The 133182-nt window shown below is 46.5% G+C and overlaps 4 protein-coding genes across 5 annotated transcripts; all 4 read right to left on the bottom strand.

Annotated features, from left to right (window-relative positions):
* Positions 1-11941: 11941 nt before the first annotated feature.
* DHX35 (DEAH-box helicase 35) lies at positions 11942-40368 on the bottom strand. Of its 2 annotated transcripts, none has more exons than XM_079321921.1 (22): positions 40295-40368; positions 38699-38832; positions 38240-38332; positions 38016-38093; positions 36389-36493; positions 35476-35537; positions 34776-34845; positions 34095-34154; positions 32078-32190; positions 31835-31931; positions 30602-30760; positions 29141-29351; positions 26948-27072; positions 26438-26492; positions 21509-21604; positions 21078-21172; positions 20403-20480; positions 19143-19272; positions 18370-18451; positions 17755-17826; positions 16080-16218; positions 11942-13682 (listed from the first exon to the last, which is right to left on the bottom strand). In XM_079321921.1, exons 1-22 carry the CDS (start codon positions 40332-40334, stop codon positions 13638-13640), a joined length of 2139 nt encoding a protein of 712 aa, XP_079178047.1. In that variant the 5' UTR covers positions 40335-40368; the 3' UTR covers positions 11942-13637. The 2 variants fall into 2 exon arrangements, with proteins under 2 accessions (XP_079178047.1, XP_079178048.1); XM_079321922.1 differs by having other exon boundaries at positions 16107-16218.
* Positions 40369-43626: 3258 nt separating this feature from the next.
* On the bottom strand, positions 43627-46854 carry LOC306809941 (protein FAM83D-B-like). The gene is made up of 4 exons (XM_079321916.1): positions 46278-46854; positions 45242-45409; positions 44526-44650; positions 43627-44278 (listed from the first exon to the last, which is right to left on the bottom strand). Exons 1-4 carry the CDS (start codon positions 46725-46727, stop codon positions 43888-43890), a joined length of 1134 nt encoding a protein of 377 aa, XP_079178042.1. The 5' UTR covers positions 46728-46854; the 3' UTR covers positions 43627-43887.
* A 1007-nt stretch (positions 46855-47861) lies between these two features.
* On the bottom strand, positions 47862-54025 carry LOC306809704 (protein FAM83D-A-like). The gene is made up of 4 exons (XM_079321453.1): positions 53461-54025; positions 50812-50979; positions 49982-50106; positions 47862-49626 (listed from the first exon to the last, which is right to left on the bottom strand). Exons 1-4 carry the CDS (start codon positions 53908-53910, stop codon positions 48669-48671), a joined length of 1701 nt encoding a protein of 566 aa, XP_079177579.1. The 5' UTR covers positions 53911-54025; the 3' UTR covers positions 47862-48668.
* Positions 54026-56847: 2822 nt separating this feature from the next.
* PPP1R16B (protein phosphatase 1 regulatory subunit 16B) lies at positions 56848-111721 on the bottom strand. Its single transcript, XM_079321491.1, has 11 exons — positions 111592-111721; positions 94333-94733; positions 68304-68374; positions 66302-66447; positions 65090-65193; positions 64687-64811; positions 62830-62955; positions 62397-62472; positions 61910-62039; positions 61015-61183; positions 56848-60475 (listed from the first exon to the last, which is right to left on the bottom strand). Exons 2-11 carry the CDS (start codon positions 94577-94579, stop codon positions 59954-59956), a joined length of 1716 nt encoding a protein of 571 aa, XP_079177617.1. The 5' UTR covers positions 94580-94733; positions 111592-111721; the 3' UTR covers positions 56848-59953.
* Positions 111722-133182: the final 21461 nt, after the last annotated feature.

Raw genomic sequence — 133182 nt, 5'->3', positions numbered from 1 at the left:
AGGAGGGGAGTGGGACAGTCCCTTCACCTGGCTGACTCCTGGCACACCCTGCTTGTGCTGGGAGTGATGCTCTGTGCCTGTCACAGGGTGCAGAATTTAATCCTAAATGCACATCCCAAATGGAGAATTGCTCATCCCTTGTCTAACAGTGAGCTGGCACAGGAGCCAGCCTCAGCTGAGTTGGGTCAGCAACCACCTGTGGAGAGCAGGAGATGTGGGAGCAGAGAGGGCAGGTCACCTCCTGCAGGAGGCACAGGGCACATGGCTGGGCCATCTGCAGCTGTAAAACTTCATGTGAAAGTAAAAATGACAATAAAACATGAGTGTGCCCACTCCCATTGTATACAGCTGAAGCTTTTAAATTCTGCCCAGATACCCATCTTGTTCTAAATCTGAGTTGGAAGGGTCTGCCTCACCTTGCTGAGCACAGCTCTGATCAACAGAGGAAGACTCTCAGTCAAAACAGCCCCAGAGGGCAATATAAGCATGAAATTCTCTATAATCACAGGTTAGAGCATGATATGAGCTCGTGCAGATGTCAAGAAACCTCTTCTTGGGAATCAGGTGTCAAAAAAATAGGTAGATAAATAAAAGCACAGTGGTCCCAGATAAATTTGGCAAACATTTCCATTGGTAACCCTATCCATTAAAACAAACAAGACTAGTCTTCTGGGTTTAGGATCTTCAAACAGGAATTTCAGGTGCACTTGTTTCTACTATCACAGAAACCTGATGAATCCAGCAATTCCTTTAACCTCTCTTCCCTACAGCTGAGCCACATAAATCCCTTCTCCTCTGTCAGCTTCCTTTGTGGACTCTTCCCCAAAAACACCTCCTCTGGGGGAGCTGCCAGTTCCTGTGCTGGAGTTATTCACAGCCCAGATGCTTTTAGGGCACTACATCACCACCACTACAGGGATCTCACGTCCACCTGCACTTAGCAAGTCAGTATTTATTTCATTTTTCTTTCCTGCTTTGCTCCACAAGGGAGAGAGGCAAAAGCCAGAGGAAAGACAGGAGCCAGGGGAAGTTATCTTTCATAAAAAAACTAACAAAAGGGTGGAGTTTTTCCTTTTCTTTCCCAAGTAGCTCTGTTTCCCCAGTATTCAACCACAATAAAGGCAGGTAAAAGTGCACCAAGATAACAGTTCATGTGAACAGATAATGGTGCAAATGCTGAGATAACTAAAATAGCTCAAGAAAATAACCTAAACAGACCCTCTCTATTGTTTCTGACTGGCTCTGGGACACTGCCTTTCCTAGACACACTAAGAACTGGAATAAAAGGGCATTTCAGCATTGAAGAGGTCAGGCAGAGCATTTCGTTCCCAACTCACCTATTTCTAAAGTGTGTGAAACAGCAAAGATTTTGCTAGAAGATAAGAGCAGTAAACAAAAGGAGCTATTTTAATTTACTGGGTTTTCATTGCACAGATGCAGATATCTAAGAATGATTCACTCAAAATCCACATACCTGCAAGGGACTAGCTGGAGCTGTGTCAAAACTTTAGATTAGGTATTTCCCAGCAGAGAACAACCACTCAGGAGCTTCACCCATGAAAAACAGGGGAAGTGAAAAGACTTTACTGATCCCTTCAATTCCAAGAAGAGAGAAGAGGATGGGGGGTTCTTCTTATTTAATATACAACATTGAAAATAAAATTATTCTATTCCCCCCTGTAGCCAGCCACACAGACTCATTTATCTCTTCTAGTGCCTTATCCAGGCAATACTTTTAAACACATTTGCTCTCTTTATAACTATTTACCTCTCTCCTTTCACACTGTCCTGTCACCATAAAAAAGTCTTTTTGACTTGGTGTTGGAACATTTGGACAGTTCCCAGCACACAGCAGTGCCCAAACACCCTCTCATTCAGCTCTGGGGAAAGTTTTCATCCATGGGATGGTCGAGGATAGCAGCAGGTTGTGCCCACACCAGCACAACAAGCTGACCTGAGCCTCTTTCAAACAGGAAAGGAGAGCATCAAATCCTCCAGGCACAATTTCAATGGGGAGGAGGCAGGGAATAAACTTCTGTTGGTTTAGTTATTGTTCCTGTTTGAAGTGCCTGTGTCCTGGCAGAGGTGTGTCCTCACCTGCCTCCCTCAGCCACGGGCAGTCAGAGAAAAGCAAGGGGCACAAATCACCTGAACTCCCCTGAGAGAGTGATTCAAGGCTGTGCTCTGAGGGGTGTTGAGGCAGATTGCACAGGTGTCACCACAGGTGACCAGACTGACCCATTCAGGGTTTGGGCCACGACCCAAAGCTCAGGTGGCTTCTGCAGGTGTCCTGGCTGAGCTGCTGTCCCTCCCCAGCATCACAGGCTCCTTTTTTTTCTCTCTGTACAAAATCCACTCAGTTTTCAAATAACACAGCAACCTCATGCTTCTCCTCTGTGCCTCCCAACAAAGCTGCTTTGTCTCCTTTGCACTTAACAAGACAAAGAAGATGGTTAACAAGAACTTTTGCAGATATGTTTTATTTTTATTTTCAAGACCTTCGGAAGCCAACTCATCTGCTCTCATGGGCTTCTTGCAGATATGTCTCACTTTATTAGTGGCTTTGGCCTTGAGTGTCTCAGCTGTTTGATCAATACTGCAGGGGGTCAGTGATATTTTCTCACTTTTAGTGTCTCGCTGCCTTTAACTTTGTCACCTGATGAACAGCACTACCCCTGGAACGCTTATCTCATATCGATTTTCTCCAGGCTCCTGCTGCATTTCCAGCTGTCCCACCATTTCCCTCCCTGTCACCACATGCCCATTTAATGTTAACTTATCCCCTTTCTCCTAGGCTTTTCATTCCTACAGGGTCTTTTGCCTCCCCCTCCTTGCCCAACAGCAGATTGTCAAAAAAACAATTTCCTTTTTCCACCTGACTCATTGTTATCCTTCAGCCGTTCATTGTTTGTCAGCGGGTGCCTTGGCTGGGCTCAGGGAGGGCTGAGCTGAAGCAGATGTTTGAAAGGTCTCTGCTCCCAGCCACACCACCCAGCCTGGGCTGGAGATCACATTTACCACAGAAAGTTTCTCTCCATCACCAACAGAACTTTTCCTCTCAGCGCAGAAAGGAAAACAAAATTATTTTTGCCTGGCAAGTAGAACAAACAGCACTGTTTAGTACCTTCTAAATATAAATTTAAATATAAATAAAGATATCAATTTAAAGACCAAAGCTGGTTTTGGGGGGCACTGGAAAGCAGAGCCCTCCTTAGGGCAGGAGGTTCAGTTTAATTCCACTGTACCTGCCCACAGGATGGAGAAGCCTCTCCAGCCACACCTCTGGGAGCTGGGAACTGTTTTCAAAACCATCAAGGTGCTGCCTGAAAAAAATCCACTCATTCTCAACACCTGAAAAATTTACCCACTATGAACCACTCCTGCAAATAGACTTTCTGCCCTGTGCACTTCACATTTGGTAAGGGCAGAGTATTGTTCATATCTTAAGATGAGACTAAGAGAATCATTTCTAGTGAGAACCTTAGAAATGTGCCTCATTTTAAAAATACCTAAAAGCAAACCAAAATAACTCATCTAGAATTAAAAGCAGTAAAATAAATCATAAGATCTAAACCAGAATTCCTGATTTTGCCTTCCAACAGAAAAGTAAAAAGTAAAATAAATTTCCTGATACTTAACATGTGAAAGTTCAGTTTATGAAGGAAGAAGAAAAAGAAGCAGTGATTTACATTGTTCTGTTTTCAGTCACATAGGTGGGAGTACATTGGTTTCAGCAGAGCAGATCTAACAGGTTTCTATGTTGTTTCCCTGTTACCAACTCTGATTTTTAGCCTTTCAAAATCCTAAGCTCAGGGCTGGAGAGATGGTGAAAGACAATTGCTTACCTTGTTCTACTTTTAATATATGTCATTGGCTTGAACTGCTCCATTTTTAGGTGAATAGTACAGTAAATCTCAGGAAAACTATTCCACTACCTGAATTAACATAAAGACTTTCCTCTTCAGTACTCAGCCCAACATTTTCCTGATTTACATCTTTTGAAATGAATATTTTCAATGAACACACCACCCTTTAACAGTTGAGTATCTTACCACAGGTTCAAATGCTGCCAAGGAAATCTGGGGCACTGAGCAGTGGGTGGGGTTGGATCATCCCCACATCCAAGAATTAACCACAAGGGAGAATTTATTTTAGGCCACCCAGGTGAGCCATCACTAGGTGAGCTGGGGGTGAGGTGGAGGAGGTGCTCACCACCATGCAGATGAAGCAGCAGGACTGCCCAGAGCCCACAGGAGAGCCAGGGAACAATTTTTACCCGTAGAAGTTTGCCCAGAAGCTTGTTTCCCCACTGAGACTGTGGGAAAGGAGTCACAGGCACACAGCACACCCTGACCAGCAGGACAGACAGGATCTCGTGGAATAGAACAGGAGTGTAGTTGTCATTGTCACCACCTCCCACCAGAGCAAAGATGCTCCACAGAACCCCCCAGCTCCCTTCTTCAGAAACCACACAGTCCCAAAGGAAGTTATGGACAGGTCTCACTCTCTCCTTTTCTGCTGTGGTGGGTGAGAGCAGCACACCCACTCAGGACTGTGGGCAGCTTGTCCCTGTCCTGCCCATGAGAAGCTTTCAAACCCCTGGGGTCTCCCTGTGCCTCCCTCTGAGCATCCCAGAGGATGGAGCTGCATGGCTGAAGGGCCACTGCAGGTCCCTGTCCAACACTGAGCCCTTCCCTGAGCAGCTTTACCCCCTGCTCAGCCCTCTCAGTCCCTGCCATTAGACCCTGATTTAATGTCCACGTGCTCTTTTACTCACCTAACAAGTTTATTCCTTTGTCAGGTGCAGCCTCAGGTCGGAGCGCTGCGCTGGGACAGGCACAGTGGGATTTATGTGCTAACAGGTTAATTCCTGCAGCAGCTATTCATTTCTGCAGCCTCCCCTCTGGCTGGCTGCCCTGTCCCTGTGCAGGGTGAGGCAGGAGGCTGTGCTCAGAGCGAGCCTGCATTGCCCTCCTGCGGCCAGCACCCCGCTCAGAGCCGCACATTAATCATAGCAGCAGGAGTGTAAAATTCAATTTTACCTCTCCATTCATTCTGAGATGAGTTGAAGGCCAGCCTTGTACATATAAACCACACTTTACTTCATCAGAGCCCTGGTAACAAATGGAGTGTCTTCTTCGGGGAGTTTAACCATCAAAAAACACCGCGCCATTTAATTCCACGCGTGCCGAGGGTCAGAGCAGGAGCTCTTGGCATCAGCAAATGCTTCAGCCCTCAGCTGTGCAGTAAACTATGTTTTAGAGATTGTTCCTCAATACGAAATGATCAGTCCATTTATCTGCTAAAGCAGCCTGTCTCTTTGTTCAGTCGCCCAATATTTTTTCCGCTGACCTGATCTGGACAATAAACCAAAGTCATCTTAAGATATTCACCGTTCAATTTGTTACTTGAGTGCCTCTGGGCCCTGCTGTCAGCATCCCAGCTCCCCAGCCTTCCCCACCAACCCCAGTGCCTGTGCCAGGCACCCCCAGCTCATGGGGGTGGGCTCCAGTCCCAGCTCCTGCCCTGCCCCAAACCCCAGCCAGGTGTGCTGCCAGTATCCCTGTCACAGCAAACACACCACAGCACTGGCAGAAGGATTGACCCCAGCCAGATGTGCTGCCCAGCATCCCTGTCACACCAAACTCACCACAGCACCAACAGAAGGATTTGGGGCTCTCTATGAAGCTGCTTTTTGCACAGCTGCAGCCACAGGGTGATATGATGCTGGGTCCCTGTTACAAGGGGAGCTGATGTGTGCTCAGGGGATGCCCAGGTCCCCTCCTTGCACCCTCTCCTGGAGTTGGTGAGTGCTACTACTTGCAACTGAAGAGGGCTTAGAAGTCCCACCATAGTTTGAGTGAATTCATTTGAGCCAAAATGCATGCAGGAATTTATCACTAATCTGCTGTAGCTGGGCTTGTACCTGTTTTGCAGCAGTGTGCTGCAGGAACTCACCATCCTTACACTTCTCTGCACACTTCCTAGCAAAGGCCAATGAAATGGACTGAGTCCCTCTCCCTCAGAGGGGGATGTAACTCGTGCACAGACAGATCAGTGCTGGCCTTCAGCATCTCACTGGTGTCTGAGCTCTGGGATTTCAGCTTTAGAACTGGATCACCTCTCTCTACATCACTTTATGGGAGGCTTTTAGAAACTCAGCTCCACAGAGGTTTCCCAGTACCTCAAAGAGCTGAGCTTGCACTGGCACTGCCACCTCAAACTCACTTTTCCCTGGCTATCTCAGGTATCTCAGCCAGCAAACTGGGTGCCATGCACCTTATCCTTTGGCATCAGCAGTCCCTTGGCACTGCATGGAAGATCAGACACCCACACAAGGCTGTGGTGCCCACTGCAGGAGCCAGACACCCAAAGTCAGCCCTCACAGCTCCCTGACTCACTCCCAGGGCCCTTTCATGCAGGTAGCTGTAAATAACTAATGCAAGTTTACACTACAGTGATGAGGGATTTAATCTTTAAAGATGTTAAAAGAGCTTCCAAACCACCAAACCATCATGGCTGCACAGACAAGACACAGCCTGGAAAAGTGCTTCTCATAACATTAATTTTGATTCACTTGCCATCTTTCCTGATGTGTTGCTCCATGAGGAGCTCCATATCATCTGCTCAGCATCACATAAGCAGCAAGATTTCACCAGCAGCCTGCTGACTGCAGCTTTCTCAGTGCTTCCCTCCTTGGCTGTGCCACACCAGCCCTTCAGCCAAAACAACACCAGCCTGTAAAGGCAAATGAGATGCTGGAAGTCTCCAGAAGGACATTTTCATTTCTCTGCAAAAGCCCAGTGAGCTGGACTGTTGTGTGTGTGTGTGCAAAGCCTGAGCAGCTGGGCACTGGCAGACACTGCCATAATTCCTGTTTTCTTCACTGAAAACTTTCATTTAAAATCTTGTTTTTATGGTTTTTTCCCAAGGAAGATTGTAACTCTTTATCCAAGTTTCACCCTGCTTCTTTCACAGGTTTTTGAACAGAAAGGGAGGAGAAACAAGTTTCCTTTGCAGCTCTGCATCTTTCTGCAGTAGAAAAGCACAGCAAGGAAAGGGATGTGGCAAAATACTTTCTGCCACTCAGCCAGAGAGAGTGAAGTGAGGAAAAAAGTGCAACTGAAATCAAGCACAGCATTTAAAGATCAGTCAGCACTGAGAAATATCAGATGTCAGCAATCTGCTCCTTCCAGTTTTAGAAAGAAGAGTTTTCTCTCAAACCATCTCAGCCAGTTTTGGTGACAAAATTCCAAACATGCAAACCCACTTGCCAAAACCATTTTTGCCTTCCAGAAAGCTTTGTGTTTGTGGGTGTCAATAAATCTGACAGACACTGCAGTCTCTTACTGCTGTAGGAGATAAAATTTCACCCATATTTACACTTCAATAAAATGAACTACGAGTGGATTTACCCAGAGAGAGACAAAGTCAACAGCAAAATGCACATGTTCCAGTAGCTTTCTTCCAGCCAAAAAGTTATTCCAGAATGAAATTCTGGAGGGAGGAGGTGCATATTCAATGTTTATCTACTAACTTTGGTAAAAATACACAAAGCAGCCTGCTCCAAAAATGTTCCATAGTGCCTCTGGAATCCTTCAAGGTGTTTCTCCCTGGAGAACCCATCTCAGGAAGAGCTGTGATGGTGGCAGGCACTGTGCAAAGGGGCAAAGCTCTGTCAGGCTCTGTCCACTCTCACTGCACCTGATGCAGGAATTCTGGCAAAGCCTAAAACTCCTGTCTTGCCAGAAGTTATTGCTTGCTTAGGTACAAGGGCTCCTGGAAATTTTCCAAACCCTAATGGGAACTTCACTCAAATGAATGAGTAGTGGGTTTCCACATATTTCAGCCTCCCCAGCCCCTGACATTTCCTTCTGCAATACATCCTCCCTCTGTGTTCCACTCCTCACACTCACAAGACAGCCCTTAAATGGACTCAAGAGGACTTTGTGACAAAGGGACAAGAGTTAGGAGGTGCCTGTGAAAAGCTTTTGGGTGGAGAGCAGCAGGAGGATATGGAGCAGATCCAGAGCAGCAGCTGCTCTTCCCAACATTTACCAATTCCCTGTTCAATGATGGGTGTTTCCCACTTGGATCTCCTCACTCATCTTCACAAGCCTCCCTTGTGGCACAGCACATCCTCAGGAGGCCTCCAGAAGGTGCTGAAATTGAAAGGTGCAATGATGAATCCCACCAAGGGCACAAATACCCACAGAGTACCCGGCACAGAGTGGGTTACACACTGCCTGCAAAATGGCACCAGAGGGGACATCCTGAGCAGGGGGTCATGAGGTTTGAATAGGGCCATCTGCCCTGTAGCATTCACTTAAAATTAGCCTTTTACTTATATATTTTGGGGACAGAATGAGAGAACATAACATGAGACTTGACAGTTGCTTGGAAAATCAGTGCTAGGGGATGTGGACACTTCACAGACATCACCATGTGGGGACCCGTGGCCAGACAAAGGGGCAGTGGCAGCCTGTTCCTCTCAGCACTGCAAGAGAGATGTGCCCAGCAAGAACACACACAGCATCAGAAATGTGTCCTTCTCTCCAAGGTGAGCCCTGCAAGGCACACCATGTGTCCAAACCCTGCACTGACCCCTTGCCATGTGGGTGCTCAGACAGCTGAGGGCAGGTTTGGAAACAGAGCCAGGAATCACCTCCTGTGGAAATGCTCCAGAGCAGCAAGTGCCCTGCACACAGCTGCAGGAGGAATCACTTTCTGCTTCTCCATCTAAACCAAGATAAAGGCTCCTCTGATCCATCCCTCATCACTTAACATGCTGCTTTCCCACCCATGAGATGCAAAGGGTTAAATCAGCCTCAGCTGCAATTTCCAAAATGACAGATTTTGAGTACAACAAGACTTGTCCAGCAATGCTGCAGCTCTGACACAAGGCCCTCCATGTGCCAGGCTGCCCAGCATCCCCAGGGAGCCACAAAGAGCCTTCCTGGTGTCCTGGCTGCTCTGACAGCTCCTAATGGCCATCAGTATTTCACACTGTCCCTCCTGTATTTACACCCACAGCTGTCCCTGTGATGGATGCCTCCCAGCAGCACTGCCCCAGCCTGTGCCAGCACAGCAGCAGGGCCAGGCAGATCCTGCTCCCTGTGGCAGGACTGAACATGATCCTGGCTCCTCCAGGACCCAGAACATCCCAGAGAGTCCCTTCCCTGCCCTGGCTGCAGCAGGATCTTTGCACAGCTTATGAAACCCTGGTATCTCCCGAGACAACAAAGAGAGAAGCAGCAGGAGTTCCATAAAACCTGGCTCATGGAAGATGTTTCCTGACACCAAAACATTCCTGTCTGATGGGATCCTTTCTCTGCCAACAGGCATCTGCAATAAACAATCTATTTCTTGGCTGAAGGGAACCAAGATGCTGTTGTGATTTGTTGCTCTGTCCTGCTCTCTCTCCTGTAAAGTTTGACTTTTCCAAGCAAAGCAGTACAGGATGGAAAGTCTGGTGGTGATCCCTGCTCAGCTGGGAGACCTTGAAGGGAGCCTTGCAGGCAGAGGCTGAGCAAGCAAAGCAGGATGCACTGCAGGGACACCCAGCCACTTCCAGGCATCAGGAACACCCCAAAGACAGGAAATGCCCTCCTCTGACTGCTTCCACCTCAGCTTTCCACTCCTTCTGCCCCTGCCAGCAGCACCCAGCCTGGGAGGAGAGCACAGGGAGCAGCCTTGGACCTGGGAAAAGAAGGAAACAGCGAGGGTGGGATGTGCAGCTGCAGCCACCCCCCACCCCACAGTGAACCCAGCACCAGGGATTCCCTTGAGTGCAGCCCCTGGGGCTCTGTGCACTCCAGGAACTGTAAGGGAGGGTTCAAATAAATCTGAAAGACAAGTCAAATGCATTTAGTTATTTTAAATTCTACCTATTATTCTAGAAAGAGAAGAGTTTTGTTTTTTTCCCTGACAATTTTTCATTGCTCATAATTGTCAACACAGCCAAATACAATCCCTGCATCTCAAAGCCTTGCACATCCACAGCCCTGCAAAAGCCAATTTTGGAATGGAGCAGGAAGATATTCCTGCATCCCCTGAGACAAATCACATCTGCCATGATGCCACAAACAAAACAGGGGGATTTTTTTTGTTTGGTTTGAGGTTTGGGGCTTTTTTGCACTGAACTGTTAATTTTGTTTATTACAGTAGTGGCTAGAATCCAACACAGCTCAAAGATTCCTTTGTAGTGAATATGAAGTATGGACAAACTGCCATTTTTTATGACTCAGGGTGTAAGTGAAAGAACCACTACAGAATGTCCTGGTTGGGAATTTGGGGGGTTTTTTAGGGCATTTTGTTTGTTTGCTTTTAAACCAGTAGGACATTCATCCCTCTGGGCTTTTCACCAACCTCTGCACCTCAAATAGTGCCTTTATCCCACAGACACCAACAGCTTTTTCCTTTACCCTTTCTCATCCCACTTATCATTAAAGTAATTCAATGTTAAAACTGAAGAATAAGGGAAACTTTTGAAGAATTGGCCAAGTAGTTTTTCCCCAAGATACTTCTTGAAACCAGTGCCTGCCATCTACTGGCACTTCTCTCAAAATGCAGCCAGTTTTAAGCCAAAAACTGGATATCAGAACATTTTTCCACAAGCTACTTACATTCATCTTGCAGTCACTTACTCTAAATGATGAGTTGTGGTGTCGACTTCCTTTGCCAATTGTTGATTGTATGATCACTTGATAGAGATTAACATTATGAAATTAGAGTAACAAACCTGTTTCCAAGCTGCTTTCAGTAAAATTGCCTGAGCCCAGTGACAGGATGGGCACAGTTACCCATGACACTGATGCTCCCAAAATAAGGGATTTTGAAAGGCTCCCCTCTTCGCTACAACCAAGGCTCCCAACTTTTAATTACTTGTCTTTCTTCAGATTAACCAGAAAGGAGAGTGACTCTTTTCCCATTAGTTTATCAGGATTACTTTTAATCCACAGGATGGGAAATATATTTCAATTAATATTTTCTTAGCTGAATATTTATTCCAGTTTAACTTCATTTTCTTCTAGAGCTGGCAATACTGAAGTCCTGAGTAGAAACACTGACAGCACTTTCTGAGGGGCTTGAGGAGTGCACCTTTTCTTTTTACCCCCCAGTTATTTGATGCCAGTGGGTAGTAAATTCCCTTTTTAAAATATCTGTCTCCTTGCCAGCAGTGGAATGACTTCTATTCCAAGCAGTATTTTGATTCAACAGGCTGACATTTTAACCTCATTCTCTAAAAGCCAGGGTTCAAATCCTTAAATGTTTCCTAAACTCCTGACAACCATCTTCAAATGGCTCCAAGCTCTCCCACCAGAGCCTGTTAATGCAGCAAAGAGCCCCCACCAAGGCAGTGAGACCCTCCTTACACAAAGCTGTTTAAAGCAGAATGCTCTGCACTAATCCAGCAGGGAGCTGGAGGCCAAAGCTTTACTAAATAAATATTTTCAGGGTTTTTTAAAGTTTTCTGTCTTCCAACACCTTCCAAGGGCCCACATATCTGATGTAGCAGTGTTTTTTCTCTAAAGGTGACCTTAGTTTGGATTCTAGTAACACTTGTTATTTACCTGTATCCCTAGTGCAAGGGCTGCCTGTTCTGGGTGTGGTGATACCTCAATAGTTTATAAAACTGCTAAAAAGACAAGTCTCAATTCCTTTCTTTATAAAGACCTGCTGCACTCATTCTTACATGGTTTGAAAAGTGACAAAGCTTGCTCACCCCTGGGTTCTGACCTCAGCAGCAATCACAGTCATTCCCAGAGGAAATTTAGCAGCTGTGCAGTCAGGTAAAAGAACATCTTGTACCTAAACATCCAGAACAAAGTTCTCAGAGCTGGGAAATGCAGTGGCCACCCACTGCCAGCCCAGCCCAACACACCCACCCAGCACCCTGGGGAAGCACACCCTGCTCAGGCCAAAGTGATGCATTCCCAAGCTTCCTCAATTCAACAGTTTTATTTTTCTTAAGAACACTTCCAGAGGACAGAGAAACACAGACAATTGACAAGTCTTCATATTCAGTTCTTTCTCCAATCCTTTAAGAGAAAAAAAACCTGCAAATTGAATCTTTTTTGTGAGTTCCAACACTGCTCTCAGCTCTGGCTAGGAGACAGTCCCTGCCCCAAGGAGCTTCCAGTCTAAGAGAGTGATACAAAGGTGAGGGTCACAGGGACAACAAGGAGAAGGTGACACAGTTTTGAAGCTGCTGGTGCCATTCCTGGAGACTGGTACATGTGTTTGTGCTGGCAGTCAGGACAGACACACTGAGGAGACCACACAGGGCACATGGCACAATGTGCTCTCTCTGCAGGTACTTGGAAGGGACAAGGTAAAGAAGCTCTCAAGAAAGTTTTCAAGGCAGTCCTGTGATGAGGAAGGCATTTGTTCTATGTAGAAATTTTTGCCTATTTACATCCTTTTTTTAAAGAAGAAAATAAAACAGTTAATATGCCAAAAAACACATTCATCAAAGCAGTTGAATTACAAAAATAAAATTTTCAAGCAATGTCTTTTTAAAATAAATATCTAGGTAAAAATGGAAATAAATAAGTACATGTATCCAAGCTGTCTTGTTAAAACAGAAACATGCATAACTCCTCACTGAAAAGTAGCCATGGAATCCTGACTAAAGCAGCAACTGTTCAGAGCATCCTTCTCCTCAGTAACAGAGGAAAATGAGTCCCAAGCAGTAAAGAACAGATTTGTAACAAAAGAAATATAAAGGACTGTGTTCCTTATAGGAAAGTATAGAACATTTCCTTCTTTGCTGATCAACACAGGCCAAAAAACAGAGTTCCATGATACTCCCCAGATGAAATTTACTGGTACTTCCAACCAGTGGAAGGTTAACATTTTTTCTCTCATAGGATGAAAAAGAAAAGCCCTGTGTCTGTGAACTTGATTGATTGTGAACACACATCTTTAGTCCCCTGATTAAGCAGAAAAATAATCCATCTTAAAAACACTGAGCTGCTCTCTCTCCCCCTCCCCAAACAGCAAGTCCCATGTGCAGAACCCAGAGATTTCAGTACCCAGGGACTGCTCAGCACAGTGAGCTGGGCCAGCCCAGCCTCAGGCAGGACACTTCAACTGCTTGGGAGCACAAGCTGCACCAGTTTGGGATGGTCCAACACACATCAATGTTTCCATGGCAGCACCTTGCATTTCAAGGGGTAGTTAGTTGATTGCCCTGAGCTCCTGCTGGCAGGAGCCAGGCTCAGTTTGGCCAGTGTAAGTCACAGTGCTCTGGGTGACAGGAGGCAGGGTACCCTACTCCCCACACTCATAAGGCAGTACCACTCCAGGAAATCTGTTTCTTTCTTGAAGGTTGCAGTTTTTTGTGGTCCTGTATGTCCTCTCACTTTTTAAGTTGTTTTTCTATCTATTTAAAAGGAGCAACATGCCCAGATTAATGACAGAGGTCAAGTAGGCAAAGATTAAAATGTCCACAATGCAAGCTCTAGGTTTACAATGTACTGGTCATGCATAAACCCCTACAGATCCTGGCAGGCATTTAAACGTTTAGCTTGATGGAAGATCAAATTGCTAATGAACTGACTGCTGAATGGACTGTAGCCAGCTTGAAATCACTGGTAAGTTCTGCTTCTGATGTCACAACAGCTGAAGTCATGTCAGTGGTCATCTACTTTAGCCCTTTTTGCTTTCAAGGAAAGATGCTGCAAGAAAAGAAAAGAAAAAAAAAATGCTTAGCAGATAGACCAAAATTAGAAAATAAATCAGGTACAATGCTTTCTATCCTTAACCACAATTAAAATAAATTCTAACACAAATACCCACACTCACCCAAGCTCTGCTTGTTACTGACACAACTGAAGTAAACCCATTAAATAAAAACAAACAGGTACCCCAAAATGATATTCTGGTGATTGTAATCAAATAGCATCTACTTCTTCTGTACTAGCTGCAAGCATAGGAACAATTTCCCACTGGAAGCAACTTTCCAGGTGTAAAAATGCACAGCAAGATGTACTCCCAACAATACACCTGCAAAAAGCACCAGGAGAATGTACACAAAGGACAAGATTTTAACAACTGTATTAATCCTGAAGTTGCACTGGGGTTTTGGCACCTCTGTGCCCTTAAAGACCTACAAATGTGGAATGAAATATGAAGAGTTCTGTAAAACCTGGAATGAGAAATAACTGACCAAGATCAAGCTGTAGAAGAACATTTTTTAACAGAGAGTCCTATTCAGTGGTAATTTGTTTTTAACTTGACAAAGGAATAAAATCTTTCCTTCCTAGCACAAAGATGTATCCTTCAGTAGAAAAATAGTCTGAATATCTATAAATTGAATTATCTATAAAGTAACATAAATCTGTGTGATTTGCAACAGTTCACTTACTCAAATTTTACATGTATGACTCAAAGTTTCACACAAGAGAAATATTTCTAATTTTCAAATATTTTACAAGGACACACAAGATTTTGCTGATATGGATAACTGACCAGGCTGGAAGAGAGAATTTTCCTCAAAACCAGAACCATCCTTGAGAGTTACCATTTATTTTAGGATGAAAGCAGTGATTAGGTCATACTGCAAATGGACTTCACTTGATCAAATCAAAAGGATGGCAATGGTAAAAATTAGGTTTTGATAATTTCAAAGAATATCTACTGCAGTAATAGAACTACCCTGAAAAACATGTAAAAAAAATTACCACAGTCAGGTAGGCAGCATAATTGAAGACAAGTCCTCTTTGTTACCACCTGCCTAAAGTACAACCTCATCCCAGACTTCAGCCCATGGAGAGGTCACAACAGGAGTTTGTGTGGGTGTGGGCTGCTAAATGTAAATTATGTGACAACTGTAAATATGTGAGTCAAGGGAATAATCACTGCAGGAACAGATTTGACACAATATTGACTCAGCTCCTTTTTACACCATGTCTGCAGATCATCTCCCAGCAGGTTCTGCCCCACAGGGGTCATCACTGCCTTTGGCAAATGTCTTATAGGAAAAAGGCAGGAAATACTCAGCTACTTAGTAAGTTCATTTATAAATGAGAATTGTCTGGATAATTGAGATGAATTATCCAGGATAAGCATAAAGAATCCCTCTCTCAAGTCAATCACATGAACAGATGCCAAACTGTTGGGAACTGTAACCACAGAGGTGTCCTAAGGTGCTCCATGTACCACAGGCTTCTCAGTTTTGACAAAACCTCAAGGAAGTGAAAGAAAACAAATATCACATTCTCCAGGAAGTCAAATAGTGAAGCAGATGTAAAAATTAGGAAAAGATCACCTTTTCCATAGGTGTGACATGCAAATGCATTTTTTCACTCATATTTTTGAAATATTTCATTAATTTAAAATATAAACTCAGCAGATATTAATGTCTCATGGGAAATTCAAATACAAGCTCAATTTGGTAACCTGTACAGTATTTATAAGCTATGTGGTACCAAAGCTTCAGCTGAACTGACATTAAATAATACTTCATACCAATTCAGTTCTCAGAATGACCAGTGAATAAATCTCAATTGACAGCCAATAAAGGCTGGTGACAACTATTAAAAGGTACTTATAAATAAAAGGTATCTGCATCACACACAGCAATTTGCAATAAGGGTTTGCACAAACAGCAGCTGTTCTTTGCCATTTCACATTTGAACAGATCAGAACCGATTTTTCTTCAGTAAACATAATTAAATAATAATGTTTAAAAAAAGGCTCAGGATTTTCACAAACATTTACAAAGCATGCAAAGGCTCTCCTAAAATTATTATGCAAGGTGTGACCACTGCCTACCCACAGTGCTGCTCAGGGAAGTGCCTACACTGAAGTGTAGAATGGCTGAAGGCTTCATTTCCCAAAGTGCTATGATGGGAAATGCAACTTTACCAGCAAATGGAACTCATTTTGTAACTCTGAGATCCACTGGCTTCATAAGAGGGAAAAACATTTCATGCATTAACTTATTACCCTCTTCCTTTATATTAAAACCACTGCAATGAAGAGAGGCAAGTTCATTTCTGTCCCATGAGACCAGAGCCCAAGACAACCCTCAGAAAGTTCAGACACAAGAGCTGCTGGTGCAGCAGTGGTACCGTTTGGCCTTTATGGCGATTCCGTACCGTTCCTTGCTGGTAGAAGTGGGGTGCCAGCTCCAGCAGCCACGAGGACTCAACAGCTGTCACATCTCTCATGTAGTATTTAGCAGTCTGTATGACCTCATTGTAGACTACCCTGGGAGAAAGGAGACAAAAATGAGGAGTGTTTGCTGTCAAGCAAGGAGGGAGAGCTGATTAACAGCATATTTAGACAGTTTCATGTATATGCTGCCAGAGGTGGCACTTACAGAGTGACAAGGGAGTCTTTAAGCTGTAATTCAGCCTCTTGCCTCTTTCTCTCTGGTTGGTCAGAGCTCTCCACATTAAGAAAATCTTTAGATTGCCATGAAAACAACCTCACGTACTACCAGACCATATGGATGCAAGGTATATATTAAAGAATGTTTCTCATAATAGGGTCAAGGGGGACTCAAAACTGATGCTTTGGAAGACAGAATATGAATTACTCTGTGATACCCTAAGGGAAGATGTCCAAAGCACAAAAACCCACAACAAGGAGGGCTCAAACCCCAGCAGGACTATCCCTGGCGCCAGTCTGCAGACAAGTGAGATAAGCATCAGAGGAAGAAATCAGCTTTAACTCCTGCCAGAACATCTTCTGGGAAGAGATGTAGGAACATCCAACCATGTGGACTCATCCCCACTGCCAGCACAGTCAGGTTGCCAGCATGGGTAATCTGTTTCTGAGGTCATCTTCAGTAGGTAAGGTCATTTTCCCCAAGGAACTGCAAACTCTTCCACTGAAGGAGCAGCTACCAAATCTTTCAGTCACTATCTGCCTTCTACACAAAGTAGAGCTGGAAACACCTGAGGTTTGTGGTTTCTCATTAATTGGTATTTAGCTCTAAAAAGCAAAGAGGAAAGAGTCCAAAATTCTCTTTGCCAAATGCTTCCTGAGACATGGCAACTAACACAACTAAAAATAAATCAGGAAAACAAACCAGAATGAAAACACTTTTCCTATACATCTGTAGCAGAGAGAACTGAAGCCCTCAATAGAGGATGGTTGAGCAGGCTGCAGTAGCAGTGAAATTTAGGTTGCTAAATTAAACTCCTATGTGAACAAGATGCCATGACACCAGGGCTTCCAAGTCCCAGCAGCAGGCAGTGAAGGATCAAAGTCCAAATACTTCAGTTTGATCATGCTGACCTCAGAGTCGGACACACATTTCTGTTTATAATATGAGGACCTTTGACCTGTAAATGGAATTATCAGATCCCAACTAATGGCAAGTACAGCCAGTTCTTCCCTCAACCTGCTGCCCTAAATTTTCACATTGTGCATTTTATGTATAAGCCCTTTCCCTGCAACATATTTGCCATTTCTGCATCACCTGTTTGACAGGATATTTCCTTAACAGGCTACATAAAAGTAAATTAACCCTAGCTCTGTTTAGCTACAGAAACTACTTGGAAAACAATCTGCAGTGCCCACTAAACAGGGTCACCTGGCTCTGCTTCCCAGCTTTCTTCAACAGTTAAACATCACTTTATTTCCCTCATTTATTTGGATACTACCTACAAAATGTTCCAAAGGAAATTACTATGACCTTCTACATCTATTCCTCACTGATGGGGAGAAGCAACTCAACATGGATGCTGCAAATCCTCTAAAAAAATCCCCAAAGAAGAGAAAGCAGCTCCAACTTACCAGCGTGGAGGTTTCTCTGCATACAGCACTGAGCTGGGGTGGATATGAAGCTCGTGGTCATCACGGATAGTCCTTGAAAACAAGATACTATTTCAGACTCTGCCTCTCTTTATTGCTTAACATTTGGTTCCTTTTAGCCCCACTATGAATGTTTAATAACAGCAAGAATGAAAGGGCTGGAGTAAATTAACAACATTTGCATTTAATGAACAGAAACCAGGCTTAAATGCTGGTCAAAGGAACAATCGATAATTTGATATTCGAAAAGAATTTTATCTACATGGAATGAAAAAGTAGCATTTCAGGCTTTTACTCAGTGCTCTGGGAGTGCTACAACACTACTGCACTACAACTGCACTTGCTTAACTTAAAGTAATCTAATGACTACTAGTAGCAACTTGCCACTATTAATAATTTTAGTTATATTTGCCAAAGAGAAGAGATAAACACTGAGGCAGTCTGCAAATACAGAACTTCAAATATTTAGTGTATTGATTGCCAAACATTCCTAATTGCAAATTAGGAGAAACATCTGCTTGTTGATTAAACTTAGATTCATTCATCAGAGGAGTTCTGCAACCAAGCACCAGTTGTAGGGAAACTGTTTATAGTCACCTGTAAGCTCCTGTGGAGTGGAATTTAGCTGCATTAGCAAAGAATCCAGACACTATGCACCTCAAAACAGGATCTGGATCACCTGGAAAGAAGAATTTTTCGGTAAGATGAGTCAATGGAATGGCAAAAATCCCTAAAATACCACTTAATCATCTCAAACAACTTTTCAGAGTGCATCAGGCTTTGATAGCAAAAGCAGGAGAGCAGACAAACCCTGCAATTCCTTTTGACTTCAATTTCACAGCAAAGTAAAAACTGCTGTAAAAAATGAATGTTGCCACTTGTGTCTCCATGAAGAGTTTGACAGTTCCCAAAGCAGCACAGTGTGACAGCTGAGCACTGAAGGCTGATTTGTCAGAGCAGGTAGAGACAAGTGCTAAAAACCAGTCCTGGCACCCGTGCACACACAGCACAGCAGGAAATCCCATCCCACAGACTGAACAGCACTTTGAACAAAAATGGCCTTTTTGAAACAGGGAACAGTGTGACCTATTTATGAGTCTTTTGGAAAATCTGTCCATTAAATAGATAATCAGTGGTTATAACTTTTGCTGGAAATCTCGACTAATGAAGATTGGACTAAAATTTAATCATACAAATAGGCTAAAGTGCTCTTCTGCAGTCATTTTTAGGACAAAAATCTGGTCTAAATTAACATTATTTTGAGGCCAGGATAAAAATACTCCAAATGTTACAAAAAAAGCAGGAAGCAGAGTGACAGCTTGGAAACTACCTTCACTATGTATTGGACAAGAGCTTAAAAAAAAAATCACCTTCACTGGACTTCTTTGGCACTTTAAAGCGGACGAGAAGTTTTTTCAGCTGCTCTCTTACAACAGAAGCTCTCACAAGCCCTTTGTAATTCAGAAAGTGTTCCTGACACCACTGGGAGCTCTTGCTGTGCTGTACAATGAGAAGAGAAAAAAAAAAATCTCAAAAAGATACCATCAGCAAAGCAAACTCAATCTCTTCTGGATAGCCTTGTTCTGTTTTAACTCTGGTCTCCTACAACACATTTATTGTGGTTTCCCCTGAAGATTACCTACTTACAGAACAACTAATAAGAGTATGTACTAATAACTAAAAAGCATATCTCAAACAACTCATAAATAGCAGCAGATCAAATGCTAGGGGGTATTTTCAAACAGATGTGCTTCATTTCTTCATATGTGGTGAAAGAGAAGAGCATCAGTCACTCCATTTAATTCTCTCAGATCATAAACTTGTCTGTTTTCAACCTCAAAATATAAACAACCTTTTCAGTGCTGTTTTCATTGGTCTTCTCTCTGCAAAGAGTTGTTTCTCTAGAAACCAGCACTCCCTTCAAGAGCTTTTGCTGTTTCTAGGAGAATTACACAGATACAAAATGTGAAGGGCAAAATTTCAGTTGGTGCCTGCCTGGCTGCTCTGTGGCTGTGGAAAAAAAGTCATATTTAAACACGTGGGTGGTTATACTGCTTCAACTCAGCACTGCTGCAAGTATTTTACTACAACAAAATATTTATACCAGCAAAATATACTTCTCTCAAATAGTTGTACCAGCTTCAAAACTATTAAATAAACCTCAGCTTACAGAGCAGTACTAAGGCTGTGTTAGACATCAGGGTAAAAACATAAGCTCAATGAAAAATGGTATGATGGTTAATGAGTTAATTCAACACCACTAGAAAGACTGCTAGATCTAAATGCAGATTATCATCAGTAAAACATGAGAAAATATTAATTTCATTGGAAATTTGGACATTTGTTTTCTCCAAGCCCCAAGATAAAACCCTTTCCCCTTGAAAACACAGTTGTCTACCCATAAGATTTCCATGCTATACCCCAACAAAATTCTCTTCTACTCCCTGTTCAGGGGAAATGTGGAAGGTCTGTGGCAAACTGTAACCAGAGAGTCTTTCAATGTAGAATTAGCACTTGATAGACTTGGGAAATCCTTAACTTTGAGGACTTTTTGAATTCAGAGCTTTCAGATTTAGAAGTGAGAACCTCAAATTCCTCCCATTCCTGCAAATCCACCTGAACTGACTTACTTTGACAAAGGCTTCATAAACATTCAGCATGGTCAGATGATCACCTTCCTCCACAGCAAACTTTCTATGTTGCCTGGCCTGCAGAACAAGAAATATAATTTTATAGGCAGATTGATTTTTGCTGAAATCATGTCTGACATGCCCAGCTCCCTTCAGCCTAATATTTCCTGAGCACTGTTAAAATTCTTACTATCTAGGGCAGCTCCTCTGGGCAACAGCAATACTTTACTAGCCCCCCTATACTCAGGAGCACTTCTAAAACTGAAATTAGAAAAATGAACAGATAAAGAATCCCCATTCATTAAAATTAGGCTCCTAATTCTTGCTGTCTATTAAGAATTTGCTACATCCTTCCTGTTTTGTTCATCTCAAAAGGAAGTGGTGTGTGGGAAGGTTTTGGGGGATTTTTTTGCAAACCTTTACACTGACCAATATTGGTTTATAACCTTTCGTGTTTCTGGCCCTCAGAAGGAGGTTTTTAGCAATACTAAAAGATTCCAAGGTTCCTCTATTTTTTTTTTTATTTTTATTTTATCTACAACAAACACATACCATTCCAAACCTTATTTTATTTTCACACAAAATTGAAGTTTGTAATAGGCACCAGTAAAATACTTGTCAGAAGTCCAAAAACGTGAAAGCAACAAACAGAAAAGGAGACAGAACTGAACTTACAGCTTGGTTTTTTTGATTTGGAGGGATCACAAAGATGTTTTGAATCTGCATCATGGCAGCAATTGTCAAAATCTCTTGGGAGCAGCCAAAATTTCCTGAAGAGCAAATGGAGAAATTCAATAAAAGAAATCTTCAATTCAACTTACCCCCATAGAGAATTAAATTAAAAAGAAGCAGAATATGGTTTTATAGTTTTTAAAATAAAAGATACATAACCTCCTGCATTGTTTTTGTGTAAGAGTGAATGTTTTCAGTGAAAAATTTAAGAGGCAAACATTAGACTTATTAGACTGTAAAATGTCTTAGACTAATTATTTAATAGAGATTTTAACTAGTTCCTTTCAATGCAGACCAAACCAAGATGAAGTATAATTTGAGTTTAGCAAATGTCTAGCAATACATTGCAATTACATGACTGATTTTTCTCTTACCTGATTCCAGAAGCATCTTTGCAAACATAGGATTGAGAGGAAACTCAGCTATCCTCATTCCTAGAGGCTCTGTTAATCGGCAGTGCATATCCAAACCTGCAGCACAATAAGAAATGGAGCTGGGACACAGGCAAAATAGCACAGCAAGGCTTTGTTCAGAATTAAACTGTACTAAAGAGCAGATTGACAAGAAAATCAAAATATAGCAAATGCACCTCAGAGTTGCTGAATGTATATTACAATAACCTTAAAGGCAACCCATCATATACATTTACTCTCCCATGGCTCACCAGACTTTTTTTTTCAAAAAACATGTTTTTTAATTATGATCAGTTTTCACTGTCCATGTCAATAATTTGACAAAGCCATGGCCAGATGGGATATTAGCTGTTAGACCTCTGATCCCTTTTTTAAATATTTAGTAACATCTTTGTTCATGGGGATGTAAAGCAGATGAGCATGAAAATGGGGATAAACATGGAACAGGCATTATTGCAGAAACAGGAAGCTCTGCTGATAGTGGGATGTCATTTTTCTAAGCACATCTACTTAGGTCATGGAGAAAAAGAATTTATTATTATCTAAACAAGAGATGCACAGCTGATGAAGGTTTTCTACAGTTTAGTTTTGTGTATCACCACTCAACTGCCAGTCCTGTTCCAGCTGCAGCCTTTTCCCTGGAGGTGGCACAGGAGGAAGGCCTGACAGCTTCATCTGTGATGCCCAGTTCTCCCTGAGCAATCCTGCACATTTACCATTTCAGAGCTTTGGCTCCCTCCAGCCAAACCCCTGCAGCAAGGGTGACCCATGCAAAGCACCAGCTAACAGTCTAATTCTGAGCTTCATGCTGAGATTTCAGGGAAAGATTTAAATGGAAAAGCTTTTCCTTTGCAAGAGGATGTAGAATTTTAAAAATATAATACACAGGGTACAATAACAAGAAAAAAACAGCTTGTTAAGAAAGGCAGCAATGGGTAAAAATTAAAAGAGAAAACTTCAAGAGGCCAAGTTGTATGAGGTATGACAAAGAGGTAAAGCACAAGAGAAAGGCTACAGAGGCAGGAGTGAGTGAGAGCCAAGAACAGGATTTTGGGGCACTGCAGATTGCACAAGCACCCACAGCAAAGGGACCTGAGGAAACACAGCCATGGCTCTCCCATTACATAAACACACTGCTTGTCAGACTGTGTGGTGGTAACAAAGCCACAGCTGCACTGCAGCTCTGTTTCACAGACAAAAGCAAAACCACAAATCAGGTCAAGGAATGAGATCTCCTGTAACTCATGTCAGTATATCTGAATCCACAGACCCCTGCACCAGCATTTATTATTTGATATGCTATCAACTCATGACAATGCAGTAATTCACTCACACACCCTATACTGTTCAAAAAAACCTACCAGGCTTTTCACATAATGTCACAGTGTTTTCCTCAGAAATAGGTACCAAAGGCAGCTTTTGTGCAATAGTGAACTCATATATTTAAACACAAAGTCACAAAGCACCTGTCAAAATTAAGGTATGATAGCTTTCATTTGACTAGTGCCATATGAAAAGTTTTAGTTCTACCACAACTAATAGCTTAGATAGTTTTCATCTACAAAAGAAAACTACATCCCTAAGCAGGAATAAAGAAATGTTCATATATTTATGCATCACTTTCTACAGGTGCATCAAGCCAAAATCCTTTGGCTTCTGTTGCATCCTACAAATGTCAATACAATTTTGTATGATCTAGATATGAGTTGTGCACAGATCTATTTGTAATAAGCTTGAATATAGCCTGCAATGGATACTAGTTTGGAATAGGTGACTGTTTCCTTCAAATAATCCTGGAAGCAACCACTGAATCCACATAAACACAGGAAATTAAAGATCTTAGAAAAAGAAATTACAAGGATTTGAATTAAACGTGCTCAGGAGAGATTATTCAAGTACCATGGCATTAAAATGTTTCAAGTAACAACTACTTGTGTGTGACAGACTGAGGGATTAAAACTATCCTTTTTAAACTCAGGTACAATAGTTGTTTCTGATAGGTGACAATTCAAAACAAATCTTCAACAAAGACCTGAAAAAACACTAAAAATAAAGCCACTTTCTGTCTGCTTATTTACCTCTTAAATTATGCTTAAAACCAATAAACTCCAACTGACAACTCAGACTCTCAAAAGAGCACCAAAGGAGAAGGCTGAGGAGAGACACTCCTGATGTAATCAGTCTGCAACACTGTAAAAATAAAGCTACAAACAGTGCTGTGTTTATTCAACACAGCTATCAGCCTCAGGAGCATCTGCCCTGCACGAGCTGGCACCACACAGGCACAGCAGGGCCTGACCCCAAACTGCCTTTCTGCATGGGACTGCAATGCCAGTGATGAAATCCAAGTTCCTACTTGCATAAGAGAAATTCAATCCTCACTGTACCTGCAAATGCTTGGGCAGCTTCACCACTGTACCTTATATAAAATCTTTGCAATAAATCACCTAAAACTCAACTTCACCTTAAACTTCAGCAAAAACTGAAGTGGGAATCCATGTATCACACACATGCACACATATTTCTTTCTATCTGAAACACCAAGATCAGCACTTCTCTGTTCTGCTACAAAGCTGTGCAGCCAAGAGACTAAGAGCTCTTTGAAGCTACATGAGCAGAACACTTCTGCCAAAACATCACCCAGCTAATCAGTGAGTTTATTGAACTTGCCTCTCCGTTTCCCTAAGGTGGTTTTGGCTGTGAATTCATCCTTGCAAACACGTTCCTGAGCCACTGTGAAGGTTCTTGTTCCAAGCTCTCAGAGGTTGCCAAGAACCAAATGCCTTAAATGAAACCCTCCTTTGCAAGATGGAACCAAACCAGCACAGGGCAAAATCCTGGCCAAGCAGAGTTACAGCTCCATGAGAATAAAAAATAGCAGACTACCACAAGTTACAGCACAGCATCTGTGAGTGGTCTAAAAACAGCCACAAACCTCTGGAAGCTTCTAAAACTTACACAATCTCCTTTATGCTGCCTCATGTTTATGTTATGGTGCAAATATTGTCAACTCTGAATTAGCACAAACAAGGAGCTAAAGTCAAGCAGAGCACAGTTTTGATTACTTGGCCTCACATCAAGTTTCTGTTTTGTTTAGTTTGTTGCATTCAAAAAGATTAAATAGCTGTCAAAAGACTCAACAATATAACAGTTCTTCCTATAAACAAAATTAGGCAGCAGGCATCCCACTCACCACACAAAAAGGAATTGAAAACTGTGTATAAAAACATATTACTACAGTGTGAACTGAGTGTTAAAAGTATCCAACAGCAGCATAATGAATAAAACCAGAATGAACAGACTTAGAATCAAAGACTATCTCAAATTGGAAGGGACCCACCCACAAGGCTCAAGTCCAAATTCCTGCTCCTCACAGAACCACGTAAAACTAAACCATATGCCAGCAGTGTTGTTCAGACTCCAGCATTGGAGAATAAGATGTGATTAGTAACACAAACAGCAGAATTTTTAAAAAGACCCTCTTTTAAGTAGCTAAAGAGTAGAAAGGTACTTTGAATTATGCTCTCAAGATCTGTCAGACCAATCTTTACTTTTCATTACTAGTTTGTGTGTGTCTGTTGACTTGTCCATAATTGGTGAGTTCAATATTAAAACTAGAGCAGAGTCTTTGCAAGTGGCATGCATTTAAAAGCAGGGAAAGCCAGCAAGCTGTGCACTGAAACATACACACTGCCTTGAGAAAGAGTTCCAGTCATCCAGGAGAAAATGTGCTGGTTTTAGGGATGATGAGGGGTTTTTATTAGTGGCTGTATCCTGTAATCACAGCTAACAGAATCAGAACAGTTTGATTTGCTGTGGGTTTGAATTTTGTCTCAGCTGCAGGACAAACAGCACAAATGTTGAAAAGCATTACACTACAGCAGGTGTAGCCTTCCAGCCACAGCCCATCCTGCATCCAGAGCAGAGAACAGACTGGAATGCATTTTAAAAATGATAATTAAATTAGCTCTTAATAACTTTTGTCAGTCCAGCCTTCAAAACCATAGCAAAGAGGCAGTTTGAAAACTACCACACTCCCTGTGGGGTTTCATGCACAGCCTCCAGGGACTGAGCTCTCCCAAATTCAGGCATCACATTTGACTCACAATGCTTAGGCAGAGTTCCAGCACACACACAGCAAGAACAGATAATGACTGCAACGTGTTAACAGGAAAATTTACAATAGACACACTATGCTTTTTAAAGTCCCATTAAAGAACAAAGTTGCAATTCTATCAGCCTTGATAAGTCCTGAATTATTACAGTCAAACCTCTGCTTACAACATTTTGTTTATACCTGAAAATTACATGTTCCCATCACTGCCACAGTAACATGAAATAAAAGACCACCATACCAATTCTTAGGTATGTAACAATTTATCTAACTGGATGCAGGTAAAGTTAGTGTCTAACTCCTCTACTGGTATAATTAGTGTCCAAATCCCATTTTTTATCTTCATACAATTCTGGCTGAAGGAATACAAAGAGGATCTGCCAGGGAACAAACACCCTCATCAGCTCAAAGCACTGTTCCTAGCAAGGATTTCCTCTCATGAAATTGCAAGGAAATACAGATAAGATAGCTATAAAATATTAATTTACCCAATCTAAACATTTAAATTCTAGTTTAAACTATATTGCTGTTGTTTGCTTGCTTACCAGTCTGAAATAAGCAAAAGAAAAGAAAGTAAATCCAGAAGAGATTGAGGTACACTCTAAAAGCCCACCAACAAAAAGTTTCCACAGCCACAGCTGTGTTTCTCTTTCTCAAACCATAGTTGTCAAATGCAAATTTTAGTAATGTCCATCCAATCACCAAATACAAATTAATTTTTTTTTTCACAACTCCTATAATAGAGCTACAAATCAAGTAAAGCATTAAAATCTCACCTCCTAAAGCATACAGCAACTCTAAAGCTTGCACCATTGACTGTGCAGGGGGTGGCTGTGAAAAGAAAATGTGCATTGATTGAAGTTACCAGCATAGATCATGAGTTCAGCATAGAACATGAATTCATAGTTCTTCTTTTACAAAATCCTTAACTACCTATTCTCTGCTGCTCAAATGAACAAAGAGCTGTCACACTCTTCCTTCTTCATAAATTCAGTGCAAAGGGACTGCAGTTACAATTCTACAGAACCTCACAGTTTGTCTTTAAGACTTTCCTGACTTCTCAACAATTTTAACATCAAACTCTGGAATATAAATGGTTGTTTCTAAGTGGTCACACACAGTTTTTGCACTGTTGGCTCCCAGGAACACACTTTGCTGCCTGACAGGGGACAAAGCTTTCCCAACCAGCAGGGCACTGGTGAATGGTTTTTTGGGCTACCACCAAGTCACCTGCTGATGTCCCTTCATCCCAAGGAAAGGTGACAGGCTTTAGAGCTGGGACTCACTGAGAGGAAGGGGAACCTGAGCACGTTGTCAATCCCCAGGGCCTTGAGCTGCAGGATGACAGGGGCCAGGTTACTGCGCTGCATCTCCGGCACCGTGGACTTGGGCAGCTTCTCAAAGTCCTCCTCTGTGGGGAGAGAGAAACACAACTGGCACTGAGCTTCAACTCCCACTCTGTGCATCACCACGACACAATCACACCCATTTCAAGTTTAAATTATCACATATGGATCCTTAACAGGTGTTGAAAGATGAGCTCTAATCCAAAGATGATCTTTCTCCAATTGCTGTATTTGACATTTAAATAGGAATTCAATGGTTTTGGCTACAGTGCTGGTTTTTGTAGTTCATCCACCCACATTTTAATTTGAAATGTTATAATTTGTGCACAGAAATCTGGAAATGTTTTGTTTCTCTTCTGTTTAACATTTTTGTCAGAAAATAAAAGGCAAGGTGCAATACTACAAAAAAGCATTTTTTAAAAGAGACATGGAGAAGTTCCAAAGCAGCATGCTTTCAGTACAAGAACACTATTTTTGTAACTACTCAAACAAATGGAGTTTTAAAATATATATTTTAAATAAAGATTAAGGATGGAAAAAAAATTTATTTATCAATGCCTTTTTAAAATCACATTCACTATAAAGTCCAAGCCTGGAAAAATACTCCATGTAAGAATAAAACCTTTATAATCTTCCACTAGCCAACTGTTCTGCAATTAAAAAAAAGGCATATTATTTTCAGCCAAACTATTTTCATTTCTATAGAATCCTTTTCTACCTCAAACCTTCCCTAGGACAAAGACAGTGCTGTTTCTCTGTTATTGTTCACTCTCTGCACTGTTGTGCCCTTTCTTCTTTTCTTTATTTTTCCCTCCTTTAAAACACTTCTTAAAGGACTCCCTAGACCAGCTCTTGAGCACACAAAAATATCTTCAGTGTAGTCATGGTTTCTCCAGTAAAACACTCACAAAGTAGGTAAACTTTGGATATTGTGTAGCACATATTTTCTCCTGATTCTTACTGGATACATATAAATACACAGTATAAATCAGGCTTGGTTTAATGTGGCAACTGCTGGCAAGGACACGCACAATTTAAAGGAAATGCTTCATCTCCAAAATCTCAGAGCTCCAGTAAAACTAGAGAGGACCTCAAGCCCATCAGCAATGGGAGTGTTCAGTTGCAAAGCCTTTTCCCATTAAGCAGCTGGGAACAGACACTTTGATTGCAGCTTTCTGCACAGTGAGAGGTGGCCAACAGATTTTACTTTTGTGCACTGCCATGGCCATCGATTCAAGGGAAGAATTTGGGGTTGGCAGCTATAGCTAGGAAAATAGAGACACAAAGTTTTCTCTGAGTTATCTAAAGGATTTTGTATGCAAGGTCTGCAACAGCTCAGAAACTAAAACCCTTCAAGAACCAACTTCTCAATAAAGCTCATCACATTTCATGTCTGCAACAGCTGCCTCTGCCCGATTTCTCACAAACATTCTGTTTCTAGCAGCCAGCACATAGAAACGAGGCAGAGGAAGAGTAGAGGGAGAAGGAGCAGCTAGCAGGGAGCGGCGGCAGGGAGCGGCCAGCAGGGAGCGGCAGGCAGGGATTGGCAGGCAGGGATTGGCAGGCAGGGATTGGCAGGCGGGGAGCGGCCGGCAGGGATTGGCAGGGAGCGGCCGGCAGGGATTGGCAGGGAGCGGCCGGCAGGGAGCGGCCGGCAGGGATTGGCAGGGAGCGGCGGCAGGGAGCGGCCGGCAGGGAGCGGCCGGCAGGGATTGGCAGGCAGGGAGCGGCCGGCAGGGAGCGGCCGGCAGGGAGCGGCCGGGAGCGGCAGGGATTGGCAGGGAGCGGCGGCAGGGAGCGGCAGGGATTGGCAGGCAGGGAGCGGCAGGGAGCGGCGGCAGGGAGCGGCAGGCAGGGAGCGGCAGGCAGGGAGCGGCCGGCAGGGAGCGGCCGGCAGGGAGCGGCAGGGATTGGCAGGGAGCGGCCGGCAGGGATTGGCAGGGAGCGGCGGCAGGGAGCGGCAGGGATTGGCAGGGAGCGGCAGGCAGGGATTGGCAGGGAGCGGCGGCAGGGAGCGGCCGGCGGGGAGCGGCCGGCAGGGATTGGCAGGGAGGCCGGCAGGGAGGGATTGGCAGGGAGCGGCGGCAGGGATTGGCAGGCAGGGAGCGGCGGCAGGGCCCGGCAGCTGCTGACCTGTGTAGAGGCGGTAGCACTTGCCCGAGCGGCTGCGGCCGGCGCGCCCCGCCCGCTGGCGGGCCGAGGCCTGGGACACGGGCACCAGCAGCAGGCACTCGATGGCCGTGCTGGGGTTGTAGGCGCGCAGCTTGACGAAGCCGCAGTCGATGACGAAGGCGATGCCCTGCACGGTGATGGACGTCTCGGCGATGTTGGTGGCCACGATCACCTGCGGGCACGGGCAGAGAGCATCCTGTGAGCCCGCCAGCCTCGGTGACCCCACCAGCCACACACCAGCCAGTGAGAGCTGTGACACGCCCAGCACACACTCAGGAGCACTAAAACAAGCAGTAGCAGGAGCTGTCAACTTGAAATAACCCTGCTCTCACTGCTTCACTTTCTTATTCAAATTTATTCTCGCTTCGTAAAAGAGGAGCTTGGCAGTGTTTGCAGAGAAAATCATTGGCAGTGTTTGCAAAGAAAAATATTAACTGACTGTAAATCAAGTGTTCTTATGTAGCAAACTAAGAATATTTTCTTTCTGCTTCCCAATTATACTGAACTGTTGTTTGTACACCAGAATGAGGTGGGGGATAGGAGGGGAACAGAGCAGATCAAGAGTTTCACATTCAGCATTCCTGCAAGGATTCACTTATATAGGTAAGTCCTAAAATATAAAAAAATAATTGTTCCTAGACAACAGTAGGAAATATAATGCTTATTTCACCTGAAATTAAAAAGAATATTTTGATAGTTAACTGACTAATGTCATATCCCAGAGAGAAGTATTTATATGAAATGTTCTTCAATGCCAGATGAACAATTTCACTTGTCAAATTCCAGCAGGTACAGGAATTACAAGTCACTTTGGTGTAGTTTTGTCAGTGTATTTCAGCCCCAACACAGGCTCTGCATAAGCAGAAGGCACTAATCACATCCAATTATATACTTCTCTGACACTAAATGTCTAAACAAGACTTGCAGAAGTCAAAACAAAGCTTTTCCTCCCATTAAAATCAAGTAAGTTTGAACTTGTTCCTTAGATGAAAATACTGCACTTACCCACCTGTCACTCATTTCTCTACTACTGGCAGAAAACAGCCATGGACTTTTAGATCACAAAAATAAAGAAAAAGGTAAAAGTAGAGAAATTCAGAGTGTAAGAAGCTGAAGTTTCTTACAATAAGCAACTGAATGAAGACAAATACAAAGTTGCATGGGGACACAAATTGCAGAGCTGATGAGGCAGACAGGAGAGTTGGAACTGACATGTCTAGAAAGGATCAAGATGAAAAGGGAAGGCAGGGAACAAATTCTTGGTTCCCAGTTTGAAAGCTGACAGACACTGATGGGAGATGCAGAAAGCCTCCCTCAAAGCAGCATTTGCAACAGACCCACAATGTGAACCTGACAAATGCAACCTGTGTGCTGCAGACTCCCTTCTGGGTGGTGGGAATTGAGACACACACAAGAGCTCACCTTCCTGACAGTGTGAGGGACTCTCTCAAACACTTTCAGCTGCTCAGCAGAAGGCAGCCCAGCATACATGGGGAGAACACGGAGGTGCTTTTTCATCCCGGTGCGAGCGAGGGCCCGAGCCTGCTCTATGAGCATGGAAACAACAGTCTCCACTTCCTCCTGGAGCAGAGCAGCACAGGGCACACAGTGAGAGGCTGCACTTCAACAGCACATTTCTGTCCCCCTGATACAAAATCTGCACCAAGTGATACCATTGTAATTGCCCAAATGCCAGGACTTTGACTAGATCACTCCATGCTGTAATATTCTTAATATAAATTGCTATTAATAATAAATAAAGCTTTATATACATGTTTGTGTTCACTGTAATTTGAGTCAATGTCATATCACACACACACACATGAGTAAAATGACAGGGAAAGGACTGAACCAAGCTCAGGAGTAAGTAGATTAATTTTTCTATCTCAACTGGTGAGAGCAAAATGGGAGGCCAGAACACTCTGGCAGTGCAGAATGCTGTGGGCCTGGATCAGAAATGGCACAGGAGCAGCACTGACACCTCTTGCTCAACTGCATATTTAATCTCAGCTGTGGCATCTCACTCTTAAAGACAGAAAACAAAATGTTCAAACTGCCTCATGAAATACCAAATTCATTATTTCAAAGATAAATCAATAAAAGGGATGAAGAATTGCTTTTGAAAATATGCAAGACGTTATGGAAGCTCTGCAAGATAGCTCCTCACTGGAGAAATGAGTTGCTTCCCATTTGCTCTTCCCAGCTGCAAAGTGAGCTGACAAACATAAACAGAAGAGACCAGTACATTTTGATCTCATGGCAATTTGTTTTTCTGTCAAACACTTCAGATGTTGAGCCTAACAAATGGAAATTCCGTTTGCCTTAACTAATAATGATGACTCATTGTCAATTTAACAGCTGAGTGTGACTTGCACCAGCAAACCACACAATATTCCACTCACTAACAAGGCTGAGAAAATTTAGCATTAAATGACAAAAACTATCATCAGTTACTAGTTTTGATAAATTCAGGCTGTCTTCACATCTTTGGGACTAGCCTCATTTTGCTCCCATCAACACAGAAATATTTGTCATCTTCACTGAGAATAAAGTAAGCACAACTAAGGAAAGCCTCAGGAGACTGAGGCAACTTTGCAAAGCTCACAATACAGCACTGTAAAGCAAAAAAAAAAAAAAATTTCCTTATGTCCATACCTGGCCAGTTAAAAATGCCAGTATATCCCCATCATTCTCCATCTGGTGAATTTTCATTGTAGTTTCCACAGTTGATTTTAAATAGTCAGGAACAGGGCTATGAGGAGAGAAAATATCAGACACATGAGCAGAAAAATACAGAGTCCTCCCCTCCAGCAGCTTTGGACATCAGAGCTGTAACCCAGACAAAATGACAGCACAGTTGCACAGCCTCACTACTGGCCAGAGCAGACAGGAACACACCTCTGCAGGTAAAAGATGTCCACTGGAAACGTCCTCCCCTCAACAGTCAGGATCACACTGGTGTCTTTGCTGGGGTCACCGGTGTCGTTCTGATTAAAGAAATCCCTGAATTTCTACATGAAAATAAAAACAAACACTTTCAGTTTGACATTTCAAAGAATGGACAAAAAAACCTAAAGACACAAAGAAGTTAAATTACTACCACTTGGATGTTTAATTCATCAATTTGACAGTGACAATTAAAAAATGTGAAAGTTTGATTTTGTTGCCTTCTGTCTGGGGTTCAGGGATTTAGCACAAATAGTGTTCCATGTTTATTACTTTGAAAAGTAAAAATTGGAAAGGGAAATAAAATTAATTATATCAGCTGATACAATTGAAAAATGAGATAAAGAAACTTTTAACTGGATCTATCACATCAGCAAAGTCAAAGCTAAGGAGAACTTAAAAATAATTGGTGCAAAAAGGTTTGTGTAGGGCCTGCATATTCTCATACATCTTTGAATAAGTGAGTAAATTGTACAGCCCATACTGAACACCAAGATCTCACTTTGTAAAAGCAGAGTTAGGCATGATTGATGAAAGTTTTTGATTTATGCATTGTGAGACACCTTCATAAATTTAGATTTATTGTCGTGAAGTATTTTCAATAAATAACAGCAAAAGACAAAACTCAAAACCCATATCATTCATCTCAACTTTTATGAGCATTGTAGAGATAACCATCAACTCTCTGTATTAAAAAAATGTTTATATAGTCACACCAATCATTTTGCTCATATTAACTCATTTTAGATTAACTGTCATCTATTTGAAATGTGCTTTCTGGCAGTTAAAATTCTGCATTGCAATGTACAGAATTCACAGCAGTGCAAACAAAAGCACAGCACACTACCAACACCCATGGCATATGGTACTTGTCACTAAAGGAAATCTCCATGTGCCCACAGGCAAGATCTCACCTCCACATCTTATTAAGAACAGAGCAGTTAGGAAAAGTGGAAAAAAGAATGAACATGATATAGGAGATGGAATAGCTGCCATATGAGGAAAGATTGAAAAGGCTGTGCTTGGGGAGCACAAGGCTGAGAAGACACAGCTGAGGTTTACAGAATCAAAGGTGACAAAGTAAATGTAAAACTGGTTTTGAGGATGTTATTTTAAAAACACAAATCCCCAGTACAAGAACTGGGAGATCCTTGATGAAACTAAAAGGTTTGAAAGAATTAGTCCAAGTACTTCACTATATAGCAGGTGGCAAACTGAAAATTACTCATGGCATCCTGGAGACTTGCAGAATCAAAGACAAATTAACAAACAGCAGGTCCATAAACACATAGTAGAGGGAAACAGCAGGAAGGTGCTGACTAATATCTGTACTACAACTGCTGCAGATGCTGAGGCAGCTCAGACAGAACAGACCCACAGCAGGTGCACAGGCTCACGTGCTCTCCCTGAACAGCATCCCCTGCTGCTGCTGCTGCTGCTACAAGCAGAACACAGGGCTGGGTGAAACACTGCCCAGCTCTGAGAGAGCTCCTCTCCTGCTCCTACTCAAAATTAATTAATGATGTTTTTACTAAGTTTATATAAGTGTCCACAGGCCAGGTGTTGATCAGGGATCTAGTAAAATCTCACTGAAATTAAATCTATTCATTTAACACCTATTTTTACTTGTCTATATTTGCCTCGGATTATTTCTATCAGCAAAACTGAGCTAAATCAATGCCTCATAATAAATTAAGCCAAGGGAACATATTTTTATAAAGAACACAAATAAAGAGAAAAAAGATACCAATCTATAAAAAGCAGATTTCATATTGCAGTTCACATCCAAAACCATTTGCTAGTAGAACCTGAAAACCAAACAGAGCAACTGAACTACAGCAGATTTTTTCCTGCAACCACTTCAGCAGCAGCAGTGCTTCACAAGCAGCACAGAGGAAAGCTGTACATAAATAGCAGTGGAGCTGCCACCTAATGTCACTTCATTTCAACCCAAATCTCTGAGCTGTACCTCTGCATCCAAGGTGGCTGAAGCCACAATCAGGCGAAGATCCCCACGCTTCTTCTGAACCTGGGACAGAGACCAACAACACCCAGAGTTAAAACTGTTCTCTGAAATACAGGACCAGAACCAAGATTTAGAGAATCCAGATTACCAGAAATCTGTCTGTAAAACTACTTTAAACTACAAGACAGATGATGAATGAAGCAGCCATGTCACCCCACAGGTCTAAGAACCCAATGACTGTTTGGAGTTTTATGTACTTATTTTAAGGGCATTCAGTCAGTTATTTTAATCTACTCTTAGTTTCTGGTGGGAGTCAGATCTTTGGTAGGTTGAAAGTCAGCAACAAGCCCCTATCACTTCACATAATCAGCAGTAGCAGAATCAACAGTGTATTTTTGGGACTATCAGCTAAGGAGAGATTTCAGCATCAGAGGGAAGAAGCAGAGGATCCTGAATGTCAGATGACCAAAGTAAATAGCTGGGTATGTACAATGGGCTGCAGGATAAATGAGGAAACAGTAATCACACTCCCTAAATGAGGAAGCAGCAATCACACTCCATCAATTATCAACCATCAGGATCAGAGATTGAATGAAAAGGATGGAAATTAAAACAGCTACAGAGAACAGTATTAAAATTACCAAATTAAAGTACAGAATTACAGTGAATTAAAAAAAGAATTACCTTTTTTAGTAAGCCAATGGCAATGTCTGTATAAAGAGTCCTTTCATGAGCTTCATCCAGCATGAGGACACTGTGAAAAATGCAGAAAGGTAAGGTTTCAGAAATTACTTGACAACAGAATCAGTGTCTCCCTGTCTTCTAGAAACATCATTATGTGAAATCTGCTGCTGGACTATTACTGTTCACAGCCACTTACAGAATTGGGGAAGTTAAAACAACTTGCAGCAATGGAGCAGGGAGAAAAATGTACCTGGCATCACATGGGACATAGACTCTGTTCAGGCTAGTTTTTAGAAAGGAGTAGAAGAAAACAAGTTTACATTGACAGTACTGCATAGGTTTTTTGGATATCAGAAAAGCCTGTTTGTTGTTGATTTTTTTTTATTAGTATAAGGAATAAAAAAGAATTTAAAATTAGGAAATTAAACAATTCAGACTCCATAAGGCCCCCTTAGTTTTTGTCTCAAAACTACAGCATCAAATCCTGTTAGTTCTGGTGTTGCAATGATCAACTAACAATATGTTGTTGCTAATAACAATGTTGTTTTTACAATATAAAGAAGTCAGACTTCTACAATAATTCTCATTTTATTATAATAATAGCCACTAATAATTTATAAAAACTGCTATCATAATAGCTTGAAAAAAGCAGGTTTTACCAAGTTGCATTTCAGCAAGTACTCATTCCATGTTTTCTTACCTGTATCTTGTTAATAAAGGATCAGCCATCATTTCCCTCACCAGCATACCATCAGTTAAAAACTAAAAGGGAATGCAAAAAAAAAAAACAAACAGTAAAAATATCCTTATCATATACTCTCAACTAACTGATTTTTAAAGATGATTTTCTAGGCTTTTGCCTGAATGTTTCCTTGCTTTTAATTTTCTAATGATCTGTCAAATTAGACTGTGACTGCAACTGAATTTATGGTAAAAACCCTTCACATTTCCTCAGATTTCCAACTCTAAATGAATAATAACCATCATGCTTTAAAAAATTAAATTCAGCTCTATTTAATGAACAGATATCTCCATTTCTTTCACTGTAAAAGGAACACCAGCCTCTGAAAAAAAAAATTACAAAGCAAATTGTCTCATTCATCAACACTGTTATTCCAGCACAATTAAAGCAAATCCTTTTCTGCAGGAACACAAGCTACACTAACATTGCTCAGAGCACTGAAGAACAGCTGCAGAGCTGCTATTTAATCCACCAAATTATCTCTCAGCCTGCTCATCTTAGGTTTTATCTGTACTTTTAATCAAAATCTATTTTTAGGGGAGGATACTTTTAATCTGTGATTCACTGCAGCCTTCCCCTATGACTTTGAGTGACACACAGGTCACACCAGTACTGTACCAACAGCTGGCCATACCTTGAAATTGTCCTCTATATTGAAAATGGTGCTTGTTAGACTATGAGAATAAAACTCATTTTATTAAGGTTTGGACTGCCACAGCCATTTCAAGCACAGTGTTGGGGTACCCACACGAGAAACTGAAATGTTACCTATTCTCTTGATTGGACATCACAAGGTTTCATTAATTTTTCCAAAGTACTTAAGAGTTTCAAGTAATCCCTGCAGAGTAAGCACCCACTGTTCATGTTTCACCTTAATCCTTGTAGCCTGTGGGTCTGTGCAGTCGTCAAAGCGGATACAGTATCCAACCTCATGTCCCAGCACTGCACCTCTTTCATCAGCCACTCTGCCTGCAACCTGAGAAGTGAGATCCTCATCAGCTCAGCACACTTCAGCCTTGTGTCATTACAAACTACAAAGACATTTAAAGATACTATAAAACTCCACAATAGTCCCTGTAGAATCCCAACAAGCTACTGTCAGTTTTTTGAGTGACACTCTAACCCATACCTACAGTGAATTCATGATTTCAGCTGGAATCTTATCATCCCATCATTTTCAGACCAAGAATTCAGGAGAATTGTCAGTCTGGGTAATGTAAGTTCAGAAATTTCTATCTATCTTTATTTCTAACAACCCTCCATGCTCTAGATGGGAGAGCAGACAAGTCACGTATTAAAATACCATTTTCAGTTCAAGACAAAGCAATAAATCATCAGTTATATTTCTCATCCCCTGTAACAGCCACAGTCCAGGCAGTCTGCAACAACAGTCTCAAAGAAAAACCCTGCTGTGTCCATGCACTAAGCCTGAATGGAATAATCTTTCTATTTTAGGCCTTAAAATGATGCAGCAAGACATGAAAGGGAAAAGAGAAGCGAGTTTGCTGTGAGAAATCATTGCAGCACTCACAACATCTCCTATAGAACTTGTGCTCTGTCAGCTGGATGCCCTATGAAGGAGAAAAGGGAGGACACTGCAGGCAGACTGCCCAAAGCACAAGATGCAGAGCACTGCTAGAGACTGGTACCTTAACCAGGCTGGATCTGGTCAAAGAATACTGGATTCTACAGTATTTACTGAGGTAGATGCTGCTATGTTGTACATACCATTTACTATATTATAGAGAACAGGCAAAATGAGGTTATAAAATGGCACCTCAGTTCTCTGTACAAAAAGAATGCTGCAGAAACCTCACCCAGGTCAGTGCCTGGCAGCAGTTGTGAAGACAAAGGAGCACTGGAAGCTTTCTGTGCACACTGCTACCAGAGAGCAGAGGTGGTTGCACTCAGCATCTCCTTTTCACCCTGACAGCACATCCAGATAACAATATGCTCTCCAAGATATAAAAGGTGTATGCAAAAATTGCTCATAATAAAACTGTTTCTTCTTCTGCCTGACATTTTTACAAGGGGAAACAAAAAATCCACACCTCATAACAACAAAAAAACAAACACATAAAAAATATTAAAAATCTAGTTATGAATTGCTAAAAAGAGGTACACAGCCTCTTGTTTCTTCCACTGGCTGCATAACTATATGCAGATTTACATCACTGTTTCACCTTGTGAAAGAAGTTGAGGGTCACACAAGCACAGTTCTAGTCCTGAGTCAATCACAGCTCAGCCCTAACTTCCCTCCACAGTTCTGCTGACATCAGTCAATTCTACTTCAAAGCTTCTACATCTGCAATTCTGGAATGTTGGCACGTTGGCCAGACCCACTAATGAAGTTGAATTCAGTGTGTAACACCAGCAGCTCTTAGAGAAAGATAAGCAGAAACATCCATTCATTCAGGAGCTCATGCAGATTCCTGCTATTCAGCAAAACCTGCTGCTGAACTGGATTATAATGCACACAGGAAGATGGGGACACTCACTGAAACAGCAGCGACCCGTCGAGGCTGAGTCACCCCAACAACTCTTCCTTCAGCTGTCCAGCCAGCCTCTGCCAGGTACTGCAAACAACAATGGGGTAAGAGAGACACTGGTCATGCTGTGGTTACATCCTCACATTCTGTGGTTTTCCCTGGTTCTGATCAATATTCCATGTAAAATCCCCTGAGGGACAACCTGATTTTACCAATCTAAACAGAACACTTACTTGGGGAATCTGTGTTGATTTCCCACATCCTGTTTCCCCAATAATCACCAGAGTCTGGTAGTTCTCCACTAGGTAAAGTATGTGATTTCTCAGCTGAAAGAGAAGATGACATTTAAACATAAAAAAAATTGTACAAAAATTTTTTAAAAAATCAATTAAAATTACATTATTTACATATCTGGCAGACACAATAACTTCTTGTCATATGGAGTTCACTGCCAAAAGCAAAACAGTTCTTTAAAATCTATAAATGACATGTACAGCATAGAGTAAGTAATATACATCAATAAAGCCCTTAGAGCTAGACAATAAATTCCAATAAATAGAGAGCAAAGTCATAAAATTATTATTTATGATGCAAACTGATTTTATACTGCTCTTTCAATAAAGAAAAAAGAAAAAGCCGCAAGAACCAGACATCATACAGCACATTTAATATATCAAAAAGAACTCCTGTACCTTAAAAACAGGCAACTTTTGCCTTTGCTGCTCAATGGAGAGGGAAGCATAAGGGTTGTAGATGACACTGACAGCACTGCTCTCTGCAGGGCTCTGCCTCTCCTCTGAGACACTGACTCCAGGACCCTCTGAGCCTGAACAGGAGTGAATTTTAATGGAACAACACACTTCTGCTTGGTTAATCACAATACAGCCAAAATAAATATGTTTCATACAAACAGGAATCATGGGTGGCAGCATATTTTAAAAAATAAAAAAAAAAAACAAACAAATTTTCTGTGAAAGGAACTGAAGCATTACCTAACAATAAACATGCCCCTCACTTCAGCTCTGAACTTACCTCAGGAACTGAAACTTGACTTATTCCTGCTGCAAATTATCACAAAACTACTGACAACTGAAACTGTGGAATCACTCAAGTGAACTAGAAACAAAAACTCATCTCAATAACAGAACGTGTCATCTCCAGCTGCAGATTCGACCAGGAAAGTCTGACAGCAAAGAGAATTCCTCTGCTTTGTAAGATTTCCTTGCTTGCACTTCTCCCACTGTTAAAAGTCGTTTTCAGAAGCAGTTCTACCACAAATCAACAATCACTGTGATTGTTTCCACGGATCTTCTCCCCTGAGCTGCTCTCCCTGGTGTTAACCACGGCTATTCCCACCCACGGGCAGGATTTTGCTGCTCTCTCAGAACTCCCTGGGGTTCCCCTGTGCATTTCTTTCCCCCGGAGACCCCCGCAAAGGGCACCACACCCACCCCACAAACCATCCACCCCCTTCCCTGCCTTCCACCGAGCAGCACCAGCTGGAGCCACACACAGCCCTGGGCTTTGGCAGAGAGGAAACAGCCATTTCCCCACCGCCCTCATTGAACAGCAGGGGTGGAAAAGACCTTCAGGACCACCCAGCCCAACCTCCAACCCCGCAGCAGCACTGTAACCCTAAAGCACAGCAGCCAGCTGCAGCCTCAGATACCTTCAAAGGGATGGAGACTCCACCACCACCCCGGAAAAATTATTGCAATGCCTGACCGCCCGAACAGCGAAATAAGGAACTATAGTAGCTAATGGGGATCTGCCGTGTCTCAGGTGAAGCATTCCCGGTTCTCTCACGGCACACCCTGCAGCACAGACTGGCTCCCAAATCCCAGAGCCTCCCGACGAGGTCACCCCTAAACCTCCTTTTCTGACACCAGGCACACCCAGCTCCCCCCGCCGCTCCCATAAGACATGTTCTGGAATCCCCTCAGAGCCGTGCTGCCCTTCACTGTGAATGCTCCAGCGACCCCCAAGAGCCGAGCGGGGCAGCGCCCCGGCTTTCGCGCACCCCTCACCCCGGAGAGGCGGGTCGGAGCTCTGTCCCCCGCACCCCTCAGCGCGGAGAGGCGGGTCGGAGCTCTGTCCCCCGCACCCCTCAGCGCGGAGAGGCGGGTCGGAGCTCTGTCCCCCGCACCCCTCAGCGCGGAGAGGCGGGTCGGAGCTCTGTCCCCCGCACCCCTCACCCCGGAGAGGCGGGTCGGAGCTCTGTCCCCCGCACCCCTCAGCGCGGCCAGCCCGCGGCGGGCTCTATCCCCCGCACCCCCCACATCCCTCACCCGGCTTCCAAAACTTCACCGGCCGCACGGGCGCCGCCATCTTGGGGTGAGAGGGCGGCCGGAAGCGGCGCGCGGCGCCCACGTGACGCGGCAGTGTTGTCATGGAGACCGCGCCCCCTGGCGGCCGATCCCCGTGTGGCAGCGAGCGGCGCTTTCCGCGGGTGAGAGATCTGCCGAATACTGTCAAATATCGTCAAATATTGTCAAATACTGCGGAGTTACTGTCAGCACTTAGTAACAGATCTGCCTTTCTGCCCTCACAACTCCATAGGGCCAAATATTGCCAAATACTGCAACCAACATACAGTGCAGTTACTGTCAGCGCTCAGTAACAGACCTGTCTTTCTGCCCCCACAGCCCCACGGGCTGAATATTGCCAAATATTGCAACACAGCTCAGCTCCTGTCGGCATTTAATACCATCTAGTATTTGGCAAACTACCGCGAGTGGGTAGGTTGGCAGTGCTACAGTGTTTGTCTGAGGAGTGGTGGACTCTAAAGGAGTGAGGGATGAATGAATTGGGGCCAGGGCAGGCCCTGCCCAGAGCAGCTGTGGCTGCCCCGTCCCTGCAGTGCCCAAGGCCAGGCTGGACGGGGCTTGGAGCAGCCTGGGACACTGGGAGGTGTCCCTGCCATGGAAGGGGTTGGGATGAGATCAGCTTTAAGGTCTTTTCCAGCCCAACCCGTTCCCCCAAGCCTGGGGGAGTGTGGGAGCCCTGGCCATACCCCTGGCCTCCTTGGGGGTCTCAAAGGCCTCTGAGTGAGACCCTGGTGTCACAGGTGCTGAATTCTAACCCCTGGGGGAAGTTGTCAGCACAAAGAGAATGGAAACAAGCTACCAAAATTAGTAAAGTATAAATTAGACTTTTAGAACGTAGATAAATTAGACTTTTAGAACGAAGTTGTCAGCACAAAGAGAATGGAAACAAGCTACCAAAATTAGTAAAGTACAAATTAGACTTTTAGAACGTAGATAAATAGGTGTTTTTGAATGTTTTTGATAAGGGACATGTGGCCAAGATGGAGAATTTGGGGGTTGGACACCTTTTCCTCCTTCTTCTCCATGTCATCCATGCTGGGTGACACGTTGGCACTCTTGGATTGGATGGGGTCAGGGCTGGACCATTTAATAAAATTGTATTGTGTTGGTAAAATTTTATAAACATGTAATTCGTAGTACAAACTATATAAGATAAGCCCTGTCTTCACCAGGCAGATTCCACCATGGATGCCAGGCTGAGCAGAGCCTGCTGGCCAGGCAAAAGGTCCCAGAGATAAGAAATAATAAACAGTCCTTGGAACAAGAGAAAACCATCTCTGGCAATCTCTCTTCAGCTGCTTCAGAGAAAACCAGGGTTTGAACCACCTCATGTCCCTCTGGGGTGATCTCAGGGAAAAGGAGAAACCTCAGACTGGGACAGGGGAGCACAGAGGATTTAATGGGGTCAAAATATCACTGCCCTAAAGCCCCTGCTCATTAATTAATTAGAGCTGATTCCTCTCCAGAGAAGGATGCCTCCACACTACCCACATCACAGCTCCTGCACTTTACACTGGGCAGCTGAAGGACAAGAAAGAAAATTGTCACACTAATAGTGAATAGTGTGACACCACAGCCTACTTACAGTCTGTTTAAACCACAAACACACCCATGAAAGCCCATGGAAGTTACTATTGAATCAAACTCAATGTAGGCTTTGAGTTAATTAAGTAGAAGCTAAAGGAAATATAAAAAATAGAAAGCCCAAACTGTTTCTAGTAAATTTAGTAATACTGTCATATATTCATGCTTATGGGAAAATAAAAATCTACTCACATCTTATATTCTTATAACTTCCCACACTAGCAGTGCAGTTATGGTGATTAACACAAATTGCACCTCAAAACATTCTACTTCCATGGTCCTTGTTATGCTGAGTAACCACATGTAAAAGAGGTTACTAAGTTATAATTATGATGTTCTTAAAGTTCTAAGTGTGTTTTTCAATGTACTTTGGATATTAAGCCCACACAATCAAAAATAAACACAACTCACAGTATTTTGTATCATCAATATATTAGTAATTGTTGAGAAAAAATCCAATGTGGAAAGAGCTGCCTATTAAAGTAATCAGATGAATAACAAAGTGGAAAAGTTATACTTGAGAAAATATATACAGATAATTATTATGAAAATAAGATTGCATAAACAGTATTTTGCACAGAGTTCAACACTTTATAGGGCTTGCCTTTATGGAAAATATAGCTAAGAATAAAAATACATATTTCAAACTTCTTTACATCTGGATGGAAGTTAATAGTACAAAGATATAAACTGATGAATATTTACAAATTAGGAGAGCCAGAATTATTACATTTCCATGATTGTAAGTGCAGAAGAAAGAGGGTCCAGATTAGCTGCACACTAATCAATAGCACATTTTTGCAATGTCCATTTTTGTAAGATCCATCTGTCCAGTTTAATGTTACCTTGCTGCTGCTTAGCTGAAACCCATGTGAAATTCCCCTGCCAAGTTTTAACCTTCCCCTTTGAAGCCCAGAGCCCACAAAACACTCACACAAGCACATACTTGAGTATTTTGCAGTAGAAGAGCCACAAGAACAATTGAGAAATAGTAAACCTTTGTTTTGACTAATGAGAATCTGCACTGGAACTCCTGTACCTCAGTGTGCAGCTGTGTGGGAAGATAGCTTATTCACTTGAGGGTGGGGTTTTTTCCCTCCAGAAATGAATGGATTAAAAAATAAAAAGAAAAAAAATTGAGCTTCCAAGGGACCTTAAAAATGGTTCTGTTGCTGAACTCTGTGTAATTGCATTTTTGGGGAAATTATGATTTTTGTGAAGAGGCAGAAGCTTCACAGATCTCAGATTTACTCAATTTTTCCCACAGGATCAGACAGCAGCAGCAGCTACAAAGAAAACAAAAAGTCTGCCTGGTAATGCCAAGGAATTGGTGTCACTTGGCTCTCCTACAAACATAGTAGGTCCTTTAGAATATTATCCCTTGCATCCATTTATTGCATGATGTCCAAGAATCCAATTAGTCTAATATAAAGGCCATTTGAAATTCAGTCACTGCTAAGGCCTTGATTGCTGACACATTAGCTCATTCTGCCTGCAGCATAGTTTTATATGAAGAAAATGTAACATTAGGGGAGTAGTAGTGTGGTACTGACCCACTGGTTTCTAGATTAGGGTTGCTCCTGTTCTGTGTCATGAACTAGTTAGTGGAGAGTTTATACAACACAAGACTAAGACTGATTTCAGAGCCTGCTTTCACCTTGGGACAGAATTTCAAGCAATATGAATTTCAATACCTTGACTTCTTTTAAAAAAAAAAAAAGGTTGAGATACACAGCCAACCCATCAGCTTAAAACATGCATGAAGAGATTGAGAAATGAAAATGTAAGAGAATAGCAGAAGTCATTAATGGCTTTATAGTATTGTTCAAACAAAGCCACAATGCCAGTTTCACTTTCTCTCAGTCTGAGGTTTCTTTCCCAGCTGCCCTCACAAACACTTCAAGACAGTGCTGGGCAGGGATGGAGGTGGTTCCTGAGGTTCTGCTTCTTGCTCTGCAGGGACATGCAGTTCATCTCTCTATGACCCAGTGTGGCCTCATAACCAGGGAGCCATTCCTCTTAGTCAGCGGGGGAGAGGTGTGCATCGTGTTATTTGGGGAGTGCACAGCCTCCCTGGAGGCGTGCAGCCAGCTCCTCTTCCTCTTCAGATCTCCTACAAATGCTCTCAGATACAGAAATTCCATCCTCAGGAAGTGTTCCCTGGTCAGGTCTCTGGAAGCCACTGTTATCCTGAACAGCTGGTCCCACACCCTGTTCTTCTTGCAGCTGGAAAACTCTTTGAGGTCGATAGGCTTTGACCGTGAATGAAGAATCCGAAATTCCAGGTCAAAGTGTGCAACTGCAGGGCCTGACAGGATCAAAATGTTACTGCTGTTCAGCTTCCCATCTGTCCATGTAAAACTAAAAAGGGAAGAGTGAGAAAATTATGAGTTCATTCAAAATAATCAGTAATGAAAGTATTCACTGAAAATTCTCCTTCGTCACATTTAGTCATGTTGCACCTACAACCCAACTGATGAGCAGTGGGCTCTTTTAAGGATAAATGTCAGTCATAAAATCTGATAAGGAAAGCAATTCTGCAGTATTGCTGGTTTTCATTTCCATGGAGAGAAATCATGTAAAGCAAGAGAAAGAAATTGGCACTTGCCTGTAGGAGCCTGTTGTCACTCTAATGCCATCAATTAACATGAATTTTTCACGGGCTTTTCCAATGATTTTGGTGCCTGACCTGGTGCAGTATGTGCTCCCCATGATAATCCGAACCCTCATCAACTGTCAAAAACACAGCAAGAGTCAGGTGCACTGCACAGTTCAGTGATTGCATTTAAAGGAGTAACACAGAATAACTATCCTGGATAAACTGCACGCTGGCACAAGAGTCACCCACTAGGAACCAAGTGAGGATTTTGTCTTGTTTTTGTAGGCAAAAAGGTGACATTAAGGGACAAACCCATAAACTGACCGTGCAGAATGTGACTGTGAAAATTCCTGTCACCTAATCATCAGGATCCAAATTCCACAGAATCCTGAGAACCTGCTTCTCCCTCAGCCTTCAAAGTTTCGGTGAGCCCAAGCAACTCCAGTCATGCTTTAGGAACTGGACATTCCTCCTACATTTCCTTGAACATTAAATTAGTATTTGTGCTCAGAAGGCAGCTGCAACATCCAATTACAAAGGTTTCAGATTTTCTATTAATTGCTGTCTTATGTGAGAACAGTTAAACCTTCCAAGATAGAGCTGGAGATACATAACACCCATTCTAACTCATGGCAGCAGGTGTAATAATTTCTTCTTTTGACAGCTCAAAGATTAGAGTCACAAGAGGATCAGTTCCTTACCCCTATAAATATGACAAGGCTCACCTTTTCCTGCTCAAGGTCAACTCCCAGATCCTTGCACATTTTTAGAAAGTGGGAAAATGAAGAGTGATCTAGAAGGATATACACTTTAACTTGCCGTTGGCTACAGGCTTCCAGGAGGTCTGTGAAGATATCAGTATCTGTGAAGGAATCCATAACCAGGGCAATCATCTGAAATGAGTTGCAGAAGAACCTATTAGAATCCATGATCAAAAGGGAGATAACACATGAGAAATTTGACTTTCAAATTAAATAGTCCCCCTGCCTTTTTTTCAGGTGGTTATGGAACATGATACAATCTTCTGTGATTCAGAGTATGCCTCCTCACCATGAGATAGAGCTAGACCCCTGTTTTTGTCCTATGTTAGGCAAATTTGATCTCTTCCAAAGCAAGGGTTTTTTTCTTCTTGAGAACAGATGTCTTTTCCTCATAAGCATTGCCAGAAGAAAAAGGTGAGCTTACTTCCAATGCTACAGTTTTCCAGTCTTTCAACTTTTCAAATATGAAAAGAAACAGCAAGAAAACCCAGAACCACCAATGTCTGGCTGCTCTTAACATCTCACCTCCCTGTTTAAGATAAAAGTCAGGTTCGTCTTCACCTTATTATTCAGATTCTTATACTTCAAGATCTGAGTAAAACACCTCTTGGGAGCCAGATCCTACCCGCACAGATCTTCCCCATGGGCAGAACCCCAGGGTTTGCCGTGGATCCTCCGCAGGATGGGGAAGCAATGGCAGTTTCAGAGAGCCGGGAATGGGCACGCTCGGGATGTTTCACTCACGGGTGCCAACTCCCTGAGGAACTTAGCGGCACCCGGAGAGCCCAGACTCGGCTTTCGGCAGTATGGGGCGGGGGGAAGCTGGCAAATAATGAGCCTGCTTTAAAAAATAACTACAAAAGATGCTGGAAAAGACATAATGCAATATGAAACAGCAGAGTAATTAAGAAGGGAAAGTTATGTAGAGTAAGCGACGCGGGGCAGGTCGAGGTGGCCCCGGGAAGCCGCGCAGGCGGAGCGGGCGCTGCCGGGCACTCACCTGCCGGGCGGAGCGGATCTGCCGCCGCACCGCCTCCTTGCAGCCGTAGATGCTGTCCCCGCAGCCGGGCTGGAAATGCGCCTCCACCCGCGTCAGCCCGCGGAAGGCGCCGCTGGCGAAGCCCGGCCAGCCCAGCTCCAGCGCCGGCGGCTCCAGGTCCGAGCGCTCGGGGAAGTAGGTGAGCGACGAGGCGTCGAGCGAGGCGCCGGCCGAGGGCTCTGCCGCCGCCTCCGGGCCCGCGGCGGGCGGCAGCGCGGCCCGGGCGATGTCCTGCACCTCGGGCTCCGACAGGAAGGGCGGCAGCTGCTCCCGCCGCAGGAAAGCGCGCAGCGCCTCGGGGCCGCCCGCCACCAGCTCCTCCAGCGCCAGGCGCTGCGCCTCGCTGTACGGCCCGGCCGGCGGCGGCCAGCGCCCCGAGCCCTCCTCCAGCCACTGCGACGCGTTGGCCATGGCCGGAGCGCCCCGCCGCTGCCCCGGCTCTTTATAGCGCTCCGCTGCGCTGCGCTCCTCCCGGCCGCTCGCCCACGGGACGGTCACGGGTGGCACAGCCCGCAGCCTTCCCCACGCCCAGGGAAGCGCCCGCCGCTAAGCAGGGAAGGGATCGGCCCAGCCCCGGATCAAAAGGCTGCTCTGAGCTTGGAGAGGGCAAATGGCCCCAGCAGGAAAGCACCGAGCGCCGACGCTTTGTCACTTAGTCACCTCGATTAAAAATGCCAAATAAACAGAAAGCAAAGCTCAGTGATAATCACGTGAAAACCCCATGGCAAAAAGTTTAATTGTAAACTGTTTCTTGTTCCTTTTAGAGTACCTTAACAGCCGCACGGTAAAGTTAAAAAGCACATAGAAAAAACAAGGTAATTTTACATACATTCAAGAACTGCAGGACTTGTGCTCTTAAAAATACAACACGATATTGGTGTTGAAGGTGCAATCTTGGCTCCCTTCTGCAACTTGGCTTACTGCCAGTGTCCCAGATCCACAAATCAAGTAATAAACTACCTTATCATTTTGAACAAGTGCAGACAGAACCTTTTTCCCTGCCTCCAGCTTTAGTGAAGGAATGAGTGGCTGCTCTGAAATCCAAGTAATAAAAGTAGCTAAGCTTCTTTGTCCATAGAGATTTCAGACTAGTATACCAAAGTTAGTTTTTCTCAACACTTGCAGCCTTTTTGAGTTGTGGATATTTTAATTCATTCATTCATTCAATATTCAAGCCAACAGCTGAAATGTGCCATCTACTGGACACACATGCCCCTAAATATAAGAATAGATAACTCAGACTCTGATTTGATTTGGCAAAATTCAGTGTGGTTGGCCACTGAAGTACTGAGATGCAGGTCTAAAGGAAAACAGTACAGGTCACATCTCAGGGAGAGACTGCACACACTGCTCAGGTAAGAGACCCAGCAAGCACAGGCATGCACAGAAATCTGCAAACAGTCACCTAAAGGCTTTACAACCAGACCTCAGGTCCACTCAATATTCAAAGTATCTTCAAAAACTAGAGAGGCACTTTAGCTCCTCAAACCAAGTTAGTAGTGGAAACATGATAGAGCAGGAATGAGTATTTCAGGCACCACAGTTAAAGAGAAAAATGTTTATTTAACTCTTACAGTTACTTGTAAATTAACATTACCCAGGATAACCCATGACATTCTGTAGTGCATTTGTCAGTTTACTTTTGAACAGGGCCTTTGTCCAAGGCCTCAGTAGCTGTCTCACCTTGGAACTCACTGCAAAGAAGGAAGTACACATATACACACACATATATATTTTCATACCTCTAAACAAATTCACAACAGCATGATCAAACTAAAGGGCTAGTTAGGTCATTCTGTTTCAGAAGGCTTAAACAATGGAAAAGTAATACAGTAGAAAATAATCTGCAACTGTTTCAACAGACTCTTTGCAACTTTAGTGGAAGAGTAACATATGTACCACAGAATAAAATCAGCTTTATGGCTCTTTGTAAAAGCTGATTCCTCTCCTGTCAAAGTAGAAATTAAAGCTAATGTTGGAAAAAAAAAAGATTGAGAATTCCTTGATATAAGATAGATTTCCAAAGCCACTCTGAGCAAGTTCAGTGCATCTCAGATTTTTTCAAGTTTACATAAATTAAAACTAGGGCATTAGCAATCCAGGAAAGCAAGTTCAGTTTTGAGGTTAAATACCCAGAATTAAATCATCACCACTAATGCACACAAGAGGAACCTGCAAGTAGTTACTACATAATTCTTTTTTCATCACTTACATTGCATAGTATAAAACAAGGTGCTGGAGAGTGGTGTACATTAAAGAAGTAAAAGTGCTGGACGGAAGGAGAGTAATCTCTAGGCACAAAGTGGCAGCAATGTGGGCCTGGGGTGTGTCTGTTGAATGGTGAGGGAGGAGTCATTTCTTGAGGGCAAGGAGCGAGGCGTGGCGGAGGCTGCGCAGGCTGGCGCTGAGGTCCCGCCTGTGCCTCAGGCTGCAGCTGCCGGGGAGCTGCGGCACGGAGCCCGCGGGGACACGGCCCCGCCGCGACAGCACCTCCACCATGTGGCTCAGCTTCGACCTGATCGTCGAGTAGTGCAGCTGCCTCTCTTTGTGCAGCTTTTGGAAATACTGGGCTCTGTGACTACTGGAATATTCAAAGGACCGGAGAGAGGATATGGAGCCTGTAGAGCTTGCAAGGGAGCACTGGGATGATGATGATGAAGACAATGATCGCAGGCTGGAGCTGGGTACAGCCTTTCCAGACAGAAAATACTCTTCTCTGGACAGCTTTCTGGGAAGGAGGGGTGTTTCTGTGCCCTCCTCTCCCTTTGTCTGTGTCACTGCAGTCTTCAGCAAAATTGATGTCTGAGTGCCTGTCACTCTGGCTGTGACAGCAGCCTGGGTGCCAGTGTCTGCTGTGGCAGTGCTGGCCTGAGTGGCTGCGTTACGTTTGGTGACAGTTGCCATCTCTTCCCACGGGCCGGTTTGAGTAGATACACTTTTCTGCTCTGCTGAAGCCACTTGATTGCTGAACAACTCCTCTTCACACACGCAAGAAAGCCCCAGGATACAAAGCTTTCCTGCAGGAGTATATTCAGTCTGATCTGGTTTTTCTAGCAGTTTCTTTGGAGTGCTAGACAATCTGGCAAATTCTGCTCTCAAGTTGCCTTCCACAGTATATTCTTTAGAGGATTCTGTTCTGGTCAGCAGGTGATCAAACATGCCACTGTTCCTGCAGCTAGACGGTCGCTTTGGGCTGATGGGCAGTGACTGGGCATAAAGAATCCTGAACTGGAGGTCAAAGTGTTCAACCACTTGACCTGACAACACCAGCAAGTTGCTGCTGTTCAGCTTCCCATCAGACCATGTGAAACTGTTGGAAACAAACCAAGACTCACAGTTAATCTCCAGAGCATTTCAACAATACAGCTACAGACAGCAAGACTCAGCTTAAAAATTAAGGCAAGGTAAGGTAAGAAACCAACAGACTGTTCATTTCTGCAGTAAGAACTCTATTTAGCCATGGCCAAGCTCTCTGCTAGCAACAAGTTGTGCAAACCAGTTTTCCAAAGGTGCTTTCAGATTTGTGTCAGCCCCACTTCGACTCAGCTGGTCCATGTGCCATTGGCACTCACTAATACTGGGCAAACAGCAAAGTAAATATATGTTTTTGCATCAAATGTCCATTTCTACAGCATCACTGGGCACCAGCAGATCCCAATACTTGCCTGTAGGAGCCTGTTGTCACCCTAATGCCATCAATTAACATGAACTTCTCCTTGGCTTTCCCAACAATTTTGGCACCTGACCTCATGTAGTACGTGCTCCCGGTGAGAGTTCGAACTCTCATCATCTGGTTCAGAAAAGAAAGGAAAAAAGTAATGTCAAACATAAGTTAATTTCCAGAAACTTTTGATTAGCAATTCTACTTAAAAGCAGCTATGCATAATATAGAAGATAGGAATGAGATTTACTTTTTTATACAATTTCTATGAGTGTTTTTAGTCACACAATGCTAAATGGTTGTTGGATTAGGTGAGAACAGTCAGCTCCAAAGAATTACTGCCCAGGAAGGAAGGAGTGTTTTTCCCTCTCCAGAGGAACTTTTACTAAAGTGAACATAAGCCTGGCCAAGCCATAATACAACCATGTCAGTTTGTATTCACAGCAGATCACCTGGCTCACATCATCCAAACCCTTTTAAAAGAAAGTATTAGGAAAGAAAGTGGATGATACCAGAGCTGTACCACCCTTTAGCTTCCCACGTTTCTGTTTTCCTTAGCAAGCAGTTCCTTGAGCCAAAGAATAAAGCTATTTAAATATTGCAAAATTAAATCTCTGAAAATTGCTGCACCCTCAGGACAGGGATGCCAGTGCACACTGCACACAGGACTGGTGCACATCATGGTTGTGGCTCATGGCTCCTACATATGGGAAACAGACAGGTTGCTTTAACCTTTCAAGGCAGTCTGATGCTTTGTAGACAGGTTTCTTGGATATGCATAAACTGTACCACAAAAAGAAAAACAAACCACACTGACCCTAATTTAGTACTCACACTTTCCTGCTCAGGACAAACTCCCAAATTGTTGCACATTTCCAAGAAATGGGGTGCAAAGTCCTGGTCAAGAAGGATGTAGACAGGGACTTGGCGTTTGTTATAGGCATCCTGAAGGTCACTGAAGATCTCAATGTCTGTGAAGGAATCCATCACAAGGGCAATCACCTGCAGGGGAAGTCATACCTCTTACTCAAAGGATTTATCTTACACAAGTCTCCCCCAGCCATTTTCTCCTGCTGCTAACATCAGGGCCTCATGCACATTTCCTCGTCCTGCTGCACAGGCCCTGGCAAGTTCTAAAAGATTTCTATATTCCCACAACACTCCTGTAAATTCATTGTGCTCAGGCATACAAAGCATAGGCCTGAAGAGGTTTTTCCTCTGTCTGCTGTGTTTGTACACTGTCACATCCTCCTTTCCTACACAATCCCCTGTAATGCCACACTGGGGAAGCTATCACAGTGGAATCTGGACTCCAAACCAACTCCACACCTGTTCTCTCAGTGTTTCAAGCAGTGACAGGAGCATTAGCTCGAATGGCCTCCTTGATGTCAGATCTCACAAATCCCAGCTGATCTCCAGATTCTTCCTGGTTTCTATATTCTTACTGAGCTTCTATCCCTTGCCTTCACAGGAAATGCCTCCTCTCACCCAACAGTTATTTCAAAAAGGCAAATCCTAAGATGGGAATACCACAATTAGGAACCATCTCTCCAGCTAATTCAGAGCCACCTCAAACACTGATTTGGTGCTAGAGTTCTCACCCTTCCAAACCATTTCTGTGTAGGGACACAAAGGCATAAAGGATTCAGCTAAATGACTGAATTTTCCACTTTTCTGTTAAACCAGCATAAAGAACAATGACAACACAACCACTGTGGGTAGCTGGCAGCTGCCCTTATCAGATGGAGGCTGCTGCAGCACACCCAAGGTGTGTAAGCATGCAACACAACTGCTCTGTGTGTGGCATGGCCTGTACTCACAGGAAACCTTTCCCACAGGAACAGGCTGAGCTTTGCATTCCCATTCTGTCCTGCTCCCTAAGGGACTGGTTCTGTTTGGCTGAGTTCTGACATATAACATGCACAAGCACATGGGTATTTCTAGATAAAGTTACTTTATGTTGGGGCTTCTTGCATGTGTCTTGAGATTCTTGCCACCCAATCACTTGTTTAAGTGTTGAAGAAGATTAAAAACCAGTAAGATGCTTTTGACAAGATCAGGCAAGTAAGAAAACCACCCCTGAAAACAAAACAATTTACACTAAATCCTTGGGAACATTGATGCCTTCATATGACAGCTCAATTCACAGCACATTTTAGTCCCAGAATTAGCAGCTGAAAAAGTTTTGCCCAAAATATTTAGAGGAAATAGAGAAAACCCTTTTCTCTACTCATACATTCAGGATAGCAAGGACAAGATTGCAGCAGTCACTTGATCTAACTGCATTTGAGTACCTTAGTTAGAGAAGAAATTATGCAGCATCTGAAGTTTTCCCAGTCTTCACATCAACTTGAGGAACTCAGAAATGATTGAGAAGTATCACATAGAATCTAACATTCAGTAAATTTTAGGGTGCCAAATATGTCAGTTTATGTTCACAAAAATGCTCCCTGGATCAGGCACAGCCACAAATGAGGCAGGAGCAGCTTGCCTTGCTCTTGGCTCAGTGTGAGAGAAGGTGTTTGTTGGGATGCTGTAAGGAACAATATTACAAACAAGTACAGCTTTTGGGGGGAATAAATGTCTTCATGGTGTTTACTCGAGTTACCAGAATAGTCTCATATTCCTGTAGGGATTGTTTGAGAACAGAGTTTCCTCTGTGACTGTTTCTGGCCATCCTCACACACTCCCTAAGCTTCTGCCCTGAGAATGGAGTGGAGACTAAACTCGGCTGCTGATTCAGGGTGTGCCGTGCCCGTTACACAAAGAGACAGGGATTGCTTCATCTGGCCACCCAAAAAGGAAGCTGCACATTTAAATTTCAGCAGAGCCAATGGAATGGCTGCTAAGGAGAAGGGTGGTTCCCGGCTGGGGATTACAGTTGGAGGCTATAAACTGCGGGAATGCAAAGAGTTACAGATTCCTACGCCACGTGATTTTCAACTGTGCATAAGAACAAAAGCGTCCGCTCCTGTAGGAGAAAAGTCCTGTCAAAAGCAGTTCTATACGTCACTTGGGGGCAAATTAGTGAGCTAAGGAAGGGAAATACAATAATGGTGTTATGTCCATAGGTAACCTTTAATAAACGAGGCTTTTTCTTTATCAAACCCTTTAGAGAACAGTAGGAGGTTTCTGCAAGCAAACCTGTCTTGGCAGAGCATATCAGTGGGGAATCCTGAATGGGAGACCATGGGAGACCTTTTGCTCAGCGTGCAAGCAGCATCAGCGGGATGCAGGGCTGTGCTGGCCGCGGCAGCAGCGCTGCGGGCCGGGAGCTCTCGGCTCATCAGCTCCAGAGCACCCGGGAAAGGCAGGGCTCGCTGGTGCAGCAGAGTGCCACTTCTCCTGTATTTTCGAGGTTGAACTCCTTAGTGAGACACTGCTCGACAAGGGCTTTAAAGCCACTTGGCTTTGCTCGGTGCCCATTTTTAACGTGCTCGCAGAGCCAGGGCAGGGCAGGGCAGGGCGCTGCCGGGCACTCACCTGCCGGGCGGAGCGGATCTGCCGCCGCACCGCCTCCTTGCAGCCGTAGATGCTGTCCCCGCAGCCGGGCTGGAAATGCGCCTCCACCCGCGTCAGCCCGCGGAAGGCGCCGCTGGCGAAGCCCGGCCAGCCCAGCTCCAGCGCCGGCGGCTCCAGGTCCGAGCGCTCGGGGAAGTAGGTGAGCGACGAGGCGTCGAGCGAGGCGCCGGCCGAGGGCTCTGCCGCCGCCTCCGGGCCCGCGGCGGGCGGCAGCGCGGCCCGGGCGATGTCCTGCACCTCGGGCTCCGACAGGAAGGGCGGCAGCTGCTCCCGCCGCAGGAAAGCGCGCAGCGCCTCGGGGCCGCCCGCCACCAGCTCCTCCAGCGCCAGGCGCTGCGCCTCGCTGTACGGCCCGGCCGGCGGCGGCCAGCGCCCCGAGCCCTCCTCCAGCCACTGCGACGCGTTGGCCATGGCCGCGGCGAGGCACCGGGCCCGGCGGGCGCTTTATGGCGAGTTTGAATCCAAACAGCGCGGCCGCCGCCAGAGCCTTCCCCGCCCCGCGCCGCCGTTGGCTCCGCAGCGCCGCACCGCCTCCGCCGGGCGGGACCGGGGAGCTCCCGGCTGGGGACAGCCCTGCCCCGAGCCCTGCCGGCCTTCAATGGAGCTCCGGCTGGGGACAGCCCTGCCCCGAGCCCTGCCCCGAGCCCTGCCGGCCTTCAATGGAGCTCCGGCTGGGGACAGCCCTGCCCCGAGCCCTGCCCCGAGCCCTGCCCCGAGCACTGCCCCGAGCCCTGCCGGCCTTCAATGGAGCTCCGGCTGGGGACAGCCCTGCCCCGAGCCCTGCCCCGAGCCCTGCCCGCCTGATCCCTGCAGGGATCGCGGAGCTTTAGCCCCGAACAGAATCAAGCCCCTCTCGTAGTGATGCGTGCTAACAAATGCTGGAGCTAAAGCCTTGAACACTCCCAGGGAAGGCAGGCACAGCTTTGATGTTCCAGCTTGTCTCCACAGAATCACGGAATATTCTGTGGTGGAAGGGATTCCCAAGCCTCATCCAAGTCCACTTTCCGGCCATGCACCAAGAGTCCCTGAAAGCATTGTCCAAACGCTTCCTGAGCTCTGCATCTGAAACAAAAGGTTACAGCCACCCACCGCCCAGATTTCCTCTTCTAGACAGCCCCTGGCTGTAGACAGCTGAGAGGCAGAGATATTTAACTGAGTGCCAAAACTTAAACCGATTTAAAAAAGCAAAACCAAAAAACCTCAGTGGCATTTTTGTATTATTAAAAGAAATTTAATATAATTTTTAAATTAAAAAATTCAATCTCTCTATTAAAGACACTGAGTCAGGTGCTAATACTGTCAAACACGCTTTTGGCATGAGTTTTACATAAAGTTTAAGATTTTATGCATTGCTTCAACATGTTAAGAAACCATCTTCATACTTACAGTAGCAATAAAGTCAATTCCATACAATATCAAATATCCTTTTTTTAAAAAAAGTTTTAAATATATTAGACTCTGATTGCCAAAATGCCATTTTATACACAAAGCTGCTAATACAATATACAGTTCTTGCATTATTTTTTTTCTTCACATAAAATACATTTCATCAAGTTTTATTTGTACATCATTTACTACTGATCAATGGAATTACGAGTTATTGCAGAAGGCTTGCCATCATCTCTTACTGTCCTGTACCAGGGTAATCCACCCTCCTGCAGCCTCTCACTGCAATCTAAAGGCTGAAGACATAGTGGTGGCAATACTAAGGCTGCATCTGCACTGTTTAAAAACCCGTATCTCCCTCCAGCTGTGGGTGGAGATCATTGCATTGGTGTAGCTTTGGGAACAGGTAACTCGAGCAGAGTCTCCTCTACTACAGCTTCCATGGTTGAAATACAGCAAAATATTCTAGGTCATAATTGTGCCATGGCAGATGTTGCCTGCAGAGCCCAGTGGTACTCGAATTGTGTGAGGGAACTGAGAAGTCCATTAGCAGTTTGGCCAACATGAAAACAGAATAAAGTGAAGAACAACCAGGGAAAACTGTTCTGTTGCACAGCCACAGGCAAATGAAAACAAAAAATGTAAATGTGTTCTGGTGTAAGAGGCGAGACCTTGCTGCTGCAAGTGTTCTGGATTTTGCCTGTAGAGAACTGACACATTAGTCAATGTGATTTGTTAAAATACAGGGAAGCCCCTGTGCATTTCCTTTCTGTGCATTTAGGAATAGAGAAGTGGTGATCATGAGAGAAATAGAAAGAGCAAATAATAATGTCAAAATCTGGCATGCTCTGAACTCTGAACCATTATCCCTTTGCAAAAATCTCCAGGTTAAAGATCAGCAAGAACTGTATAGTCACCACAAACCTTCCAGAGACAAGTTACCTTTAGCAAGTATAAGGCACAGAAATAACCCAGGTGTAGGGAGAAACCTTCCAGCAGACAGACAACACTCCATCCATGGCTCACTGGAGACCAGTGCTACTGCTTTCTCAGGATATTCCCTTTTCCATGGTAACTGACTCAGTTTCAGCAGGGATGATGTGAGTAAGCAGAGCTCCAAGGAAAAAAAGGACAATAGACAGAAGTTGTAATGCCATTTGGGAGCTTTTAAGGGATTTCAACCCCATGAAGGAAGACCCTGCTCAATAAACTCGAGAATTCACTGACTCCACTGAGTCATTATTGCTACTGCCCTGCCATGCTCTTCTTCCCTACCATGAGTTCCTCATCCAGGTGGTTCTTCAACCACACCTCCAAGATGGCACAGAATCACATCAGCTAGAGTCAGTTCTTCCCAAAATTGGGAGGGTTTTAAGATTCAGAAGCACCAAAGAAGTGAAATTAGGTGGGCTGAAATCACAAAGTGTGGTGTGTGAAACACAGATCCAGGTCTGACTTCAAACAGATCCCAGCAATGAGACTTAAGCCCTTATCTAACATTTCAGCACTGGGGCTTCCTTGGCTGAGCTCACTAAAGTAGAGACATTGTTTTGAAAAACACCATTTTCTCTATCTAATAAAATTCAACATGGAATGTAAAGCTGCTCTCACCAACCACTTAGTTTGCTAGAAACAGTACAAATTCAGCACACAGGAAAATGTTGTGAGGAGAAGGAAGGGTTATTCTCATGCACCTCTGCCTGCAACAGACCTGTCAGTACAGCCACATTCCAGATCTTTGCAGTCTCTGTGAACAGCTACAACCTTTGGGTCACTAGTAATTTAACTGGGACTCTATTCTGACCTTGAATCTGTAATTAGATATTTATTGATCTTGAAACCATTCAGTATATCATAAAAACCTCAAATGCTCCTCTAATAAAAGAAGATATGCCAGTCACAACATGATTTCTAGGTTCTACAGCTTTTTAGTCATATTAAGATCCAATTAAATAGTCAAGTGCCCTCTTTTTGCTTTGTACCCCAGAGCTTTCTGGCCTTTAAAACACACAGATATCACTGTTGTTATAACATTGCTAAATTTTACAGTGAAAAGTGTTATTCCTAGAGGTAGGCTGTTGCCATGCCTGTGTAAGAGAATCCATGTGTTTTTTATTCCTCCAAAAGCCTGCTTTTCTTCACAAAATAGTTCACTAGAAGCAGGTTAATTATCCATCTTACAGAATTCCTCATCCCAGACCTACATCAACAGCTCTGCCAGTGCTCCACAGGCAGTGATCATTACATCCCAAATGTCACCACACAGAAGATGAATCCATTCCAGGCCATTCTTCTGCAGCCTTCCAGCTCACACCCTGGTGCAACTTCAGCCTAAAGCCAGTGGTAGGTAAATACTTGGCAGGGCTGTGAAACATATCCTGCAGGATTTATCCATTCCTGCCTCTTACCATTAATAACTTTCTTGTCTGATTAAGAATGGATTACATTTGCTCAGACACCACTAGACTTCACAGCTAGGACAATGAATTCCCAGAGTTTTACTTATGTGAAATACCAATGGAAGCCAAAAAGCTGTTTGTCTGAAATGGACTGGTTTTGATGTATTAACAGCTCTCAGAGAAAGCAAGCCTCAAACTACTTTACATTATTGCATTCAGTGATTTTCCTTTCATTTCCTTGGAATTAGGCAGGGATCAATACACTTGCTAGCACAAAGTTGCTCTGAGAAGGAAAAGGGCCCTACTCCTCCTTTGTTGGGAGGGAAGGCAACATCTGGGCCCAAATTTTGCACCATATACAACCTAATAGATAGCGGCACCACAGTTTGTTAGAGTGAGTTCAGAAAACTCATTAGGATGGATGTGAAGAGACAAACCTCACCACCATGGGAGAAGAGAGGCACCTGAAAGATCATCTCCCCTGTTCTGTAACAACCAGGCCACACTTGGTGTTATCCCAGAATAATTTACTTAAGGTAATCAGAAGATCCACTCTTAACCACACACAGATGCAGTAAAGTCTTTCCAGTTACCAAATCATCCTCTTACTATTAGAGAATGACTGTAAAAATCCCTTAAGGTCAAGCACAAGAAGTATTTTCCAGTCCTATAATTAGCATATGTTTCAGCAATGGAGGGAGGCCAACTCCTCTGAATGCTTCAAACTCTGCCTTTAGCAGAACTGGGGTTTTAAGTGAACCAGATCCACTGCACCTAAAACTGGTGAGGAAAGAGAATCAAACCATTAAATTGTCAGCCCTGTATGGGAATGCATCCAGCCCCAGCAAGAGGTGGATTTGATGGGGGGCAGAGGGTAGCACTTAACAGTCACTGGCAGCCTCAGTCAACTTTTTATAGCCTAGAAAAAAGTTAAGGCTGTGAGGATCCCCACAGAGGAAGAGTTCATGAGAAGGGGAATATTGATGTCTAACAGGTGCCAGGTAAAAGGAAGATGGGTGGAAGCTGCATTTGCTGTAGCTTGGCTGAAGCACAACTACATGAGCTGGATTTCATCCACTGATGGCTTACACAGACCCAAACAGGTTTATGTCTTCAAAATTTGGAATTTAAGCTGCCCAAGAAGACACATACTCAAGCAGGCAAACAGTTAAGTGTGTGACAGCCCCTCTGTGCAGAGGAGTTAAAGTTTACAGTTAGTTCTCAGATACAACTGAAGTGTGTCCAGTTCCTCAGAGCTGTCCCACACTCTCCTTTCACCTCCCCAGGTGCACAAAGCCTGAACTTGCTGCAAAGCCAGTGCCAAAGGCCCAGGTTACCCTGTGCCAGTGTTTGCCAGGTGCTCACATGAACTACACCAAGACACAGTGCTGGAGCTGCAGCTGCTCCACAGCAGAGAGGCTTTGTTAAGTTCTGATGGTGTCAGGAAACTCCCACAGACACACAGGCATTTAAACATTCCTCTGCCAGCTGCTACCCACTGCTGACAGCTTCTGGAAAACAGAACAAAGCATCTCCTGTCCTGCTGCAGTGTTCAACTACCACAGCAATGGTTAAAGTTATTTCTCAGCCAAAGACTGCAGGTTAATGCAAGTGTCATCACATCTATGGGATTAGAAATGCTTTCATGGTGTTCCTAGTTAGTGTTGGCAAGCCTTTCCTTCCCATCCCTCCTGAGCCCTGTGGTTCTGGAAATCCAGAAAAAATCAGAACACAAAGCATATTGCCCCTAGTATCTGTGTTGAGCATACAGAGTAAACAAACAGAATCAGTAGGAAAGTGAGATCAACAAAAGTCTTTTCAGTTTTAACAAATTAAGAGTCTAAATAGTACAAATAAGTTTTTTTTTAAATTACTTATCCCAATATAGACCTTTGTCAGTATTTTATTGCAGTAAAATTCTATTGCCAGGGCCCCTTTATTGCAACATCACTTTTAAAGCCTATTGAGTGAAGCCTGTTCCAGGAAAAGTTCTGCTTCAAACCTGATGGCAGTCTGCAGTGATGAGGTGACACGAGCAGAACAGGACCCAGCCAGTGCACAGTTTGTGATGGTGAGCTGTCACTGCAAGGAGGTAACACCTTGCAAACTTCCCAAGTGCAGCACCTCTGCTTGCTTGTTGCTCCAAGCCAGGAAAGTGCTGGATGCAGCTGTGTGGAAAACAGCTCTGTCCACTCGTGCAAACCTCCCATGGGGGCTGGCCTCCCCTCCAGGATGTGTGCATCACCTAAGAGTGAAAACACAGGTCTGAACTGTCACCTTCCAGCTGCTCGGTGACTTACAGCAAGAGGCTCAGACACCAAGATTTGAATTCAGATCCTTTCTTTGTTCCAAGGCATCTCACGACTTCCCAAGGATGGGGAGGCAGCACACCATACCTTCTTCCCCAGGGAGCAAGACTGAGGAGACTCTTTTGATATCGTGTTGATGCACATCCCTTCCTCTCCTAAGAGCCTTGCTCCACCTGCACTACTGATCCAGCTGCATTGGAAGTGGTTGGCAGGGTAAAGTACAATTTGAGATGAACAAGGCTGCCACAGTCAGGATGTCCATAACCAAATTCTCCCTTTGGAATGCAAACAACCTGGCACCGCGATAAATCCAACAGCCCACCCACGTCTCATTTCCTCTGGGGTGAGACACAGAGCAGACTAGGAAATCCTGCAGCACCCGTGCACCTTCTCTTCCATTTCCTCCATGGGAGCTTTGAATTTCAAGAGGGGTGGATCCCCACTGGACACAGTGTAATACACCGAGGTCCCATTGGAGCTGTAGGGGGAAGTCCTGGGTTCCATGAGGTGCGACTTGGCCTCGCCCAGGCTCTCGGCAGCCGCTGCCACGCCGGAGCTGAAGTGTGTGCTGAGGAAGGGGTGCTGCAGGAGCTTGGCCGCGGCTCGCTGCCGCTTCAGCTCCGCCAGCGTCTGGTGGTTGTGCTCCTTGTAGGCGGCCCAGAAGGGCGGCGCCTCGGCCAGCCCGGGGCTGCTGTAGGGCAGCAGGGGCCCGGGGCCGCTCTCGGGGCCGGCCTGCAGGCTCCACACCTCCCCGTTGGAGAAGCTGTAGGGGTAAGGGCTGCCCGAGCCGGTCAGTCCGTTCTGCAGCGGCACCTCGCTCTCGCACTGCGTGCTTTTGTTCGCCAGCTCCGGCAGCAGGGACGAGTTCTCCAGCACTGAATTCTGGAATGGGACATGGAAAGAGCATTTTCTCCCGTTCCCCACACCTCCTAAGTCGGCTCACACTCAGCCTTTCTACCAGCCAGGTGCTGCAGCACATTGAATTCCCCCACTAAAGCTGCAAGACCCAACCAGAACTGTTTCCCAAACCTTCACTCAGAATTCCCCCCCCCCCAAAAAAAAATTAATATGCCAATCTATATGACATGACAATAATTTAATTTAAAACAAGTAACTGCAATGCAAGTTTACAATTCTTTTGTGCTTACCAGTTTGTGAGCTTTAGAATGAAAGGCCCACACTATTTTTCTGGAGCATCCTGGTTCGTTTTTATCTCAAAACTGTGTATGCAGCTGTAAATCCGAAACAGGCTTTCCACGTGAGTGGGACATCCCAGTTTATACCAAAGGAGAATTTTGGTCTTTTGCTCACACCTGGTGGATGAGGTCTACAAATTCTTCAGCCTCCTCCCACCCACTGCTACTGAACCCACACCACCAGCCCTCCTCAGTGACTCCCATGAAAGAGAAGAGATTCCTTACAGGGTCTGTATTCTCCTGGTCAGACCGAGTCTCCCCAATTTCTCCAATGAGACCCGAGTTTCTCCCTTCTTCTGCTGCCCCCAGCTGCTGCCACACCATGGCCTCCTTCTCACACTCCTTCCTGTAAAGGTTAGTCCGGTCCGAAAGGCTGGCCCTCCTCACCACCTTCCTGTGGGACAGGGACAAGGCCATCAGAGCTGTGAGCAGGACAGGACATTTCCTCTCAGCCTCTGGCTCTTCTCACCTCCTCCTCCTCACACTTCACAGCCTCTCCCTCTGGAATGGAAGGTGGATTCAGCTTCCTGACACCCACACAAAGGCACTGGGGTGGACACTGAAGGTGGGAGGAATTTAAGGAGTTCTAAAGTGGCACTGCAAATCTGTGTTAGAGCTCATGCAGGTCACCTATGGACCTATTCTGCAACCAGTGGAGTAAATGTAGAGGGAAATGGCCCATGGGCTGTTTAGGGAGCTTTGTGGTGTGCAGGGCTGCTTTGGTGTCCAGTAAACATCTTGTAAAGACCTCTGCAAACTGTGTCTCAGCACATGTGACATACTACTGAAAAGCTCAAGTTACTCCACTTGAGCACTGATTTTCCTACACCAGTTTCAGTGGTTTAAAAGGGTAAATTCTCACCATTTGATCCCGTGCTCAGGGCAGTTCTTAAACCACACCAGCACAAAACCACTTTTCTCCCCAAGGATTAGCACCTCTTTCTAGTGAAAAAGCCACTCTTCAAAGGAGCTCTGCTTTCAGCAACCACATTGAGCTATTGCCTTTCACCAGTTCATTCAGAAAGGACACATGGGTTGTTCTTACTGACCTCAGGGTGCTCTGCAACCACCCCTGGGTGGCCAGAGCCCCAGGTGATGTGCAGGGAGCAGCACAACTCACCCCCGGCTGCCCGTGCTGGAGGTCCTGCGGCTCAGCGAGGATTTGTGCCTCATCTGAGACTTCATGATCACATCGTGCTTGTGTTTCAGCTCCAGAAGCAGCACTTTGAATTCCTCCTCTTCACACAGATCTATGGCACACACAGACCAAGCCCTTTTCTCAGACAGCTCTCATTAACACCAGGGTATTAATTGTGCTTTCCTAGTTAGACACCCAGGTCTTAGGGCAACAGGGAAGATCCCATGCACAAGGGATAACACAAGAAACACACAGCAGGAAGATTTGGTGCTTGGGAAATGCCTTCTTCCTTCTTTTTATGAGCAAGAAGCAGCATTTTCTGTAGTAAGGTAGATGCTTCAAAACCTCAATCCCAGTTAAAGAAATTTCAACTTGATTCTAAAAAGATACCTAAAAAAATATGTTACTGCTTCTGAAAGCCCCTTGTGAAGACTCCAGCCACTTCTTTCTTTAAGCTTCATAAACTCACCTATTGGCATCTCATCCAAAGATGTCCTGGCACTCAAACTAGCCCCATGGGACACAAGCAATTCAGCCATCTGCATCTAAAGAATGGAAAGAAAGGCAAGTTGATGGAGGTATTTGAGGCAATTTAGGCTTTCCTCCCTAAAGCTGAAAGGCTGGAATAAGATGAGAGGCAATGGCACACAGGTCCAACTCACCTCAAATGACTCTGGTATGTGTGTGATGTTAAACACTGCTCCCACCACCCACCTGCACAGGCATGCTCTGCCTGAAATTTCTCAGCAACCAGTTCTTTTTGGAGCCCATGGACCTCCTCTGATGCTCTCCAGAGAGCCCAGCCCCAGCACAGATTTATTCAATTTGCAGAGTACTCCACAGTTTGTCCAGGCAGAAAGGAATGCCACCCTCACACCTGACACTCAGAGTGAAATCCTTACCTGTCCCCAGAAAGCAGCAGCATGCAGAGGTTCCCAGCCATCCCAGTCCTTAACATCCAGGCTTGCCCCCTGGTCAAGAAGTACTTCAGCTGCATGCAGATAACCATTGGCTGCAGCTATATGCAGCTAGGAGATAAGAAACAGAGCATGAGCCACCTGCAAGGACCACCAATGGTTTTGTACACTGAGTTTCAGAGGATTTTCTTGGCTAATGTTTGAGCCTGGAGCTGGACAGACAGCACATTTCACACTGGGCAGATGGCACCAGGTCAAAAGTAGGTCACTCCTGTTACTAAAGCTCAGTATTGCCTGCATGTAATTCTGTTTGGAGAGGAAATTGCTTAACAGTTCTCAGAATAACTTAGATATATGGATGAGAAAAAGAACGTATTCACATTTTAAATCAAGGGCTTTTAAGTGCTTCCCAATCTGTAGGGAAAGCACCATCAAAACATGAGTCTGCAATGCAGAATATCATCCACTCTAAGTTCTGCATTCCTCATGCCAGAAGAACATCTCCTCTTCCCCACAAAAGTGCTGTGGATGTGATTTTTTGGAATTAAATTTACAGCCTGCTTTAGTCAGAACTCTCTCCATGCAATTGCACTTCCAATCACATTATAATTATTTTCACCATTTGAAAGTCAAAAACATTTTAAACCATACTTAAACCTAAGGGAGAATGATTTTTTCAGATATTGGCTTCCAGCTACAGCCACCACTTTGGAGGCAATCAGTAATGGTCCCTTTTAGTCCCCCCACTTCATGTCTTTGAAGATTTTCATAAGTGCAGTCTGCTGTTGCATCTCTGAGCAAAACACTGACCCAGGGATTAACTTCACTCAGAGCTCCTCCTACTTCACTTGTGCTAAAGGGGAGAATCAAAGCTTCTTTTCAAAAGATTATCATGAGGATGCCCCCACACAGAGTTACAACTTCATCTAGAAATAAATTCTGATGCTTTCTGGCAACTCAGTTAATTTCTACATAAATTTGATGCCACTTTCTAGAGACCACATGAATTAGTAAGGAATCAGTTGGGGGTACAAAAGGGGGAGCCAAGAGGTCTGCTTAAGTGTATATAATCTTTGTTAATAGGAAAAACATGTTAAAAATAAGCTGCAATAAAAACTTCAGTCATCCAAGCTTACCTTTGAGGCAGCCTGCCCTCCCCTTACACTTCTGGTATATACTAAAGATGGCATTCAGATGAAGAAATTGGAAAGTACTGCTGTGGCCTGGCCCTCCAGCACATGAGCCAAGTGCCTGTATATCAGTCATGTGTGGACCCAAGCATTAAATGACCATGGCTGTATGAAATTCTCAGCACATATGGCCTCATTACTGAACATTCCCTAAGCTGGGACTGCTGTAAGACAAGATTTAGGAGACACATTTGTGGGGTAAAGAGAGCTGGGATTGTTCAGCCTGCTCAGTCCCTGCCCAGCAGATCAGATGCCAGCTTTGTGCTGCACACTTGTCCTGGGTGCCCAGGGTCAGGTGCACCCAGTGAGAACACACACAGTGGCCACTGACTCTGTGTGAGCCAGGTCCCACACAAGCAGAAAGGAGGCAGGAAGCCTCCAGGGTTCCCAGCACTGGATCCTGCTCCCATGGAAAGCAGAGGGCTCTCAGAGTCTCCTCCACAGGAATCCAGTCAGTCCAGGAGAGGCAGGAGGTTACTGGGAGGTCTCCCAGGCCCAGTTCCCTGCAGGTCAGCAGATGTGTTATGTTCTGTGGGACTTCTCCTCTCAGTGACATGCACCTGTTGATTTTGTGTAACTCCTGCTCCAGGGCAGGTTTCATCACCTCTGGGCTGAAGGAAAGCAAAACTGAAGCTGCTGCAGTTTCACTCACCAGCGTGGCACCTTGGGCATCAGTCCTGTTCAGGTCTTGTCCAGTGGCAAGAATGTCATGAATGTCACAGATCATGACCTGCTCTGGAGCAGCTCGCATCTCATTGATCCTTTCCTGGGTAATCCCTGTTAAAATTCCAGTTAGAGGGAGGACAGTTGGAAAGGTTCACTAAAACTCTCCTCTGGCTGAGTTAAACAAGGCTTATGATCCTGGTTGATATGACCCAACATCCTTCATCCTCATGACTTTTAGGAATCAGAATAACCAGAGCCAAGTCCCAAGAAATTATGCCAGGAGCAGCTCTCTGCTTTTCTCCAGAGGCAAATCAAGAGCTGAGAAACAGGGTAATTTTTAGTACCACATTGACCCATTTCTGTATTTTACATAAATTCAATCTCCTTACCCTGATAGGCCATGCAAGTCTCAATGACATCCAGGGTTGGCTCATCTTCACAGAGGTCATATGGCATGTTGCCATCTGCATTGACTGCCAACAGGTCTGCTCCACTGCAAGGGGAAAACTGAGTTACACCAGGAAGGACCTCAGACAGCTACAGCAGAGTGCCAAACACTGGGATAAATCCTTGGAAAAGCCTAACTGGGATTTGATAGTTGCCCAGATGCCACCAAGGTATGTATGAGAGAAAGATTTGAAACAAAGCTGTGGAGCTATGAATAGAGAAGATTAATTCCAGAACTGGATGAAAGGCAGCACTTTACACCTCCTTCCTGAATCAGTAATGCCCTGTATTCCACATCCACTCCATTTTTATAACCCTCATCCAAACACTTCCTACCCCAAGTGGGAATATCCTCCAAGGGATGCTTGACTGCATCCTTTTCTCTCCTTCATTATACAGTCAAAAAAGAGCCAAATTTTCAATGCTTATCTCCCAGATGGCAGCACCATAGGGAGAAATCTCCCTCCCTGAGGAAGAGGGCAGCAGGTCAACACTCCCAAAGCACCAGCATTCTGGGAAAGGGAGGAGAGGGCTCCATCCACAGGCACAACCATCTGCTCCAGGCAGGATTCACCACAGTGCTCATGAAACAGCTCCAAGCACACCTGGCTTCCTCCTCCTTCTAGAAAGACTTGAGCTTTAGGGACTTGGTCAAGCACCCTGTGTCACCACCAGGGATCAAACACTGCAGGAAGTTTACTGATCACTAATTAAGGCCCAGTGAGACAGGTCACAAAGCTCACCCAGGTGTCTGAGTTAAACACACTGCTGCCCTCCCTAGTGTCTGCTTGACTGGGGCTGGAAGACCTGAAGTGGTGGCCTGAGGGAAGATCCTGCTGGCTGCTCCTGTTTCTGCCCCCCAGCAACCACAGCTCCACAGGCACACACAGACACACCAGAATATAAGCAAAAAGGGGACATTTTGGCCCAATCTCCAGAAGTTTCACAAAACTGAGCCTAGTCAGCTAAGGTTTTATTGTCTTCTCAGCCTTTCTGCTCCTCCTCCTTCTCTCCCAAGCACAAAGGACCCCCATAAGCAGCCTGAAAGCAGGGAATAATCACCAATAATCACCAATCTCCCAGGGTACTAGGCAGTCCCAGTTTCCTGTGGGTAGAATCAGACCCACAGAAAGGACAGACAAAAAGCCACCTACTGCTGGATGAGGATCTTCACCAGGTTGATGTGACCACACGTGGCTGCTGCATGCAGAGGGGTCCAGAGCTCATTGTCCTTGGCATTGACATTGGCCCCATGGTTGAGGAGGAGCTTGACTATGTCCTCATAGTTGTCTATGCAGCACTGGGGAGGGAGAAAAGCAGATTAGGGTTTGCTAGACTTTGGGAAAATGAGAGTTCATACCTGCTCAGCTGTAAAATAATAACACCTGGACATGGAGACCTATGTCATCCTGCACTGCTTGGAAAGGTGCATCTCCAGCAGAGTTAAACACCAAATTGAGCACCAGCAGGTCAAAAAGGCAGAACACCTACATGGGACTGACAAAGGTCACTGGTGATTTCCAGCAGAACCAGCAGGGAATAACAGCAAACACACTCACAGCTTCTATTCCACTGGGTCTTCCATATTCAAGAGCAAACATAGAAATTCAATGAAACCAGTATAACCACATACCAAGGGATGAGCTGACAAGCTGACATTCCCTTTTCTTAGGGAAAATCCCACACACTGGCATGTGATGAACAACAATCTTCTCAGAAGCTGACACTACCTACCACAGCTATCTGGAGAGGCACAAACTGAATTCCCAGAACTATGAGGTACCCTGCAGAGCACTTTGCACTTCCTGAAAAAAACCAGCTTCCTTCCTGCATTTAGAGTATAGCCCAACAGGGCAGAAGGGCCTCAACCTCTTTCCTTTGGTGAAGGTGGAATTTGCTCTTTGATCCACCTCTAGACAAGAATGTGCATGTGATAAAGACACAAAAATAAGATTTATTCTTGTGCAAGAGGTCTGTTTGTGGTCTGTGCATTGCTGCAGACACACACAGCTCAGCACACAGTGTGGGCCGTTAATGGGGCTGAATTCCAACACACAACAAACATTTCTGAGTGACAAGGACCTTTCAGGTATTTCTCTTTTGTTCACTATCTGTACATGGAAGTGGGGTTAAAGTCATGCCTGTCACACAGCCAAGTTATCATGAAAGTGGAAGGAAGGCACATTCCCTGGAAGGAATGTTACATGCCCATTGAGGGGTTTCTCTCAGGGATTCTGCTCAGGGATTCAGGTAATTCCAGTGGATACAAAGCTCCATCAAAATCCCAAATGCACCTTTATAACCTCCCAATGCAAGGTGGGATTCTCCAGGCTTTAGAGCCTGGCTGGACAAGCAAGGAGGCTGCCAGTATTTCTGAGTGCAGGATAACATCTCTTTGGAGAGGTGATGGTGGTGGCAGCCTTTTGTTCTTCCAGGAGCCAGTTTGCATTTTTAAACAAACATTCATCCAGCTTTGAAGAGAGCAGGCAACTGGCAAAAGAACCCAAAATCCCCAGTCAATGGGAGCATTCACAGCAGGGAGTTATGGCCAGAAAACCCTCAGTGCTCCTGTGACAACCACTGTTGTTTGAGGCAGTGGAGGCGGCAGCTGCCAGGCACAGCCAGTCCCACGTGCCTGAGAGAGAATAGAAAAACCCTTATGGAAACAGCACAGGGGCTCCAAGGCAGGCCACAGACCTACACACCACTATACAAGTCTGTATTTCACTGGTGATCAGCTACTGCCATCTCATCCAGACTTTGGAAGTCCCTGAGCCTACAACCAACAGCAGCAGATTCTTCAAACATCTTGTGCATAATTTATTTAAATCACTTTCAAAACTCACTGATTGCCAAGGTCTCTAAATTTGAGTTAATCTGCAAAAATTAAAGGGTGGGGGAAATGTTGCTCACATGTGAAGTCCATCCCTGACTCCTGAGCTCATATTATCACTGAATAAAGTCTGGGATACAGCAGAAAAGGATTTGATCTCAGTTTGCTCCCCAAAAACCAGATTGCCAACATGGTAAAGTTTCACTGCTTTAACTGAGAGAAAAATGAAAAGCAATCTAAGAGAAAAGGCAATCTAATCTTCTGCTGAAGCTGGACAGTGGCAGCAGGGGGCACAGGAGGTGGGAGCTCCTGCCACGCCTCACCTGGTGCAGCGCAGTCAGTCCATCCTCATTGCACAGGTCTGGGCTGATGTTGCTCTTCAGCAGGTAACACACTGCAAGGCAAGGACAGAGAGTCAGAGCAGCCACCCTGCCCTGCCACAGCTCTCAGCCAGCCCTGCACAGGACAGTTCACACCATCAGAGTGGGCAGAGCTGTGGGAGCCACAAGCCAGCACTGTCACTGCAGTGAGAGCAGAGCCTGCCTGGCTTTACCAGCAGAGAGCACCAGCACACAACTCTCCCCCAGCCTCCTTCCTAAGGAGGCTGTTAATATAAGTGAACATTTTCATTCAGTTGTGCTGGAACAGTCTCCATTTTTGCCATGTGCTTCACATTGCCTGGGTGCAACCTCTGTGCTCTGTGGCCCAGGAGAGCCCCAAGGGGATTTTGGGGTCCTGAGTTACAACCATGGGACAGATCCTTGCCACCATGAGAGGGATGAGGCCTTGCCTCAAGAAGTAATCTATCCATGATGAGAAACCAAATACATTCAGGGCCTTGCCACATCTAAATACATCAGGGTTGCTTTGGACACTTCACTTGAGCTGCTGGGTGTCTGGAGAAAGCTTCCCAGAGGCTTTAGTTTTTAATCACTGCTTTGGGGAAATGGGTAACATTTATTCCATTAAAATGCAAATTCCTGAAACACGTGAAAAGTCATTAGCCCCTAGGTGAAAAACTTGCACAGGGCAATAGCAATAAGGTTGGCAGAGGACATTAATAGCAACACCAGAAACTCTTCAAATTCAACATTACTGACAGACCTTGATGACCCATGCCCATTTTCTGTTGTTTTCTTGCTCATTCTCTGTTTTTTCCCCAGAGATTTCACTACCTAATGCTTTTCCTACCTCAAATGTCACTGCCAGCACAAGCACAAGCCAGAGGTTCATAATCATCTCCCTGGGGCCAGAGCAGTGACAGATATTCACGTCACATCTTATTTGATGGCAGGCATGCAAGAACTGAGTGAAACCAGAGCTGCACATAAGGAACACTGACAGAGCTAAAAGGGCAATAACCATCCTCAGAGCTGGCAATCAAAAACACTGCAGGGCTGCTCTCTCCAAAGCATCCTGCAGCCTCTGATCCCTGTCCTGCTGTCAGAGGGAGCTCTTCCCCAGCACATCCACAGGGAAAACCATCTGCAGGGCTGTCCCTGGGGACACAGCTCTTCTGGCACGCAAAGCAGAACATGGAAAACACACCCACCATGACATCAGTGATGATTTATGAGGCTTTGTTTAAAAGATCTGGAAAAAGCACTTGCAAGAAAGGCAAATGGAAGGCAAAGTGAAATTTTGATTGGAAGCCATTGCTGTGACGTTATCACAAAGGAAGGCAAAACCAGACAGAAGTGAAATAAAACACAAAACAGAGTTGTTTCACCCAACTCAAAAAGAATGCTTGCATTTACTTTTGCTGGAAATAATTGCAAGGCATTGACACCTGCTCAAAGAAACTGCTGCAAAAAAGCAGAATGCTGCAAAGACAAAGCTCATCCAGCAGCAGGGTGAATCCAAAGCCTCTGTTTTTTTTCCAGATCAAGGGCCAGTGCAGGAAGCCCACGCCTACACTGGACTCACAGCCCCAACACTTGCATGCTTAACAGTAATAAGAGCACTGAACCTCAGCCAGTATATCCAATTTAATGACTCTGCTTCTACTGTTTCTGGCCAGCCCTGAGCTCTTGCTCTCCTAATCCAAGCTGAGTGATAGACAAGTCATTCACCAGTGGGTCTGTTTGTCTCTCATTTACGTTGGATGCTCTGCCATTAGGGTTTTAATTCAATCTCAGTCAGTTAAGTGCCATTGTGTACTAATGACACACAGCTCCATAATCATGTTTTGCCTGATTATGGAGATTTGGACAAGTAGATGCTGGCAAATTAACCTTGTAAGTGCTGCCTCTCCATGGGAAGAAGCTGCAGCATAAATCCCAGCTTGTTACAGGGTTTTGTGTCAAAGGCACTGTAATCACAGCTTGACAGAGTTTGTAAGAGGCCCTGAAGGGTTAGATTCAGAAAAGTTTTTAATCTTACCCTAAAGAAGCTTTGAATTCTTCACTAGCCCCTGCAGCAGCTCTCATGTTCCTGTTGCACCTCCCTCTGGCTCCCTTCTGCCCTCAGGACAAGCTCACTTTATTTCCCAGTATATCCCAAAACTCTGAAGACTGGCAGCCATGAGACACCAGGAAAGGGCTCAGAACAGTCAGATAATGAAGCTAGGTGTGGATTTGGTACCACTGAGTCCAGGCTAACAAAGCACAAAGAAGAGATCAGACTGCTTTCTGTCCAGTTCTAAGCTGAAGATTGTATTTGAGAGCTTGGGGAGCACAGGGTCAGGCAGCCCAAATTCACAGCAGAACACAGCCCCATCCACCCCTGCCACCAGCCCAAATTCACAGCAGAACACAGCTCCATCCACCCCTGCCACCAGCCCAAATTCACAGCAGAACACAGCTCCATCCACCCCTGCCACCAGCCCAAATTCACAGCAGAACACAGCTCCATCCACCCCTGCCACCAGCCCAAATTCACAGCAGAACACAGCCCCATCCACTCCTGCCACCAGCCCAAATTCACAGCAGAACACAGCCCCATCCACCCCTGCCACCAGCCCAAATTCACAGCAGAACACAGCCCCATCCACCCCTGCCACCAGCCCAAATTCACAGCAGAACACAGCCCCATCCAACCCTGCCACCAGCCCAAATTCACAGCAGAACACAGCCCCATCCACCCCTGCCACCAGCCCAAATTCACAGCAGAACACAGCCCCATCCACCCCTGCCACCAGCCCAAATTCACAGCAGAACACAGCCCCATCCACTCCTGCCACCAGCCCACCAGCAGGGCATGGGGTGGCAAAGAGCAGCTCCATCACCCCCCTCCCTGTGAGCTGCAGAGGCACATGGAGGGAGGACAAGGTACCTTCTCCATGCCCAGTACCCAGGAACAGCCCTTCCCAAAGAAGAACAAATCCTCCTTTCTGATAAACTTCATGAGAAAATGTGCATTTGTGGGTTACCCAGTGCCCTGAGAGTAGGAAAAGGGGGGTGCATCTGTGATGCCCTGCAGTGCTGGAAGCTGGACCCTCCCCTGTGGCAGTGCCACCGACCTGCTCTGCTGCTTCACACACAACTTAAGTTACACACTGAGTGTGCAAAACCCTTCTCTCCTCAAGCCCTGCCGGTGTCACACGCTGCTCTGCAGAGCCCAACACCTTGTCCCTCCTCCAGGCACAGGTAGGAAGCAAACCCCTCATCTCCCAAGGACACAGATTAGTCACCCAGTGCCAGCTGATCCCTTCTGCCGCTCAAGCCTCAGCCTCCACTGTGGAAGGACAATCCCCAGTGCTCATGGAACAGGGCAGGAAGGAACCCTCTGCAAGCCAACAGGAGGGGCTCTGTGGGGTCACACCAGCGTGTTCAGCACAGCAGGCTGGACACTAACACCACGATTAACTTCTTAGAGAGCTCAGTGCCAAAAACGCTGAGCTCTGCCAGAGCTGTGCCTGCACGTAGGCGCAGGCAGGTGGGGAGCAGGGGCTGGCTGCATGGAGATCCTTTATTATGTGTCAAACACAAGTTGTGGGAAGCAGTTCCAAGCACATAGCAAATGAAGGAATGAAAATGATCACAATAAGAGCTGGGTGAACAAATTGTTGTGAATAATTCATTGCAAATTATATTAACTGAGCGATCACTCAAATGTATTTTCCATTATTCTCCTTGCTCTGCCTATAATTGAACCTCTCACACACCAAGATGGTGTACATTAATCTTCAATTTATATTTTATCATTTACATCTGTGCTGTTTTAAATAGAAAAAGCTCCCACAACAGCTGTGAAAATAGAGTCTTGGTTTTAAGCCGCCCTCCATCAATGTCCCAGGGCAGCCTTAGAAAGATTCTCCTCCCCAAACATAGCAAACCACTTCTCCTTTTCCTCTCAGCCTCACTTATCCTCCCCAAAAACTAAAAAGCAGGGGAAAGGCAAAAATAACACTGCAGAGGTCCTAAAGGAAAATTCAACACAGGGCAATCTCCTGCCTGAGGAGATCTTACAATGCTATCATTTTTTATTGGTGTTACTTCCCACTGAGTTTACACTAGAAGCAACTTTTCCAGAAAAGTTCTTAAACCAGATGAAGAAAAAAAAAGCCTTTGTTAGTGCAGTTTCCTCTAAGTCAATAAGCTACACCATAAAATCCTGGATACTGTTACACTCCCTTCTATACCAAGCACTTGCATACCTCAAGCATTAATAACTCATAAGAGAAAAAGCCAGCTGGAACTGATATGGACACCATGGAGGGATAAAAAAAAAACCCAACAGACACCTTCCTGATAGGAGGTCTTGATTCCTCCCAAAAATATACAATGGCAAACTGCCTCTACTGGCAAGCAGGCTTACCTGTGTGCTCCAAGTTTACCTACACACACAGGCCATTACTTTTTAAAAATCCAGGTTTGTCCTAATCTTTGCTACTCAACAATTTCTCTTTGAAATCATCAAAATTCTTCAAGTTCACCTTTTGGTGAACCAGGCACTTCCAGGCCACCTTGAAAAGGTGGGGTCTCTATGACAGAACAATAATTTCTGTATGATTTCACTGCATAAAATGAGATTTCACTTGGGTTAATAAAACATTTTTACACATTGCTCCAAGTCCCTTCCACCCAAATGCAGCTTTAGTCAGAGACCCAGTGTAGCAGAAGAAGCTCCTTCCAGCATTATTTGTAGTGACACACACACAGGGGTGCTGGCAAATGTCTGCAGAGACTGATCCCAGCCTGCCAGGCATGGGACTATGGATGGGCTCAGCTACTTCAAAGCTGCATGTTTACTGCTGTGGTTTTGCAGGGATATTTATGACACAGGAGAAACAATGCCAGGAAAACAGCACTGAAGCTGTGAGTGCTCTGCCAGCTTCCTAGCCCAGCATCCAGTGTTAAACTCACATTTAACAGCATATCTAAACTCTGAGCAATAACAGGATGAACTCACTCAGCCTTATCCTCCACTCCCTGCAATGCACAACTGATAGCCCATGCTGGTCCATTGATAAACTCCACAGCTCCCTAAAGCTTTGTGAAGGACAGAAAAACCCCACAGAGAGTGAAAAGCCACACTCAGACAGCTTCAAACACATCATACACCTAAAAATAAATATGGCCCAGTTTGCCTGCTGAGCCAGCGACCGAGACATCCCATCCTGATTGATCACTGAGCTTTCTCAGGAAGGTTCAAAGCCTGTTAAACACTTCCCACCCAGTTTATAGCCAGGCACACACATTGCTTCTAATATACCCACAAAAGCTGTGAAGTCTGGAGGGAGGCCAGCAGAGCCCCATCTGCCTCGTGCCACAGTCACAGGGCACACAGCCACACTCAGCCCAGGGCTGCTTCTCTCAAGGAAAATCTATTTCTGTGATGCTTCTTACTTCAGAGGGCACAGCCCTCCCCAGCCCCAAGCAGCCTGTTTTTCACAGCAGGCTCCTGCTGGGTTGGGGCTCTGCTTATACAAGTTTTATTCTGACAGCAAGTCAACAAGTCATACATTTATTTAATGCATAGAGTCCAATTCTTTCTCCCCATTTGTGCAAATTTCAATCCATTTTTGCTTTATCCATCACTGCAGCATCACAGCAACAAGAGCAGTGCTGCAAAGGGACAACCTCCTACAGCTGCTTCTGGGATGGATGGGCCACAGCCTGGCCCCCACACCCTTCTGCATCCCACATTTTTCTTGTTCTGCATGCAGGACTTCAAGCTCTGATAATCCACTTAGTGCTAGTGATGATAAAGCATCTTTCTTTAATGGCTGCCATCCACCTGGGATTACTGGGAAAAGGAAATGGGCAAGTTACCCATCTGCAGCCACAGTGCTTGAAGGGCATAGCAGAAACAAAGCCAAATTTATTTCAATTGGGAAAATAAAAATTAGAGGATGCTGCCCTATGACACACCTTTCTAAGGATGTAGTGTCATGTTCAAAAGTATCCTGATCCTCTTCTCATATCAGACCAATAGTGAAATTTGTCCACACTGGAAATGTTAAATACATAAAGCAAAATTGAAGTCAAAGGTTACTTCCCTGTTTTCCCATTTGTCACTTGGTATTGGAAGAATAAATCATTTTGGGATGGTTTTTAAAGAGATGATGGGATTTGAAAGGGATGAGTGTTTTATATAACCTTTGGGCTCAGCTGCCTTCAGCAGGATTGCTGTGGGCAGGGAGCCAGGAAAGCAGATTCCCCAATATCACCATGACAGAAACACCTGGACTGCCACAGAGCCTCTTCCCTTTATGAGGCATTTTACAGCAGTTATTTGAGCAGCCCTGATTTAAAGAGTACTAAAAAAAAATATATTAACCAGGCTTTGGGAGGCAAGGACCAAGCAACCCAAGGCCAAGTTTGCCAAGGATGATTCAGGAGCTTGGCACAGCAGAGCAGTGCTGGCTTTTAGGGTGTGAGAGTTCACAAAGGGAATGGTCCTGCTGTGGTGGAAGCCACAAGGGTCAGTGGCCTGAGCAGGGAACAACACCACAAAGTGAGGGATGATGGACAGCCACATTTTCCTGCATCCCCCATCTCCTGAGCACACACCTGAAATTTTGGGTTTGGTGGGCCCAAACAGGTGAGCAACACATTTCATTTTTCTCTGAGTTTCAGGCAGAGCAAAACAAAGGGCACCTACAAGTAACTCAACCAGGACCTCCTCTTCTCTTGCTCCTCTACTTCCAGCTTTCTTCCTAAAAAAAAGCATTTCTTGGAAGTCATGACAACACATGCAAATCCATTCAGACAACACAAAATCAAGACATGTGCCTTTCATCTGACCAGCACAAAGGATCTCACTTGTGTTCAGAAACAACTTTTGATGTGTTGGACCAAAATCCATCTACTGAGACATGGAGCACTCAGCACCTGTCTGTACTAAGCTTATTACATATTAAGTCTTTCATGGTACCAAAAAGGAAATGCATCATAAAAACGTATTGGTTTTAATAGAAATGACAGCCAGAGAAGTGCTTAGATAAAAGGGAGCAATGGTGTCAGGAGGGAAACTTCTGCAGCTGTCTGAAGAGCCTCCCCAGCTACATGAGCACAATAACCTGACAGGTGATCAGAGCAGCAGAATGGCAAAGGCCCCTCCAACCTCCAGAGCCAGACTGGCAGGATTTGCAAGAGGATACTCTGCTGTGCTCTGTGGAGCAGGAAATAGTTCCTATTGCCATTTGAAAGTGCTTTTAGGCTCCAGAGCCAACAGCCTCTGCCCCAGCTCGAGTTTCAGGCATCCTATGGCCTCAGCTAAGCAGCTGTATGGTGACCTGAACCACATGAATGTTTTGAAGAGTTTCAATTATAAAACAGGAAACTTTCTACTTAGAGCAACGGAAGAGAGGTTGTGGTGGAGGGTGGGGAAATACAGACCTGCTTTTCAAGCTCATTCTGAACAAATCCCTGCAGTGACAGCCTGCTGACCACATCCCAGGAGCTGGGGGAGACTGGGCTCTCCTCCTCTGCCCCACTTCACAGACTCTTGTTCTGTGTCCTGCTTCTCCAACCACACCCAGCTCTGCAGAGAGCCCTGCTGTGTTCTCTCCATCTGCTCTGGCTGTTTCTGTGCCTTCTCCACTCTGACCTCAACCAACACTGCTTATTGTTTTTTTCCTCCCCACCTCCAAATGTGTCTCTCTTTGGTTTAGGATGAGTACACAGGGGATGGAGATCTTTCAGAGCTCCATGTCCCTAGGTGTGCTCAGGCTGCATTCCTGACCCAGGTGCCAGGAGGTGTGAACACCTGCAAGGGTTCACAGTGTGCCAGGACACAGAGAGCAGCCCAGCCCCGTGTGCCAGAGCCTCAGCAGGAGCTGCTGCCAGCCCAGAGTGTCTCAACCATCACCCACCTGGGAGGGAACAAGGGACATGCCAGCAGCTAAAGAGTAATCTGCTAAAACCTCAGCCCATGCTCCTCAACACTAACTGGAAATGCTGCACCATGCAGGAAGGGAAATGTCTATAAAGCAGAAAATCATCACCCCACCTTCTTTTTTAATATCAGATAAGGACAGAATATGGTTTCATAAAAAAAAAATTACAGAAAAAAACTTTCATGCAAGTTTAGCAGAAACCTAAACTTTACCAGAAAAGCACTGGCAACCCTTTTGCTTTTGCAACCTGTAATTATTCAGCAGGAAATTTTATACATTTCAGAGATCTGAATTTCAACAGCACCTTCCATCCAGAGATCTCCCAAAGTGCAGCTGCTGTTAGTGGAGTGAGCTCCAGGCTATCTCCTGGGATTTTACAATCAGTTTTTGCCTCATTTCACAGCTGTGACATCTCAGCCCAAGTTAGACTAAGGCTCTGGAGGCTCAGGGACCTTTCTTTGCCAAGGTCACAGTGACAGTCCATGGCACAGCTGTGACACTGCCCTTGAGCCCAGGTCCCAGCTCTGTCCTTTAAGCACAAGAAAACTCTCCCCCATCCTTTCTGTTGTTGAGCCAAGAGCAATTGGGCAAAGCAGCTGAAGCCTCAGTGCTAACAGCAATTTTCATCCCTACTCTCACACGCCCAAGTCCCAGAAATTTGCAGTTTTTAAGGGCTGATCACATCTCACTATTCCCCCAGACTTTCCAACCACTGCTCTTTCAACCTTCATTCCAGCACCTGTCACACAGACAAATCACACAATTTATTCTTGGTATTGATAAAGCAGTACATTCAAATGTGCTCTCCAGGTCAAACACCTCCAATCCCAAAGCAATCCCCAAAGTCCAGTGTCCCTTGGTTCCCAACAATCCTGTCAGAGAAGTTTGTCCACTTTATACATGAACATCACCACCAGAAGTATTCAGCCCTGCATGGAAACCAGCTCATACACCTGAGAGTGGAACCAAAAGTTAGCACCTGAGCTTGGCAGAAATTCAGCTTTTTCACAGCTATAGTGGTGCTTACAATAAATGAGACAGAGACTGTAAAAATGTCTTCAAATTTGGTTAAAACAAGCAGGCACAAAGCCATACCTGGCTTGGTCTATAAGCTGTGAATGCTGTGCACATAGATCACCTTGTTTTAATGATTATCTCATCTGTTCCATCACACCAAGTTGAAAACTCTCTCAAATAACTTCTGCCACAAGCTCCCTGTGATTTCTGCCTTCCAGCACCTCAAGAAGTAGCAGATGAGGGTTCCCAGGCAGGTGATGTAACACAGCTCTGTGACTGCTGGGAGGCCCTCAGGAGGCAGCTCCAGAGCTCGACAGGTCATTTAGACCTTAGAAAGCAAAAAAAAAAGCCCAACTGGCTGCCTTCACCCTCCCCTGCCCTGTGCACAGACACCAAAGTGCAGCTTCATGTGAACTCAGGGCAGCTTCTGCTCTGCTGAGCTTCTGGCACTTTGATGCAGAAAAGAAAGGAACTGAGCTCGGGGCTTGGCAGCACTTTCCTTTTTCACCTCATTTTCAAAAGCCATCTCCATCAGCTTCAACCTTTCATCTGCACAATACAGGCTGAACTCAGCAAACCCTTTCAGGTTAGTGATGGGCAGGGAGAGAAAAGCTCTCAATTTCCTGGCAGGGCAACAAGGATGGTGCCTGGAGGGAGGAGAGCTCTGGGGTCCAAATCTGCAGGACTCTACCAGCCTTTGAGGCAGCCTGAGAACCTTTTACTTGACATAAAAAAGAAAAGAACTGAAAGTCTCCTCCAGAAAATGCTGTGCCTTAGTGCTTCAGGCCAGGTCACTGATGTGAGATGAGCACTTCAGTCTCTATGCATACATTTATTTTTAATTAATTTATTTGTGTTTACACACTGAGATTATATGCATTATGTGCTATATTAATATATGATTGCAATGCATATTAGCAAAATACATAGCTCAAACCACCAAATGAAAGAAATCATAATTCCTGCAGCTCTTACATATGTTTTAAAGACCCCACTGATCAGAGCAGTATCTCTGAACATTGAAGCCACAGCTCCTTGATGCTGGGAACAAGGAGTTACAGGCAACAGCAGGGAGTGGAGAGAGCACAATATATCCCACTTAGATTCTTAGAATTGCTAAGGTTGGAAAGGACTTTTAAGATCACCAAGTTCAACCATCTGTTGACTTCTCTCCCTTCATCCCTGTTGGAGGACTCTTATCCTGGGATGAAACACCAAGTCTCCACATCAGAATTGCAAGTGAAATGCCTCCCCCAGCCTCTGCAGCTCAGAGGAGTTCTGGTTTTCCTTTCTGCACCAGTGGAGAACAGCTTCAGTTTGCCAAAGTATATCACAATTCTCAATAAAACGGCAGTTTGCAAAATAATTAACAGCCATTAAAATTCCCCATTAAGTTTTGCCACTAGCAACAGCAGGACCATTCTCCTCCCAGCAGCACTGAAAACTCTGCTGATTTCTGTAGTAAACCCAGAGTTGTTAATGAGCCATTTCATCCCACCCTGTTTGTTTCTGAAAGCTCCCTCACCAGCAGATCCCTCTTATCAGGAGTTTTTCATTACATATTTAACACTACAAGAGCCTGAGTGCCATGGACCACCTTTAAGCTGTCACACTGCAGGAATGGTGACATCCATCTTCTGGGCTTGAATGGCAGACTGCTCTGTACTCACTGCACCTCTTACACCGAGGAGTAAAGGGGGAGAGAGCCTCCCTACTCCCTCCTGCCATGCTGCTTGAGAACAGACTACATGAACAAATTAAATAAAATAACCCAAATTTTGAGCATTAAGACAGAGGAAAGCCAGGCTCCAGCTTTGCATCATTCCCCATCAATTCCACAGTCTAATATTTTGACTTGAACATTTACAGGAACAACAAAATGCTTTAGGAGCTCAACCCACCTTGATAAGTTCATTAAAGTAATTAATGCTGAAGTGGCTGCTTACACTGCTCTGCTGACAGCACTAATTACAGGCTGCAGAGGTGGATCCCAGTGACAGCAAAGGGACCAGGAGCTGGAAATGGGCAGATGTGCAGCCCTGTGCCACCCCTGGGGCTGGACCCAGCACTGCCCTGGCTCCTCCTGCTCCTAACCCCAAAATTCAGCATCTCAGCACAGAGTGGAACTGAGCAACTCTGGCAGCTTCTGCTGTTTTTCTGCTGACTAACACCAGCAGAAGGGACCTGGAGCATCCTCCTGAGCACCTTTTTGAGAGCAAGCCCCTGACTGGCAGGAGCAGGGCCAAGGTGACAGGGCCCTTACAGACCCTCCCAAGGACAGCAGCCCAAGTTCTGGTTCCTGGAGACATCATGGACCATTAATCTCCTGTGAAATGTAGTGGGAGGGTTGTACTCTCCCTCCCAAACCAAGGATAGAACCTTCCTCACACATCCTGTCCTGAAGGCAGAGATCCCCACATGCTCAGTGTGACCTGTGCCAGGAGCACCTGTGTCTGTTTTGGGAGATGCAGGAGAAGTGACTCTCACTGCTAGATCTGTGATCAAGCACAAGATCCCTCCACAGCTGTTTTTGGTTCACTTTTGTCTGGGAAAAACATAGAGAAAATAATTATTATTTTTCCAGTCAGTTGTTTGCAAAAAATGCTTTTTATATGTTTCCCACATTTCCCACTCCAACCCTCCATCAGCACCCAATCAGTGCTACAACAGAGAAATCCTGTTTCTTTCTGTTCATCTGATCACAAAGAACCATTCCCAGGGAAAGCAGCCCACCCCACCAGGAGCATCCAAGGAGGTCTGGATCTCACAAGAGCAGTAACCAGTTCAGTTGTATAATGGAAACCTGACCTACAAACCCTGAACCAAATTCTAGCTGTTCCCCTTTGAGAAGTGAGGCTGCACACAGCTTCTGCCCTGTGCTGCCTCCTCCCACAGCTGTAACCCTGGTTTGGCTCCACATCCCAACAGCACTGTTACCTCTCCTCCATCCAGCATGGCTGGGAGGATGACCACCACCAAAAAGTGAGTTTAAAAGAGCCCTGGTTGCATAAATTGCACCATCTGTGCCACTCAGGGATGGATCTGTTTTGGTGGCCAAGCTCTCCACACATCTTCTGGGTGAAGGACACACAAAGGAGCAGCAGCACTGCAGCAAGGGACCATTCCCAGCACACACATTCCCTGCAGCAAACAGCCTGCTCTGGGGACACAACACCTGTGTGGGCTCCAGGGACCAAGGGGACAGCCAGGTGACACTGAGAGGTTTTGGGACAGACAGCATTGACCTCTGTGCTGCTGGAGCCTTGCTCTCCAGTGTGACCCTAGCTCCTCAGGAGGGCTCTTTCCCTGCACAGATCCATCAAACCAATTGCTTTGAGGTGTCCTGTGCCTGTGATGCACAGCAGCATCAAAGACATTAAGAAGAAGAATATATTGCACCAGAGAGTCTAACACATAACGTGCCCATAAAAGCAGAGATGAAAGCTCAGCACATGCAGGCAAATCACAGCAGCTGGGAACTGCAGAGTCACCCTGGGAATGGGACAAGAGGCAAAGCAAAGCCATCTCCTCCTCCACTCCAGCACCAGCCAGGACAGCCCCAGCTAGAGGGGAACTGGGACAGACCTGAGCCCCAGAGCAGCTCAGATGCACAAAGCTTCCCTTGGGTTTCCATTCTGCAGTAAAATTCCAAAAAGCATTAGAAGGGGGGTCTTCAAAGGACTGTGAAATGAACAGAAGCTCTCATAAGGAGGTCCTTACACTGTCAGCAGTTTTGAGATGCTGTGCAACCATCTGATCCTTCCCTCCCAATGCAGGGTGTTTAAATCAAGGAGTTTATTCAGAGAGTGGACTAGATCTGAATGACAAGGTTTCCCAGCTCCCTGGCTGGAAATCCCTTCTTTTCCTACAGTCTTGCTGAAAATAAGGAGAAATTTGCTGTTGCTGGAGCACATTCCCAGCAGTGATGGACAGGGGCCAGGCTATGCTGACCCACTGACCAGTCCTACTTGGCCACACTCCTGGGCCAGCTCCCACGTGTCCACACCACACAGGGCACTATCTCCCCTCACAGATACACTGCACTCTCACAAAAAAAAAACCAAACAGCTGGATAAAAGCTGCCCTGTTGGACTCACCACAAGAGAAAAGCCAGCAGAGTCTCCAGTTGGGAAGGGGCTACATGAGCTGGGAAGATGCTGCTTCAACCCCACCTGCCTTTCCCAGGGGGTAGTTTGAGTGTGTACAGACACCAGGAGCACAGTGAGAGAGGTTTTAGCATCACATGTAACCACAGTGGATGATAACTCACTGAACACCTGCTTTACTTAATGACTGTAGCAGCAGCTTTGCAGAACGTGGGTGATTCCAGAGGCAGCAGCTTTGCTGCTGCTCCCTGTCACAGCAAGGCAGGAACACTGAGATTTCCCCCAGCTGCTCTTATCTTGTCTCACAGCATTGAAAACTGGGACCTACTGAGAGCAAACAAACAAGCCATGGCATTCACTGAACTCTGCTGTAAATCACGTGCAGGGACAGGCTCCTCATGCAAAGTGACAAGGAAGATGTGTCTGCAATGGTTTTATGGCACATCAGCCTGGAAAATGGTTTTATGTCCCTAAAAGCAGGTAATTAAAATTCCAAGTGTTACAGATTTTAATCCTTCCTCTCTTCTATGCTGTATCATACATCATGGCTATCAAGAGAGCAGAACTCTCAAAAATCAGATGTCCTGAAGCTAGAGTAGAAGAAAATTATGTTTTCTACAGCAAATCAGTTCAACAGAGGCTCAATAAAACATGATTGATAATTAGTGTTTTCTTTTTGGCAGCCAGTAGCAATTGTCTTCTCCTTAAGTCTAGTGCATTTGCCAACTTAAAACTAATCTGTCCAAAAATGAAACAAAACATCTGCCAAATAAACTCCCAGTGAATATTGGTTAAGATTTACAAAGTTCTACAGCAGAGAGTCACCTGCTACAGCATCAGACAACTCAACAGTAATTAGGGTAGAGCTGAGACAGCCTTGTGGAAAGAGCCATCAGGCAAATGGAAAATGGATGGGAATAGCTAAATCAGTTTAGATTTCCTTAACAGAGGTAGATCAAAAGAAAACTAACCCGATTAGGAGGGAGAGAGACACTGATCCAGATTCATGGAGCAAAGCAGAACAGCTATAAAGTGATATTTATGCCTGTTTTCCTTTCCAGGGCTGCATAAAGCATCAGTATGTACCAGTAGATCTGGCCCAGATTTATGGGCTAAGGGTAGACCCTTTTAAACAAGGACAGCTTCTTTTCTCCAGTTTACTTTCCCAGTTAAGCAACTGTCCAAAAAAAAAAAAAAAAATTAAAATAGGCCATAAAAAAAATAGCCTCCCAAATTCAATTAAATAGAGTAGGTGATAGTCAGTGCTGCTGGCAGTGCCACCCTCCCTGCATGGGGGCACCTTGTCCTGCTTGGGCAGGCACACACTGCCAGAGCCCAGCTTTTGGCACAGCCATTTCAGAGAGCACAGAGCTGGGGCCAGCACTGCCTGGGCCCTGCACAGCTCTCTGAGCATCCTGCTCTGAGGATGCAGGAACTGTGGCTCCATGGCCCCTGGCACCAGGCAGGGCACCTGAGTGCTGCTGCTGGGGTGCTGCAGCCCTGAATAGTGCAGGAACACAACACACAGCCCCAGGAGCACCTGCCTGCCACAGGGACACACACCCTGCTCCCTCAGTGCCCTTCTGGGTGCCCAGGCTGCCATTAGCCACCCCCAGCACCCTGAGCCATGGCCAGCACAGCCACAGCAGTGCCTTTGCAGCAGCACCCACAGTGCCAGGGTACAATCTCCATGAAGCCACTCCTGCTGTCCCCAAACCCCAGGGGAACGACTCACTGCCCAGAGACAATGACAGCACAAAAGCTCCCTGCCACCAGCAGCCTCAGAGAAAGCCACCCTGGCTGTGTCCCCACATGCTCTTGGCAGCCCTGCTGCTTTCCAGAGCTGTGAGTGTCCCAGGGGATGTGTGAGCATAGGTACACTCCTTTTTCCAAAGCAAATAAAAGTGTGACACCTTTGTTCAGGTAAGCACCTATGCCCCCAAGGCAGTGTTTTACACCATCACTCTACACCACAAACTGTGCCCAATCTAAAGAGCTCTTGGTTGCTGAGGAGGCTGTTCCAGAGCCAGGGCAGGCTGCACCACTCACCCTGCTCTGACAGTGGCACCTGCAGCCTCCCTTTCACCCACTCCATAAGCATTTCCACCAGCAAACCCTCTCACAGCTCCATAAAAAGAGCCAATAAAAGAGCCCAAAGTCCTCTCATACTTTGGCTGAGACTTTGTATGAGTCCCACCAAACCCCCACAATCCAGCTTGTGTCAGATACCTGACAGCTCCCAAGGAGCTGATATTGCATTGGATGTTATCAGGATCTAACACAGAAGCTGTTTTGAGACAGGGCAAAACCAACTTTGCCCACAGCAGTGCCAGTAAACACTTTTCTTGTGCCCTCCAGTCCCAGGACCCCTGGGTGACTAAGCTGCTGTTCCCATGTCCCAGTCACACAGGAGCCAGAGCCCAGGCTCAGCCTGTTGGGTCTGGAGGGTCTGTCCAGCTGTGGCACCTCTGGACCTCCTCACAGGATGCTCCAAGAAGAGCTCATGGGTACAGCAGGGACAGGACACTGAGGAATGACACAGCCATGAGCAGCAGGAGGAGCTGTCAGCAGATGTGGGAGCTCAGGGGGTGGGTAAACAGGATCCCCACTTCTTTCCTGTTCCATGGCTGGAAAACCCACAGGCCCTTCCTGCAGGAAGGGAAGGAGGAGGGTGGGGAGCCCACAGCACCAGGGTCACCTTCCAAAACTGGAACTGGCTGTCCCAGGGAACCACTCCTCCCCATGGCACACACAGGATGTTTCCACTGCTGCTGGGAACTCCTGGTTCTGACCAGGGTGACCTCTGAGGGACTCAAAAAGCCATGTCAATATATTTTAATGCCATGGGGCAGTGATTAGAGGGGTGGTCTGCACAGCAGCATCCAGCAGGAAGGAGCTGAGTGCTCTCCACTCTGCATCCCATGAAGAACATGCTTTAGGTGACCAAACCAAACTGACTGCACTAAAGGCAAAACACCCAAATATCTTCAGAGGTCTCTGCCAAAATGCTCAGGGATCCCCAGGAAGCCCCCAGCAGCTGAAGGTGCTCCTCTCAGAGCTTGGGCCAGGACAGCTGAGTGAGCAAAGTGTTTGTGGAAGCTTTGAACCCCATGAGAATGACACGAGGATCAAGCAAAGCCAGATCCTCTGGCTCAGCACCCTTGCCCTGCTCTGGACACAGCTCCTTCCACCTCTATCTGCAATCCAGGCTGTCAATCCCACCCCACAGGAGAAAAATCACTCAATAAATATCACCCTTGAGCTACAAGACAAGATTCTGGATGTAAGCCAAGCAAGAAGTACTTCCTGTTCACTTGTTCCCCATAGGGTAACTGAGAGATCAATGCTGCAAACATTCCCATTACTGAACACATGGCAAACCCTAGAGCACTGAGACACTGCAATGATGACCCAAGTCTTGAATTAATGCTACAGACCCAGTGCTGACCTGTACTCAGATAACAGCTTTCCTGGCTCTGAAGAGTGATAGAAAATTGTCACAAATTAGAGTAATTTGGGTCAAGGGACAGAGCAGCAGCTTTGTCATAGCTATTTCACAACTGCATGATTGAAGTTATAAGAAATAAATTTCCTATGAAAGGACAAGGAATCCTCCTTAGGTGCCCTTTCAGATGAAATTTTAAACTCAGTTGCCCTTTTAATAAAAGCAAAATGGAGTTCCAGCACCTCTCCATGACCCACTGTCACCTCCCAAACCAGACATGCTGTGGTTTTGGCTCAGCATCCAGCAGCAGGTTGGAAGCTGGCTGGTGATAGCCTAGACTGGAACTTCATATCACATTCAGGCCTTGCATCAGTGTTGTGACAGCATCAGCTTCAGGAGGAAAGAAACCCCTGTGATAAGTGCCTGACAGGCAGGAGATGTCACTGCAGATCCACAGGGACTGTCCCCCTTCACTGGAGCTCTGGCTCTTTCTAACACCTGCTATTTCAGGCTGCTACACCACAATTTTAATTAAAACAAGAGGCCCATTTAAGCTCCCACGGAGCCCTGCTCTAGCCTTGCTAATTAAAGACAAACTGACAGGATCTGAAATGATAAAATAAACCAGGTCTGAAAAGTTTGAGAGGCACAGGACGAGCCTGAGCTCTAAGTAGGTTGAAACTTGCTGTCCATGGAGCACTGAGTGCTGTCCAGCCCAGCTCCTGGGTGAGCTCCTGCTCCCTGTGAGTTGATGGGCTCAGCTCAGCTCCCACCTGTCCCCTCTGACAGCACAAAGATCTGAACCCAGCGCTGGCAGACAGACACAGGAAGCTCTCTCCACATCCCCCAAACCAGGGAAATGTCTGCTTTTCACTGCAGGGCACTGCTCCTTTCCAGCCCCAAGAGGCTGAGGGCTGGGATGGATTTCCAGGTGAATTCCTTGTCCCAAGGCATTGGGCAAACCACAAACACCCTGGAGCAATGAAACCTTGGTGCAGCAGAGCTGCTCCATTCCTGTGCACTTGGTACTTTTCATTCAACATTATAAATAGGGAAAAATTTTGCTGTTATTGATAAGAACAGGTTTGACACAGAGAATCCTTTAGATCAGATAATTGAGAAGACCATGGATACACCAAGCCATCAGTCCTTGTCATTGCAACCAGAACCATGAAAGTGTCAGCACCTCACCTCTAACCCTTGCTGCTCTAAAGGGAAATACTCTGAAGGGGCCACAATCATCCCCACCCATTCAAAACGTGGATGTATCCACATTAATTCTTGCTCTAGTCTCCCTTTTTTTGAGGTGAACTCTGTAGCACTAGCCCATAGGACAAAAAAAGTGAGTGTTATTTTGTTTGGTGGGTGGGTTGCTTGGGGTTTAATTATGAAGGAGGACTGTGGTTTTTTTAATTAATGGGATTTCTCTTGTCAGCCCAGGTAAAGGCAGACAAAGACAAATGAGACTGGAAGTTTCCCACTACATTTCAGAGCTTGATGCTGTTACATTCAAGGCAGGGACCTTTTTGCCACTTTGAAAGCAAAGCCCAGCACAGCAGACCACAGGGAAATGTGAATTAAGGCTTAGCTTTAAAACCTTGGCCAAACTGAGAAACGCTGCAAACTGTTATAAAAACATATTCAGAGCAGGGAAACACCCCAGAGTAACTCAAGCCCATTTCCCACATGAGTGGCATTTGTAGCCAGCCTATTTCATGCTATCCAGAGAATCCACAGGCCAAATCCAGCAACAATTGCAATTTGCAGGGGCCTCAGTGGAAACTGCATCTGCTCACTCAGACTGCACATGGGCTCTTGTTCCCTGAATTAAAAGGAAGTGCAAGGTGCTTGATTGCATCTTGGCTCTTGATTACAAATGCACCAGCAGCCAGAATTAAACAGTTGGCTTCCTGGCCTATTTAGCATCCTTTAGTGCTGGGTTAGAGGGTGGGCAAGGCTTAGGTGATGTTTTTATATACCAGTATCGGATTTTTTTAAATTTTATTTTTTCTCAAGACATTTGCAGCAAATGATAATGTTTCCCAAAGATCTGGCCAAGCTCCAGAGATAAAAACAAGCATGGAAGTGTCTGTAGAAGCAGCTCTTCACTAGGCTATAAGGCACTGCCTGAACCAGCTGCCATAGCAACTGCTATTAAAGAAAGAATTAGAGCATTCTTCACTGAAGTAGGAAAACTCCCAGTCAATAAGTGTAAGGATGAGATGCAAAGCAAAAAATAAAAAATAAAAAAGGAGGATAAACATAAACAACTAGAAAAAATATGCACAACTGAATGAGAAGCAGGGTTACTTGCACAGGTAGATGTGCTCTGGGGTTGTGGAGATGCCTATAAATACACTAAGATACCTAACTCCACCCTCATTAGCAAGCATTTTAGATACAGTTGATCCTGCCTTGGGGCAGGAGGTGGATTACATGACCTCCTGAGGCCCTCTCAACCTCTATTTTCCATTATTCTAGGAGGGAGAAATCTACACCAGCTGAGCTGGCCTCAATCCAGAAGGGCAGGAATTTAAATCTGGAAAAAAATAGATTTAATCCACTTTTCAAGTTCTCCTTGACCAGGAAGAAAACAGAGCCTGCAACCACAGCTTAAAGACAAGTTCTTTCTGACTGGAAACACATTTTCAACTGTACCAGGGGAAAAGAAGTAATGTCAGATTTCACCCTGCTAGCAGGATTCACCCCCAAAAGTATTCATTTCCCCACAGACATTCATTTGCAAAGAACAATCAGATACATGGCTGCAGACCTGTGGTTTTGTTGGGGGTTGTTTTACAAAAATACACCTGAAAACAGAATGATGCTGCAAAAAGCCACTGAGCTCTTGGCAGCAATCAGGCTCATGTCCTGCATCCCAGGTGGAACTGGATTAAACCCCAGGACACAGCCCCACAGCAGGACAGAGCCTTGGCTCTCAGAGCTCACAGCCAGGGAGAGAAAGCAGAGGAAATTTCACTATTTCACTCTGGGTTGTGCTGCTTATTATGCAGAAGACACCAAGGTCTCCTTTGGAGCTGGTGGTGCCTCATTACTGGAGTGGGACAAAACTCACAGTGGAGCACAGAAACACTGCCTCAAAAAAAAAAAACAAAAACAAAAAAAACAACAACAACAAAAAAAAACCCAAACAAACCCCATGTCCCAACTGCTAGGGCAAGGATGTGGCTGGGCTGCAGCACCAGCCCTGCCAGCTGTTATCCCACTGAGCAGGAGCCAGCTGTGCTGCTCCCAGTGCCCCATCCCAGCCACAGCCATGCCCCTCCTGCACATGGCAGGGCTTCCCCCCAGGGCAAAACACAAGGACAGCCAAGCTGGCAAGTTACAGGCTAGAAAGAGCCACTGTCATATCAGCAGCACCAGGTTTGGAAGGCCTGGCTCTGACATTTGGCAGCTCTGCAGCCACCAGGAAAGGAGCAGGCATGCAGGGCTGCCTCCACGTCAGAAGCAGAGCAGCCAGGGCAGGGGAAGGTTAAATGCCACTGATTTAGCACCTGTAGACAGGGCCATGTCCAGGCACCTGGTGAATTAAGGCCCCATTGATAATCTGCCTTGGGCTCACTGGGCTGCTCTGCCTGCTGAGCCCTCCCTGCCGTGGTTTGGCCAGGCAGGGATTGAGAGCAGATGGTGACCTCACATATCCTACCTACTGCACCTTGCAGGCACACCCTGAGCACTCCCAGCCCCTCTCCCTGCTGCCCAGCTGGCCTTGGGAGCACTCCTCACACATTAACACCACCAAACACACCAAGGAAATGTCCAGTTTGTATTCAGGTGCACATGCAACCAAGGAGATGCTGAGTCTCTCCTCCAAAACACACTGCAGCCAAATGCTGGGATGGGATTAAGGGATTTAAGCTGCCTCTTGTAAGAAACAAAATCTTGACAACAGTGACTGGTCAATCCCTGTTTGATTAAAAACACCTTAACCCAAACAGACCATTCTTACTGGCAGGACAAGCAGTTTGAATCCAATGTTTACTCATTACCCTTTAATCCTATTAGAAAATACCACCAGAAATATTTTCAGTGGTATCAAAAATGGTGGGAGGCAACACACATGTAAAAGCCAGAAAATGAAATGACATGGAAACTACCAACTTTTGAGAAATAAAAGTACTTCTGATCAAACTTTTTTGCTTAAAGAAAAGTTGTCAAATGAATTGTAGGAGTTGACTCCAGATCTGGGGGGAAGAGTGCCTCATCCCAGAAAAAATTTAGGTGGACTTTCAGTGTTAATTTTGAGACAGGAAAGTTGGCATTTGAAGCACTTGATTGATTTCAGTGAGTAGGGGGGGAAAATTTTAAAAATATTTACTTGTTATGACAACACAGAAAGTTGCTGATTCAATATTGCTCATGCTCCCAGATGCTTCTAGTTAGCTGCCATATGCAAATCACCCCACGCTGGCATCACATCCAAACTGCAGGAAAAGCCAACTTAAAATGTGGCCAAATATGTGAATCTGCTTTTGGAAGACACACCAACCACCATTAACAAAATTAACAAAATCCATCATTGCCAAGGGCTCCCACATGCAGCTTCCTAAAGAGGACAGCCCTCATTTCCACACCCAGTGAGAGTTTAAAACTTGAGAAATGCCCTTGTTATTGAAAAGAAACTTCTAATTTCTGACTCAAACCATTCCCAAATACCCAGATATACACTCAGACTGATGGTGATAAGAGATCTTTTCAGAGCTCTTCAAGGGGCACAAAACCCAGGGGAAAAACCTTCTCAGTCAGATAAATGCACTTACAGACCCAGACACAGGAACCCCACAAAAAAAAAAAAAAAAAAAAAAAAAAAAAAAAAAAAAAAAAAAAAAAGCTTCAGGAGATTAATAATGTGGAAAATAAAGGCACTCATAAAAGGTTTGAAGTAACAAGGGAACAGATCACATCAGCTTGGAAAGGTTAAAGAAAGCAATTTATAGACACTAATTAGGACCTCTTTTAAAAGTGCCTTTGCAAATGACAAGGTTGGGTTTATTCCAGAGAGGTGCAAAGGGAGTGTGGCCAGAGCTGCCTGGGGATGCTCCCAGGAGGGCATGAACCATGCTGGGCACCAGGGCACAGGAACAGGAGGTTTGAGAATGGGAGGATTTGAGAATGGCACAAAGGGAAGCATGTGTCTATAGGAATAAGTTGCTTTTTCCCCATGGAAATCCCCCCACACAAGGAGCTCCAAGCTTCTGCCCTCTGCCACTGGGAACTGTTTTGCCAAATGCTGAGTCCAAGCTCACCAAACCTGAGTTTTCCTTCCCTTTCAGGCTCACCAGCCATAAGGATCTGCACAGTTAAACTCCTGCAGAAGTGCTGCTTTATGCAACACTCTGGCTGAGATGAAGTTTTGCTTGCAGGATGAAGTGCCAGGAGGTGGGAGCTGGAGGGCTCTGCAGTGATGCCATCGCTGGGGGTGGCAGCAGTGCCTGGGGGAGGCAGCTCTCATCCCAGAGCAACAGAACCAGGGCACCTCTGGCACTGCTGGAAGGTGAATCAACCCTTGGGGTCTCTACTTCTCTGCTGGCTCTTTCAGAGAGCCCAGCTCAGCCTGAAGCCAGTGCCAACACCTGCAGCTTGTGTCACTCAAGCAGGAGCTCCCACTGCAAACAGCCCAGGTGTGCAAAGGGACTTCCAGACAGCAAATGCCACATGTCTGTACAAGCAGCCACTTTAGCCACCTCTGGGATGTGTTTTCTCAGTTTACAGAACACCAGCTCATCTCCCCATGCTCTGGGGCTACTTTTAGAAAAGCTCAGTGATGTAGAAAGGCCTGGACATGACAGCCCTGGCTGCTTTTGGGGACAAGGTGCTGCCCTGGGAATGGCAGGACCAGCCTCCTCTCCATGGTTTCAGTCCATCACCTCACAGAACAGCTTCAAAGCCCTCAGCAACTTCTAATCTTCCAAAATCTTTGCAATCAGTAGAGTAGTTCATAAAGCATTCCTTTATTGCATTATAAAGCAACTCCTTCACAGCCATTGGAACAGCTCAGAGGCTGCATCCAGCACCATACTCCCTGAAAGCTCTGTGTGGGCTGAGGGGCCTCCCTTTTGCACCATCCCCTTGAAACCAGCTCAGACTGAGGCCAGATCTAGGTGAGGCCTGAGCATACCTCCACTTGAAAAGGTGATGGTGTGTGCTGCCCCTCCTCAGCATTCCCACAGAGCAGCACACTCCAGCTCCAGGCTGGGAGTGCCCTGCTCTGCCAGCTCAGAGCTCAGCCATGAGCTGCCTGCAGATAGCCCAGCTGGCCCAGCTGAAGGTCCAGGCAGCACCTGCAGCCCAGGGCACTGCTGCCCTCAGCCTGGGGTCACTGCCATCACCCCAGTGTCCCCAGCCTGCTCACATCTGCCACCAGCGTGTCTGCAGCGTGCTCCCTACCCCCTTCTGCCAGCAGAGATCCAGAGGAGCTTTTAATAGCAGCTTGTTTGGAAAACCTGGGATGTTTTGACAGATCTGTTGCAGAAGATGTGAGAAGCAAGCAGGCAGGAGCCATCACCCCTCCAGAGCTCCTGCCACGCTGGGGCTGATGGTCTCCAGGAGCCTTCAGTCCTGCCACTGGGACCATGGAACCACAGAACAATTAAGGTTGGAAAAGCCCTCCAGGATCTAGTCCAGCACTGCCAAGGCCACCACAAACCCATGTCCCCAGCTGCCACATTGATGCATTTTTTAAATCCTTCCAGGGATGGTTACTCAACCACTGCACTGGGCAGCCTCTGCCAGGGCCAGACAACCCTTTTGGTGAAGAAATTTTTCCTAATAACCAATCTAAGTCTACCCTGAAGTGCAACTTGTGGCCATTTCCTCTTGCTGTCACATGTCACCTGGCACACAGCAGCTCTCTCAATCACACCTGGGCAGGAGGCAGGCAAAGGGCAGGGGAAGCAGCATGTCCAGGACCTCAGTCATGCACACCACAGCCTCAGACATCATCTGGACAAAGAGCCAGCTCAGTACCCAACTCCACTTTCTCCCCCCTGATTTCATTGCACAGCAACTCCCACCATCCCCTCTCCCCCTCTGGGGGTGAGAATGATAAAAGTAAACAGAAAAGTCACAAGGAATGGGAATGGCACAGCCAGAGGCAGCTGGGAGGTGACACGTGCCAGCTGCACCCCCAGCTCCAACCTTCCTCACACTGACTTATCAACTCCTTAATCATTTATATTTCACCTCCCCCTCCACATCCCACATGGAAACAAAAGATGATTCATATATCAAAATAATCACCTGGGACCTCTAAAAGCCCACGAGTTCCCACACTTTCTTGACAAGGAATTTTGCCAGTTTGGCACCTGGGTTTGACTCTGTCCCCTCCTCCCTTTAGAATGGTCCCACATCCCAGAGGGGGCAGAGCAGGCACAGAACCTGCCCACACACCACTTTCAGGACTTAAATTGATTGAGCACAAAACAAACTCACTGTAAAAACTTGAGGCATTTGAAAAATCCAGCTACTTGGGAAGCACCTGTGCCCTGGGAATACTGTCCCTTGTCCTCTCCAGAGGGTGGAGAGATTGATTTTTCTGTCAGCAGGGAAGTGGCTTTGTACCATTTGGGTTTTATCACCAGCATCACACTGGAAATAGCTGCTGGTTCAAGCCCACAGCCTGGGCTTGCCCACAGCAAGAGGTCAATAGGATTATGGTGCCAAAAGAAACCTGCAGTGATGGGTTTTCCCTCACAGGAGGAAAAGAGTGAAGCTGGGAGCTGAAAGCTCAATCCTGCAGCCTCAGCAGTGAAGGATCCATGTCCACATGTGGTACAAGACCACTGTCCAAGGACCCTGCCCCAGAACACTGGTGTGACAGCCTGAACACAGCCCGCCCTGCCTGCAGGGAGCACAGCCATCCCTCACCAGGGATGGTCACAAACACCTCCACACTCCTGCAGCCCTCACAAAATGAGACAGCATCTGCAGCCCAGACAGAGAGGAGCTTTCCTCCTTCCCAACAGCCCAGATCCCAAACCAGAAAGAGCTGAAAGCAAAACTCCAAGGCTGGTCCCCCTTCAGAGCCATCACAGCCCCAGAGGCTGGCACCACACAGGAGGAAGATGGTGAAACTCTCACCCTCTGTCCCAACGCTGTGACCTGTCACTGGCAGCTGAACAGCTGGGTATGAAACCCAAACCACAGCCTGCCAACACCTGCCAGCACAGGCAGAGCTGATACAAGTCACAAACCTGCCCACTCAGGCAAGGCCAGCAGTCACAGCTGGCTTCACTGCTGGAGCCCTCCTGGAAAACCACAGCACAAACGTGGGGCCACTGAAGCAGAGAGCTGGAAAGAGCTAGGAAACCTCTAAAGCAAGGAAGGAATGAATAAAAGCCTGCAGCTCCTGGGCATTATCACAGGTCTGCTGTCTCAGGGAGGTCACAAATGCACAAAGAACCAGAGCCACAGCAGGGCTTGGCAAATGCACTGACACTGCCCAGGCAGGGTCATCACTGTCCATGCTCTGTTTCCAAACAGGAGCAAAACACACACAAGGACAAGTTACAGGGCAGAAAAGGCTTGCTCAGAAACAGGGACATGGCTTTGGGGAGATTGTTCACCAGACAAGACAAGGTCCTTGCCTTCCACCCTGCAAGGACACACTGCCTCTTGCAGAGGGTGCTGGAAATAGAGCAACATTCTCTAGCAGAGATGCTCAGCTGGCCAGGTTTCCTAAGCAGCCTCCTCTGCCATGCCAAGGGATCAGGAAGATCACACCAATTTCACTGCCTTGCAGAGCACCAACCCCAAAGGCTGCTCTAGCTCTCCTGCAAAAGATATTTTTACTCTTCTGCAGAGAAGCACTCTCCAGCTCCCCAGAGCTCACAGGTTTTCCCCCATGCTGTGCTGAGGCTAATGGTTATTGACTTTTAGACATATTTTTTTCTCCTCCCTTCAGATTTTGTAGCAGAAGCAAAGCACTTTCATCCACTTTGAAACAGTGCAATTAAACCAATTTTGGAACGATTTACAGTTCTGTTCTTCAGGAAGAACTAAGCAAAGCTGTGCTTCCCAGTATTTTGGGATAAAATATCATACATTCACACAGCTCTGAATCCATGCCCTCAAGCAGGGAAACTGAAGAGATTTACACCGTGTAAATCCCTGTGACAGACTTCTGCAAAACCACTGAGAGGCACACCCAGAAGGCAAGGAAGTGTTTCACACCTCCTGTGAGTAGGAAGTGTGAGAAGGAAAGAGATGAAAATTGCCTTCCTTCACCCAAAGCTCAGGCACAGCTCCTGCCCCATCCTGGCAGCCATGCACCCACTCCTGATGCCAGCCAAGGTAACGCTGCTGTCCCACGGGGCTTTGAGGACCTCAGAGCTGAATCAGAGATGGCAATGCCTTGGAGCCCAACACCACAGCAAGGGCAGCCCATGGGTGACAGCACAGATGCCTGTGACACCACAGAGGGTTTCACACTGGGAGCTCACAGGCAGCCAGACAAAGCCAGCCAGGCAGCAGCGCCATACCTTCCTCCACGTCATTCCTCAGAGAAGCCTCCAGCAGAGCAACGCTGGCTTCAAAAGACACTTTCTTTCTGTTCACTGCATTTCTCTTCTTTTCATGCTTCCTCTTCTTGTGCTGCATCTCCTTCTCATACTGGGCCCATTTCTTCAGCTGCTGAGCCCTCCGTTTCTGGGCTGCCCGCAGCCTCTCCAGCGTGGGCACCTTGTCCAGCAGCTGCAGCTCGGTCAGCAGGTCCACGTGGGCATCCATGGCTTCTGCCCAGACAGGGGAGAGGGAGGATGCTCCAGTGGGAAGAGATGTCCCACCACAGCTCCTCTGGATGGCAGCCAGCTGCTGCTATACCAGCATGCTGAGGCTGAGCTGGGGAGGGCCCATGGCAGAGTCCGGTGGGAATGTGGGGAACCTGAAATGAGAAAAGCAGGAGAGATCAGGGATCATCTGGCACAGGAGCTCAGCCTGCTGGAAAACACAACAGGCAACATCTACCTCCTCAAAAGGCAGCTGAGTTAACCGTGCTCTAATTGCTTTAATTGTTCCTACCGGCCTTGGTGATTTCCCCCTTCCCCCACTCCAAACATCCCAGCAAAACCCTCTTGATTAAGCAGAATTTCCTCGTTCATGTCTACTGCTCACATTAACCCTCTTCTACAGGCAGAATAAAGCCTGAATGAGCAAAGATCTCCCACCAGGTTGATACCATTTGTCAGACAAGCTGGGAACAGTTTGAGTACTGGCACTTCCATCCATCCATCCATCCATCCATCCATCCATCCATCCATCCATCCATCCATCCATCCATCCATCCATCCATCCATCCATCCATCCACCCTCCCCACCACCCTGGTGTGCCCACCCCACAGTGCTGCTCACAGCACTCCCTCCCTGAGCAAAGCACAGGGCAGAGGGGAGTGAGGCTGCAGTGCCCAGGGCAGTCACAGACACCAGGCCAGGCCATTCCAGCACAAATAACACAGAAGCCAGAGGATGGAGATATCTGGGCTACCTGTCTGGTGCCCTGAGGCCAGGCAGGTTTTTTACCCACCAGGAGCATCATCTGTGCTGCTCTGCCTCATCCCCTCCAGCCCCAACTGAGGACAGCTGCACAGACCTAGCTCCCAGGTATTAACAACATTTAAACCACCTCAGCTCTGTAAAACACAGGGGTTGTTTGTGTTCATTTCTCTCTTCCTTCGGGTTTTCTCTTCACCACACATTAAATCACTGTGGCTTTGCAGTTCAGGGTCCACAAGCACAGCAGTGGGAGCAGTGAGTTCACAGCTCCTGACCCTTGGTGTGGCCACAACAGCAACCACAGAGTGCCCAGCCAGGGACCCGTGGGCAGCTGCTCAGGAGGAGGAAACAGCCCAGATTTCAGCAGATGTCCAAGAGGAAACAAAGCCAACATCACAAGCAAATTGAATTCATCCTTTCCAAACAGACCTGTGCAAAGCACATTGAAGGGCTCATACAAAATCCAGGCAAGCAGCAAATAACCAGGTATGAGATGAGAGCTCGTGTGGTCCAGCCAGCTTGGAGGGGACAAAGAAAAAAGAAAAAATGTTGATGGGAAAGGGCAGATGAAGAACTTGAGTATTCATAAGAACCTGAGAAAGCCTCAATAAGACAGCTGAAGCTCAACTCTGCTGCTGCAAAGAGAGGAAGGAAAGCCTGGTAAGCATTGGATGCAGAGAATCCATGGGAAAAGCAGCAGAAGAGGCAGCCAGACCCAGCTGAGAGACAGGGTGAGGACACCAACCTTTACCCCACCCAGGAGAGCCAGGAAAAGCCACAGCTCATCCCTCAGAGGGTGAAGCAGCCCATGGAGGAGACTGAGAGGCTGCAGGACAGTGTCCACACCAGGCAGCACATCCAGGGAATCCCACAAGGCTGAAGCATCCACACTGCTACAGACTTTCCACAGGGGTTTGACCTTGCCTATAAATATCTGGGCAGACTGAGAGACAGACATGCCATTTCCTCCAACAGGTAATTGGTTTGGAACTGAAAACAAACAAATTCAGCCAGAGCACACAGGCAGGTCTGGGAAGCTGCTTTATCCAGCAAACAGCCAAGGACAGCTTCAGCAGCACCTGCAAACCTTATTTTGAGGACTTCAGAACTGACCTGCACAGAAAAAAAACCCAAAAACCTAACCCTGTTTAATCCCATAAGAATTTAAGAGTGCCAAATAATGCTTTAGTTCCACACAGGAACAAACTCAAATCCTTGCAATTTTTTTCATAATGGAACTACTAACTCAAAATTCAAATTCAATTCACTTGTTTGAGATGGAAAACACCAACTTGTGGCTTGAGCAGGGCACTGGGAAGCAAGGGGAGGGTGCCATGGCTCCACCACAGCACCAGAGCCACTCACAGCTGTCCCTGACCCTTACCACAGCCCCTAGAAAACCACAGAAAATACATTAATTCACCTCCCAAAAGCTTTTATTTTGGGACAGACGCATTTCCCGAGCGCAGGCGCTGGGCTGGAACGCTCTTCAGCACCTCTGGTGAGCTCAGCTCCTGCCCCTGGCAAGCATTCCTGGGAAGTATCTCTGCTGGCAATCTCATCTCTGCTGCAGCAGCACAGCCTGCAGATCTGAAGCCCCAGCCACAATACCTCGAAGGAGGGGAGATAAGGGCAGGAAATGCCTCTGGAATACTGCACAGGCACTCCCACCTCGCTGCTTTTCCAGGCCACTTCTGCCATTGTTTGCTCAAAGATGAGCAAATATTTTCCAAAACACACCTGGAGTAGAAATGAGGACTGAATTCTGATTATTAAAGCAGGGAGATTTATTTCAGCATTTCACGAGATAAGCTGGAAGTTTTCTTGTGGGTTTAGGGCTGCACCTTGGAAAGAGCCACAGGACATGGATTTATAAGTGTGGCTGGGCTTGCCCATGTTTCAGCTTGTCCTCCAGCAGCTCCTCTGCTCTCACAACAGAAGAAATAGGAGATTCAGGTGGTCTGCAAATGGAGAGGGGAGATCCACAGACATCAAGACATTTCTGGAAGTACCAAACACCAGCATGTCCCCAATCCAACCAGAAAATAAACCTCTAAGGGAGCTAAAAGGTCACCCTGAGAGCTCTTCCTGAAGTGCACACAGCTCAACCTCTCCCAGACATAACTCCCTGTCACTCTCACAGACCCAGAGCCCCAGAAAGACTTTGGCCCCATCACTCTGGCTGCCTGTTTGCCAGTGGCCTGGTTCCTTCCCTGCACCTAAAGAAATGGCACATTGTCTCCTGGCACAAACAGGTCAGGCTAACTATAGCCCAGACCCAGCATCTGTTTACCTGTAAAGTGACACAGAAGTGGCTGTGTGGGTGGCTGTGGCTTGCAAGGCAGCACATTTTGGTTTCTGTTTTATTTAAATGTGTGGAGGGGGCAGAAAAAAGCCCCACTGCTCGTGTTGGAGGGAGCTGAGCAGTTTCCATGAGCTCAGCAGATCTGGTGCCACCAGTCTGAGCACATCCTGCCACACACACACAGCCCTGGCCTGCAGGGACAATGGGGGCTGCTTCAGGGGCCAAAGGAAGGCACTGGTGCCATCCCCTCCTCCCAGCACTGCAGAAGGAAAGGATCACTCTGACCCCACCAAGGATTGGTTCCTGACAAAGGCACACAAGTGTTGGCCAACACCATCCTGAGTTTTTTTGTAAATTTGCATTTCCTGTATGTTTTGTCTCACCTGACTAAGCCCCAAAGGGCTTTCAAGGGAAGGTCACTCACTGATAACACAAGAAGAGAGGCAGTTCTGTGAAATGAGAGTTCACTAAGGCAGGGGTTGCAGCCTGTGACACCAACCCTGCCCAAAGGTGTCTCTCACACACACTCCTTCCCATTTCACACCTTGAGGTTGGCACCTGCATCCCTCAGAGGTGAAAACCAAAGGTACTCATTTTCCTCCACCAGCACACAGTCAGAGCTGCCCCCCTGACCTTCCTACACAGCATTCAACTTGCAGACAGTTTGCCATAACCCTGCTGAGGCTGGAGCTGGATCTGTTAAAGCAGCCCTGCAGCTGAGTGAGGATGGAGAGTCTCCTCATCTCCCCATCCGATGATGAAGCTGGAGCTGAGACCTGCACATCTTCTGTCACATCTCCCCAAGGCAGCAGTTAAAGCACAGCATGACACTGATGCAGAACACAAACACTCACAGAAGCCCTTCACTTAAGTGTCATCAACTGATTTCAGTTTTATTCCACTTTAAAAAAATGCAAACACAAACCATGGAAGAACAACCCTTGAATGGGACACCTTGAAGCAAAAAACTGGAGATTCCTTAAAGCTTTCAAGCAAAGGAAAAACAGGAAGGCCAGAGCAGCCACTTAGGAAGTTCAAGAGATCATTTCCAGCCACTGGATAGCTCGTGGTGAGACACCTGCAGGACTGGGCCTGGATGATTAGGGGAGGTGTCTGCAGCAAAAAGTCAAGTCAGTGGCATGAAGAGACAGAAATAGCCCTCTCCTCCCCACACCAAGCTAATCTCTCCACTGGAATTGGAAACCAAGCACAAAAGCCTGCAGCAAGGATCTGAGTGCATAAGCAGGCAGCAGAGGAGGTGGTGCCTGATTTATTTCATTAACATCAACCTCTTCTGCTCCCTGCTAGGGCCAAGGCCAATCTGTGTGTCCCTGTCCTGCAAGGTGACAGCCCACTGCAGCCCTTCTGCTGAGCACACCCTCTGGCAACAGGCACCAGTGAAGAACCCACAGGCTGCTCCTTTGGGCATCACCTCCAGCATTGCCCCTGCTAAGGGATACAGACCAGCCAAAGATCTGTGCTCTGATGGTGCTCCTGCTGCTGGCCAGCATCTTCCCAGGGGCTGGAGGAAGCAGCAGAGCAGCTCCTCATCACTTGGTCCCCCCCAATGAGGCAAGAGCTCACTGGAGCCCAAAAGCCAAACAGCATCCAGAGCCAGCCAGAAAGCCACTGAGAGGAGGAGGTGACAGCCCCAAGGTCAGGAAGGAGCAGCAGGGAAAGGCAGGCAAAGGAGTTCAGCCATCCCCAAGGGGGGCTCAGGATGTGCCCCAGGGCTGACCACACACAAGGGGCTGAGATCCCTTCCCTCCCTCCCTCCTGCAGCCCAGAGAGGTGGGAAGGGCAGCAGTGTCCCCCTCCCAGCCCTCCAGGAGGAACAGCCTCTGAGTCTTTTCCTAAGCCTGTCCCTGCAGAGCACACTCCCACAGCAGCCCTGCCAAGGCAGAGCCATTCCACCTGAGCTGCTCTCACCTGCAGCACCTCCAGGAGGTGGGAAACAAACCCCTCTCCTGTCCTGATGGGAACACAGAGCCCTGTGCTGGACAGCAGCTCTTGGGCTTTGTGTGGTTTATTTTTTCAACTAGTAGAGAGTGCATCAAATCAAGAGAGTCCTTCATGCTTAGACCATAGATCATAAACTAAAACTGTTTTTTATAAAACTGCCTCTATCCCTTCCTGCCTTTTGGGAAAACATTTCATTGGAGCACCATCAATAAGGACACTGCCTCGAGCCCATCTGGGTTTCAAACCAAGACACACAGAGGGGTGGACACCAACAGTGAGCACATGGCAAACTGGGAAGGGGACTTCAGACCACAAGAGCTATTCTTCTCTGCAATCACAGCCCCAAAACACTCATTTTCACCTCCAGTGCCACAGGGCACAGTCCCATTTCCTACAGAGCAGCATTTCCAGCCTCCTGAAGGGTTTCCTTTTATTCTGGAGCCAAAATTTGTATTTCTCCAATATCACCCAGCCAGACAGGCTGTGCCATCTCCCTTGTCTGGGTCTCTGCATGGACTGTGACACAGGTGGGCACTGACCACCCCCTCCTCTGGACACCAGGGCTGGTGGCAAGGCTGAAGGCAGAAACCTGAGCAGAGCCCAAGGCAGCATATCAGACATCAGCTGGACACACCTCAGCCAGTGTCCTCACAGAAACCCTTCTCCAGAGCTCAAGAGCATCCACAGGTGAGCAGATAAGCACAGGTCAAGGTCTGCAGGCAGCAAACTCACTGCCAGAGCCAAACCACCACCTCAGCATTATTTCTAGTCCTGTGCTCCTGTCACAAGGTACTGTGGAACCCACTGGTCCCTCAGTCCCTCTGAGAGCTTTGGCCATTTGCTGCTGGTGGCAAATTCTTCTTGCACTCACCATGTGACTCTGTGTGTTGTGCTGTGAGCCCCACAGCACCCACAGGTTAACCACACAGAGAGTGAAAATTTTGAAAATTGTTGCTGCCTGATTTAATTTCACTGGTATCTCAGAAGTTAACAGCTCCTTTCCTCACTCAGGGCTTCAGCTACACATTAAACAGATGCTCAGCACTACCAGAAGAATGGTTCCTCCTGAAGGAATGACAGGGCAAGTGGCAGGAAACATCACTTAAAAAAAAAAAATATATATATATATATATATATTCACAGATATTTTAGCCAGGACCCCTTAGGGAACACAACTCCTACATCTGCCCTGGAGTGCTGGTGGGGAAGAGCAGGTACAGAAATATTCTGGGTGAGAGATCTTGTCAGAAATTGGGAGTTTCAGGAGAGATTCTTGGCTTTCCCACAGGTTTCTTGTATGCAAAGTAAGTAACTTAATCTGTGCCCCAATTACCTTCTTAAAGTGAAGATACTGTTTTACCATCTGCAGCAAAGGAACTTTCATTGCTGCCTGCTGCAAAGGTGGTGAAGGTGCATCATTGTAAATTATTTTTCTATCTAGATGGAAAGCTCAAAATTTCAAGCTAAATTCTTCTCCAGAGAATTAAAAACATTTTGGTTTGGCTGCTTTATCTCTAATTTCAGATAATCTCTCTGTCTTCAATGAGCTCCTTCCCAGCAGAGGGAATAAAATACAAGCAAAAAAAAAAAAAGTGAAGCAGAAAGTAAAAAAAAAATCTCTTGGAGCCAATACAGGTAATAAAATTTTTAAGTGCCTCTTTCTTTTCTCCTTCCAACTGCTCCACTCCTAACAATACTGGCAGTTGTTTGAGGAAAGCCCCTCACTATTTTCACTATCTATTTCCTGTAAACACCCAACACAGCACAATATACATTCGTTTTCCTATCAATATTTCAGTTTGGGCTTCCTTAAAAAAAAAAAAATTAAAAATCCTTCTGTGCCAAGCAATCCTCCCCCACATCAGTGTGCAGAGAGGAGTAACACAAACCTGGTGGTGGTCCCCAGACATAAAGGGCTGCAGAGCTCAGTCTGGGGGCTCAGCAGGCACAGCAGGGAAGGGCTTTGAGCACAGTTCACACACACGATTTAGGAGCATTAAAGCTAAACCAGCTCAGATCTCACTTCCCTCCACGTGGCTCCTGTGCAAAGCTGCTCCTGGAGCCCCAGCACCAGGCAGCAGGACCTGGAGGAGTTTTAAAAACCCTTCCTCTAAAAGCTCTGCAGAGCAAATGCACCTTTCTGCTCCTGCTCCTTCAGAGCTGCCACCTTTCTGCATTAAACTGCCCTTGCCTGGGGAAATTTTCAAATCTACAACTTCCATGTGATTGGTTTTCCCACTCACTGATAGCTGGGGGTTTCTTCTCCACTCTCTATTTTTATTCCCTATTATCTTCCTCCACTCTCACTAGCTCTTCCTCCACATCCACGGGCAGAACTGGCTGTTCCAGCCCCAGTTTGAGGTGTAGCTCCAGGCCAGGCACTGGGAACACCTTGAAGGATGCACTGGAGCTGTAAAAACTGCTCAGTCCCCTTGCTCTTCCCAAGTGGGTTGGGAAGTACAAGGTTCTTGGGTTCCCCTCTGCTTTCAGGTCAATCAGTGAATCAGTAGAAACAACACCCTGGGGTCTCAGCCATGAATTTCCACAAGGAGAAGGGAGAGGGGCATTTCTGCCAGCTTGAGCTTGGAAATCTTGACAGCGATTTTGAGTATAGTTAAAAAATCAAAAAGTTCAGCTCCATTTCAAACTACACCAGAACAAGGCATTCACTCCCCTTTACCCCAGTGCCAAACCTTTACAGCATGAAAAGCACTCCCTAATTGTCCTGATTCCTTCTCTCCCTGAGCTGGGGGCTGAGCTCACACAAGCAGGAGCAGAGCTCTCCCCTCTGACTGTGCCCCAGACAGCACTCAGGGCTCCAGGGAAGATGATGCTTGAAGACAAGGAAATTTTATTCCTCCAAGAATCCAGCACACACCACTCCCCTTTGCTCCCCTTAGCAGAAAAGTGTCTGCTAACAAAATTTATCTGCAGCATCAGAGGAGCAGCAGGATCCCTGCCCTTAGGCAAAGAAAGGAGGATCAGAATGGGATTTCTGTGCAAACACCAAGCGAATCCCAACTTCCCTGGCAGCCCCATCCTCTGAGTCAGGCAGTTAAATATTGAAGGAAAGGCATGCAGCAGCTCCCATTATGTGGAACAAAAATTAATTGAGGGCATAAGTCTCCGATTGGGCTTTCCATTTATTTTTTCCACAGCACATTATATGGGAGTGGGGATTGCAATGCAGACACCTGCAGGGAAAGCAGACCCATCTGTGACAGTGATATTACCTCTTTTTATTTGTTTTTCTGGTTAGAGCTTCCATTTTTTATCAACCCTGCCACAGACAGAGGTGTGGAGGCTTCCAAAACTGCATCCCTCTTCCTGACATTTTCAGCTACACATTGAGAGATCTGTAATTTGGAAAACAACAATTTTCCCTCAAAACAGGCTTTAAAATAAGACACGGAAAAAAATTAAAAAAAAGCAAACCCCAAGCTAATTTCCAACAGAATCTCAAAAACACCACTGGAAGAGCCCACACCCTTCCCTCAAGATATAAATTAAAGCCCTATTCACGCCAGCACCCCACTCTTTTTAACAGAAATCCTTCCATTGTTTAAAGCCATTTACACATATTTTGGCCCACAGAAAAAAAAAAAATAATCTTGGGAACAGCCCTATTCTGGCAGAGCAACAAGCTAGATAAGTGCCTGGATTTTCCATCTGCAGCTCCTGGGCAGCTCAGGCTGTGCCAGCATGGGATGTGACAGCAGCTGGGCTCCTGCAGGCTCCCAGCTATGGGCAGGGATGTTTCCCTGGAACACCCACTGGGAATCCCACCTGCCCCATGCAGATGGGCACCCCAGGGCTGTGCCTTCTCACAGGGAGTTACCATCCAGTGGGACTGCATCCCTTAATTTTTATTGATTTCCTGGGTTTTTGCCACCAAAGGAAAGTCCTGCCTTGCTCATCTCTTTCCAAGGCAAAGGTGTGATTCTGCCAGCACGGTGACAAAGCCAGTGATTGGCAGAATTTAAAAGCGTTTGATACACCCCTGACAGGAGGAATATTGATTTTGTGGGAGATTTATGAGAGGATTCTCTTCCCAGCCATCTGATCCATCCATTTTAAACAGCGGTTGCATTTAATTACTGCTAACAAAATGCTTTCAGCTCTAAAGCTTATGGACATTATTGAGCATATCTATAACAATTCCAATCATCCTCAAAAGGTCTTAACAAAACAAGATAAAAAGACATCCTCTGACCCATCCTGCATCCATCAGGGAGTCTGTACAGCTACTAAGAATAGTGTTCCCCTCTCCCTCTGCTGGGTGCTCACAGGCTCTGCTGAGAGAGTAAAGAGGTGAGGCATTGGGAAAAATTGATTATCCATGTGACAGGGCGGGATACTTTGTTCCAGACAGCTCAAACAACTGGATTTGTTGTCTAGGGTTTAGTCCTTGCACCTCAGTGAACTCCATGATGACTTATTGACCTGCTAAACCATGCACATGTCCCCAGAAAATTCATCCTCCAGTTCCCCCAGATTGTGCAGGTCTGGGTTAGCCCCCAGCAGGCAAGAAGGGGGCCCTGAGGCCACTGATGCAACACTTACAGTCCAGGTGAGGTCTGTAAATCACCTGCAGCTGCTGTAGGGTACCAGGTCAGCCCATTGCCAGCAGCACTCCATCAGCACACCCAGATCAGGCTGTATTCCCTGAAAGCCTGCAGGAACATTACAAGAGCATCTTCTAGTGAAGAGGACAAAGGCTCCTAAAGATGCAGAAGAGCAGGAATCCTGCAGGGGAAAGGCAGCACCGCCTCTCACTCCCACCTCTGCCCACTCCAGAGGAACTCGCCTTATCTCAGATGCAAGCCAGGAGATTGAAACAAAATGTTTTGCTGGCAGAATGCTAACAAAACCTTAGCACAGCTCTCTGCCGTGCCCACATCGCCAGTTTCAGACTGAAATCAGACTCTGGGAGCAGCTTGCCACTGCCTTGCTTGCGAGGCAGATTTTCTGTTTCTGAAGAACCTTATTTTTAGGCGCAGCTATCAACCCGCACGTCACCATCCATGCCCTACTTTCTGAATTTTCTGCATCTCCTCTTGGCCACAGCCACGGTGGTTGTTGGCTTGACTTGCTGCTTTGACAATACAATTGCTCTGGCATCCAGTTTAATCAAATATTTACCATTTACTAGTTTGAAAATAGGATTGTGGATACTTTAGATGAAGTTGACTTAGAAGCACAGAACCAGAATTGCTGGTACAGCTCTCCTCCTCACCAGTCCAGGTTCCTACTTTGCTTCTGCTGTTTCTGGGATTACCAGCACAAAGGCTCTGCTGCTACAGGCCAAAGAGAACCAAGGAAAACCCTGGAAAACCTCAGCCACTCATGAGCCCAATGTTCAGCCATTCTTCTCTGCTGTCCCAATGTGCAGCCAGACCTGTCCAGGAGAGACTCTTCCCAAAGAGATTAAGATTTAAGGGCCAGAACTCAGCTGGGAAGAATGGCTGCTCTTAGGGAACACTTTCTGGAGAGCTTCCTGGGCAGAGATGCCAGCCCTGCCATTCAGTAGGCACCTCACTTGTTTGTTCTGAGAAAAAGTGTTGTTTGGATGGTAGAAATACCAGTGTAGAAGTCAAATTCAAGTAGCAGGGGCACCTTAAAGCCCAAAATCTGATCAGTCCAACAGATGGTGGGGATGGCCCTTCTGCATCCCACTGACAGCCCTACAGCACTGCTCCCACCCACTGCTTTGGGGGGTTAAGGAAGGCAGCAAACAAAGCCCACCCAGTACAAAACCCACTTAACTTCACATAACAGGTGAATTCTTGCTTGAGACCTCACCAATAAAAAGCCAAGTCCTACACAAATCCCTAAATCTCATCTTAGCCCCATCAAGGAGAGAAAATGAAGGTATTACTGGGCACCTCACAGCCAACCCAGGGCTCTCCTGCCTTCCTTGGTCCTTCTCCTTGGAAGGGTTTTTGACCTTTGAGCTGCTGTGCCAGTCATCAAGCTGAATGTGTGCCCTTGAAATGCTGCCAAATTCCACCATCACCACATGGAGCCACCTAAGAGCAGCACCTCAAGCTTGGGTTTTCCCACACAGATCATTGAGGATGCCATGGCTATATCATAACATCATAAGGAGTAGTTGGGACAAAATTAATTAGTTGGTCTTGATGAGTGAAGCTGTGCATCTCCATCCTTCCCTCCAGGCTGTCCTCTCTCCTCTCTCCCAGAAATACCCAACCTGCAACTCCTGCCCCTGCCAGCTCAAGGGCAGAGCATCAAGACAAAGCAGACTCCCACCTGCAAAGGGACAAGAGCAAACTCACAAGGAAGGTCTCTTGACAACTCAGGGTGAGAGAAAAGGAGGGGGGAATTGCTGCCAGCTTGTTTGTGTGCACTTAGGGTGGCATTTCCAACCCTGTAATTGTTGCATAATGAATTTAGCAATGGAGTTCAAGGGCTATGAATCACTCAGGCCAAAAAAGCATGAGTCAGCCCCAAAAGAATCAGGAGATGTTAAAATTATATACATTTAACTTGAGCTTGACAAATCCAGAGTAACAACGTCCCAGACAACTCAAACCACCATGCCAACATCCCCACTGCTCCTCTTGATGGGCACAAGTCCAGAGAAGCACCAGAGCAGAGCCTTTGGCCACTGGCAGTAATTTACACCTGCAACCCCTGTCCAGCCCCAGCTCCCAAAAACCACCTGATGCTGCCTCAGCTGATGCTCACACTGACTCACTGAGAAAGGTGGTGAGGCTCCAGGCAGCCTGGGAAAAGCTCTTTGTGCAATCCTGACATGGATGGAGCCCTCAGGATGCTCATTTCACTGTGTGTGAGCTGCTCAGCAGCTGGATGGGCACAGGGCAGGACAGCAGAGGTGGTGTGGGGGCTGGCAGCAGGGTGCTGGAGCAAAGCACAGAGCTGGGGAGGGAAAGGAGAGCAGCTCAGTGCAGGGGATCGAGCATGAAACATGATTGAAGAGAAGGATGCCTGAGTTAAGGAGTGTGTGTGGGTGCAGAGAAGACCTCAGGAAAAAGAAGTGTTTTCCTGGCTCTGCTGGGGATCCTTAAGCCATGCCCTGTATTTTGCATTTACAGGGCCTGCATGTATGGAAGGAAAGTTATTTTGAAGTGACATAGGGCATGAATTCAAAGCAGAACAACTATTCTGGGTTAACTCCCCAGGTGGCTTCTTATTCTAGAGTGGCAGTACCTTTTTCTAGTTTAATTCACTGTAAAAATAGATTAGGCCAGTGGTTCTCCTCTGCAAGGCCATGGTATCTGGCCTGCTGCTTTTAGAGCATCCTTAATTGGAGCCTGGCTATGGGGACACGGGGGGCTCTGGGATGCAGATGTGGTAGTCTCAATTTGGGAACATCATATTAACTTGACCCAGGAAAGAAACACCTGCAGGAGTGTCTGCCCAGCCACAGGGCTGTCCCTCAGCAGGGACACAGGGCAGGGGACAGAGCCTGCAGTGCTCTCTGCCCACCATAACCAAACACACTACACCAGACCCACAGTCTGCCCTTTACACTCACCCCAAGGCCTCCTTGTAAAACCATTTTTTGTTTGAGGTTCCTTTGAATTTGCCATTTATCAAGCTTCCATTTAGCCCCGTTAATCACAGCCTATCAAGCTCTTTCAAATGCAAACACGGAAATGAACCCAGCAACTGCACTTCTCCCGTTTATCCTTCTCCTGCTGGAATTATGGAGGGCTACAAAGCAGGAGCGCCAACCCACCTGTCTCATGCTTTTCAACCACTTCCCATGGGATGGAATCAGCTGACTATTCTGGAAAAAAACAGACTGATCTCTTTCCCTGCCTGCTAGTAACATTCAAGGTGAGCAAACAATGCGTTATGCAGGAGGAAGAGCATCCCTGTGAAAGTCAAGGGGAGAGGCAGATGGGCGGCTCCAGCACCTGCATCAGCACATGGACATTCCCTGGAAGCAGGGACAGCCAAGCCACCTTTGTCAAAGGCTGTGCATTTCCTAGCTGGGCCTCCAGAGCCAGAGATCTCACAGCTCATTTAATCCTCGTCAAACGATGCACCATTATTTTGCTTTGTTTGGGTATTAAGGCTCAGCCTTCCTCAAGCTATTCATTCTCTTTCCTCAGTGCCTACGTGGCTGTTAACCCCAGTGCTGACATGCTTCTGAGAGCTGCAAGGAAAAGCTCTGCCGAGAAGAGCCACATCACTGTGCAGGTGCCATTTGTCCCATCAGCAGCTTCACTGACAAACCCCTTCCCACCCTGCCATGAGACCCGGGGTGACATTCATTCCTCTCACCTCCCAAAATCTGACAGCTCTTCTGCTGCTCCTTGCTCAAGCCAAGTCCAGCACTGCCCAGCAAAGCAGGAACCACCCCAATTTCGGGGCCAGGTGATTCCCACCCACCATTACCTGCTCCTGGTGCTGCTGCAGAGCTCCACTCTCTAAAATCCCTCCCTGCAGCTGAGCAGGACCTGACACAGGAGTGGGCTTTGCCTTAATCCCAGCTGCACTCAGCTTGCTGCTGGTACCACCCTGCACCTCCACCCAGCCAGCAAAGCAGCCAGGTCCTTTCAGGAGTGTCACCTTCAAAGAAAATCTTTAAAAATAAAACCTTCAAAAATATAGTATCTCTCTATATATAAAGCAAAAACATGTTGGACAGTAAAAAGTAATAGTGGCTGCCCTACGCAAGCTCTGGGAACAGCAGGGATGGTGTGGGCCAGCAGCAGAACGGGGCTGTGTAGAGGAATGTGCAGGGGAACACTCAGGAGCAAGACAAGGAGAGACAAGCAGATTAAAAGAAGTGGACAGATTTCTAGTAAGATTGTGATAAGCCTCTTGAAACTTCCCTAAAGGATGAGCCAGCTGGCAAGACCATGCTAGGAGGTGGTGTAAGTGGACTAACAGCCTTGCAAAAAGCCACCAGCTGACCCCTTTCACACATCCCAGCTCACTCCTGCAGCTCCTTAAGCAAGGAAAGCTGAACAGGCCATACCTGGATGCTTCTACCCTGGCACTCAGCTGCAATTCCAGCTCTCCTTGCAGAGAACTGGCCCTAAAGTGTTCAGAGCAAGCAGTGAGGTCGGGCTGACAGCAGCACCAGCAGAGCTCACTGTCCTGCCCTCCCCAGCCACCACCCAGCACGTTCCACGAGGGGCTAACCCTGATCCCTGTCCCCAACATCTGCCAGGCATCTTTGGCAAGTGGCACATGGCTCCTGGAAAGGGCTTTGCCAAAGCAAGGATGGCAGTGACAAAGTGATCCTTCCTGAATTCAGCTCTGCTGGGATCCCCCCAAAGCCAAGTCCCCCAAAAACACCACACCCCAGTGAGCAGTTCCTCAGAGGAGGAAGAGGTGAGGGGAAGGATGAAGCATTAAGATTTTTATCATTCAAAGGACAATACCTTCAAAACCTTCTGGAGGTGGAGTGGACACCACAGTCAGGTAGAAGGAGCTCACTGTGTCCCCTTGCCAGTGCTACAACAAAACCTTGTCACTGTTTGAAACTGGAGGTTTCACCTGGAGCATCTTCCTCAGGATAATAAACAGCAGCAGCCAGTTTATTTGGTATCAGGCAAGTTTTTCTTCTTAGGCCAATTAGCTGCTGATATAATTTGCCCACTGAGGTCACTGAATCATCATTTAGCAGTTTCAAAGGAGATGAGATGAACTGCAGGCCAATTTCCCCCCTCCAGCTCAATGAGTGATTCAAAATGCAGTTAATGATAGTGGCTCATAAGTATCTGGCAGAGGATTTGAGAGAGCAATTTATTGCCCAAAAAGAGGCTGATCTCTTTCAGCCAAAGCAGCTCAGCTGGTGAGGATGTTGGATCTGATTTTGCCATCTTACTTAACAGTTGTTAAAAAAATCAAGAGCTGCTGAACTTAAATCAGACACAGGTAAAAGGAAAAAGGAGAAGAAGACCCAAACCAAGGAAAGGAAGTTAAAACCCACTTTGTCACCAGCAGGCAAGAGACCTTTTAAAGGATGGGGGAAAGAACTGAGTAATAACCAACAAGACTTTCAGCACAAATCCTGCATTTTTGAGTGTTTATATAAGATAAAAATGAGACACCCCCTCATCCACAAAAGCTTCATTATTTGTAAACCTCAGGCTCCATAACCAGTAAACACTGGTTGATGTTTTTCTTCTTGCTGGATGAAATGTGCCTAGAGGCAACAGGCATTTTATAAATTATTAAACCAAGGGAAAATAAGGTTCCAACAAAGTGACTGCAGAAGCACACCAAGGAGCTGGTACAATTGGTACCAGCACATTTACACAGAGTCATTTTTCCTGCAACAACTGACTCAACAACAAGACATTGTTAGAAATGCACATCCTGGACACGTGGTCTTGATGGCAAAAAGAAGATGTGATATCTCAGCATTTCATCGCATCCATCACACATATCTGAAGTTCAACACTTTAAACCTTATTTTTCTTATGAAACAGTCACTACTGTTTTCCAGTCACAGGGAAAATAAGTTTTTGGTTTTGTTTTTTTTTAAATTCCAACCTCATGAGAGATCTCAGGACATGAAGCAAAACCTATGAAAGCAGTGTAATAAGATTATTTTAATATCATCTTCAGTTTTTGATCCAACCCTTAGCATTAAGAAGGAAAGGAAGGAAAACATATATGAAAAAGTATTCTACACTTTCAAGATTTAATACGTTACAGCTCTCAGAACAAACACAGTCCACCTCCAAACTAAATTCTGCCCCAGCCAGAAAAAACCCTCCTGCTTTCTGCTATAACAGCACTTGGCCCTTCCACCTGTGAAAAACCACTTAGCAGTAATGGCAGGGCTCAGGACAGCGGGTCCAGGAAGGCTGGGTCAAGGTGAGAGCTAGGGCAGCCCCGGCAGCTGCTGCTCCCGAGGTTCCCCGAGGCATTTTTAGGGAACAGGAGGGCTCAGGGATGGGCTCGGGTTTTGGTTTTTTCCCCCCAGGTTTGTGAACCCAATTTGTGCAAAGACACTTTTCCTGCTACTGCTCTACTGCAGCTTGAAGCATCTTCCTCCTCAAGCAGAAAAGACCTTTTCATGATAAGCAGAAAGATAAACCAGAATTTGGTGGCTTGTCAGTCAACCAAAAGCATCTCTGCCACCAGTGGCACCTCAGGCCCTGGAGCTGGAGAAGGGGCAGAAGTTCAGACTGAAGTTCCCCTGCTCTGCCGGGGTCTGAAGGAGACACACACAACCGGCACTCGCAACCCCATTTCGGGAATTACGGCTGCTTGTATCCGCGCTACCTCGAGTAAATTTCTTCCACACCCCTCCGGTGCCAGAAGGGAGAGGAATTCTACATGCACGGAGCAAAACCCACCCACGAACAGCCCAAAACAGGCACATGCCCATGGCGCTGGCTCCGGCACGATGACCCGCGGTACAAACGGCACAGCACGAGCGACAAAAGCTCCGGGAGCCAGAACCGCTCGGGAGGGGGAACCGCGTCCCCATCCGTGTGCCACGGGAAGGGGGCCGGGCCGAGCCGAGCCGGTACCTGTGCCGGGCTGAGCCAGTGCCAAGCTGAGCTGAGACGGTGCCGAGCCGAACCCGTGCTGGGCTCAAGGGGTGGCGGAGCCCGGCTGAGCCGAGCCGAGCCGGTACCAGAGCCGAACTGAGCCGGTGTTGGGCTGAGCCGGTACCAGAGCTGAACTGAGCCGGTACCAGAGCCGAACTGAGCCGGTGTCGGACTGAGCCGGTACCAGAGCCGAACTGAGCCGGTGTCGGGCTGAGCCGGTACCAGAGCCGAACTGAGCCGGTGCTGGGCTCAGCCGGTGCCGGAGCCGAACTGAGCCGGTGCCGGAGCCGGGCTGCCCACGGAGGGCAGCGGCTGCACAGCCCGCTCCGGTGCTGGAGTTGCCCGAACTCCGCGCTGCCTGCGGCGGGGACCGCGCCCGCCCCGGCACGGCAGGACCCCGCAGCATCCCCGAACCGAACCGAGCCGGGCCGGGCCAGCCCCAGCCCCGCTGCTCGCCCCATCCCCGCACTCACCGCTCGGCGCAGCGGGCTCGGCCCCGCAGCAGCAGCAGCCGGAGGGAAGCGCAGCGAGGCAGCGGCGCCGCGCAGCCCCGGCCCCGGCCCGGTCCCCGCCCGCTCCGGCCCCGCCGCGGCCGCAGCTCCGCCCCGAGGAGGGGCAGGGGCCGGGGGCGGGCGGGGAGCGGCGCCCGCCCCGCAGGTGGAGGCGCGGAGCATCCCCGGGGATGCTGCGGGAGCGGCCGCTCACCCGCGTGGGGCGGGCGGGGCTGGTTCTGTCGCCGGGAGGGGTCATTACTATTTTTTTTATTTTATTTTTTAAATATTCTTTATATTTCGGTGGAAGGTCGCACTCCTGCCTGCCCGCACAGCTACCTGTAAATAAGATTTACTTCTGGCTAGGCGCAAGGTGAGGGATGCTGCTGCCCCCACTGAGGCTGGAAGGTGGATGTGTGGTTTAGAAACTGCTTTGCCAAGGTTTTTTGGCATAAATATCTGAGCCCGGCAGCAGGTTCCTATTTGCCACAGAGTGATTTGATGTGAGGGATGGGGTCCCGGAGAAATTTTTAGGAGGAACTAAAATCCCTCTCAAAGCAGTGTAGCATCACATCAGGCTTTTAAACACGGTGATTGATAGCAAAACCAAGTGCTGTTCCTGAAGTGTGCCTTATGCCAATTTTACAGGCAGATAAGAGTCCTTAAGCCAGGAGTCAAACCAGTCACTGGAGATGGGAGAGAAGCCAAGAAGCCTCCTGGGCCAGGGAGTGGCACTGGGGAGCCCACACTCACCCACTGGGAGCACAGCAGATTCCTCATGCTGCTGTCAGATATTGTGTCTGGGATCTGTTTCCCTTTCCAGGGTGAAATAAGTTTCAGGAAATTTGGAGGATTAATCACCATGGACTCTATTTCTCCTTGGGAAAGAGCCTCCTTCCTCCCAGACTGAACAGATCCATGGGGAGCAGCTCTGACACTGAGCTGTGGGGTTTCACTGAAACCCTTCTAGCTCAAGACAGGCCTTTAGGATCAAAATGTGAGTCACTCCTTGAAACAGAAGATGTAGGTAAGTGTTCAGAGGTAATAAACATGAATCTTTGCAACTGTACAGGAGTGTAAGAGACCATCCACAGGGTGAGGGTCTGACTAAGGTGTGCCTGATGTGTGATTGACAGCTCTGTACAGAAGATACTTATTGTTACTGCAACATGGCAGAACCACAGTTTAAGAGTCAGCAAGTGACCCATGAAGATCTGGCTTAACTGTAAAACTTGTCTTATTGCTACCTCTGTATATGCAAAAATCTGAAAACAAAGCTGATGAGAAGAAAGCACACGTGTGTTCTCCTCCTCACTGGATCCACGGAGATCTAGGTGCAGGATGGATGGACTGGGAGAAGCTTTAGCCACGTTAGAGGTTAATTACAGCTCTGGGACCAGACTTAGATCAGCAGCCAGGACCTTGGCAGCCCTGGGCTGGGCAGGGTGGAGGCGGCTTTCCAAAGCCCGAGTCTGGCAGCAGGAGCCTTAGCCCAGGGCACTGGAGAGCTCAGCAACTTTGCATCAGTCTCTGAAGTCCATAATTCAGTTGTCTGTTTATTGAAATTGTGTTGTAAGCACAGCTGCTTTCTGAGGCACGTATGGAAATGAAGGGGGAGTCTCATAAATACCCTGGCTCTGTGCCAGACCAGTGAGTCAGCGTAAAGAGCTGAAATGCAGCTAACAGCTACAAGGTGAAAAAACCCTAAAATACCCCCAAAAATGCTCCCTCCGCCCCCCCCCCCCCAATTTTCTGTTCAAATTTGGTTGTCAGCATTGTGATTGGGAAGATAAGGAGTGCTACAGCCTCAGCAGGATCTTGCAGTGCCCAGGGCCTGGGACAGAGGAGGTGGAGACCCTTCAGGGCAGAGGGAGGGCTGAGCTCATCTGAGAGCCGGCAGGCATCTGCATCATCCTCCTTCTTGCTGCCAAATCAAAGCCTTTGCTTCAGTTGCCAATGCAAAGATTTGGAGCTAGAAGAGAAATACAGTGTTTGTTTACTAACACAGTCAAAATTCTCTGCATCAAGTTCTCTTTATTTTTTTCCAGTATAAATAAATTTTTCTTAACCCTAAGTTAAGGGAAAAAAAAAAAAAACCAAAACGTTTCAAAGGTAAACTTTGAAAAAAAAGCATCACTAAAGCATCCAGCAGTTTCAAAGACCCAGCTCCTAGATTCCTCTTCCTCATCCAGCATTCAATCCAATTTCACAGGTAGTTTTGGTTGCTTGATTTTCCTTTCTTCAGAAAGCCCACTCTTTGCTGGAAGGATTTCTCCCAGGCCTAAGAAAGGGATTTGTCTCTTGTGCTTTTTTAATCCATGACTTGCTCAGCAGTCAGATGAGTGTCCTGGATTAAACAAACAGGTGGGAAGCTGCAGTGGCTGAAGGACTCTGAGCAGTCCCCTGGCTCAGATGCACAGAAGGAGCTGTCATGGGCCCTGCTGGGAGTTTAAAGTGACCAAGTGAGGTGACAGCAAAGCTGCTGCCCTGCTCTGCAGGCATGCAGGACACGTGTGGTTGTGGTCTCTGCTGCAGTTGCAGTGCTGCTGTCATCCTGTCAAACACAGCCGAGCTCAGGTGGGCTGCAGCCCACAGGACTGAGGTGCTGCTCTGTTTTCCTCTCCCTCTTCAATTTACACTTCCAATCTCTGCAGTTTTAGTGCCCTGGCAAAGTTCTCCTTTGGTGGTGTTTCAAGGTGTCCTGGTGTATTTCTCTGACTCCAGCTCAGAGCTGCTGTCTGATGGCAAAGGAGCAGACCATGTCCTTACTTAAACCTGCTGCAAAGGAGCAAGAGCCTCTGCAGAGCAGAGGAACACCTCCTCTCACTGCCTGCACATCCAAACACCTCTGGGAATGCCCATGGGCAGTCTGGCAGCACACTGAGGGCTGAGGAGGAGAAACAAGTCATGAGACAGCAAATGAAGGCAAAGTTGGCCATGGGTGGTGGATGAGGGCTGCTCTGAGCACTGGGGCTCTCCCAGTGCTGGAGGTGATGCCAGCTGGGCAGGGGAGGCACAGAAAGCACTGGGAGGGTGCTGGAAGGGAAAATGGGTAAAATGGAGATGGGGAGACAAGGAAATGGGCAAACCTGCAGGTGAGGACAGGTTTTGAACAGAAATAGTGGGAGGAATCAGTGGTGCAGCAAAAGGGGAGCTGTGGGGTGGTGGGAGGGGAGGGGTCATCCAGCTGTGGGGTGTGGGGTCTTTAGAAGGCAACAGCAAGGGACAAGAAAAGGAAATTATATTCAGACTAAGCCGTTGTCAGTGATGAAACAATATCTTAGAGAAAGATTCATGAATAAGAACACTGACATTGATTATTCTCTGTAAAACAAACAAGCAAACAAACAAACAACAGATTCAAGGGTTGAAAAGTGCTGATGTCATGGGAAGTCTCTCAAATGTCTTACATGTGGAATAACCAGAGTCTGACTTAAAAAGGAAAATTATATGAAAGAAATCAGTAAGAAAAGAGAGGACACAGGAGGACACCAAGAGAGAGTAGCAGCAGAATTGAGGGACTAAAAGAGACAGAGGAGTAGATCTGGAATATTCATGCTGATTTCAGTAGAAGGTCAGGAGAGGACATCAGAGATTAGCTGAAGAATAAGCCAGGATGTAAAAACAAGGTGCATACATCTGGTACATCTGAATTGAAAAGTGCTGCAGCAAGAAAAGTCAAAAGTAACTGATATTTCATGCTCCAGCTTCAGATCAGTAAAAAAAATTGGAAAGCTGCAGGGAGGGGCTGTGACCTTGAGAACATCACTCCACCTGCACCAGGGATGTCCACACCAAACTGGGCAGTGAACTGGAATTCCCAACAAGCTCTCCAAGTGTATCCTCACCACTGCAGAAAAATTAAGATGTGGGACAGTGCCAGTGGCAGTTTGTACCTTGTAAATAGACCAAAGGAAGAAAAAAGGTTAGTTGATCAATCCCCAATATTTGTACAACACACCCTTATCACAGGCTGCCACTCACCCCTCCTCTTCTGCAGGCACAAAAGCCAACTCCCTCCAGGTAGAACACTCAGTACCAGCCCAGCACTCACCCAGGGCAGGCAAAGCTGCAGTGGAACATCCAGGACTTTCCCAGCATGGCCACCTGCAGACATACAAGCCAGGAGCAGGTCTGGAATGAAAAACCTCTCTAAACCCACAAAGAGCCAGGACCAGGCTGACCTACGAAGGATTTCAAGGCTTGACAGGAAAGAAATATTACAGGTTGGTGGGCACAGATCCACAGCTTGCACATTTACAAGTCAAAATCCCTGTGGTTAGGAGCTGCCTGCTTGCTCAGGGTGAAACTGTCCCCAGTTCTCAGCAGCCTGCTCCTCCTCATCCTCCTCATCCTCTGGCTGAAGGAATGGGCACTGCCTGCCCCCTCTCAGGGATGCCTTTAAACAGCCAGCCCCTGGTGCTGGGTGACACATCCATGGGGTCACTTGAGCACCTGGCATGGAACCCTGTGGGGTTTGCTTTGAGGGGATTTGCTCTGAGTGGTTTCCTCCCCCCCCCTCCACTCAGTGACAAGCAGGAATTGCCCTGCAGCAGAGCACAGCAGCACTGCCTCAGTCCCACAGCTCACCCCTGCCTCTCCTCCAGTGCCTCAGAGCCTGCTGGGGCCTCCCACAGCAGCATGAGGGGTGAGAAGTTTCCAGAAGTTTCTGGGGAACACCACACAGACAGCTCCAAGCACTTCTCTCTGTCCATAGCTTGGGAGATGAACACCTTTTATACTGCTGTAGCTTCTTTCCTTCCTCTCACCCTCGCATGGCACCTGTTACTTACCTTCTTCACAGCCATTTGGGGAGATTAATCACAAAGATGGTCTCAAGGTGCAAACTTTGCACTTGGCTGGAAACTTTGGAGGTCAGCAGTAAGCTGGTTTATGTTTATTACAGTCTAAAACATGAAAGCACACCACTCAGCTGGTGCTGCACAGGCTCACTGCACTGACACATTGGCAATAGATGCATATCAGGGAGTTTAAAGGTCACAGCTACTTGTGAGGAGGGGAAACTCAAAATACAGTCTCCGAAAAAAAAAGAATCAGAAGCAAGATTCTCTGGCTACCTGAAATCAGGCCTTTCTGGACACTCCTGGTGTCAGAGATGAAGGCTTTTAGGAAGAAAATATCACATCAGGCAAAGCAGGATGCTCCTAAAGCATTTCAGCACTGGGCTACTGAAAGATGCTTTAGCATTTAGATGAGATAATGCTGTTTTATTTGCAACTATCACTCCTGATAGCATCCTTGAATTTTTCTGTTTCTGCCCTTGAGGAAATCACCCAGCCCATAATTCACTTGTGGAACAGGGTGGGCCTTCACCTGTAGTTCACAAAGCTGATGGGAATTTGGAAAATATTTGCCATGCTCCTGTTCTCCAGCCTGGGCACTGTGCCCACAGAAAGCAGAGCCTTGCACAGAAACCCAGAGCAGAGCTGTGCTACCAGGTTTGATGCACTTGGAAAACCAGGTCTGCACCATCCTCAAACAACTGCAGCACCACTTATTTCTCTAATTTCTGATTTCTTTAATCTGTTAAAAAAAGTCCTGACTCAATATTATAGCCCTTGATCACAGGAACACAAGAGTGGTAAGCATAATGGCAAATGCAAAGAGCAGCACTGGTTTTGAAAGCAAATGTCACTTTTGCAGAGGGCTGTGGTTTAGAGGTAAGGTCAGGGCACTACCAGAGGAAAACCATGACATTTTCTGCACAGCTCTCACTCACTGGTCCCATAAAGGGCCTTCCACCTTCTATTAAGCAGCCATTGATTGGAATTAATTAAAATATCTCCTGTGCACTGGACTCGAAACTCATCCGTGCTTTGTCATTATCTGTGAGATTTCTCCCCAGTTAAAGTAAATATTCTCCAATAATCTAGTTTGTAGTAAGTGCACAAAACACTTATCCACAAAATACCCTGTGGCATTCAGGTATTTGACAAGCTGGAGGGTTTAAGGGTGTGCCTGGCCTTTCTGTTTAGATATACAACTGTGCAATGCATTTTTTAATCCAAGCTCAGAGAGAAACTTGGCCTCAGAACCCTCTGGAACAGAAAAAACTGCAAACACGTTTCTGGAATCCTAACCTCAAGCCCTTGGCTTGTTCTGGCACTTAACCCTTGAGGTGAAGCAGCCATGCTGTGCCTGCAGCCTGCTCAGCTGCCTGGGGAGCTTTGTCTTCCAGTTTGCAGGTGGGTTTATTTACAGGAACTTCTTCTCTCCAACCATTCCCACGGCTCTGTGCCTTCACCCAGGTCCTGTTTCTCTCCCAGCAGTGACCACACACTCTGTCCCTTGGAGCAGCACCCCAGAACAAGCCTGGGAAGGCACTGCCATCCTGACTGAGCAAGTACTCACATGAGACTGGACCTGGCTGGGCTGGAGCTGAGCAGGACTGACATCAGTGAGGCAGAGGAGCAGGAGGAGACTGCAAATGCTGGAGCTGCTCTGAGCCCTGCCCTGCTGGGAAATGATCCTGACAGCCCATGCATCTTTAATGGTGCTCTCTGCACTGAACACATTTGATAGCTGAAGGCATAAAAGCCTCAGCAGGAGTGTCAGGAGCCTTTGTCCATCTTTCAGAGCCAGATCCAGTTTCTACAGCTGATGAAAGTGCCCCTGGTAGTGTTAGCAGGGCCTGAGGAAGGAAAGCTGCAGCTTGGGCTTACAGCTGTGAGAGTCAGGGGCTGGTTGTAGGGATTTAACCACAGATATTCCATGCTTAGGACTTTCCCTTGTGTAAGGAGGATGGCTTTGCTGGTCAGCTGCCCTGGCAGGGATGATGCTGTGCATACACAAGGCTCTGCAGCAGCAGCATTCAAATAACCTGGCTTATGTTTTCAGAGTTCTCCTGTCACTCATGCCCACTGTTTCCAAAAGGGAACATAATGCCTTTGCTCTTTAAATCCAGGAATTCACATTTAAATAATCAGCATTTAAGAACAGTGAGAATGAGAACAAAGCAACACCAAAAGACACATCAGGGGACAGCAGAAACTCAGCCTTTTATCAAAGTTCCTTGACATCAGAAATACAGACTCAAGGTTAAGGTATCCAGCCTTAATTGAATATTCAGTATTACACAACGCACACAGCAGTAAAAGCAACATCAGGATTCTTTTTTCCCCCCTGAGGCTATTGAGACCTGGTTTAATGATGTATCAAGACAAGCTAACATAGCAGAACACACAGAACAAACCCCATTTCCTGGTCAGGGGAACACACAAGTGGCTCCTGCCCCAAACTTGGGTTTCATTTTGCAACCCCCCCAGATTTCCCCATTTTTATTGGGCTTTTAGCAAAGGAGATGAATGTCTTTTTGCCTTCCCAGTGCATTCAGCAGTTCATTTGGGCATGGCTCTGCATCTATTGCAGATCAAGATGTTCCTAATTGCTTTCATATGTATTCCAGTTACCCAGCCCTGGTCACATTACAGAGCAAATGAAAGATCATTTTTTCATACAGATTCTAATGAGTAGGAAAAAATCAATACAACAACTGTAACAGGAAAAGTCATTATGAAAACACACACTGTCCTACAGTATTTAAAATGAGGGGGAAACATTGATTCTAAACAATATTAATGGGAAGTTTCCTGCCCTCTGAGTGCCTGTTAGAAGTCTGGTTCACAGTTGTACCACCCAGTCTGATCATGGACCTTACTGTCCCACAGAGATTTTCAGATATTTTTTGACACAAAGATGAACTTCCAGGAAAATGAAATACTAAGAAAAAAAAGGAACAAAGAGCATGATGATGGTTGCTTCACAGATAAGTTCTGTTTACATACTTCTCCATTTTACATGACATAATACTTAATTTCCAGTTCCCAAATTAGAAAATTTGGTGCCTGACTAGGGAGAGTGCAGAGGGCTTAATTTCAATTTCTTATCTGTGCCCAACATCCCCTCTTCAACTGCTGCTGCTTGTTTAATAATAACCACATTTAACCATGCAGTTATTCCACTGTTCTGAAGGTGACTGGATGGATAAAAACTCACAGCACTGGGGATGAAGCTATCAAAAAGGAGCCTTGCCTCCTTGCATTGCATACTTCCATTACATAATCAACACTTGTTTCAGTCTGAAAGCTTTGCAGACCTTGGCTCAGTAGCCAGGACAAACACAGAGCTACCACACTGCCCAAGCTCCCAGGAAAACACAAATGCAGAAAGGAAGATGGCATTCTAGAAGTGTAAGAGGACACTGCCTAAAATTGTTCCAAAGCACACAAGGCACTGCTAAGTGTTGATAACTGCTTAGCATTAATTAATTTTATTAATTCCACCCACTGGTGAAGGAATAAAGCCCTGATGTTGGAAATGAGCACTTTTGAAGGCTCAGCAGAATTAATGCTGCAATGACTCAGTGCTAGTTACCTGCAGAAGTTGAACTGGTGGCACTACACAGATCCCAACAGGACAGGGACAGCAGTACCTGGCTGTCCCACTGCTCTGCAAACCTAACCCCACTCATTCCCTCAAGATTTTTGAGAAGAATTATTCTGGATGAAAAAGAAAGAAGGGAGGATTTATGATGGTTAATCTGAGTGGTCTTAATTTCTTAAGGAATTACAGTATTTTTATACTCATAAGAGAAATCCAGTTCTGCAGGTTAGAGTGCAGGCAGAATTAGGGATGGCTGTTTCCATGACTGGCTTACAGCAGGCTGGAGATGGACAAGCTGCTCCTTGGTTTGAGAAGATGTTTTGGCACCCATACTAACTTAACCATGGCCCCTTGGGAATAAAGTAGGAAAATTCTGGTCTGCCTTGTGGCAACAGACTGCATCCAGGTCTGTCAGCTGGGATGAAGCCCTCCCAAGATATCCACCAAAGCCTTCAATGTGGAATTAAACTCCCCATCCCTTCCTCAGAAACCCCTGCTCAGCACTTTGGGACACTAAATAACATATAACACAGAATGCTGTGGCTAAGCTTCTTTGGTAAGGTCATTAATTTTCTTGGTAATAATGTTTTAGAGGCATATGGGAGGGATGAGGTATCAGTGAAGTAACCAGAAACATAGATTTGTATCTGTTATATCTCACAGCTACAATGAGTATTCATAGTAAAATTATTTTCTTGGCTGTGCCTTGAATCACACTCTAACAAATCATTTTAATACCTGGACTACAGCAGCCTGGTGTGAAAATATCATTACCTTGTATTGGTGCCTAAAGAGGCTGCCTGAACAGAGGCTAGGCAGTGTTAGAGGAGTACAGCAGGGATTTATTAAAATATTAAAAAATATAAAAAAAAAAAAATTAAAATCCTTCAAAGGATTCACCTTGGGCAGTGCAAGAGCCTGACTGAGGCTACACCCAAGATGGACACCTGGTGATGAATTTTCACACTTTTATAAGTTTTGGTCCATTTGTATATTGGGGTTAATTGCCCAATTCCAGCTCAGGTTCTGCAGTCCCATCCTCCCAGATTCTCTCCTCAATTTGCTGCTGTTTGCACTTTTGGGCCTGAAGCTGCAGGGGTGTCCTTGGTTCTCAGGCTGGAAAAGGATTGTTTTGTCAAACTAAACTGTGAGGAGAACTTGCTAACACTTTATGTAAAGTTCAGAGTTACACACTAATGCAGCACAGCATCTGGAAAAGCTAAAACTGAAGTCATCAGTATCAAGGAGATATTCCTATCTCTGACCATGAAAAAATCATCTAAATCTGAACTACAGTAAGAAAAAGAAAAGTTTCCAAAACAAATGGATATTGGTTTAAGTCTGCTACCAAGACATCAATAGAAGATTTGTCTTGTTATCAGGCTGGACACTTACAAATCATCTCACAATACCTGAAATAAAAATTCTGCTGAGCAAGGGACAAAATCTTCCCTTTTCCTCTGGGTGGTAGGCTGTAAGTCCTCACTCAGGTGTGTACACCTAAATAAAATCCATACAACTGTGGAGTGTAACTGAAGTTTCAGGTCTGACTTATTCTGAACAAAGTCAGTTTGCAGCTCTGGTGAACACAGAGATGCTGAGGCTCAGTCTGGAGGCCAGGCCTTGGCAGCATTGTTCCAGGGTCCATGGGAAAGCCCTGGGAGCTGCCTGGCAGAGCCCAGCTGGGGCTGGGAGATGCTGCAGTGCTCCTCTGGGCAGGAGCCAGGCTTGAGGGGCATCACTCCCAATGCACATGTGAGAGGGGTAGAGAAAAATCCTCTCCTGCTTTGCTTTACTAATTCATGCAGACAGCTCCTTTCCTTTCTTAAGGCAAGAATTAACAGAATTAATGGGTTGCTATAAATTCCTTGTAACTGGTAAGCTGATTTTTTCACTGCCTCTGCCCAGCACAGGGCCACAGCAGCACTGGAAGGGAAAAGTCCAAGTGGTTTCCTTGGGCTCTCACATGGCCTGGGGAACACCCAATTTAGAGATCACTAAGACCTCCCAAATGACCTGTGGACAGGCATGAGCCCTTGCCCTGCCCAGAGGGGCTGCAGGAGCAGCCAGGAATCCCAGGGGGAGGCAGAGTGGGGGTGTGTGCATGGCTGGCCCCAGGCTTGCCCTGGGTCACAGCCTCATTTGTCCTCTCACCACCTCACCCAGTGCTACTGGCACCTCCCTTTGCTGTGAATTTAAAAATAACCCAAACCACTTCTATCCAGGTTTCCAGAGCTCTAGCACTGCACACAACAGAATGAACCTCAGCAGCATGAGCCTTTCAAGGAGTCAGCCAACACCCTTCCACCTGCTCTGCACTGAGGGAATCACCCATTTCTCCTCAAACTCCAACCAGCTGAGTGTGCCAAGGCAGCCACCAAACAGGAGTGTCACCAGAAACACCTGGGACCAGGCACATCAGCAGAGATCACAAGCAGCAGAATAACTCAGGTAGTTAATTTGTGTCCTCTACAGCATCCTCCTTTCACCATGCAGGTGACAGTCCCACCCTTCAGCAGTGGCACAGCCCTGCCAGGCTGCAGCAAGCCTGGCAGGAGCACAGAGTGCTGCTGGCACACCTGGCTGAACTTGCTGAGCCTGAATCCTTCACTGCAGCCCCAGCTGAGCCAGGGCTGTCCCACAGCACTGGAGACAGGCCCCTGGCACTGAGCCTGTGAGAAACAGGCACAGCTTTCAGCACTGCTGCCAAAAGGTGTTGCAATAGATTTTGTTGCCCTGCAGGTCCACCAGGCTGTTGTCCACACTGTGACAATTGGCTTTTTCCCTTCCATATTCCTGCCCTAATGCCCTCCCAGTGCCAAGCTTGGCCATGCACACATATGGCAGAAATGTGGGAGAAAGTCTGGGAAAGACAGAGGCCAGAGCCCCAGGAGCAGGAAGAGAAAGCAAACCATGCTACAGATTATTATCAGCCAGCAGAGAGATAGGGAAACAGTCCTGATGCTGGTGATCCCTAGTGTGATGCTTCTCTGAGCAGGTGCAGTAGGAAACACACTCAGAGCCAGCATTAAGCCTTCTCTTAATTCAAGAGTAAGGAGAACATTATCTTAGCTGTATCTACAGCCTTCTTCCCTGTCTATTGTGGGGAAAGTGGTCTCTTGTACCTAGAGTAAGCCTCCTCTAAGCAAAGCAAAATAGAGCCTGTGACCACTGCAGGTTCCTGCAAGGTGCTCTGCTCTCCAGAGACAGAGGCCAGAGACAGCTGTCCTGCAGAAACACCACTCCAACCCCATCCTCAGCCCCACCCACCCCACAAAGCCAAGCAGAGACTCGGGCCAGGGGTCTAACAGGAGTTACAGGACTCCTTGGGAACACCTAGGGTGGGATATCACTGGGATTGTTCCACTACAGAAGGAAAAGCAGCAAGACACAGAGACCTGTTTGCCTCCCCTCTAACAGCAGCCACCAGTGCAAAACAACAGACACAAAATTTCTGAAACCACACAGCTGAGAACCAAAGCCCTGTGAGACAAAGCTGATTCCCAGCTGGACAACCTCCACACTGATCACCTCCATCCCTCTGTGCTCATCTCCTGCCTGCCTACAGCTCACCCACTGCCTGAGCCCACCAGCAGGCACTCAAATGCACCCACCAACACAGCACAGGCACAGCTGGGCAGGATCCCTTTTATTCTGCAAGGATTAGAAATGCTCCAACCAAATGTGCCATGTAATTACTGCAGTAATGTATGAAGTAGAGTGGAGGTGGTGAATAGTTCATGGTGCCTCATTTAGTGGCAGGTGATTAGGTAAGTTACAGGGTTGGGATATTTTTCTTTCTTTCTTAATCTTCCACTCTTCTGTGAAAAATTCAATTTGCCTTAAGGCAGTGTTGAGAGCTGATACTGACCTAATCCCTGAGCAGCCCAAACCTGACCTGCTGCAAATTCCCACTTCTATCACAAAACCACATTCTTCTCCCTGACAATACAATGGCCCTTGAATCCTTTTACCTTCAGACCCTGCTTAAAATGTGTGCTTCAAAACACATTATATAATTGTGAATGAAGAGTCAAATCTGAGCCAGCAGGTGAAAATGTCTTGTTCTGCAAGCCTGAAAAAGGTGTATTAAATATTTTTTGTAGTTCTTTCTTTAAAGTCTTCTAGTTTTTCTTTCTCCTCCCTTCCCTGCTAGAATCTTAATCTTTCTGCTCAGCAAACATTAATTCTCTTCTCTCCTGCTAGTGTTAAAATTGGCATCTCTGTTGGCATCTTCTTCCCTTCCCTGTGCACCTAATTGACCATTATCGCCACTAATGTCACCAGGAGCCTGGGAGGGATACTTAATATCAAAGTATCCTGGGGAACGGCTCAGAGAGGAACTGCAGGCAGAAATAAGCACTAATTTCTTCTCTCAGCCCTGCAGTGACAGAGAGCTTGATGTACACTCTCCTCCCTCTGCATTCAGATGTTTAAGGAAATAATTTGAAGGTTGCATTCTCGAGTACAAGGGTGCTCCAGCATCCTCTCAGTGACACCTAGCTGGATTCCTGAAACACAAGGGTAATAGTGGCCTTGGACATGTGGGTGTCAGCAGGAATCCATGTGGAAAGGAAAAAGCACAAATGTATTTACATCACACAAAATATGTGGTGAATGGTGATGTGTGAACAAGGCTGTGGCACATTGTACCAGGGTGTGGGTAAAGCATATTCCAACTGCATCATTCTGCTCCTGCTGAAGTCATTGGTGCTGGATTTGTACCAGGAGCAGATAAATGCTCCCAGGCTCAAGGACTTGATGTCAGAATGTGCTGAGGGAAGATAAAGGGATGAGGTGTCAGTGCTGGCATTGTGATCCCATGGGATGCACCAGGGACAGCCAGCAGTGCCAGCTGCAGGTGCTGCCTCACTCAGAGCAGGCATGGGGCTATCAAACCATGGGGTACCAAAAAAAATTATAAAGGTATATCAGAGCACCTTTCCAGCTTGACACTGATGTGCAGGAACTTAGAGCTGAATGAAAATCATCCAGTCATGGAATGGTTTGGGTTGGAAGGGACCTTAGAGAGCATCCAGTCCCACCCCTGCCATGGCCAGGGACACCTTCCACTAGCCCAGGATGCTCCAAGTCTGTCCAGCCTGGCCAGGGATCCAGGGGCAGCCACAGCTTCTCTGGGCACCCTGTGCCAGGGCCTCGTCACCCTCACAAGAAGGAATTTATTCCTTATGTTTAATCCAATTCTACCCTCTTCCAGTATAAAATATCTCAGTGTGCACAGGCTCACAGGTTTGCAAACCTTGATGAGCCTCTCTGGAAAGAGTCACTGGAGGGCTGGGCATGACAGCAGAATCATTGCTGCTTCTCTGCACATGTTCAGCTTCCCAAAATGCCCAGGGAATTGACAAAAATTGGAGAGAGTAGTGGAAAACAGAGCATGTCTTGTGGAGCTCTGACAACCAAAGGCTTTCCATTCTGTTTTCCATGGAATGGTGCTGAGAGGAAAAGGGACAACTCTGGAAAATCCAACTGCTCCACCTGCATTGGGTGCACTTGTTTGGGCTGGGGTAGAGTTAATTTTCATCCCAGTGGCTGGTATGGGCCTGTTCTGGGTTTATGCTGAGCAGTGCTGATAACACAGGGATGTTTCAGTTCCTGCAGAACTGGGTTTGCATCCTGCCAAGGACTTTTCTATTGCACCAGCAAGGAGCCTGGGGGTGCTGTGGATGTGGGTGGGGGACACAGGTGGGACAGACTGCAGGGACACACAGCCCCTGTGCCTCATGCCCAGCACACAGAGCTGGGAGGAGAAGGGGCAAGGGGAACATTTGGAGTGTTTGTCCTCCCCAGCCACTCGTGATGGAGCTCTGCTCTCCTCAGGAGGCTGAACCTGCTGCCCAGGGGAATGGGAAATTAATCCCTTGCTTTGTTTTGCTTGCATGTGTGACTTTTGCTTCCCATATTAACTGCCTTTATCTCAATCCATGAGTTTTCTCACTTTTCTCTCACACTGGGGCAGTGAGCAAGCAGCTCTGTGGGGCTGAGATGTTGGCTGGAATTAAACCACAGCACTAGGGAGGGAGGATGTTGTGGGCATGAAATGCTCCTCCTTGGGATTCTCTCTCCACATCTCAAGCAGGGCATTCTGCATTTTGCATCCTGCATTGATCCTATCCAATGCTTTAAACTTTTCTTTCTGATAGCTAAATTATTTTTAAAATCTTGTCATTTGCTCATTTGAGGAAACTTTCTTTACCCTGGAGAAATTATTCCATCATTCTGCTCAGTAAGGAAGAAATTAAACATGATCATATTAATTATGGTTCCTCATTTAAAATAAAGCTGTGATCAAATGGCTTTTATGTCTAAACAGTTGTGGCAGTGGTACTAAAAAATTGTGGCATTAAAGGCTTGCACTTAAGTTCAAAATATTTGAATTACACATCTCAGAAGAAACTGATGCCACATTGAGAAAGGTACAACTTTTTATTTTCAGGTATAAATGTGAAGGTGCAAAACACTTTAAAAAGAAAAATACTTTTGCTTTAATTTCTGGGAGATCTAAAATAATACATATTTTTATAATAATAGAAAATACCAGGGGTTTTTTGCTTAAATTTAAACCATGGTGCCTTCTTTTGAAAAGGAGGGGCAGGTTGGGCATCTTCTGACAAAATATGTCAAGAACATGAAGTCTACAAAGCAGGAGAACTGGAATTTGTCACTTCTGGCAAGGCTGGACTCTCTGGGCTCCTACCAGCCTGGTGGGGACTGCTGCTGTCTGTGGCTCTAAAGTCAGCCTCAGATTTGAGGACTGACTTCCTGAGCCAGAAAACCCAGGAGCATTTGTGTCTGCATTTCAGGAAAACACTTCCTCCAATTCAGGAGCCAGAGCTGCTCAAACAGCCGCCTACAAGGAAGGAAAATAGGAAATGGTCAGTGGGGCTGCTCAGAGGGGGCACAGAGGGTTCCTCCTATGGGAAACACCAAACTGCTATTTTGGGTTCAAAATCACAACAGCAGCGTTTGGACGGGTGATTTTTTTTTTTGGTTGTTTTTAAAATATCTGCTTCTTCCAGAGCAGGGGCATTCCCATGTGAAGCAGCCCCACTTCCCACGTGGCTCTGGCTCAGTCCCTGCTGCCAGGCTGGGCAGAGGGGTGCTGGAGAGCACTTGAGAATTAAAGTTCTCCTTGAAACAGTGAACACCTACTTAACCCCTCCCCAAAAAGCCCAGAGCTTGAGATAAAATTCCCCTGTAAGCCCTGCTTCACAGTGCAAGGGTGCACTTTGATATCTGATAAAATCAATTTTCAGTGGCTGCTGGCTCTTGTGACTGAAGTGATACTGCTTGTAAAATTCCCATCCACAGCTCCTAAATTCACAATTAAAACACATTTCCAAGCTCTCTGTAAGACACAAAATACAAGCAATGCTTGCACCTATTTCAAATCCTAGTGCAAAATTGCAGAGTGTTTTGAAGGTGATATAATGTTATAAAGTGCATTTTGAGTTGGGTAAACACACTCAAGGGGTTTATGGTTCCTGGGAATTGTCATCTCTGCTGCCTGGGGAATCTGTTGTGTGGTGAAAAACAGCATTCATGAAGATTTCTATCATGCATTCAAGAGACAGGCTCAGGGGGAGTATTAATATGAGTTATTCCCTCCATTTTTGCATCATTATAAAAGCTGTTTTCACTCAGTACCCAGACAAATGGATCTGGGTAGCAAGGGGCAGAAGCAGTCTCCTGAACAGGAGCAGTGGTAAAACCATGGATGTGTCAGTTTTCCAGCAGAGGGCAAGCCAATCCTCAGGAGCAGGAGAATCATCCCATGTAATCCAGATTCAGGGCAGCTCCTGTGGAAGGAGGCCTGAGCAAAGCTCTCCTGGATCACCCATGTTGGGTACCCCCCACCTCTCCCAGGCATGAACCTCAACATGAACCCAGAGCAAAAATCTCTGTATCCTCCCCGTTCTTCTCTTCCTAGAAACGTTTTACAAATTCCCAAAAGTGCCCAACTGCATCTTCTCCCCCTGCTGGCGCTGCAGCAGCAGCTTTGCTGCTGACCAGGGACATGGCTGTGACACAGGAGGGCAATGCTGGCACAAATCACCAGGCTGGGCACAGCCCACGACAGCTGTGAGTGATTTGTGCTCCCTGGGCAATGTGTGGTGCCAGGGCCAACAGCCCCTGTTAAGCTGAAACAGTTTCATCCAGACTCAGTCATTAACTTCCCTTAATAAACATCAAGGTTTGTTGGATCAAAGGTTCTGGAAGTGATCTCCAGGAGATGTTGAGGGGGAAGTACAGGAATAGGAGCAGTGTGATGTGTGTGTAAAACAGGGAGAGGGTGGTAAATCATCCCAGCTGCTCAGTGCTACACAGCCAGGGACACGGGAGCACAGTGCTCCTGGAGTCCTCATCCAGCCCACAGCCCTGTCCTCTTACACCTGTGGACAGGACAGGTTACAGTACCCAGATTCCAGAGCTCAGCGAGGATGATGAGTTTGGAGCAGCTGGACCGAGCATCACGTTGGAGTGCTGGGCTGGGGATGCTGCCGAGCCTGCGGCTGTGTCAGCCCCGAGCTGTGCCCCAGCAGCGAGGGGCTGTGGGGGGACACGGCGAGGGGCTGGGGGGGGACACGGCGAGGGGCTGTGGGGGGACACGGCGAGTGGCCGGGAGGGGACACGGCGAGCCCGGCTCGGCTCGGCTCTGCCGAGGGGCTTTGCTGCAGTTCCTCGGGCACAGGCAGCAGCCTGGGGGGCTCCGGTGGACGTGCCCGGGACAGCAGCCCGTGTCCCGGCTGGATGTGCCCAGGACAGCAGCCCCTGTCCCGGCTGGATGTGCCCGGGGACAGCAGCCCCTGTCCCGGCTGGATGTGCCCAGGACAGCAGCCCCTGTCCCGGCTGGATGTGCCTGGACAGCAGCCCGTGTCCCGGCTGGATGTGCCCGGGGACAGCAGCCCCTGTCCCGGCTGGATGTGCCCAGGACAGCAGCCCCTGTCCCGGCTGGATGTGCCCGGGGACAGCAGCCCCTGTCCCGGCTGGATGTGCCCGGGGACAGCCCGGCTCAGCTCTTCCCGTTCCCAGGCCAGTGGACACTCCCGGGCTGGATATCAAAGGCCTCCTGCTAACCACGTCAGCCAAGAAGCATAAATAAACCCTCCAGAGGAGTCTCAGCAGTTCTCACAACAAGAAGTTACCAGCGGTTAACAAAGGATAAAAGCAAATAAGCGAGCCCGCAGTTCCTTCCATCGGCACCACCCTGAGCAGGAGGGTGTCCATCACTGCGGGAATCAAAGCCTTCCTCTCCATTGTTCCTCGGCACCAGCACAGCCCGTGGCCCTCTGCCACGGCAGAGCCGCATGAAAGGAGCCCGGAGCCCCTCGCAATGGGACCGCGGCTGCTGCTGCTGCCTGTGCCCGAGGAGCTGCAGCAAAGCCCCTCGGCAGAGCCGAGCCGAGCTGAGCCGGGCTCGCTGTGTCCCCTCCCGGCCCCTCGCCGTGTCCCCTCCCAGCCCCTCGCTGCTGGGGCACAGCTCGGGGCTGGCACAGCCGCAGGCTCGGCAGCATCCCCAGCCCAGCACTCCAACGTGATGCTCGGTCCAGCTGCTCCAAACTCATCATCCTCGCTGAGCTCTGGAATCTGGGTACTGTAACCTGTCCTGTCCACAGGTGTAAGAGGACAGGGCTGTGGGCTGGATGAGGACTCCAGGAGCACTGTGCTCCCGTGTCCCTGGCTGTGTAGCACTGAGCAGCTGGGATGATTTACCACCCTCTCCCTGTTTTACACACACATCACACTGCTCCTATTCCTGTACTTCCCCCTCAACATCTCCTGGAGATCACTTCCAGAACCTTTGATCCAACAAACCTTGATGTTTATTAAGGGAAGTTAATGACTGAGGCTGGATGAAACTATTTTGAGTTAACTACCTTTATGGTGTCCTGTTCATACAGAGAGTTTGGCCACATTGCAGCCTGAGTTCTGCTGCTCTGCCCATCTGCCTCTGCAAGGATGCAAATCTCTGCTTCATCCACTGGGAACCTGCTCCAACAGAGTCTCCATCAATGACAGCACTTGTAACAACCAAGCAGAAAGTAGTTATTGAACAGCAAAGTAAAAACTCTGGACACCAATACCAGCAAAAGCAAAGTTTGCTGTCATGGACTATCTTTCAAGGAGACTCATATCCTAAATGGGGCTTTTCATGACAAATCCACTTAGTATTCCTCTAAAATTCCAGGAGGGTGAAATCCCCCACTCCTTCATCTCATTAAGGATGAAAGAATGCCAGGTATGTGGCAGGAATCTGGGGTGAGAGGAGGAGTGGGGTATATTTTAACCAAGTTGTAGAATGGGAAAAATAAACTAATCTAAGGATGAGGATATGAAACCTATTTCCCAGAGCTGAGAAGCAATGTCAGCCAGAAGAAATGTGCTAATGCACAAGGAACACTGAGTTTAAGGGTGACACGTCATTGTGGATGTGCACAAGAAAGCATTTTGGGACCCTCTCAAGGCACTTTGCCTCTCAAGCACTGAGAGTTTTATCAGCTGATGGCTTCTAGATCAGGTGGATTTATCTAAATGTGGCAGACAAAATGCTGAAAGGCAGCTGGTGCTAAAGGTGAGGGGGTGACAGAGAGTTCTCTACTACAGGGGACTTCTGGTCATTCTAGCAGGGACTGAGTTTTTTTGTAAAAAAGCCCTGTAAAGCCCTCAAAGCAGAGCAGGAAGATGAGACCAACAGGACTGTTCCTCATCTGGATGCAGTGGGGCTGTTCAGGTGCAGAAACAAGTGTCAGTGAGGCAGGAGAGCTTGACCCATTACTATTCTCCTTTGAAGGGAATGAAAACACCCAGAAGAACAAAATGTTTGGTGGAAAGATAAGACTACCCAAAAACTGTTTGCACAGACTGGAACTCACTACCAAGCAAGCTCAGAGAAGGCAGTGAGTTCCCAGCCTCCCAAGCTTGTACAGGACATTTTTGGCACTTGGCATAAGGAGCCATTTAGGAGCATGTACACTCCAGGGAGAGCTGCAGAAACAGGGTGAGTGTCCAGAGAGGAGGAAAATCAGCCTCTGCTGCAGCCAACAGCCTCCCAACCCTCCAGGGCATCAGGACACTCAGGAAAGTGTCACCACAGCAGGTTTGGGGGCTGCAGGTTGCCATCATCCCTCAAACATTCTCTCACCTAGAAATCCACCATGCATCCTTGCCCTCCACCTAAATAAGGAAGGCACCCAATGCTGATTGACCTCCCTGCTATCCAGCACTCATTATATTCCCAAAAAGCTCAAACAAAAGGAGCTTTCCAAAGGTCCCTCTCCTCTGGAATTTATTTGACATAGGTTTGAACAAAGCCACAGTTTTTCTTTGCATGTTATGATGCTCATTTGTCCAGCCAGACCTGCCACAACCTTCCCTGGGGATGAGCTTCCTCTTGATGGAGGAATTTGAATGCCTTCACAGAACATCACTGACAACATAAAAATGCTTTTGCCATCAGCACTGCATATTTACCTCCTGTCAGATGAAGGGAGAAGCTGTTTCATACCACCTCTCAGTTCTGAAATAATTTAAAAGCTAAAAAAATACTGTCCTGACTAAACCCAGGAATTTTAAGAACATCAAAGTTTCTCAGTCAGACCATAAATCCAGCTTGTTTCATACTCTGATAGCGGGGAACAGCAATTGCTCAAAAACAAAAGCATATCTGCACAGAGTGATTCTCACCATTCTTGAGACTTCTGCTGGCTTCAGGAAATGAGTGGCTGGAAGATTTTTCCACTTGGCACACTGTGCATTGAGCACAGATGGACCAAGTCTCCATGATTTTACTTGACCTCCCTCCTTCCCCAGAGGAGTTGTGCACTCTGTGAAAGCCTCAGCCAGCACCACTCTCAGCCTGGCTCTGCTGAGACACAGAAGGGCAGAGCAACAGCTGTGAATTGTCACAAGCAAACATTGCTGTGTGCTGGATCCATGAAAATGGTTCATTCATCATGGCCTCTGCTGCATCAGAAAATGGGAACTGCTCAAAAAGAGAAAGAAAAGACCCCTAAGGATGCAAGAAAAGAAATATAACTTAAAAATAAACAACCAAAAAAAAAAATCCCTTGAAACCATGACACCTTGCTAACATGAGGGCTGTGAGCCCGTGTGAACAAGGAGGGGGAAAAGGTGTTTGTCAACTACACACAGGAAGCTCAGTGCCTGAAAAGGAATGAAAGGAGCCAGAAAACCCCTTGGCAAGCCATGCTCAGGGTGTGAGCCACTTAAAGCCCAGTTTGCTGCAGCTGATGCTCAGGGAGCACTCGCTGCCTGCACAGAGCAGTGGGAGTGAGCAATGGGAATCAGCACAGCTGCTCTGTGCCTGCCACTTGGAACCATTGCATGGAAATCCCACCATATGACTTTGGGGATAATGTTAAATCCATTACAGCACTCTCCTCTCCCCTGCTCATCCCACACAAGCTTCAAAACTTGTGGTTTATGACTGACTGCCAGAGGATCACTGTAGGCTGTCTCTGGAGGGATAATCCTAAATTTTAAGTGACAATTCACGGGCATCTTCTCTTTCTTCCGAGATGCTGTCTTACACAGCACATTAAGTATTCCAGAGATTAATAACTGGAGCAGAGAGTTCTAATCTTGGTGTCCTAGCAGAGATTTAGCAAAGAACATGTTTGAAGTTGCTGTGGCACAGGAAGCATAAGAAGCCTTGAAGGCCCAAAGCGAGGCTCAGCAGCAGCTCCAAAGGAAATCTGGGACATGGGACACGTGATGGATGCTCAGTCTCCAGGGCTGCTCACTGACGTGGTGTTTCCACCCAGAGCACATCTTAGGGACCCTGTGAAAGGTGGGACCCAGTTTGAGCTCTCTTTTAAATAGACCAAACTCAGCACTGCTGTGAAATTGTACTTTCATATTCTTTGACCTGAATTAGGGCATGACTGAATTGTATAACCAGGTTACAGGTTGCTTTGAACTTGATTTACCAAGGACCAAATGGGAACCACTTGACCATCTCGGACCTGGCGATTGCCCTGCTTGGAGGACTCCTGCCAGGATAAACACAGCAATGATTCTGAGGCTGCTGGCACAGCAGCTCACTCAACAGCAGCCCTGCCATCACTTTCCAAAGGCCCTCACAGCAGCACTTTAAGATTTCCATCCACAGCAGGATTATTTTTCCAC

The sequence above is a fragment of the Erithacus rubecula genome, assembly GCF_903797595.1.
Source record: "Erithacus rubecula genome assembly, chromosome: 18".
Classification (NCBI taxonomy): Eukaryota; Metazoa; Chordata; class Aves; order Passeriformes; family Muscicapidae; genus Erithacus; species Erithacus rubecula.
The sequence above is the reverse complement of the archived record's forward strand: the minus strand, read 5'-3'. Positions and strand labels throughout refer to the sequence as shown.

Bases quoted from the DNA above. Each gene is read 5' to 3' on its own strand.
- LOC306809941 (XM_079321916.1), bottom strand. From the start codon at position 46,727: ATGGCCAACGCGTCGCAGTGGCTGGAGGAGGGCTCGGGGCGCTGGCCG. The intron at 45,410-46,277 runs GTGAGTGCCCGG...AACTCATTTCAG, and splicing joins AGATCCGCTCCGCCCGGCAG to ATGATTGCCCTGGTTATGGA. The intron at 44,279-44,525 runs GCAAGTGCCAAT...TTCCCTTTTTAG, and splicing joins GTGACAACAGGCTCCTACAG to TTTTACATGGACAGATGGGA.
- DHX35 (XM_079321921.1), bottom strand. From the start codon at position 40,334: ATGGCGGCGCCCGTGCGGCCGGTGAAGTTTTGGAAGCCGG. The intron at 36,494-38,015 runs GTGAGTGTCCCC...CTCACTTCTCAG, and splicing joins GACGGGTCGCTGCTGTTTCA to GTTGCAGGCAGAGTGGCTGA. The intron at 21,605-26,437 runs GTGAGATTTTAA...ATTGTGCTGCAG, and splicing joins GTTGCTGTATGCTTTAGGAG to GTTTGGATATGCACTGCCGA.
- LOC306809704 (XM_079321453.1), bottom strand. From the start codon at position 53,910: ATGGCCAACGCGTCGCAGTGGCTGGAGGAGGGCTCGGGGCGCTGGCCG. The intron at 50,980-53,460 runs GTGAGTGCCCGG...CTTCCCCTGCAG, and splicing joins AGATCCGCTCCGCCCGGCAG to GTGATTGCCCTTGTGATGGA. The intron at 50,107-50,811 runs GTGAGTACTAAA...TTTCTGAACCAG, and splicing joins TTTGTCCTGAGCAGGAAAGT to ATGATGAGAGTTCGAACTCT.
- PPP1R16B (XM_079321491.1), bottom strand. From the start codon at position 94,579: ATGGATGCCCACGTGGACCTGCTGACCGAGCTGCAGCTGCTGGACAAG. The intron at 66,448-68,303 runs GTGAGGCGTGGC...CTCCCTCCCCAG, and splicing joins GACTGACTGCGCTGCACCAG to TGCTGCATAGACAACTATGA. The intron at 64,812-65,089 runs GTAAGGAGATTG...GAATTTTAACAG, and splicing joins GACTTGCATGGCCTATCAGG to GGATTACCCAGGAAAGGATC.